Source organism: Physcomitrium patens, chromosome 16, assembly GCF_059467195.1.
Source record: "Physcomitrium patens ecotype Gransden chromosome 16, ASM5946719v1, whole genome shotgun sequence".
NCBI classification, from domain to species: domain Eukaryota; kingdom Viridiplantae; phylum Streptophyta; class Bryopsida; order Funariales; family Funariaceae; genus Physcomitrium; species Physcomitrium patens.
The window spans coordinates 7,833,375-7,971,828 of record NC_143425.1 but is presented as its reverse complement, the minus strand read 5'-3'; the positions used below and the strand labels follow the sequence as shown (position 1 = coordinate 7,971,828).

Below are 138,454 nucleotides of genomic sequence, written 5' to 3'. Positions count from 1 at the left end.
ATACATTACCTTTCCTTGGATCAGCACTAAAAACGCCATCCACATCTGTCCAAATGGTCACCCTTGAAGCTTGAAAGAGTGAACCCATGATCGCTGCTGACAAATCACTGCCATCTCGTTTTAATGTAGTTGGAATGTCGTCCGTGGTACTGGCAATGAACCCAGTCACGATAACAGTGTCAGACGGGTATCGTGAATACCACTTGTCAAGTTTCTCTGCAGAAGCCTCATAAACAGGGTCGACTTGCAACTTTCCAGTAGGCGTGACCACTATCACGTCCCTAGCATCCATCCAAACACATGGCAGGCCTCCCTGCAATCCAGACATAGAAGGTTGAAAATTAATATAACCTACTTCAAAGCGTGAATGCTTTCCAATGATCTCGTGTAAAGATTGTTCTGTAACCTCCACAGCCACCACGACCATCACAGATTCATCTCCTACATTTGCTGGAATACCAGCGAAATTATGGTTTAAACTCTTTGTACCCTATGATAGATGCACACATGTCACCCAACTCAACGTAGAAATAGACGCTCTATCAAGTCTTGCAAAGTTCTTCATACCTTTCGGACAGTGGCAGCAAGCAACTGTGCAGACCACAACTCTCCGTGTCCGACAACCCAATCTTCAAAAGTCTCGGTGGCAAGACCAGCTGCACTCAGAATCGCTTGGTGTCAGGAAGGTGAAACCTAAAAATGGCTTACAGAACCACTTCGAAACCACTCTCAATATGCTTAATTATGTTTATATTGGACAACATGATGCACCACGTGAACAGAATCTTCACAACATTAATCAGCAGGGGAAGAAAGTACATGACAGAAAAAGTGATAGTTGGTTTCAGAAGGCAAACAATCTGTAGAACTTAAGCTGAAAATACGCGGCATGTGACATACCAATATAAATAGCTCGAAGCATTGCTCGAAGGTTGTTAATGTCTGATTCCAAAATACCAAGGAACTTGGTGAGATCATGTCCATCCTCAAGAAGAGCCACGGCAGTTTCCTTGTGCGTCGCATGAACCACATCCAAATCAGAATTGTAAGAATCATCACGCGCCTGAGCTTTACGGATCAGATCATACATCATGTCGGTCACCTTGGACATGGCCGACACGACTGCAACCTTGCGTTCTGAAGGATCGTCAATAATTATTTTTGCCACATTTTGTATGCGCTCAACGTTGCCAACACAAGTCCCACCAAATTTGTGAACAGCCCATGAGGGCCCACGGGGTAAAACCTGTTCCTGTTTTTGACCTACTGTGAGTAAATCAACACCTGGAAACATAGTGCAAGTCAACTTTGTTACAATAGACAAGCATCAGTTTTGCTTATACACAATCTCATCTATCTCAAAATGACACCCTCTTGAGTTCACTTCGCAGCAATCCAATGTAATTTGACACGAGAAAAAAGTAGTCAGGGCAAACCTGCAGCAGCTGCTGCTTGAATCTCCTTGCTTCTTTCCCTGTATGAGCCCTGGCATTGCAATCTGCAGCACAATTAATGACGTTAATCTGCAGCACAAACTTGATTCTCGCAGTGCGAGCCACTAAGTATCCAATACAATCACAGCATTTGCGAAGGACACTAAACATCAAACAATTTCGTAAAATCAAAGCCCTGAAATGCTGTCAGAAGGAATCATTCTGTATCCTTGAAACCGGAGCAAGCTACCTGGAGCCCCACACATGAAATGCCCACGACATTCACACTATCCTTCGACGCAATTGCTACAAGTGTTTATGTTACAATCCTATTTCACAAGCGCGCGCACACACACACACACACAAACACACAGGAACTGCAATCCCATTGCATCCATTGTAAAGAATCCGAATTTCTGAAAACAAGGCAAAACTCATCACCACCCAGTTCATCAACTCACCAACGTTCCCCTCACATCCCCGCATTCCCTCTCCCTCTTCCTTCCCTCACTAACGACAAAGTCCAATTCAGAAACCAAACCTCAACGACTGACTAACGCAGCAACCACCAACGACAGAGAATTCCTGCGAGGATCCTCTTACTTGCAAGGAGAGGCACGGGTCAAGCGCATGAAGGACTCGAAGCTGGAAGCTCCGAAAGATTCAGTCCATCCCTTGAGAGCACCCAGCCGCGGGGACACCAGGCCCAGCGGCGTGGAAGTGGAGGTCGAGGTGGAGAACGGCACCGCCATCGCCATCGCCATCCCTGAACAACAGAGGGAAATGGCACTAATTGTGAACCTCCTCTAATTGAGTAAGCACCAGCCAGCCCCACACACACTCCCACTGGCTCTGCCACTCACTCCCTCGCGATGCCTGGCCTGGCCTGGCTGTGGCAGACCACCACCACCACGACGAAGACGCCAATTGTTTGTTTGATTCCCTCCACTTTCCTTCCTTCGGATAACCGAGACGCGACGTCGCCACAACCACCACCACCACCACCACGCTCGCGCTCTGCCCTGGCGCCGCGATTGGGCTTCCCCGCCTCGTCGCGTCGCGACGCGAGCCTGTTCCCCATTCTTGTTCCCCTGTTCTTATGTTCCCTCCCCCTGTTCTCCATGTTCTCTTCTCTTGATCCCCTGTTCCCTTCTCCAGTAGATACTTCGACTCGTGACCTCGTGGTTGATGAGTAGGATTTTGGCGTTTCGGGGTTGGCCAGTCCTGCGTGCCCACGTCGGATGAGGTCGGCACTTGGCAGTGGCCGACGTGGCATAGAAGGTGGGGGGTGGGGGGGGGGGGGAAAATCTATGAGACACTTTGTGGGGGAGTTCTTTCTTATCCATTTCTTGTTCATTTCGATTGTTTTTTTGTTTTCTTTAATGGGAAAAGTTGAGTAAATGTCTCTCCCCTACAATGGTTTTATTGTTCTCTAGTTTGTTGACTTCGTTTGGCCTATTTGTACAGGAAAGCATTATTGATTGATTGAATATACAATTATTACTTTGTACTGTTTATCATGAGTTTTGCTTGATATTTCATGTATGTATTTTAGAGTTTGGTTCATATTATGTCAGTCGAAAATATATATATATATATATATATATATATAAAGAGAGAGAGAGAGAGAGAGAGAGAGTCACATCTCATTTCAAATTTATACATTTAAGTAAATAAATACATAAATATATATATATATATATATATGAAATAAAGCTAATAAAATATTTATTCTGTTCTAAATATTATTATGACATCTTAACAGAGGTCATCTAAGGTTACAAATATTTATCATCCCCTTAGTCTGGATGTACAGATTGACTGAGGCCTTAGCTTTTGTAGTTAAGGATTTATTCAACATTATTGTATATTAAGGCACATTAATGCATGTCTAATCTCACTTGCTTATTCCAACATAATATCAAAATATATATAGTGTTGAATAGAATGAGTGAGTTGTGAGGCATAATTTCTAATCTGTATGAAACATAGTCCTAGTTATGATAGGAATAGTCTTGTTTATCTATAGTATATCAAAGATGGATTTGGTAGTTAGAGACGTGCTTAGATTAATGAAATTAGAAGGACACTCTAACTACATCATCTAGAGTTATAAGATCAAGATGATCTTGATGCAAGAAGATCTATGGAAGTATGTAGAGGCAGTAGAAGGAGGCCTTCAGCTTAGTGTTATTCAAATGTTAGGATCTATAAGCAAGTATGAAACAAAACTCTATAAAAACCACCACCAACAACACACATTGATTTGTAAATAAGCTAGTTTATTACCAAAATTTGATATTAGATGACCTTTAGCTTAGTACTACTCTATCTCGAAGTTCTATTGTCTAATAATATTATACTCATTTTACTAATTCTTCATTGATTACTATGGTATTTTTCCAATCTTTAAATATTTTGTCTCCCTGGCCCATACTTGAAAGAATTGTAGATATACCCAATACTTCAGGATATTGTAGTATTTTTCCAATCCTTAAATATTTTACCTTTGCATTTTTTGGTAGCATTGTTAGTACTACTTTTATCTTTCTACTTGTTATTTTGACCTTGTATCATTTGATTGCACTAATAAATAATACTTAAGAATGTCTAGAAGTAGAGTTTTTTAAATAGAAAGTAAATCAATAACTGTAGTAGTGGACAAGTATCATCACACCACAAGCTTTATCAATAGTTCTTTCAACCACACAAGCAAAATACGTTAAAGCATGATAAATCATAATGTCTATGGTAAGTAATTCAATTTCTATTAATATTATATACATCACAAAATCTAAATTATTTAATTATTATTATAACAATTATATGATATTAAGAATGATTTTAGATGACTATCTTTAAAAGTTTTTTTTTTTATTATCATTAGCAAAAAGAAAGTTGATTGAGACTTATCTTTAGGAAATCAATAGCTTGCTAAATCAACAAGCATAATTTGCAATAGCTATAATAGACTAAGACTTGGTAGATTTCATCCTATTAAGTCTTTTTAAGTCTTAGTTGATCTTGAAATATATTTAGAAAAGGAGAGAATGTCAATCTACATTCCTTGAACTTGAAGGTTTACTACTACAAGAAAAATCAACAAAGACCATAAGTATATCCTCACCTTTACTAATTATATATCCACGTAGGGCAATAAGTATATCCTCACCTTTACTAATAATTTTATTAGAAAATATTAACTATTTTTGGTTTAATATATTTCAAATTTTTGAGATCTTCAAAAAATTTAGAGCATTGATAGAAAAAAATAGTAAAAAAAATAAAATGCTTGCATACTAATAGAAGTGGGGCTTATACATCAAATGCTTTTATATCTTATTGCAAACTAAAAAGAATTTATGATCAAATGATTGTCAATTATTCACCTCAAAAAAATAAACTTGTAGAGCATAATATTCAAATACTCCTCAAGAGAATCAAGAATATTATAACTAACATTAAAGTTCTTAAATATCTTAGAGAAAAGTTAGCAAAGACTATCAATTTTATTTAGAACCACAATTCAACAAATATGCTATGACTCACTACACTAGAAGATATATATGCAAGTATTAAAATTTAATTCAAATATCTCAAAATATTTAGATGCTTAGCCTATTACCATATAGAAGTTGAAAAATGAAATAAATTATATCTTAAGGCCATAACTATCATTTATGTATCAAGGATATAAATATTAGAGAATTAAAGATTTATACATTTTTTTATTACTCAAAAAGTTTAGAAAATCACTTAAGGATGGTATAATATTAAACTAGAATGACTATTGCTAAAGACAAGAAGACTAAAGAGGCATTGACAAAAGTAAAGAAGGCTTCACTATTGCCTCTATATATGTACTATATAATTAGAAGCTATGTAGTAATATTTTATATAATTTTTAAAACATGTCTAATTTACAAGACACGTGTTCCTACTTCCAATAAAATTACTAAAGATTGAGAGTTTCTCCTAAGATTGTATTATCGAATGCATTATATTTCTCCATCTATTAGAAAAAAAAACAAGTCATTTTTAAAGGACTTCATTTCAATTATCTTATCTTGAAGGTTGTGATAATCACAATATCTCATCTAATAAGTTAACAAACAATGGCCTCCAAGTTGAATTTATTGATTTTTGGTTTTTCATCTCCTTATCACTACAAATATACAAAAAGTCGAATGCAATCTTTCTTAAACTATAGATTTTTTATAAAAAAGATTTGCTATTATTTATCTTGATTTTGATGGATGTTGTTGTTCAAAAGTATCAACTTTTTTTGCTATATTTATAAGATTCTTGATTGGCTCCCATGTATATTCACTAATATCATATCTATATCAATAAATAAGATATTCTAATCTATTTTGTTATTGCTTTAAGTCTAAGACTTTCTCAATCTCAAATTCTTAATTATTATCTATTTCTATATAAAAAAATAACATTTTTTTATCTTTCTAATATATCTATTGTCTTTTATGGCTCAAGTAGAGACTCATAGAATACATGATGGATCTTTATAGGCTTTAGTAAGTACAATCAATAAGCAATTAGATTAATATGCTCACATATAATAAATGGTCTAAATCTATGGTAATCAAACTTGTCACAAAAACAAATAGTCTTAATATTATAATAAAATAATCATACCTTATCACCAACATCAAATTGATTTTATTCCTTATAATAAGCATCGATATTGATCTTTTGTCACTCTTGAGCTTTTTTTAGTTACACCTTTATTATTGCATGTAGCTTTGACAAATAATTTATTCAATCTTCTATCATAACATTATTAACTTTTAAAAAATCAAAAGTATCAAGTCTTAGATAGTAACCATAATTAGCAAAGAAAGACGTTTGTTGGATAGAAGAATGTATCATATTATTATAAGCAAACTCTACCAATAATAAAAAAAATTGTTCAATCAAATTTTTGGCTATTTATGATACACCTTAAATATTGCTTCAACACTTAATTCAGTCGCTTTATTTGGCTATTAATTTGAGGATGAAAAGTCAAAGATATTTTTATATCCATCTTAGTGAATTGATCTATGATTAAAAATATAAAATAAAAAAATCTAAGATAAGAAATTCTATGATAAAGTCCATAGAAACAAAAGACCACAATTGTTTTAGAATTAGTAATGATTGAAGAAGTCCATAAGGTTGATGATGAAGAATTTTTTATCTTAAAAAAATATCTTATGATTATATAAAATCTATAATTATCTTTCCCATTTGAAGCCACAAAAAATCTCTAGACATTAGATCTAAAATTTTATTGTATTCAAAATATCTAGTTGTTAAAAAAACATGACAAGCTTGAAAAACACGTAATTATGCTTTACCTTATGGAATGTATAATCATCTCTCAAAATAAAATAGAATGTTTTTTGAGTTTAAACTTAGAAGTATTTTAAGACTTAAAAAAATTATTCTTAATATTATGAACAAGAAGATTAGAGAACATATTCGATTAAACTTGCTTGAAAAAGATTGAATTAATAATTAATGTTGATTTTATTGCTTGAAGATAGAAATGCTTTGGCTTTAAGAGAATCATTTTTTTTTAATCAAAAGATGTGTCTCTTACTTTTGATACCGAATAAGAGAATTTAAAAAAGGCATCTCACAAATCTTATTATTTTTAGGTCAATAAATAATCTTAAAATTAAATCTTGATAATGACACATTTCAATGAGTTTGGAAACAATTTAAAATACTTGCTCACATAAACAATTTGAGTTTTTTATAATCTATATACATATTGAAGGAATTGAAGCACCTTCTAGATAATAATGCCATTTTTAAAACAAATCCATGATTACAAGAAGCTCTTTGTTATGGATCTTGTAATTAATTATATTTTCTGAAAATAAAATTAGAATATAAGGCTATCAGATAGAGCTTATCATTTTTTCTCATTTTTAATAGCATTGCATCTATAGCAAAGTCTCATATGTCTATTTCCATAAAAAATATCTTAAAAAAGTCAATACAATATAAGATTAGTGCAAAAATAAATATTATCTTTTAAGCTTCAAAAGATGGTTTAACTTCTTTGTTCTACTCAAGCTTGTGTTTATAGGTCAAAAGTATAAGAAGAGCCACAACTTCAAAAAAAAATTGATAAAGATCTAGTAATAATTGACAAATCTCAAAAAATATTGCAGGTCTTTGTTTTTTTTTGAAATCTTCTAATTTATGATAGTCTAGATTTTTTTAGGATCTATTATAAGGCTATTTTTTGAAATAATATATTCTAAAAAGTCAACTTGAGTAGTGTGAAATATACACTTTTCTATTTTGGTGTATAATCCTACATCTCTTAATTTTTGTAACATACAATGAATATGAAGTTTATACTTTTTTATATTTTTAGAATATATTAAAATATCATCTAGATAATAGACAATAAATTCATCAAGAAATTCATAAAAGACCTCATTTATTAGATATTAAAAAGCAGGTAGTGTATTTGTGAATCCAAAAGACATGATATTATATTTTAAATATCCATACTTTATTAAAAATATAATCTTTTATTCATTTTTTTATCCATACCAAATTATATGCTCTTTATAGATCTATTTTTATATAGATTTTTATTTAATTGAATTGATAAAAAAGAACTGAAATCAAAGATAGAAGATACATATTCTTGATGATGATCTTATTAAATCTTTGATAATCCACACTTATTTGCAAAGATCAATCTTTTATCTTCACAAATAAGATGGAAGTTAAAATTAGAGCAATAGAATGGCATATGAAGTTTTTAGCTAAGTTCTTACTAATGTATTCCTTGAATGTAGCCAAATCATTTTGTAATAAACCATAGATTGATAGAAATGGTGGTTGAGCTTCATCATAAAGATCAATTAAATAGTCATAGGAACAATACTCTAGAAGAATATTTCCTTTTTTTTCTTCAAAATGTCTTGATAATCTTGATGTTGGCTTGAAATACTATTTAAAAAAAAAAAAAAATCCATCAAAAATAGATATTATGTATATAGCAAAAGTTGATCTTTCTTTTGTTACATACATAAAAGATTTTCTATCTACCAATAAGGATTTAGTTATATAAGACTTATAAATTTCTATTTGACTTATAGGATCTTGGACTAAACTATGAAAAAAAAATGAAGGTTGCAAGAAGTTTAATTTATTTGAGGATTATACTTCTTTAGCCACAATAATCCTAAAATAATTGAGTTGGATGAAGATCTAATGATATTGAGTATTATTAAGCTATTATGATCTATAATTTCTATATCTAAAAGAATTATTTTGTGAATAATGTCTTTGGATGACAACAAATAAAAATCTATAACTTTTACATGCATAAGGATATTTTTCTTAACTAAAGATGTTTCTTATTTTTTTAATAAAGAAATTCTTTATAAAACAAGCTAATACTCTTGAATCTAAGATTTTTTAATTTTTTAATCTCAAAAAAAATTCTATTATAAAATAAGGTGAGAGATCTAAAGAAAGAATAGGACCTTTACTAGGTATTACATAAGATTCCAAGCATATGGTCCTTATTATAGCTAAAAAATTTAATTTTTGATAAATTATCTTTTTTTGCAATTGTACTTCTCATTTTGTAGTTGTGTTGCTTCTTTGGAAAAAAATTTGAGTAGTTTGCTTAGATTCTCTACAATATAAGCATAAATCTTTTTGATGGTGTCAATTTTTTTCTTACTTAGTAAGAAGCTTAAAACATATCTTATCAATTTATATAGATTTTGAACTTTGTGAATAAGCTTTTGGAAAGTTAGAAGCTATTGCCATGACTTACTTTGTACCTCTCCAAGCAAATATTTTCTCTGATTAACTTTCAAAGAATCAATTAATAGATGCAAAGGCTTAAGCAATAAATTCTTTTTATAAACTTGTTCTTGACATTGTCAATAGTAAATCTTTAATGTTTTCTTTTAATTCATATTAAAACTAATTGATAAGGATTTTATCATTCCAAATTATATTACAATCAAGATTTTAAAGTTAAGTGGTATATATAGTAGCTAAATATCATTCTTATTGTAAAGATATAAGTTTGATGTTTGCTATCTTTATTTGATCACTTTCTTCAAAAATGATCATAAAAACTTTTAAAAATAAATTTATATTATAAATAAGATGTAAATATTTTTTCATCAAAAGTACAAACTAAGAAAAAGTATTCTTAGAAAGAAATGTACCTTTGAATCCAATTTGAATAAATCCATGAGAGTATTGAGAAAGATGCAACCTTATATAAAGCTTTATTTATTGTAGAAATCTAGAAAATTATAATCTTCTTATATTGAACTTCTTGGGCATATTTATTCTTGTCTCTTTTGTACTTGAAGTAATAAGATTTTATGGATTTAGTTAAAAGCTTGATTTACTTGCTTCTCTCAATTGCATAATTTCTTGGAATAGACTTTAAAATTTGTTATTGACTTCTTTGATATTAGAGATACATGAAACTTCTACCTTTAGAGTATTAACAAGCTCGTGAAGATCTACAATAGTTAAAAATCTATTTTTACTTCTTCCAAGAATAGCATCTATAATAATTTTTTTATAGATAATTCAAAAAAATCTAAAATTCAAATTATAGGATGATAATTGACAACCTCTAATATCAAATGAAAATTTCTATAAAAAATAGTAGTTTACTTTCTTTAAAAAAAATAGTATAAAAAAATTAAAAATAGATTTAAAAATAAGTGATTTGTAACTTTCAAAATACCACAATTGAAGTAGAATAATTTACTCACTTTTAATACAAAATAAAGATAAAAAATTAGCATTCTTATCAAATTGTCAAAGACATAAATCTAAGAAAACTAAAAGATCAATACATTCTTGTATTATTTGAAAAGATTCAAGAATCACTCAAAGATAGTATAATATTAAACTAGAATTGCTATTGCCAAAAATAAGAAGACTAGAAAGTCTTGAAATAAGATTAAGAACTAAAAAAGCATTAACAAGAGTGAAGAAGGCTTCACTCTTATTTCTATATATACTATCTAATTAGAAATTATATGGCAATGTTCTATAGGACTTCGAAAACATGTTCAATTTGCAAGACATATTTTTTAACTTGAAAGTCAAGGTTCCTATATATGCACTATATTGTTAGCTTGTACTACAAGCTATCAATATGTGCAATATTTGGCTAACTTATTGGCCAAGTTTCTAAACTATCAATCACCTATATACATGCATAAAGGTAAAATTACATATACAAAGCTTTTAAAAAGTTTTTTTTACAAGATACTATGAAATTAATTTACTTTTATCTATTCATAATATCTAAGTAACTATTAGAATAAATATATATGTCTATGATATTATATTAGTTATAATGAATATAGCTATATTATTTTTGTTATAATTATGTAACCAAGAAAATAATCATCAACCATCATGTTTGCTTTGAAGAATCACTACTTAATCTTAGACTATTTTAATCTACCAAACTTTTAGCAATACCTAATATCTCATTGGTTTTTTAGAGCCTATTGTAACTTCCTCATCTATTCTATCCATACTATTCTTGCTTCAAAGATTAGCACATCTACACAAACCTAGTATCATATTAGATAATTATTATGTTTATATTAACAAAAATAATTTCAATATTTACTTGGTGATCATGGACTCAAAGGACCAAGAAAGAAAATTACTATAGGATTATTTATAAAATAATAAGAATATCATATTTTAATAAATTACGGATAAGCTACCATTGATAAAATACACTTGATTGAGAAAAACAAATTTTGGACTTTTTAGCCTTTATTTCCAAGAAAATGCCCCATTATATCTAAATGGATCTATAAACTTAAACCAAAATTAAACTAATTATTTGATAAAAAAAGACCCGACTAAAGACTCAAGATTTTGAGCAAACAAAAAGATTTGATTTTTCAAAAACCATTATTCTAGTGATTAAAAAGTCAATAATTAAAAGCGCAATGGTTTTAGTTGCAACCTATTAAGGACATAAATCTTGAAGAAAGAAATCCTTAACACACACTTATGTCATTGGAAAAAATTAGAAAGTTACTTCAAGATGATGTAATATTAAACTATTATGGCTATTGCCAAAAATAAAAAGACTAAAAATTCTTGAAACAAGACTAAAGATTAGAAAGACATTCATAAGAGTAAAGAAGGATTCACTCTTGCCTCCATATATACTCTTAACTAGAAGCTACCTGAGAATGTCTTAAAAGACCTCTAAAACATATTGACTTTATAAGACATATATTTTAACTTATAAGGCAAGTTTTTTTATATGTGTAGCATATAGTTAGCTTATTTTGTAAGCTACCAATATGTGATTAACTTGTTGACTAAGTTTCTAACATATTAATCAACTACAAAGACATGTAAAGTTAAAATAATATCTATGAAGTTTCTAGAAAGCTTTTTTAGAAGGAATTATAAAATTAATCTATTTTTATTTATTTTTACTTTCTTCTATCTAATCATATATGTATTTACTAAAGTCCATATACATATTTATGATATTATTTCTTTTTTTAGAGATAAGTTCTATAAGGAATAATTATCATGTGTTAATAAAATTCAAGATGCGACAAATTGTATTTGCTATATATTTTGATCTTTGTTTTCTTTAAAGATGGTTGATAGGTCCTCTCAACTACCAATAGTATTTCATACTAGGGCAAAAAGACCACCCTATTATTTGATCATTTGGAACATTGTAAATAATTGTTCTTATCTCTAATAAAATCACCAAACATTAGAAGTCTATTTTAAGGTCCTAATACCAAATATATTATATTTTGCTATCTATTTGAGGGAAGACATGTTATTTTTGAGGATCTTCATCTCAATTGCATCATTTTGAAGGTTGTGACAATTTTAATATTTTTTTCAATAAGTCAATAAATAAAAGCTCTTGAGTTGAATCTACTAGTAGTTGATTCTCCATTTTTTTAGCATCACAAATACATTGAAGCTACAAAAAATGATAAAAGATAGAATTTTACCTTTCTTGGATGTTGTTTCTTTTATGGCAAATATTTGCTATTCTTTATCTTAATTTTGATAGATGTTAGCAAATGATAAGCTTCAATTTTCTTTGCTGGATTTGCAAGATTATTTGTTGATTCCTATGTACATTCATTAATATCATATTCACACCACTGAACAAGATATTCTAATCTATTTTGATGCCACCTTAAATCTAAGACTTCTTCTACCTTAAACTTTTGATTATTATCCATTTCTATAAGAAGAGGTGGTATTTTTCTTCTTTCCAAGATATTCACTATTTTATATGGCTCAAGAAGAAATACATGAAATATGGAGTACATCTTCATAGATCCCAATAGATATAATCAATAAGCAACAAGATTGACTTGTTCACTAATAGAAAAAGGTCCAAGCTTATAATAGTCTAACTTATCAAAAGAACAAGTAGTCTTATTATTACAACAAAGTAATCATACATTATCATCTATGTTAAATTAAGCTTGTTCGTTGCAATAGACATGTGCATTAATCTTTTATCATTCTTAAGCTTTCTTTAACTACGCCTTTATTATTGCATGTAACTTTGATAAATGATTTGCCAAATCTTTCCCTATAGAATTATCAACTTTTGAAAGTCAAAAGTATCAAGTCATAGACGATAACTATAATTGGCAATAAAAGGTATTTATTAAGTGGAAGAATGTATCAAATTATTGTATATAAACTATTGTATAGAAAACTATCAATGATAAAAGAGTTTTCTAATCATCTTGATAATAGTTGATGATGCACCTCAAGTATTGCTCCAAAACTTGATTCATCCATTTCATTTGTCCATTAGTTTGAGGATGAAAAGCCAAAGAAAGCTTTATATCCACCTTTAAAATCTTGAAAAAGATTCTCTAAAATCTTGATATAAGTTGAATCTCCCTATCTGATATAATATCTTTAGATAATCCATAATAGCAATAGATCTTGTTATTAAAAGCTTGGTCATTTTTTCACCTATGATAAATTTTGTACATAGTAAAAAATATATCATTTTAATAAAAAATCTATTACCACAAATATAAAATCATATAAACTTGAGACTAGAAGATCCATGATAAAATCTATAGAAACAGAAGACCATGGTTGTTTTGGAATAAGTAATGGTTGAAGAAGTCTATGAAGTCAATGGCAAGGAGTTTTGAATCTTCAACAAATATCACATAATTGTACAAAGACTTTGATTTCCTTCCACATTTGAGGCCACCAAAAATCTCTCAATATTAGCTCTAAAGCCTTATTATATCCAAAATATCTGGTTGTTAGAAAGTCATGATGAGTTTGAAGAACACATAATAGTGCTTCACTTTTCAAAATATAAAATTATCTCTTGAAATAAAGTAGGTTGTTTTTGAACTCAAACTTGGAAGTATTATGAGACTCAAATAGATTATTCTTCATATCATGGATAAGAAGATCAAAGGCCATACTTGATTGAATTTGCTTGATAAAGGTTGAATCAACAATCAATGTTTATTTTATTTTTCAAAGGTAAAAATGCTCTAACTTCAAGAAAATTATTCTTTGTTGATCAAAAGATGCATTTCTTTCTTCTGATGCATGATAAGTATGCCTAGAAAAAGTATTTGACAAACCTTATTGTTTTTTAAATCAATAAGTAATATTGAAATCAAATCTTGATAAAAACATGCTCCAATGAATTTTGCAACGATTCAGAACATGTACCAATGTCAACTACTTGAGGTTCTTATGATTTATATATATAATCACTGAACTTAGTGCATATTTTAAATAATGATACTATTTTTAAAATAAATCCATGATTGCAACAAGATTTTTATTGTAAATTTCATAATTAATCTCAGCTGTTGAAAAAAAATTAGAATGAAAAGTTTCTAGATGGAATTTATCATTTGCTTTTGTTTGTGAAAATATTGTGCTTAAGACAAAGTCTAATGCATCTATTTTCATAAAAAATGCCTTGGAAAAGTCAACACAATATAAGATTGGTGCAAAAATAAACTCCTTTTTAAAACATCAAATTATGCTTCAACTTCTTTATTCCATTCAAGTTTGTCTTTACAAGTCAAACATATAAGTATAGCTACAACTTAAGAAAAATTCTTAATAAAGATCCTATAGTAATTAATAAAGTTCAAAAAGTATTGAATATCTTATATCGTTCTTAGAATCTTCCAACTTATGATTTTCTAGACCTTCTTTGGATCCATTATTAGTCCTTCATTGAAAATAATATATCCTAAGAAGTCAACTTGAGTAGTGTTGAATACATACTTTTTTAACTTGACATACAATCTTGCATCTCTAAATTTTTATAACACACAACAAATATGAAGTTCATATTTTTTTATATTCTTAGAATAGATTAAGATATTATCCAAATTAGAGATAAAAAAACCATGAAGAAATTTACAAAAGACATTATTCATTAGATGTTGAAAAGTAATTGGTGCATTTATGAGTTCAAAAGACATGAAAATATATTCAAAATATCCATACATGGTTCAAAATGCATTTTTTTTATTTATCTCCTTCTTAAATATCTATCTAATTATATGCTCCTCATAGATATGTTTTTGTATAGAACTTTGTTGAATTCAATTGATCAAAAAGTCCTAAAATCAAAGGTAGAAGATATCTATTGTTGATGGTGATCTTGTTGAGTCCTCAATAGTCTACAGACATTTGTAGAGATTCAACTTTTTTCTTCACAAATAAGATAGGAGCCTTGACTAGAAATTTAAAATGTTGTATAAAATTTTTAGCCAAGTTTTCACCAATATACTCCTTTAGTACAACCAACTTGTTTTGTGATAGGCTATATATTGGTCCAAATGGTGGTTGAATTCCTTCATAAAGATTAATGGAATAATCATAAGGATAATGTTCTAAAAAAATATTTGTATTCTTTTTTTCAAAAACGTCCAAGAAATCTTGATACATGCTAGGAATGTTATTTGATATCTTTTCACCATTATAAATAAACATGGCATATACAAAAAAAAAATAATCTTTTTTTTTGCAGCATGCATGAAAGTTCTTGCATCTACTAATGAGGATTTGGATGTATTAGACTTATGTACTTCTAATTAACTAATGAGATTTAGGATTGAACTACTAAAAAAAATTAAGATTACAAGAAATCTAATTTATTTGAAGATTACATTATTCTAATTAAGATAATTCTAAAATAATCAAATTAGATAGAGGTCTTATTATATTAAATATTACTATTCTATTATGATCTTAAATTGCTACATCTAAAGAAAAAATCTGATGTATAACATCTCCAAAAGATAACAAACAATCAATTATGAGTTCTATATGTCTAGGTTTAATTTTCTTGATTAACAATATCTCTTTTTTTTTGACAAAATCTTAGTCTATAAAATAGGCTAAGACTCCTCAATTTAATAAATCTAAAACTTTGTGATTTTTTGATTCTAAATAAACTTCTATTATAAAATAAGGTGAAGGGTCAAAAAAGAAAATAAGACCTTTATTAGAAATTATGCAAGATTCTAACTGAATGATTTCTATTTTAGCTAGAGAAACTCGTTTTTCAACATATTTTCTTCTTTGGCAACTATGCTTTTCATATTGTGGTTGCATTGTTTTTTTAGATAATGTTGAATAGTGTATTTAGCTTCTTTAGAATATAAGCATAAGCCTTCTTGATGTTGTCAAATCTTTTCTTACTCCATGAAGAGTTTAAAACATATCGTTGTCATGATGTAAACAGCTAATATGTGAAAGGGTGAAGAAAATATCATATTTTTGAAGATCTTATTTAAAATATATTGTAACAAATTATCTTGGAAAAAAAAATTAATAGTCAAGGGGTAGAAAATTAAAGGTGTTAATATTGCTTTTTTACAAAATAGGCTTCTATTCACTTTGTAAGACAACAAATAGAGCAAAATAAGGTAAATTAGAAAAATAAACAATATAAGCACCTTAAGAAAGAAGTTAAGAATAGTTTTCAGCAAAACTTATCTAGAAAAACTAGATATTGATATCCAAAGAGGGCCAATTATGAACCAGGGTCGAAATCAGATCCTAAGACACAAACTTGAGCTTTGACGACGATTCTAGGATTCTTTGGCAAATCAAAGAGTAATGCTAGAGAGTAGACTTAATAAGGTTTCAATAAGCAATGTTTTGAGGTGATTTAGATTTTTATTGACTTTGTAAGAGCTTTGCCAAATCAGGGTTTGTTTTGGATGACTCTGGATTTATGAAATAAAAGTGGAGATAATTTTTTGAGAATTTCATAAGTTTGGCAATAGATCCATAAGTAAAATTTTAGAAGTTTGTGGATTTATATATGTCCAATATATACTGTAGGTTTGAGCTTGATCAAATGGTTGGATTGAGGGTTATTGAGATTTAAGTTAGTTGAGATCTTGAAAAGTAGAGTTTTAGATCCAAAGAAGATTTCTAAGATTTCTTACAATCTATTAGTTGGATTAGAATAAGAATTATGTATATGGGTAGTAGACTTATTTTCCTACATATTTAAAAAATTTGAGATCAATTGAATTTTTTAATAAGGAGATATTGGCACTAGAAATTTAACATTTAGATTGGAGAAGGAGGCCGGCCAACATCTGAGCAAATATTAGGATTGATCTTCTTTTTGGTTAATTTGATCTTCTTCAAAAAAAGTTATACTTATTATCAATTTAATTGTTAAGAGGTGTGCAAATTTTGAGTTAAAATCGATGGTTCATTCATTAGTTATTGAGGTTTAAATCTACTACATGAATTACTTGGGATTATTTAAGATTTGGTTAGGATTGTTTAGGATTAGGTTAGAGTTCATTTAGGATTTTTTTAGGATTTTTTTAGAGTTTGGTTAGGATTTATTTAGGATTTGGTTAGGATTTGTTTAAGATTTGATTAGGATTTATTTAGGATTTGTTTAAGATTTGATTAGAATTTGGTAAAGGTTTATTTAGGATTTGATTAGAATTTGGTTAAGATTTATTAGAATTTGACTACGTTTTGACTAAAATTTGATTAAGTTTTGACTAGGATTTAATTAAGGTTTCTATTTTAATATATTTTTGAATTTTTATGTTATTTCTTTATGATTTTTTAAAGGATTCTAAGAATATTTTGTGTTTCTTACATAATTTCTTTAAAATTTTGATTGAATTTGATCAATATTTGATTATATTTGCTAATCTTTAATTATAATTTTTTTAAGAATCTATTATAGTTGTTAGGACTTATTATTGCAATTTTCCTTTTATCTTCCATATTCAAGTGTTTAGTGCATTCTTAAGCCAAATGCCATGTAATACAATACTATATCAATTTGCATTGGTTTTGGCCTTAATAAATAAGTTTTTGAAAACTCGAGAGCTATCACCATTATTTGACTTATTCTTCTTCAACTAAATCTTTGTCCTTTGTCTTTAAAATATAAATTTCATAATCTAAATTTTAAACTCTTTTTTTTTTTTTTTCTCTCTCTCTCTCTCAATGAATTCAATACACTCTCATAATCATCCACATACACAACCTAATGCTTTATTATCACAGCTCAACACCTTGAAGTTTCACCTTATTTTTACTTCATCTACAAAATTAGCATCCAACTTAGGTGTTTCCTTACTCATTCTCCCATTTGCTACATGTAATAGCTTGAGTAATAAATTGTTCTAAAAATTCTACTTTTAACATTGTCAATAACAAATCTTTGATATTATCCTTCAATTTATATCAAAATTAATTGATAAGAGTTTTATTATTCCAATCAATATTGTAAGCAAGGTTTTAGAATTTAGTAACATATGTGGAGGTTGACTGTAATCTTTGTCATAAAAATAATAGATTCATCTCTACTATTCTTTTTTTATCACTTTCTTTGAATGTGGCTATAAATACTTCTAGGAATGAATCCAATTCATAAAGGAGTTATGAATCCTTTTCCATCAAAGATACAAACCAAAAGAAAGTACTTCCTAATAAAAGTATGCCTATGAATCCAACTTGAGTAAATCCATTAAGGTATTGGAAGGAATGCAACTTTGGATAGAGCTTGACTTATTGCAAAAATCCTTGAATTTTTAATCTTTTTCCATCAAACTTCTTAGGTATACTAATCCTTGTCATAGTCATACTTATAGAAGAAAAACTCCCTACATTTAATTGTGAGGTTGATCTACTTGTTTCTTTCAATTACACAACTTTTTATTGTAGACTTTGAATTTTTTCCATAGGCATAAGAATAGTACCTCCATAATTTACGTTGAAAATATGCAAGATTTCCACTCTTAGAGTGTTGACAAGCTCATGAATATTTGCAATAGTTGTAAATCTATTCTTATTTTTGCTGAGAGTAGCATCTATAATCTTTCCTTCCATAGACAACTTAAACAAATTCAAAAAGCTAAATTAGAAGAAGATAATTTATAACTTCTAATATCAAATGAAAATTTTTATAAAGAAAGATAATCTACTCTCTTTTAAAAAAGATCATTATTAAAAAAATAAGTTTGTTTATTTAAATGTGGATAGTTCACAACCTTCAAAACACAACAATAGAAGTAAGATAATCTTTCCACTTTTAAAACAAGACAAAAATAATAAATTGGTATTCTTATGAAATTATCAAGGACATGAATCTCAAAAAAAGAATCCTTAATATATTCTTGTATCACTAAAAAGAACTAAAAAGTCACTCTAAGATAATATAATATTGAACTAGAATGGCTATTGCCAAAAACAAGAAGATTAGAAAGTCTTGAAATAAGATTAAAGACTAGAAAGGCATTGACAAGAGTGAAGAAGGCTTCACTCTTGCCTCCATATATACTCTTAATTAAAAACTACATAGCGATGTCCTATAGGACCTCTAAAATATGTTGACTTTGGAAGACACGTATTTTAACTTGCAAAGCAAGTTTTCTATGTGTGCCATATAGTTAGTTTATTTCGCAAGCTACAAACACTTGATTAACTTATTGGCCAAGTTTGTAGCCTACAAATCAATTACAAACACATATAAAGTCAAAGCAATGTCTATAAAGCTTTCAGAGAACTTTTCTAGAATGTATTATGAAATTAATCTATTTTTATCTACTTTTACTTACTTCTACCTAATCATATAAGTATTTATTAGAATCTATATGTATATCCATGATACAATCAATAAATAGAATGTATTTTATATGAATGTATAAATAGTATTTTTAAATAATTATTTTAAAGAAGATATTTATAAATACCAACCTTAAGTTTTTATTTCTCTAAGCAAAGAAAATCTGATTTAAAAACTTAAGAAATCCTTATATGATCTAAAACAGTTGCTTTGGATATATCACAAAAGAACAAATGAGATTTTACAAGACAAGGGAATGAAACAAATTAACTATAATGTTAATATCTAATACATGCATGAAAATGGCAAGGTACTTATCTTGATGTTCTATATAGATGACTTATTTATTACAAACAATAGCAATAAGTTGATTGCTTGGCTCAAATTCTTCCTATGTAGCACCTTCAATATGGTTGACTTTAAAAAAATTAAATAATATCTTGCCATAACCTTCAAATAAATCTTATATAGTATTTTTTTGCTTTAGAAAGCATATACATTTTCTATGCTTGAACAATTTTATATGTCCAGCTGAAAAAAATCCAAAAAAATCTCTACTAAAAGGATTAATACTCATTAATAGTATAAATTCTTTTTATATCAACTTAACCTAATATTTTCAAGTATTATGCAAATTAATCTTTTTTATTATAATCCGCCTAGATATTTCTTATGTTATGAGCTAAGTCAATAGTTTTATGGAAAATTCACATGAATCATATTTAGATGATGTCAAGTACATATTGTATTATATGAAACATACCTTAAATTATAGTATCTTCTACACATTGTAGAAGAACTTTATAGTCAAAGGTTATATCAATATAAATTGAGGAATCTATTCAAAAACAAAATATTCTATTGGAGCCTATGTCTTTCACATAAAAAGCTGGTCTAATTAAATAGTGAAATAAGTGTCGATTAACAATTTCAAGATCTTCAATAGAATTAAAATATTATATTTTTAGTGATAGAACATAGAAAGAGATTTAGATAATATGGATAATAAAAAAAAATAATTAACTATTAATCCAACAATTCCTATTTCTTACAAAAATATTGAAATTCATAAGAACATTTCAACTTCCTTAGTGGTAGAAACTATCTCTATAAAATGTAGTAATCAAGGATTAATAAAATTAGTGTAAAATTTAATTTTTTATGTCATAATCAAACATGTCAAAATATACCATTACTTTATCAAAAAAAAAAAAAAAAAAAAAAAAAGAAGAAGAAGAAGAAAAACTTAACATTTTATCATATTTTTATATACGGCCAATCAGCAAATATATTTACAAAGACATTTAAAAAAAAAATCCAGTTTAAAACCTATAAGCATCCCTTAGACATTTGAAGACTTAGCATTCTATCAAAAGAAAATACAAAACAAAAACTAAGAAAAATCACTCTCAACGATATTAACACCACCATAATATAAGTTGTCTAGAATGTAATAACAACTACAAATTTTTAGTAAAATTCTCTTACAACTATTACATTGGCCCAACCTCGTCTTTTTCTTTTTTATCAAATTCATTATCAACTAATGGAAAAAAATTATTGTTATTAGCAATAAGATCCTACTAATCTTCTAGATCAATCTTTGGTTCAAAACTCCATCTTCAAGATCTTTTATTGTAATTAAATATTTTCTTGGGGCACAAATCTTTATTTTAAAATGCCAAACGACTGCCACTAAGGGGACAAAGGATGGAATGGAAGGCACATGAGATGTAATCTACTGCCAACAACGCTGAGAAGAAACATTTTTTTCTACTTTGATAGGTAACAATATTCTTGTAGCAAAAATCACCATAAGTGTCAACTCCGCAATAACAATTCCATTATCTTTATTAACGTCTTTTATTCAAAATTAAAAGTTAATTCTTAACACATAAGTACATTTTCAAAGAAAAACAACAAAATCACATACAAAGATCATATCTAGGTCCCACCTGACAATGCCTCATAGTGCCCTTTATTTAAATATGCAATCCAACTCATCATCAATAAGATTGAAGACATTGCAAAATAGTTATAAAGCTTATCTAAAAATTGCTAAAGTATACAACAACAAAAAAATAAAAATAAAAATAAAATTGCTTTTTACTACAAACCACATCGAAATTTTTGAGCTTATTCAAAAATTACAAAGACATCAGTACATAAACAAAAAATAAAAACAAACCACACATACTACTGTCATATGCCATATAATCTAAAAACTATTTGGCCTCTCTTGATGCTCTTAGTATTGCCACATATCTACCAGAGAAAAATAATAAATTATGCAACCATGTTTGAAAAGGGAAGTTAACATATGCCATTTAAGGTCACAAGTATTTATCATCTCCTTAGTCTAGATGTATGAATCAGTTAAGGCCTTAACTTTTGTAATTAATAATTTATTTGATATCATTGTATATTAAGGCACATTGCTACATGTCTAATTTCACTTATTTATTGCAACATGAAATATTTAGAATAAATAGAATTTCAAAAAATAGATCTAAATTTACAATGGATTCTTTTATTTGCTAAATTTGATAATATAATATTTTTTGGGAATTGAATTTTAAAATATCTTATTTTTTCTTTTTTGTGTTTATGATTTCAATAACTTCAGGTTGATTTGACTTAACTATTCTTAATGAAATAAAATTTACTACTATTTTATATTAAATAATTTTTTTATTATTACCTAAATATTAAGAGCTATGATTTCAAAAAAATATATTTTAACATATTAAATTCAAAATAAGTATATATATATATATATATATATATGTGTGTGTGTGTGTGTAACATCTTTATTTTTATTTTTATGGTTGAAAAATATAAATTAAATTTTCATATTTTTCAAACCTAATCTTAGATTTATGGTTATAAAATATATATATATATATATATATATATATATACAACCTTATCTTTAAAATCATTAAATATTAGATAAATCAAATTTAATATTTAATTAAAAAATATATATTTTTCAAAAAATTTATTATATGAATAAATATATTTATATTTAAATATATATTAATTCATAATATATATATATATATATTAGAATAATTAATACTATAAATATAGCTATTAAAAATAAATAGTTAAATAAATTAGATGCAATAAGTTGATTATAATTTTTTTAAAATATTACATTGATAAGTTTGTAAAAATAAATGTAGCAAACATATGTATATGTATGTATGTATATATATATATATATATATATATAGCATTGAATATAGAAAAAAAAATTAAAACCATATTTTAGATCTTTACTATGCTTTCATCACTATTATTTTTCTTTGATGAGCTTTCATTTTCTTACTCTTTGATCATCCTATCTACACCTAATTGCAATTAGTATGCACTTATTGTACTCTTAAAGTGGCACATTGAATGGTCGATTTAGGCCTCCATATCCTTTAAATATATAAGCAAGATTGTATAAGTAAAGGAAGTATGCCACAAAAAAGATGCAATTGAAAAATTATAAATTAGATAAAAATTCTAAAATCTTCACAATATAATCTTAGTAATTATTTTTTTATTTACTTAGAATCATATCTTTACAAAAAAAAATCTTTCTTTTAATCGCCTATTTATATTATAGCATCGTCACAATATTTATAACTGAGCATCAATGTTTGAATAATATTAAGCTAATTGATTGCATTGATTTGAACTGTGGATCAAAAGTATTTTTAAGCATTTAAAATAAATCACCTCTACTTCTTTAGTGTTGTGCATGTATTTACATTCAAGGCTCTGCCTATTTGTGCTAACTTCTAACTGTCACTTTTTGAGTCAATTACTGCAACAATAACCATAAAATTAAATTGGTAAAAATATATAGTATAAACTTTATTGATTATTTTTTAGCAGTCTCTCAACTTCACAACTAATCATTATTTTTACATAAAAAATATAAATTTCAAAATAAGATTTAATGCAATTTCAATAAGATTTGTAAAATTGATACATTTTGGAAATTACAAAACAAATAAATCTTTAATTTTTAATTTATTCTTTTAAATTAAATCTATATATAAAATTAAGTTTTCAGTATACTGAGATAAATTAAATGAATTATGCATAAATATAAAAATTTTAGATGGATAATATACTCTTTAAGTAATATAAATTAAGCTTTCTTGACTTAGATAAGATCTATAAATGCTCAAAGATGTGCCATATGGCTATAAATATTTTTTAAAAAATTTAAGTATTGTAAAAAGTCATTATTAAAGAATCTTATACTTTGGATGTTTGGCATAAAAGCTAAGTAGTTTATAAAATACTTTTGAATAGCCCTCTTACTAATTAAAATGTATAGAAACAAAGCTAAGATCATCTTTGGTCTTATAAATATTTTTCTTGTATTTAAATATTAATTTAAGATTTTTTAGATTCTTTATATTTACAAATAATTTTTTTGTTTTCTTCTTGTGTTATAAGATCATAGATAATATAAAAAAATTAATAGATTCATATAATATTGTAAAAAAAATAATAATTTTAAAAATAATTGATGTTTATCACAAATCAACTTTTCCAATCACTTTAACAAATATTAGAAGTAATAAATCAAGAAGATAAAAAGATGATAATAAATTCAGTATTAATTGTGCAACCTCAAATGATTTATAAAAAAATAAATTATATGATCAAAAATTTTTTTTTAAGAAAAATTAATATTATTATATTTGACTTTTAATAATCTATCAAATTAGCATTTTATTTTAAATTTCTACTTCAACCTCAAAGCAATATATTTTATACATTTAAAATAAATTTTAATATAAAATTTTTCAATCAATAAGATTTTTTTAGTTTTTTTATTTTTAAAGATTAAAATTTTAAATTAAAAAATTAAATTTTACACAATTATATATTTCATTAAAAATTGATGTCATCATCAAAAAAGATACTTCTAGTCTAAACATACTTTATATTAGACACATGAATCATAAGAATTATATTATAAAATATATATAACTTGAATTTTTATTAAATTTTACATATAAATTTTAATTTTAATTTAAATTTAATATGATATATTATCTTTAATAAAAATATATATGGTTGAATGCCTAATCTTAATACTATAATTTTGTTCAAAAGAAGGAGATGCAACTTATTGATAAGAAAAAATTCTTTTAAAAAATTAAAATTTTTATTTTATTTTCTATTTTTTATGAATTTCTTTCAATAAAAATTAAATTTTTATTTTTATTTTTGAGGAATAAAAAATATTTTATAATTTAAATAAATTTAAGTTTATAAAACATGTCTTTTTTTTTTAATTTGATAGATGTCTATATGCTCCAAAAGATCAGAAACAATTATAAGTCCTTAAAGTATCATGTAATTTTATATCACCATAACTTTATAAATAACTTTCACCGCTTAGCATAAATAAAGATGTTATTTTAAAATTAAAAAAAAAAGTATTTAAAGAATTTATATAGCCTCGGAATATTTTTTAAAGCAAAAAACTTTACATTATTAATGCATATTGATAATTTTAACTATTAATTTTTTTTGAAAAATATTCCTATCTATTATTTTAAATTCTAATTTAAATCTATTAATCTCAAATTCTTCAAATTATATTTGATAATGGTATATTAATAAAATGAATAGAAGTTTAAAATTTATTGTGTAAAAAATGTTATTCTAAGTGAAAGAATAGCTTAGTTCTCTATTCATAATATATGTAGATGTCATAAACTACTTATTAAAATTATATAAAATTGAAAATAAATTATGCATTAAAATTTTAAAAGATGTTTATTAAAATTTTAAATGAAAAAATTTTAAATTAATCATAAAATAAAAATTAAAATAATATTCAAAACTAAAGAAAAAGAGAAATAATTACATTTTACCTTCAAAAAATATTAAGATAAAATAAATGAATAAATAATTAAATCAGTTTTTACAATATAATTTCCAAAATTTATACTAAATTTTATTTTATTTATTTATTTCTGATTATAGATAAATATAAATATATATTTTTAAATTTCAATAATTCTATAATATAAAATATTATAAATTTACATTATTATAATTAAATTTTATAAGAAATATTTTTTGACTTAAGAATAAAAATGAATGTTATATAATATTATTTAAAATATATTATATTTTATTATTTTTAAATAATATTTTAAAAATATTAAAAATTTGATTTCTATTTTTTATGAATAAAATACTAAAAAAAAATTAAATGAAGTTTGGTAGAAAAGAAATTCATCTATATTTATTTATTATTCTAATAAATATTTAAGTAATTATCCATTTGTGCAATTACTAATAGGTTATACATTCTTATAAATTAAAAATATATTTGATATTTTGGTATGTTGATTGCCTTTAGTTACATATCTTTTTTTTTTTCTTTTTCAAATATCTTACTATCATTTGACATTTTGACCACTTATAATTTTTAAATTAGAGGCATGTTAATCTTTAAATTAAAATAATTTATGCATGTATCTACCAAATGAGGCACAAAAGATAAAACAATGCTACATCAAAAATCATAAATGGTACATGTATTAGTAATTCCTAAATTTCCTATTATTTAATTTTTTTAATAAAATGATTAAATATAAATTTTTATTAGTGCATGTAATAAAACATAGTATAATTAGCTCATAGTATCTAATAAATATTTAGAATTAATTATGAAAATGTTATATTCTTAAATTCCAATCAATATAGATCAATAAAAATAAAAAAATGAAAAAACATAAATAAAGTCATGTTTTCAAATGTTTAAATGCCAAACAAAAAAAGTACTTATTATTACTAAGTTTGTATTAAAAAAAGTTGAATGCTATCAAAAAGTAAAAAAATTATCTATTATAGCTTTTACAATTAAAAATCTAAAAAGTTAAAATAAGATTCAAATAATATATATAAAGTTGTTAAAACCACACCTCCTTTGCTATTTCATGATTGATTCCATCTATCTCCCATCTCCATCCCCTATTCATTGTCTTTGTTCTTTTTTTTTCTTTTTTTTTATTTTTTCCTCCCTTATTCCATGTCTCCATTCTTTTCTCTTATTCCATATTTCCATTCCCCTTCCTTGTTATTTGTGCATGTTTTCTTATCTCATTATTTGTCCATATTTCCTTCCCTCATTTCTTGTCCATATTTCCCTTCTTTGTTCCATGTCTCCATTCTTCTTCATTGTTCCATGTACCTCATCTTTGTACTAGTCCCTCATTCCTTTTTATTCTAAAATTTTAGTGAATTGATACTAATATCACATTTCATGTATATGATGAAGGTGAGGCATGTAAGCACATAGTCAAACCTATGACCAAGGACTTTACAAGAAATCCATGCCCATAGATATACAATACAATCTGATTCAATGTAATATGAAGAACATTCATTCATTCTTATAGCCTATCATTGACAGATCTATTGTGGCATTTAAAAAAAGTTCGACTTACAATTTTTAGGTGAAAAAGCCACCTCAATACAACATCAACTTATAGCATCAAAATTCAAATAGTCAATCAATCCTAATTTTTGGATTTCATTTACTTGCTAATGAAAAAAGGATCTAAGGCACAAAATAAAACCTTCCTTGATTCTAGTTATTTTATGCCACGATCAAGCAGCTTAACAACAATTTTCAACAAGGCTCTTGTAACAAATCTCATTGCAGAATTTGGCACATAATTATTGTCTTAAGTTTTGTATCAATTAGAATAATCATTGTAATAGTATATATTTTAATCTTTTGATGTCCCATGTCACCATAAAAGGAGATCCAAGATAGTCACATATATAGTTGAATGATGCCTATATAGATAATAGCTTGATACTAATAATCTTATAAGAATTGAGGCAATTGAGAGAAATGCTACATTTTTGAGATTAACTTCAAATATAGCATTAAAATATTGTATTGATCCATTATGTTTTAGCACTATTCAATGCGTACTCAACTTCAAGGGGCTTGGTATGAGAAAGTATTCATGTATCTCATTTGCAAACGTCAATATTGGACTCAAAGAAGGCAACAAGCAATCGATATAAAGAATGAAGAACAAGAACATGGACGAGGTGAGTTTGAAACAAGGAACAAGGAAGGAGAATAGGAACTATGAATGGGAGATAAAGACAAAGATGGATGGAATCAATCATGAGATGGCAAGGGAAGTGTGGCTTTAACAACATTGAGGTGTAACTTTAACAACTCCATATATATATATATATATAATCTGATTTTTTATTTATATAGTTTTATATAAATAAAATTTATGCAATTGTAAGTATATAAATAACATTTTATGATACTTTTTTTATTTTTCTTTAGTTACATTATATATATATATATATATATGTGTGTGTGTGTGTGTGTGTGTGTGTGCATTAATTAAGATGATGATGTATAAACAGATTGTGTATTGTGTTATCCAGAGAGTGTTTTCATACAATTAAACATACCAATCTAACAAGACCAGTCCAAACATCTTCAAAGATTTCATTTTCATTAAGACTTAGCCATTTCTTTTTCAACACAGGTTTACTTTTCAGACTTTTCCTTTGAATTTCACAGGTTCATGAATTATTGAGCAATGACAGTCATCCATCACAACAAAAATACAACAACAAAACAACAGAAACAACAGAAACATCTGAGAAACAGAAAGTCATGACATAATAAATAAATAAATAAATAAATAAACAAACCAACACTGCTTTGCATACATGGACATACACCCCCACCCATGATGGTTGTAAATAACAATTGGACCCAAGTTAAGCCCAAGCCTCTCATAGCCTCCCATTATTGGCTTTCTATGCCCCCCTTTGAGAACATACATGCCCGCCTTGATTGACAAGGAAACAAAACCAAAACAATATATATATATATATATATATATAAATAATAGCAAAGCACTGGCTTCTCTCTCTCTCTCTCTCTCTCTCTCTGTCAGGGCAGGGCCTCCCCCACCCAGCCCAACCAGGGAGGCTGGTCACCTAACCCTAATTGGGAAGCTTCTTCAAGGATGCCCTTACATATATGTGTGTTGTTGTTGTTACATTGTGTAGACCCTTTAGGATTGTGTATTATTATTGTGGGTGTCTGTTCATAAGCCATCATATGGGCCAGCACTCCCCTTTGAGAGAGGAAAAGGGGAATGCATGAGGTTGGCCCTCTCTCTCTCTCTCTCTCTCTTTATTTCTTCTTTTTCTTCTTTTTTTATGTTTTTAAGTATTTAAGTATTTTTAGGTTCCCTGGTCATGGTTCTTGGGTGAGAAGTAGGTTGTGGCCTTTGTTGGACCTGGCTCTCTTTCAATAGATCTCAGATTCCATCAACCTCAAAAAGAAAAGAAAAAGAAAACACACAATGGCTTGCATAATGCAACCTTTGTACATCCCATGGCTACCCCACCCAGAATCCAGTGCTTGAGTCAACCGAACACTCTGGAGTCAACACAGCACCTTCACTGTAAACATTGTCTCCGTTTTTGCATCACTTCAATCGAGAACAAAGATTTTTTATTATATAAAAATATAAAATTAAAAAAAATAAAACAATCAAAGGAAGAAATAAAACCAAAAACAATCACATTCTATTTTCATTTCGTAGAGGGTCTATTCATACAAACAACCCACCCTTCGTGATCTTGCAGCAAAATGGACTCACTTATCACTGGAGTGGTTATTTGCAAGGTTACACTGAAAAAAATTCCTCATGTTTTGAGTAAGCGAAAGGGTGTTCGGTGACCAGGGTGGCAACGCATTCAATTGTCAACACTACTTCCACAACGTTGAGAGAAAAGGTGCGAAGCGTGAGCAAAAGAGTGATGGATTATTCGGTAACTGACACACAGTCGGAGCACACGTTGTTCACGATAAAGTCACGGTAATTGCAGAAATCGTCATTCATACTCCATAGTTGGAGAGAGAGAGAGAGAGAGAGAATCTGAGCATGGTCCATGGCATCGTCGTAATATGTGGCTACAATCACTTTAAAGAACGATGTGATGGTTTTCCAGGGGTCACAAACACACTGTGCATCCCAACTATGGAGAACAAAAAACACACATATTGGTTACGTTTCCAAAAGTGGGCTTGAAGCTGGGCTCGATGAAGAGGATTTCACACCACGCTTGTGTCAAGCATTGAGATAAGTTTTGTAAGATCTTTCTAGCTTGGTAGCTACAATGAAGAGTGGCCATACATGTGGACCTGATCTCTGTTCAAAATGAAAGTGAATATAAATAACACTAGGGCAATGTGCCGGGTTGGGTTTACACAAGAGAAGGATCTGACTGAACGCTATTACGCAATTTAGATATGAAGCAAGCACTCTCACTTTGGTTTGTGCTGCTAGTGGACTATCAGATAATCACTACACGGATTGAACAATCAGGTCACGAGTTAGAGTAAATTATTTTTTTCTGCAGTAGATTTGTCCCCATCAAGCATCTGAGCCTTCACCGCAGGCTCTGGATGGAAGGAGGGCCTAATTTTATGCGAAGCATGTGTCGATTCCAGAGCTGGAGCTGGAGTTGGTATCGTCCTTATTGCAAATTGTGGGTAGATCGTGATTCGAAGAGCAAGTGACTCAATCCCCGGAGACCGATTAGGTGATTTTGGTTGCTTCTCCAGCTTGATTTAATCTTCCTGGTGTGCTGCAGGCGCTGCACATGGCTGGGCACGTTGCTTGGTTTTGACAAGTTGTACTTCGAATGTAGAAGGTATTCAAACGGTGCATAAGAACATGCTTCTCCCCCGGAGAAAATTTCTGGAGGATATTCTGCGAATCTCACAATTTACCGCAAAGATCACTGTCAGATCGGTGGACTCGGTCGAAACCGTAAAATCCACCATAACAAACCACAATAGGACTTATATACAGAACTTGGTGGTGGGAGGAAGAACACCGGGAGTGATGAACATGGCACCAATGTATTCGTAATTAGATTTCCTAACTAAGGTGTACAGCTACAACCTGCAACTGTACATCCAATTAGGTCGTGCTACAACAAACAAAAAAAAACCTTATTCCAGGTTTTCAACAATTGCCAACAGCATTTGGATCTGCCAAGCATAACTTATGATGTACCCAAACTCAAGACCATCTTACGATGAGTCAAAGTTCGACAGATTAGGGAACACGGCTTTCAGAGGCCATCCCTTATTTTAGCATCACTATATTTCCAAGGACTCATGCCAAGGTTGGACTAGTGAGAGAAAATTTGTACAATGCCAAGTTCCAAAAATTGTGGTGCAGTTTCACATGGTTTTGATGAAAGTTGAATAAAAAAGAAGAACTGACCTAAATAGACGCCGTTGCGCTGCAGTCACAACGGCGCAGGATTGTGCCCTCCTTCAGGGAGGCGGAGTGAGCACCCTATTAATTCCCTGGATCGAAATGTGACCGTCGACGTAGATGTCGTGATCGAAGATGTGCGCCGCGTCGTCCCCGTCTCCGAACTTCACCGTCCCGTCCGACTCCGATGCCACCACCTTGTGGGGGTGTCGAAGGGTGCTGTAGGATTGCTTGCCCAAGCGCTTCACTGCATTGTACATACTTTCCTCAGTTTGATACTCCGAAAGAAAGTGGTAGTACAGCAACGGCTCCATTGCTTGATTCAGCTGCTCAGTTGTCAGAAGCTGCATCGCCTGGTCGTTGGGAGCGAGGATGGTGAGCTTGTAGCCCATTCGCGCCAGCTTCCCTAGCTCCACTCCCAGGGTTGTGGCGTTCACTAGAAGCTCTGCCATGTCGTTGTACCCACCGTAGTTCGAGAGCGCAGTAACGAACTGCAGCATCTCGTCCTCGTCGTCCCAGTTGAACATCGCCGTGCCGGGACCGGGAGCCGGTGCTATAGATGGGCCTAGGGATGGACCCAAGGATGGGGCCGTAGCTGGCGGCGCTGGGGCTGTTACAGCGTGAATCAGTGCCGCTGGCACTGCTGGTGCAGATCGCTCCAACATGTAGCGAGCCTTGGGAGCGCTCTTGGCGCCAGCGCTGGATTTCCTGGAGCGCTTCAGCGTAACAGGGGAACCGTGGGGGTTGACGCCCGATTTCCCATTCCGCTTCCATTCCTCGAACGCTGATGCGACCTTGGGCGGGACCATGAGCCCATCCACTCCGTGCACAATGCCATCTTTCCGCACAATGGAGTTGGGTGAGAACACACGCAAAAGTCCAACGTACCGCTTAAGGCCATAAGTCCTCAACCCTACGACATCCCCTTTCGACAATGTCTCCACCGTCCTGTTCTGGAAATCCGCACCCTCAACCCGCCCTGGAATCACATGGTACCTCAAAACCGTCCGTAGATACTCCTCATGCCCAGGCCGCATCAAAAACCTCCCCAAATCTGCATCCAGCTGCTCCAAGTGACTGTTTTTCGGCGCGAAAAGCGTGATCGCTTTCTGGCGCAGCACCTCCCGCTCCAGCTCCTCCAACATATCCGCCTTGTCTAAGTACAGCACCATCTCCGAGTACTGCGAATCCAGTAACGCCTGGAGGACGGAGCCCGTCCCCAATCGCACCTCGCGCAATCCTATCACTTTATTACTCCCCACGCCAGCATCGAACCCCTCCACTCCCCCACACCACACCAGCATCAGCATCGACAACACTCCTATCTTCCGCCACCGCCAGTCCATGGCTGCTGCTGCTATTCCCCCTCCTCCCTCACCTAGATATCCTACAGCAGCCATTCCCCTTGAGCCCATCTCCTGCACCACGAGAGGCACACCCAGGTCACAACCCAGCTCTGCATCTGCTGTAGAGATGCTGCCTGGTCCGAGAAACTACAGCGAGAGCAGCAACATACAGCAACAGCAGCAGCAGCGTTGAAGAAGCAAAGCTGTCAGAGACAGGGAAGGAGGAGGAGGAGCCAGTGCGGCTGGCTGATTGATTGTTGAGGGCTCCAATGGAAGCCTTGTGATGGATGACTGTGGGGTCTTCCAATCATTCACCTACCCCTTTTTCCCTCGCACCTCCTCGAGCTAAAAAGGGTATAGTTCTTCCGCTCCTCGCTTGCCGTCTGGCCTGGGGGCCTTTGTAGGACCCCACGGCGAGTGTTGAGTAGAGGAAGAGAGCAAGTTGAGTGACATCACTCCATAAATTTAATCCCCCCAATCCAATAACTTCCGAGTTGAAACTCATTAACACACGGTCTGAAACCAGCTAGTAAAAATATGTGCAGTAAAACGTTGTTTTTGCGGCCCTTCATTTGTATGTGATAACTAGATGTGCACATTTGGTTCATTTTCTGAACCTCCATATTGCTGAACATTAATTTTCTACGCTATTTTGACTTTGTGTAGAAGAACTATCCACGTAAATGGATGTAAAGAAGCACCATCTAACATGGTAGATGTACAGGTCACCATTCTGCAGTCTTGTCTCTTGAACATCACCTGTGGTGAAATTGTCATTCTTCCAGACAGGATCAACTAATTCTCTGACCATACCCTGGAAATCTCGGCAATGCTAATCGCTGTAGGTTAGTTGAGATGTTCCACGGGAGTTACAGTTCAAATCCCGGATTGTTTAAGAGTTTGAAGTTGAATTTGATAACGTCTAGGTGCAGCCTGGATCTCATCACGCCTCGTAGCATTGAACGAAATGTTACGTTAGCATCATTCACCTAGGATCGTGCTTCACAGTGATTTTGCAAAGTCCCAATCGAGGACGTTATTTATTTGGTGCCAACTCGATGCTGAATCCGATTGTTATCGTTTTCCCTTTACTTTGGTGATCGATCGAGATTGTAGTGTTTCTCACTCGACCAAGCAACAGTCTGCCTTCTTTTTATCAAGCGAAGGGAATCTCATGTAGGTGTAATTTAGAGAAGAATGCGTGATTTGATTGTTTGGGTGATTCTCGCTTATAGATTACTAAGTGACGAATTTGGCTTGGATTAGAATCATATGTTTATTTTCCATAATTTGCTCTCTCCGATGAGCGAGAGGGTTCATTCATCGGTGCATTCTGCAGAGGGTTCCTGGAATAATGTGGTAAAGTGCTCGCTGGCGAAAGTTGTGGCGTACTCGCACTGATGGCCGCCGGTGACGGAGTGTAGGGTATCCTCATGGCGGGGCTTCGCAAGGTGATTATTTCGAATATTCTTCTCAGTACTGAAAGGTAAATATGAAACTTGAGTTATACATCGCTCTAAGTCAATAGTTGCTGGAGACGTTGAATCTGTTGCTAATGGCGTTGTATACATCACTGCACTGCCTAATTCGGACCCAATGCAGTAATGCGTTCTTTTCAAACTCGTCTCAAGAACGTCGGCAAACTTGGCATCCTACTGAGTTTGCGAAATACCGATGTGAGGCTTGTGTCGTTAACTGGATTCTTGAACTAATCTTGAACCATTATTTGATTGCATGTTTTTAGGGTAACTTTATCAGTTGGACTTATTGGTCCTGGTCTGATTGGGGAAAATTTTCGAGACTAATTTCATTGACCAGGTATTTCTACTACTTCAAGCAGTCTCACATTTGTTGTTGTTGTCGACAGCATTGAAAATGTAACCCCCCAGTTGGTTTATTGTGAGTGATCCAGCCCATTTGCTGTTTCTAGATTCATGTTCGAAAAAGAATTCGAATTCGACTTGTGTGTTATACATGTTTGTTTGTTGCAGTATAAACAAATAAAAGAGCTTCAACGGAAGTCACACATACGTTATTTCTACGAAGGCACTGTTGGGGCTGGGCTGCCCATAATCAGCACATCTCAGTCTTGTTGAAACTGTTGACAAGATTGTGAAAGTGGGAGATGATATCAGGTTAGAATCAGGGGTGCATTTCTCAATCATGCTTTCAAATTAAAATGAATTCATTACAACTTTTAAAGTGTAATTTAAGTGAGGATGCTGAGGGTGTAAACTAAACGCTAAGGAAGTTCAGATGTCTTTTTATTTGTTCTCGACATGTTGTTTTAGGAAACTAGGGGTCTGATTGCGGATCCTGTTGATGCTGGGGCACACTCAGTCACATCAACAGTTTCAACAAAGCTTTGACAAAGCTTTTGGCTAGATTGTGGGTAAGGTTAAGAAGCTGGAAACACTGAGATTGACCCTACAGATGACCTTTCTGGAATGGAAGTTGCGCGAAAGGTCTGCTTTTCTTTCGTTAGCACTAGTGTATTAACGTTGCAGATTTTGCATTCAAGATGCCCACATTAGTGCATCACTGGGAAAGGCATACAGTAAATTTTTTTGGAAAGGCTGGATAATTTGCTATTGATGTTAATTCTTCTCCTACAGAATCCTTTTACGTTAAGCTTGCACTTGATCATGCTCAGGTGACTATATAACAATATAACAATATATATATATATATATATATATATATATATGTTGGTTTCAGGTATTGAGCTCCCCTGATATTTCTAGCTCCAGTAAGATAGTTCTAGTGTATACATCAGCACGAGATGACACAACGAAGTATGTGTATGTGTATCTTGTTTGTTTAAACAAATATATTTTTAAACACGCTTTTTGTTTTAATACCTCTTGGTAATATGCAAGTAGACTTTTGTCTTTTCCTTTAAGCAGAGTTCATTCTTTAAGTACATATATATTGTCAAGTGATTCAAATCTTGTTGCAATTAAGTATCATTGTTTGTTTCATTTTTACTTGATCTATTTTGTTTTCATATAACTCAATCTACTTATTTAATTTATTTCCAAACTTTGATTTTGTAAAATATGATTCTTTTGAATAAATTATAATATTTTATTCCTTTAAAACGACAAGCACATTGTAATGAATTTGTTTCTTCAATTCCATTCAATTTATAAATATTTGTTTTAAAATACTTAAAATGATTAATTCAAAAACTACAATCTATAAGTTCAATATTCACAATATTAAATAAAAGTGTTGTTAACTTGTACATCCAAGTAGGTTGACGGAGTTTTAACCACATAAAACAATTGATAAGATTTCACTCTAATAAAATCATAAATTTTCTAAAATTCATCAATTTTTTGTGACAACTTTGCTTACATGTAATTCTTAAACTTTGTAGGGATATATTTTATTGTGTAAGTTATATAAGATAAAAAAAAAAACCATTTGATTAGTTTTTTAACAATACTAATTTGGTATTTTTTTAAATAACGATAAATTCATATCTAAAATCTAAAATTTTACAAATTTCTAAACCATTTTCAAAGATATAAATTATATATTTGATGAACAATTATTACATTCCCATTTCATTTATTTAATCTCAAGTTTTGTGAAATATATATATTTTTCTTTGGCACAATAGAAAAATAAATTCTATATTAAAATTTTAAAACTTTGGCTTTTTTTTAAATGTATTAAAAAAAACAAAAAATCTAGAAGATTGAATTTAATATTAATGAGTGATTATTAAATTTACTTAAGTTTAATTATGTTAAAAAAATAAAATTTATTATATTAATAATAATATTATTATTATTAATGGAGATTCTACAATGCATTAAAGCTTGTAAATAATTCATTTCCAATTTATTAATCTATTTTTATTCCTTCACTTTTGAATCCATCCTAAACATTACACTAAATGTCTTATTATTCTTATTTTTACATTTAAATTCTATAATAAGAAATAATGAAGAAAAAAGATTAAAAGAATACCGAAGAGGTGGAAATGAGATGCAATAGAAAGCCAATAAAGAAAATGATTCATATTCCACTTAAAATTATATTCACATTCTATTCATACAAAAATGATTTATTTGCTTGTGCTTGCACCTCCTTACAACCACATGCATAACATTCTTTCCTTTATGGCCTCCAAAGCCCAATGACACTACAAAAATAAAAAAATAAATTTCAAAGTCTTCAAAGCGGTTTGAAGACTCATTCTGTTGCATCATGGAGAACGCTCGGTCATAAGGAAGTGGGTTAATAACCGTGTGCTTAAAAGGCACAGTAAGACCGTGTAAATCTCTGTTCATCGATGCGCCGTAATCATCCAACACCACGACATTTCATTCATTCGCTCGACCAAGACGAAGCGGTTCTTCTGTTTTCAGAAGCGAGAGACTTAGGAATTTGGGTTTCGGGAAGGTTTTCGGAGGGTTTAGACAAGTGGTCATTGTTGTTGTAGAGGGTGTGTGTGTTGTTTTTGTTTGCATGTTAGGGTTCGGATCATCGCCATAGCCGTCGCCGTCGCCATTGCTATTGCTGCTGATAAGGTAGTAAGTAACCCGGTCCGGCTCCATGCCGGCCTCGGGGGGAGGCAGCACCGAGGTGCTGGAGGCTGTGGAGCCCCAGTCCCTGAAGAAGCTCTCCCTCAAGTCCTTGAAGCGCGCCTTGGATATCTTCGCGCCTACTCATGGCGATCGCAACGGCGCGATGCCTGAGAGGTTCGTTTCTGCGTTCTCATGACTCGGCGCTTAACCAATGTGAAATTGTTTTATCAAGGAATTTGGTAGCACAAATTTTGGTTTCTGCGTTTTGTTTTGTTTTGTTTTTTTTTTTGTTTATCTTTTTCGATAGGTGTATTAGAGGATTAACAATTATTGGACAGGAAATTAGAGAATTAAGCGGAAACTTACATTACCTGCTCTCACTTATGCCGTGCCATTTTCGTTGTGTTCTGTGATTTTTGCCCTGCTACAGTTGCAAAATTCGTATCAGTTGCAAGGTATGTGCTGTCTTATTACTCTTACGCTACAGTGTTTGAGTCAGTATTGTAACATTACTGTGTGAGAATTCGTGGAAGCCTCTGACAAAAACACTTGATATCGTCTTAATTAGTAGCTCTGTTTGGTAGTATGAGATTTGATCTTAGTTTCGATGTCACCATGGATTAGGGTGCGGTGTCCTGATGACAATCTGTAACACTTTTCGAGTGAAATTGTATCCCAGAATGGTTGGTTCTCATCTTTCTGGTTTGAGATCTTCAAACATTTCCTGCCCTAAGCTGGGCTTGTGGTTCTTGTAATTGTGTGTTGATGCTTGAGGAACTAACCATGCAGGTGAATGATGAGTATGCTGCTGTCAAGGACATGCCGGCTGCAAGCACTAGGGAGAATGTTGGTGCAAAACCAGGAGATAATGGACTCCAAAGCTTGCGAGTCCCTGGCTCAGAGCAGCCTACTACAAATGCAGGTATAATTGATACTTTAAGTTTTAATCACTTTCTATCGAGTTATTTTTTTATAGTGTTTAGTGTTTGTGATTACGTTAAATTTGTGTATCTTTACGGCTTCTTAATGAGATAAGATGAATTTGAGTTGTGGGAATTGCACTTGTTATTTGGTTGAATTATTCGTGATTTTGTTTGTCGTATTTCGTAGAGTGTAAATATTGATACGAACAACCACTTGTAGATGTTGCTTTCACAGCAGTATTATGAAAAATCGATCACAACATTTCGACCATGAAAATCATGCCGCCTGTGTTTTCAGGACCAGCATCTGGAAAAGGAGGAGGCAAGCAACTTGCATTGGTGCCTGCTCGGGCTCAACCTCCAGTTCCAGCACCGGTTGTTGGTGCTGCTCCTGCAGCTCCTGCTGTGGATCGTACTTCTACAGCTATTGCATCGACTGACCGGTACACATGTTTCACAAAATCTGTTGTTCTAAGATTGTTTATGTTTGCATTGTTGATGGGAATATGAAATTAGGGTACATGTGCGCATTATTGCCTAGTTAGACGCTTTTGATTGGAGTGGTAAAAGGAACAAGTTAACAACTTCCAGATGTGGTGTATTAACCTTGCAGACATCAACCAAGCGCTGCGGTTATGAAGAGGCTTCCTAGTAAATGGCCAAAGCCTGTCTGGCATCCACCTTGGGTGAACTATAGGGTAAGCGTTATAATTCTGTTTTTTTATTTTGTGAATGGTCTACCTTACGATCTAGGTGGAAGAGTATGTTATTGTTTGTTTTAAGACAACAAAGAACGTTTTCCTTATAATTGTAGAGTATGGACGAGTCTGGATGTTGTGCCGAATAATGAATGAGCTCTTGCTGAATGTTTTTGTGACTTAATCGCTTTGTGGATATTGCAGGTTATTAGTGGGCACTTAGGGTGGGTGCGGTCGATAGCATTTGATCCTGGAAATGAATGGTTTTGTACAGGCTCAGCTGATAGGACCATCAAGGTGACTGCCAGCATAGCTCACCAATTTTACCACATTTCACCATTTGTTTTCTTGCCGTTTTATCTGAACCCTATTATTTAGGTGTACCAAACTGTAACCTCCCTATTTTTTCACTTCATCTGCAGTACTTTAGCAAGATGGATACCGTTTCTTGTATTCGCAGTAGTTCACTTCGCCTTTGTCTGCAGTCAACGGTCCCAAACCTGCTGATTGGTTCATTACCGAGTTTCAAATACATGCGGGAATCAATCTTGCTCATTTGTTTGTTATGATGATTCTAATCTCTGATTGACACCGATGTGGCACAGATTTGGGATAGTGGAACTGGACAGCTGAAACTTACTTTAACTGGCCATATCGAGCAAGTTCGAGGTTTGTTACTGAGTTTGGCCAAATCCCATTTTTACACTTAGTTTCTATTGATGTGGCACATGTTGACAGCAAATGAATGGATGTGATCGGCAGGCCTTGCAGTGAGCGCCCGGCATCCTTATTTATTCTCAGCTGGTGATGACAAACAGGTCAAATGTTGGGATCTTGAATACAATAAGGTGTGTCCAGGCTTTTACGACGCTTGTTGGTTGTAGCATCCGTAATTAGTTCATGAATGTGTCTATGAATCCATGTACTATATGTATTTATCGCTGAGGATCTTTGCTCTGGTGTATTGGTTTGTGCAGGTTATTCGGTCATATCATGGTCATTTGAGTGGAGTTTATTGCTTAGCTCTTCATCCTACACTTGATATTCTCATGACTGGGGGTCGAGATTCAGTGTGCCGAGTAAGACATTCGGTTCTTCTTTCTTCACTTCAGATGGTTCATTTTCAATTGATCAAACTATTTGTTTTTTTCGCGTTACAATCAGACGTTTTTAGCACCTAACGCTCTTCTCTGCAGGTATGGGACATTAGAACCAAGGCCCAGGTGTTTGCATTATCAGGACATGAGAACACGGTCTGCTCTGTGATTACGCAGGCAACTGTAAGGCTTAATTACGACCTTTCTTGTTTTGCATGGACGAATCCTAGGCCGTTTCTCTCTGTCTCTATTGTTATCAGAGTTAGCAGTTCTTCGGTCCAGGTTCAACCTTGGAACTGGTTTGCGGCTCTGTTTCGCGGTTCATGGACGTGATTTTTTTTTCAAGCCCATCTTTGAATGGTCAAAGTACTCATTGCAAAGTGAAGATAACTTTGCAGAGAATAAACATTAACCATCGTTACTAGGTTATTGACTTTTTTGCACCCATTACATTCCAGGATCCACAAGTTGTAACAGGATCACACGACACAACTATTAAACTTTGGGATCTTGCTGCAGGTTTGTAGTCTTTTCCTGATGTAGTTTTCCTGTTTTTTCAACATCCAGTTTTGTGCAGCTGTTTTAGTTTTCTTCAGCCTGCTTCTTTTTTTTCTTTTTCTTTTTTGTTTTTCCTGTCTTGTAGAGGTTAGAGCGTTGTACTTTTTCCTTATCTTCCATCGTACTTGTGCAATTTGAGCAGGAAAAACTATGTCGACGCTGACATTTCACAAAAAGTCAGTCAGAGCATTAGCGATGCATCCTTTTGAGTAAGTTACATCTCTCCTACCATGATGAAAAATCCTAAAACAATAAATCAACTTTTTTTTCTTGCTGTGTTTCTTTCCTTGATTTTCTCTCAGCCGGACGATGTGATGTTTTGTGTGACAGACATACTTTTACTTCAGCGTCAGCGGACAACATTAAGAAGTTCCGGCTACCAAAGGGAGACTTTTTGCATAACATGCTGTAAGTGTCCATTCCGAAACTCATTGAGGTGTAGTCTCGCTGTTGTCTCTGTCGTCTTTCATTCTTACGTAAGACTAACCTCAAGCTCTGCTTAACTTTGTTCATGCCTGACGTGGTGATGTGGATGGCGGATTTTGCAGTTCTCAGCAGCGGACAATTGTTAACTGCATGTCTATCAACGAAGATAATGTAATGGTATCAGCAGGTTTGTATTTCAGGGCCCTCGTTGGAGCGGTTTTCTGTTCCATTCAAAATGTTAGCATTCTTACAACAGTTTGGACATTGATTCATTTTGACCTTCGGCTGTTGTGTGTTTCCAAAATTACCTTTCCTCATTCCTGTACTCGTGAATGCTGCCCAGGTGATAATGGAAGTTTGTGGTTTTGGGATTACAAAAGTGGGCATAACTTCCAGCAAGCGCAGACAATCGTGCAGCCTGGTATCCTACCACCATCACCTACTTGCACGATTTCTTTTAAGCTAAACTTGCATGTCACAGTTTGGTGGGCTTATATTAGGGGATACTATTTATATGGTGGTAATCATGACTAACTCAGCTGTCTTTACTTTTCTTGTTCGAGTAAGGAATGGCCCCTGATGTATCATTTTATTTTTATTTTTATTTTTTGTATGTAACCTTGGTCCGTTATCTGCTGTGTCATCTATGCTCTGCTTACTTTCTGGATGGTTTTCAACATAATCGTCTTTATTTTATTTGGAGAGTATATGTACTTAGGAACTGTGCTCTACTTGGGTGTGCAGGTTCTCTGGATAGTGAGGCCGGAATTTATGCTCTTTCGTATGATCAGACAGGGTCTCGGTTGATTACGTGTGAAGCAGACAAGACTATTAAATTTTGGAAGGAAGACGAAACAGCTACACCAGAATCACATCCTGTACACTTTAGGCCGCCGAAGGACATGCGCCGGTTCTAATATTGCGCTCAACATTGGAAATGCAGGCTATAACGATGTAAGGCGAGGATGGCATGTCTTTGTATTGAGGATTCGGAGGTTGTCATCTGTTCACTTTTTCTTCTTAAAGGATCAGTAATCTTTCTTGCCCCTTATTTTACTCAAATGCATGTGGCATCTCTTGTACATTATGAACATCTTCAATATAGAATCTGCGTTGAGTGAAGTTGTGGAAACAGAAAGAAGTTTCAATTGCAATTTTTACTTCCTTTCCCAGATCCACTAAGAACATCTTGTGGGCCTTCTGTCTGGCCTTATTTTCTGAATCACGTTGCAGGTGATATTAGATTGTAGTTTGGATTTAAACACAGCAATCTATTTTAGAACAGGTTCTGCTACGTGATACTTGTTGACATATGAGTACTAAATTATATTGTTTAAACAAGTTTTTTACTGCTAGAGTTTTTATTTTCGAAACGCATCCCTCAATTTTTGCGGGATGTATGTACATGGGAACTGCCGTATTTGATCTGAATATTTTTTCGACAAACTAAGCAAACTAGTACTGACGGCAATCCATTATTGGATTTTGTTGTGGATTACGGTTCTAATGTATTGGTTACATATCCCTACTGATTATGCGATGGTTAATCATGTGATTACGCAAAATGTTGAAAATAATTTGTTTTATTAATATTTATTGAAAAATTATTGACAAATATTCACTAAAAATACGTTACATATTGAAACAAACAATAGCTCAAAAACATAATTATAAATTTGTTGGGAGAATATGTGTAAATACAAGCACTCACTAAATTTATTATTCTGAAACATTTTTCTTCATTTGCCATTGTCATTTCAATATGTTCAAATTAAAGTGAGTATTTAAATTTTAATTCGATCTCTATGAACAGTTGGGGATATAATTTGGTAAATTACAACAGAAATATTTGTAAACTGCTTTTCATATGGTTTGTGTTTGTATCTTTTTTTTTTTTTTTTTTTTTTTTTTTTTTTCTTTCTTTAAGTTAGATATGAGCTAAATATATTCGAATTTTAGGATTTACGGATTCAGCTTTAGAGCTTGAAAATACGTGTTATTAGTTTCATATAGATATAAATATACATATATGTATATATATATATAATGTTATGAAAAACATTTGGATTTGTATACAAAAAAGTAATACGTTGAAAAGCTTTGCAAGATACCAAAAGAACACGCAGAATTCGAATAAGAATTTTGTACAGTTACCTCTACTCATTTACAGGAAATCGTGTAACGAACATTGGCCATACTAAGGGAAGAATTTCGAGCTACGTTATTCCTCTTCTTTGTACATACCAAGCAGTAGCTTGCAAATAAGCATCAGTATCTATCATGAGAGCTGATGCTTTCTGCAGAAGCCCAGTGCAAAGAATTTGCAGATCCCCATCAACCTGTAAAATGCCAAGTACGTAGTTAATAGAAGCAAGAACAACCATGATGTTTTGCAATGCACTTCAATCATTTGTTTTAATCGGTTATTTTAAATGACTATATCAAAAGTAAATGAATTCCAATTCATACCCTGAAAGCTGTAACCAGTGCATTACAAGCATCAAGATACTGATATCCAGTTTGTGCCTGCACAAATAAAAACAGACATGATTCATGTTGGAGCCAAGTATACTGACAGGGTTATGCATCGATTGACAACCACAAACCCCCACACCAAACAAAAAAACAGGGGAGAGAGTGATCTAATCCAAATATTATCACCTTATCGTAGTCTTGATCAAGACAGGTAACCAACATATCCACTACAATGGCAGTAATCTCTGCCAATTCCTCTTCATATGAAGAATCTTCAAAGTACAGTACATCGTTGTTATCCACCTGTAAAGAAAAACAACCGAGCTAAAAACATCAAAGTTGAAACGGTTTGCTAGGTTGCATTGCATCACCACCACAATTGACTCTGTAACACCCAACACACATTTTCGAGTCTCCTGTACAACTGTGATCAAGGAAGATCATTGGAAGAAATTATGATAAGGTATTTGGAGAATGTGAACCTGCTCATTAAGAGTGATGTGAAAACTCTTCCCTTCACGAACTGCTGCAAGCATGCATACAACTCCACACAGGACCCGCAACCTTCCTCGCCCAGTAACCAATCTAGAGGCCATATTGCCAATCAGCATGTGTTTTTACTTATCCTAATCAACCACGATTAAAGATGAGAAGGTATTTAACAATAGATTTCAGGTCGAAAACGTTTAGACTAGCACCATACCTGGTCCTTGTGTCAAGCAGCGTCAGAATCCCCCTGAGAATATAAAATGGGCCAAGCTCTCCGTGTCCTGCATAAATAATCAATCTCTATTACACATGCTTGGAAATTTGACCACCATCAAACTGAAAAACCATGATAAAAGAACGTGGCTCATATTGAACACAATGTCAACAAGAAGTGAACTTACGAGAACCAAAACTTTGATAATGCAGTTAGACAACAAGTCATTATAGTGAAAAGAACAATTTAGCTACGCCCCAAAAAGCTTGAATATACCAACTCACCTGGAACCAGAGTTAGAAAAGATATCAACTTCAGTAAGAAGCTACAAACGGACTCCTCAAACTCCTTTGGCTTCAAACCTAAAGGTCATCCGAAAAATTAAAAAAACAAATAAAGGAATTAAAAAAAAGTGAAAATGTATACGTGTGTATTAATGGCACGGGGTTCAAACCCACTGTTTCATCATACGTCTACAATCTGAAAGACAGGCCAATCCCAAGTCATAAGCAGAATTACCATCACCAACAGATGCATCTTGTAAGCATTTAAGAGCAGTCTTGATGAGATCTTCGGTGTGAGACAGCAACCCATTCATAAAAGCCGACTGCAGTACAATGTCACATCGCCCTCAATATTAATTATTGTAACTGAACTCCCTCACGTACAATCTTCAAATTTTGATTTTAGAACACATTCTACTTCCACACAGAATGAACTTCATCTACATGTAACCCTCAGTGTCCCACCTCTGCAGTCTCAAGAAAAAGATGTATGCGGGGTATAATGCTTGTAATGGATGGGATTGTAATCCCATTGAAGGTTACACAGGCCTTCACGAATTCAACCGTTTCTTTATCAGTCGATCCTCCAGCCATTTGTAGAGCAGAAATAGACAAGCGATTACTCACATGCACCACGGTTTCCTGAAAAGTTATTCAGGTTAGAATTGCTCTTCGAAGACTGGACTAAGACTCGACACAGATTCGACCAATAACCGCTACAAATCATCATTTTTCTTATTAGCATGTGTAACCTCCTAAGACACTTCTTATGAATTGCGATGGTGTCCCTCTTAAAAATCTGAGCAGGAATTGACGTTTATATACTTGAGTGCGCGACTAAAGATAAGAGCCTTACACGGAGAAGATCCATATTTCCAAAAGCTGCCCGACAGTCGACAAGAAAAGCAAGATGCTGCTCCAGGTCAGATCCGAGATCTACCTGCAAGTTGAAAAATCCACCAGTAAATACCAGGAATTATTCACAAGTGCCTTTTTGAAACTCTTCATGAATAGAGAGAAATCCCCCAAGCAGAAAAGAATATTACGAACTTTCTACATCACCCACATATTTGTTGATGTCCTATCACAGATTAAGAGAGCACCACATTTAGACACGCATGACGCAAAATGCTGGACTTACTAACAAAAGACACACTTACCAGCTGCACGAAGCGAGCAACGAGTCTAGTAATTTGGCGGCGGTCATCTTCACTGCTCAAGCTGTCAAGTGAATCATGCAAAACACGACCCTGCTCGAAAATAATGTGTCGTGTGACGGGGTCACTAATTTTCTGGTTGCCCCTGTGAAATTTGAGCACAATCAAATCACGAAGTACATGCACATCGAAGTGACTACGAAACAGGATACATTGTGTAGGCATGGTCCTGTGGTCTAGAAGAACATAGGAGCATATCCTCTTAAGCAAAATGCATGTGAACTAAAACAGATGCAAAAAGTTGAAGATGAAGATGAAGAAGAATAAAAAAGAACATCTCAACAACATCGAGTAAAATTTGCCCTGCTCCTCTACTTTCTTTCGATCCGTTCTGAAAATTACCTGGTAACAGAAGCTAATATCCTTTTGAAAACCGAAAGACGAACTTCGCCGTAGAAAACATCCAGAACGTCCACAACATGCACCTGTGTCCACGACATTGCTCGATCAAAAACATTCTTGCTACTTAGCGCCTCAGGTAACAAATTACCGCAATGTGGATCTTCAATGCAAGGAACTCTGGAATCTTAGAAGTTAGACGCCACACCACTAGAAGGTGTGCTACAGATAGATGCGAGACACGTTCTTAGATTACACCACAGATTGCAGAGATATACCAGATTCAACACTTTGGTAATATCCGTATAGTGTGTGACCAGCTTGAAGATGATTGATTCTAATGACATCAGGACCACATCTGATGCATCACTCTTGCGTAGATGTTTCAAAATATCCTTCAATAGTACAGCCAACTCCACTTCCTGCACAACAAATAGGATAATACACGATTAATTCATCCACATCAATTTCATGCTGGGACATTCACATACTGAGTACGTTGTGACATGCAAGGATCTTGAACTTTTTACTCCCGAATACTTAGTCTCTCTAGGGATACACAAAGCCCAGTCCGAAAACTCACCGTGCAATACTGAAGTATATAGTCCACAAAAACATCAGCTACTGTAATATACTCAGGTAAAGATGCATACGTCATCACGACCTGCAGGACATTCAAATTATTAAATGATACGATAGACGCAAACATGCAGCTTTCCAAACTTCGTCCCTAAATGCAAGAACTAGGTAAAAAAGAACCAAACTCAATTATCATAGATTAGTCTAAAGGAGTTAAAGACAATGAGTCAACAGAGACGGTGCAGCTCGATTCTCCACATAAAAAAACAGCCAGAGTTTATTTATTAATTAAATATAAGTACAGCAATTAGGATCATTTGGCACCAAATCAATAGTCTAAGATACAGTTCTCACTCAATGAAGTCTTGATAGCTAATATAAGGAGATCATTGACGAAGGTGACAGGCTACTGGAAAGACCAGAAATTTTAATAAAAAGGGTGGCAAGATACTAAACACATGTACTTACTTTCCATACTTCATTAAGGATGGTGAGTTGATTCTCACGTGGAGGGCTGCATTCGCAGAGCTTTTCTCCAAGCAATTTGTAATTAAGATGCTGACACAACACACATTATCAATATTTGCAACTCTTATAAATAGTCCTTGTCGTGTCCAGCAGAAGGTCCAATAACATCTTCAGAATTTCAAGCTACCTCTCCTACGAGCATAAATACGATAGAAAAATGATAATAATTTACTTCCGACCTAAAGAGAATATTACTATCTTCCAGCATTCCAAGTCTACACAAACAATGTTACCATTCTTTATTACTAGACTAATACGACACCATAACTTACCTGCGACAGTGAAATATCCTTTGAAGATTTGACCAACTTTAAGATATTTAAAGCTTCACTTGCAATGTAAGCTGAGGGTAACTGCTTCAGCATGTAATGCACAAGCACAGAGACTGGCTCTTGATTATCTTGGCCACCATTACCACTTCTACGTCTAGGAGTCAACGGCTCAGGTTCTCCAAATGCATGAACAATAAATGCCATCTCCTCCTGCACATAAAGTACCAATGCACATGAAATTCAATCAGATGTTAAAACACAGTACCCCAGTACTAATAAAACACGACACATCTAGAGTCGGCTACATCGATAGAATAAAAATATGGATGGTCCTATAAAAAATGATCGTTAGAAAATGAGTTGATAAAAGGCATGCACGACAAGGGGTGAAGATAGAAACCTGATTTGCTCCTTTTAAAATACATTTCATGATCCACTCAAATACAGGCTCCACCAATGTTACATACAAACGACGATCGATGCCAGATGCACTAATTTTTTTGTCAAACTCTCCTTGAAGCACCCGTCGAAATAGAAACAGGTAATCATTCAGTCCGTTGATTAGATAATCTGAGTACAAGAGATTGACAATGTTAGTGAAGGAGTGGAAATGTTGAAATAGTATTGTGTATGTATACGCTTAGTAGCTTCAACAACGCAAGGGTTCTCTCGCATGAAAAAACATGTTACATCACAAGAAAGTGATTTGATCAGCAAAACAAAGTTCACTCTGGAGAATTGAAAAGTGGATATCTGAACAAAAATAACCTCGATTTTGAGAGATCGCTGATGGTACAGGCATTTGCGAGAAGCCTGCAAAAGTACCGTAACTATTCGGGGCATCAGAATCACCTAAACAATCAACACTTTGAGACCATGTTCAAGGTAACTAAAATTGACATACTAAAGCAGTAAATTTTTTCAAAAACTGAAATAGAACCAAACCATATTGGGCTTTCCGGAAAGAAAGAGGCAGAAAGAAGAGCAGCACCATTTTGTTCAAAGTTTCTTACATAGCGAAAGTGTCAAGTAGTAACTCCTGGAAAATCAAATACTTGGTGTTCAGACAAAAGAACCTGAATCTGATGGAAAAAGAACTTGACCCCGTCGAGCCAGATAAAGATGAGCGTAAGCGGAAGCTAAAGGATCAGCTATCCCCCTCAGCATAAGGTTTAACCGCCGAATGCTTGCAACAGGTGGATCCTTTTCCAAAAAGTATATGCATCGCAATATCGCAATCTCTAAGTAGCTGCAAGAAGACCATGACCATATATGAAGGAAGTACTTACAACAATACTGCACTACTCTAAGTAAGTATGTCACAAAATGTTTATGAAGAATAGTTTCATGATGTACAAAGAAGTAGTGAGAAAGAATTATCACCCACTCAGCAGTAGGCAACAAAGCCAGAAGACTCACATTCGCGGAAGCAACTCACGAATACAACCGATTTTGTAGAACCAATTGCTGCACGTTTCTTTTGCCTCAGGCCGGACATCGTCAGCCGTAAATTCAGCTGGAAAATGTAACGACTAAAGTGTGAAAATTGTGGCCTGAACTAGCATTTTAACCCCAAACAACCATTTAAGTAAACTAGAATATTCAAGTGTGAAACCCCTATTCTGAGCAAACTCAGGCTACAAAAAGACCCTATAATATTTTTTTTAAACTTAAATTTCAAAACGCATGGTTTTAGCCGTGAAATATCTCTGTTAATTTCTTTTGGGAATGCAAGAATTCGCAGAAAACTTGCAATTAGATTGACGAAAGAATGCTTTAGGGTTATTGACCTGGAAGCAAGGCCACTAGGTTGTCGCAGTCATCAACCTCCGACTTCCTCTTGATTCGATCCCATACTAAATTGCCGACGGTGTCCATCACATCAGTTACTAGGACAAAAAGTGTTGGGTAGAACTGTGGAACTGAAGTGTCCATCAATAGCTTGGCAACCTAAACATCTCTCAATTAGGGCAGAGCCATCGTCAGTAAGGGGAACTTCATTTCATGTTCCAAATGAATAATAAGATCATCATATCACTCGTGCATGACACTAAATTATATTTAGACACATCTCATTATCAATAAATGATCACATTGTTAGCAATAACATCAAAGATTCACCTTGATCGTTAGTCTGAGAGCTGAAACTCGCTCATTGTTCAACCAAGCATGGGCAATCTCGTCGTTGAGTTCTCGCAGTCGAGTGATGTACTCCTGCTGTGAGATTATTTTGCTTCCTTCACGAGCTTCCTTTTCTGTATCCTCCAACTGCTCCAAGTGAACCGCTGTCACAGACTTTTTATGCCCTTCGAACAAAATGACATCAATTCTAAGTAAATAGATGCATAACCTAAAAACCACCCGTGACCTCAAAACAAATAAATCAAGCGAATGCAAAGATACAGAAGATCCAGTGAGAAGATATTTGCGGCAATCGGCTGCAACTTGCATCTACCGGGTCCAGATGACTCAAATTTCTTATTCAAGTGATTACAAATATGATGAAGATCAACCATGACGCTCTAGATGAAGAAGAAACTCAGTCTGGGAAGAACAATACCTCTAGGTTCCTTCGATAGAATATCAAGTCCCTGGAATATGACCACTACACGAGTAAATTGGGCGGAACAACATATTCGAGTCTGAAGTAATCGTTCGCATTGCAATCAAAATAAAATGTGATCACCAAGCATGTCCAGCTGCCGAAAGAGCAGACATTCATCGGAAACACAATACAAGCTAGAATTCATTGAATTTATTCTCTTCTTGTTTCTTTCTTTCTTTCTTTCACTCTTTTTAAATTTCAACAAGGACCATTATCAATCGAGGGAATTGGTGCAGATTACCGTCGTGACAGTGATAGTTCCTGTGGACGCAAACCTCTGCATCACCGACGATTTGTAAGAATCCCACTCGGCAGCTACAGCTTGCGCATAACTATCCGATGCAAGCCCTTTCCGCAGACGCTGCACAGTGCGTGAGGGACCTAGATTTGAAATCAAACCCCCTCCTCCTCCTCCTCCTCCTCTTCCTCCTAACACTCCCGCGGAATTGGCTCCCAATGGATCGACAAACCCTGTCTCTGGAACCTCGTTAGGCACCTCCATCGGCAGCTTCTCGTACTCCATAGCTCCTACTCCACGCACTCCGAAGCCTCAATTTCTACGAAATCCTACTGCTCAAGCAAATGCTATTGTATCATCATGGTCGCGCTCCGTCCCGATCCCTGACAACTAGTTTATCCCGCAGCGCTACCACGGTAGTTTTTAGTGATGCCTGCCTGCCTTCGAACGCTGGCTGGCAAAGAGGGCGGGTGCAATTTGACCTGCCATCACAGATCCTCCACCCTTATGAGAAAAATCCTTTTACCCTAATAAACCCCGAACAGTCCTTCGGAGAATCACCTTTGAACTTTACGTTATGAAATTGTGAGTCAATTGAGAGCTCATTCGGTTAATTTCTAGGAGTTTATTGTTGCTTATCCTGAAAAAGTTTCTTAATTGCACATGAAAATACAGTGTCTTTTTTACTGGAGTAATTGTGTTTCGGTGTGATAGGTTAGACTAATTATATATCTCTTGACATATGAGTAAATATGGTGGTCCGGTGGAGTGGCCTTGTGCCAGCGTGGGCATTCTTTAAACAGGATTTCTTATGTACTGTTTAGTACATGAAAAATTTCTCCACAATACCATTACATTGAATTGGTCAATAGAAATGATGTTACACGGTAGAAATGTAAAAACGCATTTAGACAGAAGGTCTTCACTTGGATGTTCATGCGGACTCGACCTTCATGAATACATCAACTACAATATGTTTTTTAAAATATTCAATGTCAGACTGAACATCCCTCACACCACATCCACCAACAACATGATTGATTTCTGTACAGTGTTGCACAGTAGTAATATGACATTCAGCATCTTCCTTCTGATATTTCTCACGAGCACATGCAAAGAACAATTCAGTAGGAAAGGGGAAACCGATTCAAGGTCAGTGTTGGCACTAAAAACATTAATTGAATTAATGTTTTGCTTCCCACAAAGACAGACCAGCTAATCAAATAACTAAATTATAACTAAACCATTCTGGGAAGTGAACTATGGATATGAATTTGCTACGGCTCCCTCAAAGTCTCAACGGCAAACTGTTTCCAGTTGATCTACAGTTCCTTCTACACATTGCAGGGACAAGAGATATTTGTCCTGTGTACAGAATGCAGATTACAATATGGTCGACCTCCACAACAATTAACTATTCAACGTGCTTGTGGGCAAAAAGGAGGCATATAGACTTCGAAACTCTCTCCCGGCATACAACCAAAACTGATGTCCGCAAGATATCTTCGTGATTTCTTGACAAAACTCGGACAAAATTCAAGCCAAATCTAAACTGTTCCTTCGATCTCTTGTCCGCTTTAAAGAGGGGGTCTCCTCAGACTCTTCATCACTGTCACCTTCACTATCGTATGCCAAGCCCAGAAGACCACCCTGAGACTTTGTAGTATCTGCGTTGAGGGTTTCTCGAGGAGGCGTATTGGTATTTGCCGTGCTCTGTGCATTAGAGTCTTGAGGACTGGTGCTAGACTTTCCCGAATCCACGGTGAAGGAAAGCTCGCTGGAACGAGGTCGGTCAGACTTCACTTTTACTATGCTCTTTACTAAAACCTGTTGCCTATAAGTAATCAATCCAGCACCACACAAGCTTTGTAAGATTAGTGTAACTGATGAACCAAAGAGTTCAGGCTACCTACGGCCTTCTCTGCACTAAAAATTCCAAATCAACTTCCGTAAGTCCTCAGGACATCATATCAACTAACAGATATCAGAAGAGCTGAGCAGACCACATAAACATTCACGTAGGACTACACGACAAAGTAACCAGTCCCCGAAGATAATTACCGAATACCACTCCGAGGTTTAGGCTCGACTCGTATAGCAGGAAGTGTTGGCACAGCAGCATTGTCCACCAAGCTTGCTGCTTTGTGCTATATTGTCAAGGACAACTCTTATATCAAGTACAAAAGTCACCATCGAACCTAAATTACAAACTGTCAGCCAGATGTTGTGCAAAGCAAGTGACAGATCACTCATTTATTGACGACAAACGAATACAGCTGGTATAGAGCAGAACACAATTGAACGATCTTAAACACCACGCGTACAGCAATTAGACATAACTGCATCACGATAAAGACCAGAGTAAAGAAAGACACTGACAAAAGTAACAAATATTTTTATACCTTCACTACTTCATTAGAGAGCTCAATGTATTCAAGGGCAACAATCTCGACCTACCCATTAACTTAGCTTAAAACCTGTTCTCACGTCAAACCATTCAGTCAGCTCTTACGCACCCAATCCCTCTATAGTTTATAGCTACCACCTCTACCATCACTTCTGACATTTTTAGATAATCCAATTTTGATATTGTAGCACTGATAGAAAAATATAATAAATAAATGTCATAAGGATATTTTAAAAGCTGCGAACGCCCGTTTCTCAGTTCGTCGCCGCAACCGCTCCGCATCCTCCTCAGCTTCCATTTGCTCTTTTAAGTAAAGCAAATCATCACTATCCAATGCTGTGCATTTCATGAATTGCATTAAGAGGTCAGCAATGATAATTAACACACTCCGCCATCACAATGGAGTCTTCACTGCATGCATCAAACATCAGCATGCAGTACATAGGATATCAATGTGCTAAAAATAGCGTTTTGAGCTGTACCTCCTCGACCATGCAGATATCCACCACGTTCACCAGCTACCTCCTGCATCTGCTTGATAACAACGTTTTAATAAACAAGGGCCGTCATTCAACAAGGAAATCAACGCTTTTGTTCTCCTCAGCAAACGTGAATCTCAATATTCTAAACAGACGTCCATTCTATTAACGTGGTTACCAAAGCTTTCAGGAAATTAAAAACCTCCTCTAATACAAATCCACCGAGGTCGCTATATTAATGACCTTCACTAACCAGGCATACAGCACTTTAGAACACAAACAAAAGCTCAGATTCTCAAAGAAGTACCAAAGTTATAAGGTCTATACTACGCTCATATCCAGTCTCATTTAAGACAGCATGATAAGTCCTTTCGATAACCTCCACTCTACCCTTCCTGACACATACATTTGACTCGCAAATCCTCAAATATGAAGGCGGCCAGAAGGCACTCCATATACCCATTCTATATGTGTGCGTGTGTGTGTGGATTACGCTAATACATAGTGTTCTAACCTTGGCCACCATTCGTTTAAATGCTAAATCCTCGTCATCCGCCTTGTCTTTGCCTCCTTTGCCCCATTTCTTGTCTGCATTGTGTAATCAAATTAAATAGTGCAAGAACGTAGAATTTTAAACATGACGCTTAACATATCAGTCGACAGAATTCGTCACTGAAATGCTCCGAAACTAATTCGCTTGCAAAGACCACTAGGTCATGAAGCTCCGTTACAATTCATAATATAATACACAAGTGCCACTAAATCCTTCTACTTGAAGAAAATCGCAAGCACCAGAAGCTAATAAAGATTTAAAAGTACTATGCTGTTCTTATGCTACACTCCGAACTGAGCACCTCTCAAAGCTACATGTACGATAATAAATAGGCAATAAATAATAAATTAAGTGTCGCACCTTTAGGATCACTTAAATTCGTAAAATCTTTCACTTCTCTGCCTGCCATCTTGTAGCGTTACTCCAGTCAACCCGCGAGACTGGAAAACCAGCACTTGCTTCAAGTTTACAACAACCATGACACTCCAAGATGATCAATGTTTCATACGCGAATATCTCCAGTCAATCACCCCAAATCCTTGCCCTGTTCCCATGTTAAACCCTAATCCAGTGTAACGAGCTAAGTAAATTCCGATTTCAATTTCTCTCCCAAGAACCCTCACTGCTGCTCAAACAACTCTTTTAAAATCCTGTCCCAGATTCAATTCACACAATTACTCTTCGCCTGACTTGCTCATTAGACTAAGAACCTTTTAAATTATGATACGAATCACTCCGCATAAACAGAGGCATAAACCTGCTCCAACTCTAACCTGCCCAATGCTTCAAAAAAATAAACAGAACAAGTCTAAAAATAATAAAAAAAAAAAATCCGCTCGGAGAAACCCCCGCTGATTACAGAACGTCCACCACAAGCCAAGCTACGGAATGCGACGAATCCTGAACCAATCCACTTATCGAACAAATAATACAACCAGAAATTCGAGAAGCCCCTACATCATGCTCATATACTGCTCCCCTACGTCACCACTCCCGGACCCCAATATCCTCTGTAGTCAATAGTATCCCAAGCGCCAAACGTCGAAGAGACCTAAATCACCAGTCGCGAATTTAACACCCAGGCCTGCGCTATACAACGACTTTCACTAACCAACAAAACAAACAAATAAAACATGCAGTGAAATCAAACAGTCGCTTCCCTCCTGCATTCGTTTCAACATGAGGGAGCGCAATGGATGAAGCTCGATGAAGCAGCAACAGCAGCACGAAGTGACTTCGGAAAGCAAGCGTTCCTTGCTCTCATGCGTTCCCATTCGTTCCCGTGTTCTATTGCCGAAGTCGAAACTTGGAGAGATCCGAGCTTGTAATGGCGGAAGGCTAGAAATGCTCGGGTCCCGTGAGGTCTTGAGTTTGTGGTCCTGGTCACATGGGAGCTCCTCCTACAACCGACCCTTCCTTCGCGATAGGTCCTGTGACCGACCCCTCAAGGGCGCTCCTATGACCGAGCCTTGTGGGTTTTTATTGAAACTGATACTTGTTTTGTTCAGCAGGACTAAATTTTTTGAAGCATTTTCAAGTCACAGATTTGGACGCGTGATCATCTAATTTTTAAATAGTAATACATTTACCATTCATCCTTTTTTAAATCTTTTGCTTTGAGAAGGATGTAATTTGCAATCAAATTTTACAACATTGGAAGAAGTTTGAATTTTGTGAATGTTTTTGCTTTGAACACCAAACACCATTACATGTATTATAAGAAAAATGTAAGCACAAATAAATTTAATACATAAATAAATACTTTGATAATTGCACAATTCTTTCTCCTTTTAGAGGAATAAAAATTTGAGTAATGATTTTTTTAAAAATTGAAATAAGAAATAAAATATAGAATATCAATAATTTATTTTTTAGAGTTGAGGATTGAAACTCAACTCTAAAAAATTCATTAGTATAAAAGATTAAAAAATACCTTTATAATACAAGAAAAAGTGCAATCTTTAATAGAATTTTAAAATTAATACTTAAAATTTATAGAAACTCTTTTTGAAATAATGATGATTTTTAAAAATCTCCTTGCAATAAGAAATAAAAAATTTAAGCAGGAAAAATCTTTTGAAACAACTTTTTATGATTTGAAGAATATTTTAATGCCATTGAGAGTACTATAGTACCTAAAATTTACCAATGTTCTAAAGTGCATAAAAATGTTAGTAATTTAGTAATATACATAATTCTCATGCAAAACAAAAAATTAATAGCATTTAGAAGTAAGAAGCTAAGTAGGAGCCAATTGAGGTATCTAATTTCTAAAAAATAATTTTATGCAATAATCTATTGGTTTTGCAAATACCTCAAATCTGAATACTTAATATGAGAAGTTGGGTGGCAGCACAACTATCCAACTATCCCAAGACAGAGCTAGAGACAGAGAGAGAGCAAGAGGGAGAGATTGACAGATTGAGTGCGTCGCCGTATAGCACGCACACACACACACACACCGCCAACTTTGAGCCCCCCTCTCTCTCTCTCTCTCTCTCTCTCTCTCACTCTCTCTCTGTCCTGGCTAGTAGCATTAGTAGCAGTGAGTAGCAGTAAGTAGCACTCATATATCCCATCATCCAGAGCCTCTACAACCTCACCCCTTTCATACGATTACCCCCACCCCACCCCACACTGACACTTTCTAGCAAGCAAGCAAATGCATGAACGCATGCATTCGATGGCACTGGCAAGGAATGAATGAAGAGGGCTATTCATTCCTCTTTGACGCCCATTGCATTGCTCTTGAGGAAGGAAGGAAGAAACTGTTGTTGTTGTAGTTTATCGAATGCTGCCTGCCTGCCTGCTTTTGAGGAGTGTTTTGTAGAGTTTCACTTGTAGTTGCTGCGGGAGTGTGGCCAGGGCGTTTTACACGCCCTTGGCCACGACATTAGATCGTTACCAGTTTCTTCTCGGAGTTGGGTTTACTGTTTTTATTTATTTATTTATACGTTTATTTATTCTCTTGGAGGCGAGGTTGGTTTCTTCTGGAAATGTTATTATTATCATTGTTGTTGTTTTATGCGACAGTTTTGAGGTGTTTCGTTCAGTGAAGCTTTATTGGGTTGGCAGGGGATTCGATGGGTAGGATTCATGGAGGAGCGGTTGTGCTTGTCTGTTTGGGGTGCATTTAGAGGTGGGACATGTGAATCGTGGGATTTCGGAGTTTTATCGAGGGTGGTTTTAGTGATCGAGGTTTTAAGATTCAGAACCCAGAAGTTGGGGCTGTAGAGTTTGCGGACAGATCTCGCAGAGTTATGTCTCTGGATCGTTTGGGGTAGTGTCCGTTAAATAGGTAGAATTGTTCGAACGATTTCCTTTTCAGCGTCGTTTATTGTCGAGCGAAGTAATATTGCGATATCCACGAGGTGCGGATTGTTTGTCGCTAAATCATGGGTGTTAATTTTGAATGGAATCTACTGGTTAGGCTTATTCGAAGCATGAGGCAATGCCGATTAGGAAAATGTGTTTTATCTGGGCATAATGGAAGTTTAAATTATGAGTTCACCTAGTAGCGTACACACGAATTTTTAAGTAGGCGATTTGAAATGACATTTCTTAGTTTTGGGACTAGTCGCTCCAGCACACAGACGCACATGGTTTTTGCGAGGCGAAGCTTTCTAGTGTCCCCCAAAAGATCTGATAGACAACCATTGTTACATTGCTTTGTTCAGGCTCGTACCCGAGCTGCAGATTGACGTGTGACCACGTGTTAGAGACTAGTTTTGTCTACTTTCCAGGCTGTTTTTAACTGTTGACTTGCGTGCACTCTCATTTGTGAACGGAACTCTATATCTTTCGTGGCCTATCAGGAGCTTTTCTTTGGTCCGTGCTACAATGACGTATCAGTTTTCTGACATTCATTAGGATCAATCGAATGGGACTCTCTCAGTTCTTTGTTAGTTGTCGATTCTGGTGGGTTATCGTAGCTTTAGCGTAAGTCTTCGAGCTACAGCACAGTTGACTGTAATTCCCGGTATAGGTTTTCGTCAGTCGCTTGTGGCATTATCCTCTCTATTTCTCGAGGTCAATTTTCTAATTCAGCTAGTTACGAGCTTTGAAATGGAACTCTACTTCGTTGTGTAGATCTATACTCTAATTTTTCTATACCCTATATGTCTACGTTGAATTTTGGTTAACAAGCACTTTGTTACTGTCGTCTTACCAAGCTCCCAACATTCTTCTTGTGGTTTGCGGTTGGTTCTCCAGAAATTATCGCTCAAGCTGAATGAATTCATTTCGTTACCTGCAGGTTGAACAAAGACGGGTAGTCATGGCAGAGCCTAAAGTAGAGGTAGATCAGTCGGCTCCATTCTCACCCGTTGAAGCGGCAGACAGCATGGTTGTTGAAAAAATTCCAGAAAAGACCCAACCCCTGTCCCTTTCTCATAGTGCGGATTCATCAAGTCTACAATATGCCGGCACGTATCATGCCACCAACCCCCAAGTAGAGGTAAAGCGGACTTAGATGATGAGATGGGTATAATTAGGCTACACGTCTGCTTGATCTTATATTTGTTTATTTATTTGTTTGTTTTTCATTCAGCTTACACCATGTCCTGTTCTGGTTGCAGAAACCCTACGCCCTTGAAAATGAATTTAGTCGTGCTCACGCTGAGATTAACAACAAGCAACAGCTACCCGCCTCTGAAGCTGCCAAAACCGAGGGTATGAAACAGTCCACATCACTACCCATCTTGGCCGGATTGGATTGGCAACATCACCTTGATGCAGTCTTAGGCCCACAACGGACTGCTCTTGTGCCAAGCACTGAATCTTCTGAAGCAAACACAAATCACGGCATGGAAATCGACAGGTTACAGAAGGAGCTTGAGAATGCCAATAGCCAGTATCTCGAATTGTCCGCAGGTAGTGACGACTTCCACTTTTTGAGTTTTCTAGTTTCCTTCCGAAGCTGTTCTTTGTCAGGGTCAAAATGTGATGAATTCTCTTTTCATCGCTACATGCAGATTCGGGTTGGCGGCTACTTCGCGCACCTTGTGAAGATAACCTTAAGGACTAACCTCATGTGCAGTTATTTATTGTATTATTTGTTTTGTTACCTTGGTGAACTCGTATTCATGTAGTCTACACACCGTGCAGTTTCGTAATGTATGTATACATTCTTATATCTCGGGCACATTTCTCATTCTGGCACTCCTGAACTTGCCTATGTTCCCATTTTGCAGAGCTGGAGAGTGCGAGGGCAGAGATGAACAGGCTACGACAGGGTGGAACTGCAGCCAACATGCATGGTACAGAGCTTGAAATTGCGAAGCAAGAGATCATCCGATTGCAGGCTGCATCGTGGAGTCAGCATGGAGCCTACAGCACAGAGCTTGCAAGGGCTAAGGATGAGATTGTTAGACTTCAATCCGAGTTAAGGGGTGTTAAGATTTCAAGTACGGACCTTTCACATGCGAAGGAATTGAACAGTTTACTGCTCGCAGATATTGAGGCCTCTGCAATAGACCTTACTAAAACAAATGAAGAACTACGCAACTTACGAGGACAGTATGAACATTCTATGTCAGAGATTAATCGACTGCAGGCTCAGCAAAGAAGCGCCGTTGCCGAGCTGAATGGCGCGAAAGATGAGATCAATAAGTTGCAAACGGATTTGACATCGGCCCGCAGTAATTCTGCTGGAGAATTGTTGGCCGCTAGAGAACAGATTGAGAAGTTACGTGCTGAGTTGGATTCTGTGCAGGGGCAGAGTGGAAGTTCCTCAACTGAGCTTATAAACGCAAAACAGAAAATCTTGAATCTCGAGGGACAGTTACAGATCTCGTCAACTCATCTCGGAGGTTACGCCTCTCAGCTCACAATTGCAAAGGAAGAAATAAATAGGCTGCAAAATGAATTATCGTCCCTTCATCAGCTGCACGGGAAATCGAGCTCAGAGCTTACTGTGGCAAGAGAGCAACTCGGCACACTGCAACTGTCCCAGGAGTCTCGAGACATCTCTAGCGTAAGACTCTCAAATGTTGGAAATGAGTCGACAGGAACCAGTCAACAGATTGAAAACCCTCACTCCGAGAATGGTATTGCACCGATAGATCTTTCAAAAGAAAGAGAAGAGAATAGCAGACTGCGAGATGAATTGAGTGCTGCGTCTAAGCAGATCCAGGAACTTAAGGATGAGGTTGGAAGGTTACAGGCTGATTTGATGGTCTTTCAATTTGAAAGTCCTGAGCTTTTGAAATCAAGAGAGGAGATTGAAAGGCTCAGGGTGCAGATCCAACAATTATCTGATTCACATCCAACATTTTCATCAAGAGAGGTAGGTTACACTTGTGATTATGAACATCTACTCAGTGCTGATCGATTCCTTGACTTTCGCATATTTACGAAGTTTAAAATGACATCTTATTTGCGGATAGTCACTATGGGGGTTGAGATTTACGAATTGGTTTATGCAGGTAGACAACGGGGATCTTGTTTCTGCAACATTATTGGATGAGCTGACTATGGAGCTGATGACGACAAACGAACACCTAGAGAAAGCTACCCAAGCTCGGATGAATGTTGAGAGGGAACTGGCAGCTGCTAGAGTAGAGGCTGAAGAGGCTGGTGGCTTGAGAGTAAGTTTGGAGAGTCTGCAGGCCGAGTTCAAAGTAGCAAAGGAAGCGGAAAGAAAATTAGCCGATGTAATGACAAAGATAGAGGGGCTGAAATCACAGTTAGCTGTGACGAGCGAGAATGAGGAGAGGACTTCAAAGATTGCTGCCGACGCCAATGAGGAGTTGCTCTCTCTGAATACTGCTCTTGGATTGGTCAGAGAATCTGAACAGGAATTGAGCAAGCTTGTTGATGCTCTGCGTTTAGAAGTGAAGTCTCTTAAAGCAGAGATGGTAGTTCTGAAAGAGTCGGAGGGGAAAATGAGAGAGTCGTATGTTGCAACCAAAGCTGAGCTCGAGAAAGTGGCCGCAGAGTTGGAGAAAGTGAAAGAAGCTGAAGAGAGAGCGACTGGAGTGGCAGCTTCAACAGGTGATGAGTTGGATGCTCTGACAGAAGAGTTACGCATTACCAAAGAAGGCGAAGCACGAGCTAAAGCTGCATTTACAGATTATAGTCTGAAACTGCAACGAATGAGGATAGAACTCGAAGATGCAACAAAGCTCGCTGAAAAGGTTTTGTTATTGCAGTCTTTTCATGATTCGTCATCTTGACATTAACCTGTGCGCTGCTTGGAATTTTAGATTGGAGACAATGTATGAATTTGATTAGATATTGACGGTTTTTCTTATTGTTTTAAAAAAAAACTTGTCCTTATTTGCTGCTTGTTTATTCTATGGCAGGCAAGAGCTTTCAAGTTTGACCTCGATGAAGCCAATATAAAGTTGAAAAAATTGATGGAGTCAGAGCGATCTATGTCAGCTACAATGGCATCTTTACGAGCAGAAGTGGGAAACGCAAATGCAGAGATAGCACGTGCTAGAGAAGAGGGAGAAGCTGCACTGGCTGAGAAAGAGTCAGATATCGAAATGGAAATGAGTCGGATGAAAACTGAATGGGGAGCTGCTGTAGCAGAAGAGAAACGACTGAAGGAAGAAAGTTCCGCATTAAGCAAAGCTTTGACGAAGGTTTGTTAAATTGTGTGCGAGTATTATCATGGAACCATCTCTAGTTTTCGGATGAAGTTTTCTTTCAATTTCAAAAGTCGCAATGAACGCGTGTTCGCTCCGTTCTAAGCGAGTATTAACAATGTGCAAGGTTGTAACACTTTACAATTAGAATATGTTACTGTCGAACTTCGTTTTTTGTGAAATTAGCAGTTTTTTTGTGTTTAATATTACATGTTAAGTGATATATATATATGTATTTGGTTGTTTTACTATTAACTAGGTGACAGACGAAAAAGACGAACTGAAGTCTACTTCTGCCTCATTGATAGAGGAATTAACGAAAGCGAAACAGGATTTGAAGCAAGTAAGTGCTAAAATTGAGACCCTAGAAACCAAACTGCAGGCAGCTCTTCTGGAAGTTGAGGCCGTCAAAGCAAGCGAAGAGAGAGCTCTTTCTCAGGTCAGCCGCGTGCCTCTATTCTGCTGGTTGCTGACATCCTCTGCAGTTGTCCATGGCATATGTACATGGAGGTCGAGAGTCCGCTGTGGAACATTTGAATATTTCCCAGACCTTCTTGATAAATTTTCGAGACCCTCTATGGATCAGACATTGTGCTGAGATGTCACTAGTATCAACAATGTTTATGTGGTACCCTTCCATAAACCACTACTTTTTTCTTTCTTTTTTGGTTTTTTTGTAACCAAGTTAAGATTGGATTCTGAATTGATACTTTTTTGACGTTTTCCAGGTGAAGGTTAACTCGTACAATCCGGATGTGGAGGTCAAGGAGTCCGAGTCTGGAGCTGAGGTCACAATACCTTCCGAGGAATACCAGGCTTTGAAAACTTCCGCAAAGGAGGTTGAAGAGTTGGCCAATAAGCGGGTTGCCTTGTCGATGGCACAGGTACTAATCACTTGCATGGGTTCGTCGAATTCGAGTGCATTTACAAGTTGCTGCCTTTTCACTTTTAACGATTTCAAGCATTGTGGAGTGCATGCGTCTGGTCAATCAAATTTATTATGCTTCATTATCATTGCGAGTCACAAGATTTAAATTCGGGTTGTACAAGGTCGAATGCATCATTCTTGGTGTGTGAAATACATGTACTGTCAAACCTTAATACCAATTTGAGAGTTTACAAGGTACTATTCTCGAATACGTGGTGCTAATGCATGGATCCTAATAAGATGACAGTTGAGTAGAATGGTGAAGGCTTGTTCACATTTGGTTTTAGGTCCATTCGCTTTTAACTCAATTCCACGTAGCACCTTTGTGAGACTCAGAATATCTGGCCCATGACGTGAATCTGTGAACGTGCTGTGGGAAGGTCGAGGCAGCCAAAGCAAGTGAGAAAGAGATGCAGAGCAAGTTAGAGATGGCGAAGAAAGATATCGAAGCTAGTCGTGCCGAGTTAATAGAAGCAATGAAGAAACGTGATGAAGCTGAAGCAGCGAAGTTTGCCGTGGAAGGGATGCTTCGCACCCAAAGAGGACAGGGCAGATATCAAGCTTTCAACGGCGGTCCTCCAATGGGAAGTCCCAGCAATGGAATGGATCGGCAGGGCTATATGCTTAGCCCAGCATCTGGAAATTCACAGAACAGCAGCCCGTTACACCCCACCGTCCCATTCTCGTTTCCTACTCCACCACGCCTCAACCTTCAAGAGAAGATCCCCTCCGAATCGCTTGCCAACGTTCTCGCAACACAATTGCCATTGGAGGAGAAAAAGAGCAGGCCCAGATTCTCATCGAAGATTGGCTCATACTTCGGCAAGAAGAAAGACTCGGGGTCCAAGAAGAGTCAGGCTGTTTAAAGTGGCGTTCCGTTCGATGTGATTTTGAGATATTTCCTGCCCAAATTTGCAGCGTGCTTCATCAACAACGTTCCAAGCAGCCATCCCACTGATGGGCACCTCAAGAGATGACACGAGATAGAAACCAACCGTATTGACGGGGAGCTTGTGGAGTATGCGCCGAACCTGTTATTACGAAGCTTGGGTTTCTTTCAAGCTTTTTAGGTGTTGACATCTGAAGCAAATACCTGTAAAACTTTTGGCGATGCCTCAAGGGTTAGGAAGGTCCGCGGTGTTGTGAAATGTTGATATTAGATTTAATCTGAGTATCTTCTTTTAGTGGAGCTCATTTATGCAGATGCAAGGCTCCGGTTCAAGAGTTAAATGCTGAGAGGTCTCCAGCAAAGAGACCAGTATTACATGAAATGTCCGACTTACAAAGATCTTACAGATATGGCTACCTCTGTGTATTACATCTGTAATGTTGGTTTTTTTGATATCCCACTCGCTCAAGATGATATTTTTGTCTTCTTAGCGTTTGGTTCAGATACTTATGTGTTTTCTGCCTGAGAAACTCTGCCTGCCCTGAAACTCTGAAACTTTGAAACACTGCGTGCCTGAGAAACTCTGCGTGCTCTGAGTGGGTTTCCTTGCTCATTGTCTCTTCCTACTGGTTTGACTGACCATTGTTCTCTGCCTGAGAAACTCTGCGTGCCCTGAAAGGGCCTCTGTCACAGTGTAAAATGTTTTGTAACGAATGCTGCCGGCGATAAGGACGAATCTTTCTTTTGCCAGTGTTAAATGTTTGACAGATTTCGCGATTCACGATTAGCGTGTTGAGTGCTCGATGACAGTAAATCGTAAACTCAAAGCGTAGTAAGAATGAACTGTCTTTCATGAAGGGCTTGGCAGGGACTATAACATCGAAGGGTGTAAGTTTACATGGCCCGCCCCACAGCTCATCTAACGCCAAAGTCTGAAACAGTCTAAACACTATTTGAATGCTAGAAGATCTAGGCTGCAGGGTTCGAAAAGCGCATGCCATGATTTTGAGGAATTCGAGGACCGAGTTAGGGTTAGGAAAGGGGTTGAGCAACTGTCCCATCCCAGTGAATACACTACCTCTCGGTGAATTGCTGTGTGCACTCTAGATCAGCGGCTGACTTTTTCTTCGGGATGGTGGTGGAAAGCGGCGAGGTGGGGGGTGTGTGCGACAGAAACGCTTTCATCGTCATCAATTCCATCGCTGCAGTTCTATCGCCCGTTGTCAAATTGTGGAGATATTCGGGGGAAATCTCATGCAGCGTCCTGGAGTGAATGCAGTTGCAGCAATCGAGAATCTCAAGGAATGCCGTCCCTGATACTGCGATCCGTGCGATGGCAGATATCCAATGAGACCGCGCAAGGGGACAAGAATCGCAAGCACCCAAAAGGGCATCAAATGCTGTTTGGCTGCATCCTCCTCATGATGGCAACCATGCACGATGCCCCTAATTCCTCCTCCTTCCTCCTGCGCATCGGTCCAAATGGAATCTCCCTTCCCCCCCCAGCTTCCTTTTATTCACACTTTGTAGTGTCGCACACGACGGTGGTCAAATCGTGCGGGACAATGCCTCCACTGAGCGGAGCCGAGCCGGACTGCGTCGCGGCCTTGCTCTCGACGCCTTTGCCGCCACGCCGTGCCGTGACGCAACGTGAGCTTCTTCTCAGACTCGCGGCTGCGTCACGCACGGCGATGAAGGACTCCTTAAAAATAAAAGTAAAAGTGAAGATGAGCAAAGTGATTTTTGTTCATTTTCGTTGATTGAGAAGTTGGGGTTGACGCGAATGTCTTTGTAATTACAACCAAGAGGGACTATTATGTGTCTGTCTTTTGTAGTTTTTTTTTTTTTTTTTTTTTTTTTTTTTAAAACAAAATTGAGTTTGAAGGGTATGTCTTCTAATGACTTTGAAGTTGAAAAGTGTACCATTAGGTTTAGGTCACTTTAGGGATTGGGGGTTTTGGGGTGACCTTTTAAGTTGTGTTGAGTACAATTCCTTTTATTAGAATAGTGCCCAAATTGTAAAAACATTACATGTTGTGTTCAAACAATTGGAAATGTTTACAAGTGACCCATTTTTTTTCTTTTTTTGATACTTGGATAAAAAATTAACTAATTTTTATATAGTAAAATAATAACTTGTTTAAGATTCTCTTATGTATTGAATGAATCATACTTAAAAATTTGTCAACTTTATAACATTATTTGGGATTAAAATTTTACTTTGTATGAAATTCGAATTAATTCTTTCAATCAATGTTTAGTATTTTTGATACAGATGTAATATATTATACCATTCACTCGTTAACAACATTTGTTTTTAATATGTTAGAAACAATTGAAATATTATACCATTCACTTGTTTTCAAAACTTCCAAAAAAAAAAGAGGATCAAACTTTTTGTAAGTTTTGTAAGTTACTGTGTGAAAACCTTGTGAAAAAAAAGTCACTCAACTTATGAATAATAGATTATAAAAATAAAAAAATAAAAAAAATAAAACCACTGCAACTTCACAATTTTGTATTTGTATACACTTTTTATATGCAACTTAATTATGATAATAAATTTTAATAAACAACTCAATCAACACAAATAAAATCAAGTGTTAATAATTTAACAATTTATTCTCTTAGTTCTAAAATAATATTAAAAAAAACTTCATAATAATATTATATATAAATATAAATATAAATATATATATATTCTACTTGCAATGGATTGATAATTGTAAACCAGCACGTGTATGTTAATAGTGGAATATGATTTATTAATGTGTCATTTTAGATATCATAAAAAATCAAATTTCAATGTTAGATCTAAAATCAAGTTATTTGTTACTGATTAGTTATACATTTAAACATGGTTTTTTATATTAAAATTTTAGTGGATGGCTGATCTGTGATATACTTTAAATGGTAATATATATTTATATTAAATTTAGTGTGTTACACATGTATGAACAATATTTCAAAAGCACACATGTGATCTTCAGTGGTTGTAAGTGAATAAGTTTTTTTCATATTAGGAATATATATATATATATATATATATATATATTTGTGTGTGTGTGTGTACAAAATAATCAGTGGGAATAAGTGGTGTTTTGATGACATTTTGTATTTTTTTTTATAAAACTAATGTTTTGAAACTACAATAATTGTAAATAAGAGAGAACTGAATCAAAATTGAACATAGATTTACTTTGAAATAAAAGTGCTGTACATTCCAATTTTGATAAAACCATGCAATAGAATACATTGCAGAATTGAATTCAATATATTATGTGCACTAAACTGATTCTCAACAAAACATAAAATTCACACTCCCATCTTGAATAAAGATAATTGTTTTACTCATAAACAGGTGTGCAATGTTGTGGATTTTTAAAGAAATTTAAAAACAACACTAAAGAACATATAAATTTCTGAAAAAAACCAGATTCATTTCATTCTATAACATAAAATAGCTCAGTTCATTCAACCAAGGTGTCATTTACTTGGCACATCAAACAATATCAGATGGTACTAAAATCCAGGACTTTATCAAAATGACAACAATACCTGTCTTCAAAAACAATAAAATTGTTACAATTGAAGAATTGTTATCCTCGGAGCACAAATGGACACAATGTTGCACGCATGTCAACAAACGGCTTTACTCTTTTTTTTTTCCCGAGTCAATCATCATTGATCCATTTGGGACGACACATTGCCACAAGCCGAAGCAAAAAAAAAAAATAAAATAAAAAATACAAACATCCCGCCCCTATCACAGGTCAAGAAAACAGTGTATTTAAGGGTTCTCTAATTTAGCCTGAGACGGCATTTCAAAGCCTCCGACGAAATAAATATACCTTTCCACATGGGATAAAGGGATCATCCGCTCTATAAGAGAAAAGTTTACGTAAAAAGAGTGCTGGTAACTTCTACTTTCATTATATGTAATGGAACTTTGATCATTTGTCTTTGTTTCTTTCTTTTCTTGTTGTTTGGTTTCTGAATTTTGATGTTCTGGATTATGCCCCACCGCAGGGGCTGTGTGAAAATGAGCCGAGTGGGATGGAGAAAGAAGTGGCGGATGTATCTCACCCATTTAGGGTTCATCGCCCCTTAAAAATATCTCACACACTGCTATTTATAGGTCTAATCTTGTCAAGATTCCCTTTCAACTCTCGTTATAACAGGAGATAAGTGAAGCTTCTTTATGGATCATCATCACCATCGTCGTCGTCGTAGTAGTCTAATCTCTTCCATCACATTTGTCTACGTAGCCCCTGTGTCTCTTTTTCTCTGTGTGTGTGCATGTGACACTGTGTGGATGAGTGTGAGCGAGTGAGTGCATGTTCCTTTGCAGGGGGGTGGAGTTATAACGCCACTTCGCCAATTGGGTGTGGGATTTATCTAGACTGTGTGGAGAGTCTAGTCGGAGGTTGTGGGTGAGTTCAGAATCGACATGCAGTTCCGCATGGGAATGTGGATTGTGTGTTGTGTTGGATTATGGCAGTGCATGTGTTTGCTGATCATGTGACGTTGAGGTCTGTTTCTGTGTGTGATTGTGCGTGTCTAGCATTGGCAGAGCTTTGGTGTGTGTGTGTGTGTGTGTGAGTGTGTGTTTTTTTTGGTACCCGGTACCAAGTGGCAGGTAGGTTACTGATTGTGGTGCTTTTGTTGCTAGATTGCGAGAAAGAACCATGGCGTCGGTCATGATGAGCGCTGCGAAAGCCACCTTCGTAACCCACGGCACTGCGGCGGTGGAGGTGACTCGATCGCCTGGCGCCTTGCAGGTGCTGGCATCCGGGGAATCGAGCTTCCGGAAGGGTACAAGTGCTGTTTTGCACCAAGATCTCAGCGCAGAGACTCGTCTCAGAAATGGTTCGATGCAGGTGGTAATGACGGCCACCGCGCCACGGCCTTCGTCTTCTTCTGTGCATTCTGCTGGACGCACCCGTCCCACAAAGGACCCAGCCGCTCCAGATTTCAAGCCCATACCTAGTTTCGAAGAGTGCTTCCCTAGCAGCACCAAGGAGATCAAGTATGTCCCCTTGATCTCCTCAATGCCACTGAATTTTCTTAGTGAGTTGGTGTAGACACGAAGGTCTGCATCGAATACAACGCGGTAATTCAATCTGTAATTGCGTGCGATAGTTCTTTTCTCTGCCATGGTGCCTGATCGAGTGTCTCACATGGCTGCAGGGAAGTGGTGCATGAGCCCACAGGGTCTGTGCTCCAGGTGCCATTCCGGAGAATCCACTTGTCTGGAGATGACCCGCATTTCGACACTTACGACACGAGTGGACCGCAGAAAGTGAATCCTCGCTACGGTTAGTACTTCACACTCTTGTGCCGTGCTTCTAGAAGAATTTTCTGTCGACGGTTTGGCACTCGTTCAAGGTTTAGTCTAAATCAGTTTTTCTTTTTTTTTTTTTTTTTTTTTTGTTTTTGTTTTTGTTTTTTTGTCCTTCATGTTTCGTAATTCGTGGAAATGGCTGTGAAAGTCGTGATGTCTGACATCGTGCACACCCATGTAGGACTTCCCAAGCTTCGAAAGGAGTGGATCGATAGGAGGGAGGCGCTCAAAGATGAGAGATTCACTCAAATGTACTACGCCAAGAAGGGTATTATCACTGAGGAGATGGCCTACTGCGCGGCGCGTGAGAAAATGGACCCCGAATTTGTGAGGTCAGAAGTAGCTCGCGGGCGCGCCATCATTCCTTCCAACAAGAAGCATCTCGAACTCGAGCCGATGATAGTCGGGCGCAAGTTTCTCGTGAAGGTGAACGCCAACATCGGCAATTCCGCGGTGACTAGCTCAATCGAGGAGGAGGTGCAGAAGCTCCAATGGGCCACAATGTGGGGTGCTGACACCATCATGGATCTCTCCACCGGTCTCCACATCCACGAAACTCGGGAGTGGATCATGCGAAACTCGTCGGTGCCTGTGGGAACTGTCCCCATCTACCAAGCGCTCGAGAAAGTCGATGGAATTGCAGAGAATCTGACGTGGGAGGTATTCAGGGAGACGCTCATCGAGCAGGCCGAGCAAGGAGTGGATTACTTCACCATTCACGCTGGTGTGTTGTTGAGGTTCATTCCCATGACAGCTCGCCGCATGACGGGCATAGTCTCCAGGGGTGGTTCCATCCACGCCAAGTGGTGTCTCGCACACCACAAGGAAAATTTTGCATACACGCATTGGGACGATATCTTGGACATTTGCAACCAATACGACATCGCGCTCTCCATCGGAGACGGCCTCCGGCCTGGATCTATCTATGATGCAAACGACATGGCGCAGTTCTCTGAGCTCGCTACGCAAGGTACCGTTTCAAATCTCTCCTCACAAAGCAGACATGATTGAAAGCTGATGATATTCATGTCCAAGACTCTGATACTTGGGTGTTGTGATTCTGAAGGTGAGCTCACTCGTCGAGCCTGGGAGAAGGACGTCCAGGTGATGAATGAAGGACCTGGTCACATTCCTCTTCACAAGATACCAGAGAACATGGAGAAGCAGCTGGATTGGTGCAGTGAAGCTCCCTTCTACACTCTGGGTCCTCTCACAACAGATATCGCTCCTGGCTACGACCACATCACATCCGCCATCGGAGCGGCGAACATTGGAGCTCTGGGAACTGCTTTGCTCTGCTACGTGACTCCGAAGGAGCATCTCGGTCTTCCTAACCGGGATGATGTTAAAGCTGGTGTGATTGCGTACAAAATTGCCGCTCACGCCGCAGATCTTGCCAAACAACACCCTCTTGCACAGGTTAGTCAAATTGATCTTCATCCCTGATACACAACTTTGTGAGTCTTAGTGATTTTGTCACCAAGCTGAGATTTAGAATAGAAGGAAAGTGAATATAGATACAGTGATTGGGCTTAAAAACTAACTGGTCTGTCGTGCAGAGTTGGGACGATGCACTCAGCAAGGCTAGATTCGAGTTCCGCTGGAGGGATCAGTTTGCACTATCGCTGGACCCTGTGACTGCACTCTCATTCCACGACGAGACTCTGCCAGCCGAGGGTGCGAAAGTGGCACATTTCTGCTCCATGTGCGGTCCCAAGTTCTGTTCCATGAGTATCACTGAGGATGTGCGCAGATATGCCGAGGAGCATGGATACGGTGACGAGGCAGAAGCTGCGATCAAGGATGGCATGGATAAAATGAGCCGAGAGTTCTTAGCCGCGAAGAAGACCATCAGTGGTGAACAGTGGGGCGAAAGCGGTGGCGAGATCTACTTGCCTGAGAGCTACGTTGCCTCAAAACTCCCAACCACTCCATCGTCTTAAATGACGCATCATGCACCATTCTGAAGGTACCGTTCCGCATTATCGAAGTTTTACTCCTAATCTAAGTGCAGAGTTCATATTACAGCATGCGGACCAAACCATGTTTTATTTGCACTTAAAGTTGGCGTGATGGTCTGCAGGTGGGCAGTCGCTAGAAATGGAGGAGAGACACGCCGAGAGGACTTGTGTGTCCCTTACAACAGGGGTTGTGCTACGGCTGCTCTGGCTTGTGGACTGAACCAACCCACAATTAGACAAATTGTGAATATTTTGTGGCACTTTTAGCTAGATCTGTCTTGTTGTTGTGTGGTCTTCTGAAGAAGGGAAAACTTTTTTCTTGTGATTCGAACTGATCAATTCTGGCACCAGGGGTGCTTGCATGATTAAGAAGCGCAATCCTGATGCGTTGATTAACTATGCAGGCTGAGAGAGTCCCTTCGCACCTGAACAGGTTAATACCTGCGTAGGGAGCGTGCCATTGTCTTTTCGTTGTGTTGTCTGCTGCACAGGCCAGAGGCTCTGAATCAATCGCCTGCTTTGGGTGCTTTCAACATTGTGTTTATGACAAAGTCCTTTTGCAAGCTCTTCGCCCATTGCTTTTACAAAAGCCTTTGACCATGACATACTTATCATCAAGATAGACCCTCCTTCGTCTTCGTCTTCGATCGGCAAATTATGAGTGTTCGCTTGTAGCTCAAACGAGTGCTTCTCCCTTTGTGATCATGCTTCTTAGAAACAGTGTGTGCGGTGTAGGTCTCTCATCCGAATCTTGCAGTCATCAGTGTACATTGATTATGAATCCGTGATTTTGAATCAAAGAAAAACGGCCACAGAATGATGAGCGGGATATAGTTTCCAGGCCATTTTGTAATAGGTTTCTAAATCACTGTAAACAAGCTTTCACTTCGTTTCCTATTGCACTTGCCGGACAGACTGTGATTGCCTGTAGTTTTGCATGTGTTGAAGGGTAGCTGAACTGTACTACGATAAAAAATGTATCCAAGTGAAGATTGAACTTTCTTCCTGATAATACAGTGTCAATCACAAATAAAAATTATAACAAAATTAGTAGAAAGTAATCCCGCTGAAACTTACACACTATTATGCACAATACCGACTGTTCATAACTTGTCGACAATAAAAGTGAACTATTTCTATGTTCACTCTTATATCTGTGTATATGTTATCAAATTGAATGTATCTCAGCGCTGTTAATTCTGTCTTCACACAATCTTCCACAAGCAGCTTCAGATTACGTAGAGAACATATCATCTGTAATGAAACTTCTAAGACAAGTTTTACATCACTTAATCAAATAAGTGTTGCATCCCCCACGTATACTTCTTTCACTCAGTCCCTATAACTCCATGAATAACAAGTTTATAATCATTGTGCATGCACCAAAAATCTCTACTGTTTACTAACAATTGCAGAGCAGAATTTCAACACAAAATTTGTTATTATTTGTAACCATCGACATTTTTCATGTAAAGAATTGTCATCATCTACACACATCGTCTCAGAATGCTGCTATTTGTCAAAGTATCTTTAGAAAGTTAATTTTGGATTGCTAAAAAGTAAGTAACGTATGATTTTGAAGCAAAATTTGTACATTCAACGCTATTTAATATAGAAAAATATTATTTTATATTCTGTACTAAGAGATGTTTTTTATTTCTATAAATATAACTTTTCGAATATACAATTTTGTGTGCTAATTAATTGTGTTACTGGTGTTTCATAAGTAGTAAATTAAAGCACTGGTTTTATGAGTTGTTATACATTATTAGTAATTTTTAAAAAAACATCATGATTATTATTCAATTTTTAGGTATTTATTAACATTCAATATTAAATAGAGATCTTATATTCTACTTTATAGATGATACAATGTAAGAATATAATTTTATAAGAAAAAATCCTATAAATTTTTTTATAGATTATAATGAAATGCTTCATGGTTAATGATAATTATTGGTCTTTGTATGTACAAATATATTCTATGTATTTATATACATGCTTTTTTAACCAGTTATAAAGAAAAAAGCAAGCTCCCATGTCCTACAAAACAAAAGTAGTTAAAACAATGTATTTAGATGTATATTTAGCCAAACATCCTAAATAGTATAAATTTATAGGAATGTCTGGTTTCTTCTTAAATATCATATATAAAAAAGACAAAAAATAATAGTATTATATATATATAGTTAAAATCTTCTTAGTTATTGAAAAGAATTATAGCTAAGTGTTAATAGTTATTACACTATATTAACATGATATTCTAGATGTCTTCTTTGATTATGTTCATTTCTATAATTTTGATACAATTTTTTAAATATTTGTAATGCTTGTGCATATAAATTAAGCAATTTTTCTTATTTAATAATGTTACTTGCAAATGTGCTAATTATAATTGATTAAGAAGATCACCTCTAGTGGCACTTTTATTAACTTTAAGTGTTTTGAAATACCTTTGTTTATACAATGTATTAAATTTATTCAACTAAATTACATAATAAATCATATACTAGTGTATTATAATTTTTAGTTATTAAAATAATATGAAGTTTGGCTTTTAATTATATTAAACACCAAATAGAAAAAAATGATGAAGTATATTAAAATTTTAATCAATGAAATGCTTTTATGTCATGTAAGTCAATAAAACTAAATTGAAACTATTATAGACATATAAGGTATAAGAAGCAAATAATTATCTAAATATTTTTAAGCCACAATGGTAATCTAAAAATTGCTACTAGTATTTTGTAAAAAAAACCATTTATTTCTAATTCTTTTATTTTAAATTTTAATTTTAAAAGAAAAAAAGGATTTTTTAAAATATAAGTTATATTATATTTTATTATGTAATCTACAAATCAATTAATATGTAAGTATATCAAAATTATACTTGATTGTAATCAATTAATATGTAAGAATATCAAAATTATACTTTTATTTCAATATTTTATATTTTAGTTTAAATATTTTGATTATATAGGTGCTTCACTATTTAAAAAATTTGGATAGGCAGTAAATCATGCACAAATCTCTTTTAAAGTACATTTAGACATTATGAGACATTACATCTTTTTATGTGGGTGGTTGAATTATTGGCATGGTTTTAGAAAAATTTGATGAGATGGATTAAAATTGTATAGGATTCATGTCTTTTTTGTAGTTTTCATAAGCAACATGCATGTAAAATTAATATTATAGGATTGATTACCAATCTAACATGAGATGATAAAGAAACAATATATGATTTATCTACTAATGTTGATTGTATGGAAGAGGAGTATTGCACTATGTAGTAAAAGTTAGATTTATTGTAATAAGACTTAAATTTATGTTATATTTCAATAGATGGTGAATATGCTTTAAAAATAATTATACTTTTATATATCCTTTAGAAAAAAAAAAGTAAATAGAAAGAGATTTTGTTTGCCAAAATCAAATTTTTATATTATTTATAGAAATCACAATAAATGAATTCTAATAATAAAACATATTGTACAACCAAAGTACTTATGTTTTACTATTGTACCCACATTTTAGTATTTTTTTTTTTTTACAAAAGAAGTTCAACTATATTAAATAAGAGCATAGAAAATATAGCAGTTTATTTTTTGAATTATGCACATTGTCTTTATAAATCCTATAAACTTAATTTTGACTTAATTCTAGATTATTAAATATACAATATCAAACTTACAATCTAAACTTGTAATCTAGTTGTTTGGATTGTTTTAGTATATTTTATTGATATAAATAATAAAAAAAAGTTATAAAAAGAACTACCAAAATAAATGTAACAATGAGGTCATTGGTAATGTTCCATTGCATTCTTGTTAATTCAAGTAAATTTATTTAAAACTTGATAATCTAATTTTTTTAATCTACAAATTTTTTAAAAGCTAGATTTATTTTTCTATTATTAGACGATATAAATATTCTCACTATAGACTTTAGTGAATAGTTCTCAAAAAAATGTTGATTACAAAAATAAGATAGCAAAAGAAAGAAATGATTTTGCATAATTCTAAAAATGTGTATTTTAAACAATTTAGAGCATGTATTAAATTTTTTGGTTATGATTATAAATACTTTTAATTTTATAAGCTGTCTTAAATAAATATTTAATTACTATTAAAAAAAACATCTAATTAATTGTTTTTTATTTTTGGAAAATAATTCATACATTTTGATATACACACTAATCAACTTTTGCAACTTCTATGTCAAATTTCACATATTATTCATTTCTTAGTAGTTATGTATAGTAAAATCAAAATAACATGTTTTTATACTTTTGTGGGTAAGCACAAGAAGTATTTGTATATAGACCTTCTTATGCATATCTTTGCTATTGTTTTACTACAACGTTACTAAATATGATCAGATAATATTTCATAACATCAATGTGCATTACAAGACATAAGAAGCATGTGTTCAAATAGTATGGTCTTCTTTGCAACAACGAGTAGTGCTGCAATTTCAAAAGCCTTAATCTCTCTACTCTATTGATTTTCTGTCCCTTTATCATCAAAATCTAATCTTGCTCAAGTTCCACTTAAATAATTACGTTTTTTTTTAAAATGTTTGCTGAAAATACTTTATCTCATTAGATATTTGACACATAGATTTAAGTATGTTTTAAGCAAACATAAATTCAAAAACACTTTCAAACACCTACAAGAACAAGAAAGTAATTTTTAAATACATGAGAAATTTCACTAAAGAATTTTAATCTACAAAATTGTTTATGAATACATATATTGTAAAGATATAAGATAGTATATTTTTTTATTCAAAGGAGATGTGTCTTAGCATTTCATTTGTTGTTCTAAAACTTGCAATTTAGAAAGTGCATCTATTGGTGTTGGAGCACATTTAGTAAAAATAAAAGTTGCATAGCTATTGCATGGTTAAAAAACTAAACCAAGTAGTTTTTATGTAGATAGTAATATATATATTAGAACTTTATTATAAGTAGGTGCTCTTGGAATTGATGGTGAAACTAATCCAAGCATATTTTGTACAAGTTTATTTATACTTAACAATAAAAAACCAAGATATGTTCAATTACAATATATGTTTAGTCAAGTAAAAAGAATAGTGTTACTTCAAAGCATGCAATAAATTTCTCTAATAGTATTTGTTCATTTTTATATAAAATTTGAAGAAAGCATTACAAAAGTAGATTATAGTGAAATAAAATCTCCAAATGTTTCAAGACTAATAATACCTAGTTACAATCCAATCCACTATAAGATGCAATATCTTGTTTGTTGAGGTTAATAATAATTTTGTAGTAGTTTTTTTGTTCTAACAAATATACTACAAATCACATGCCATATCACACTCAATCCAAATAAATTCAACTTTTACTCTTATTAATTCAAGATCTCCTTCCAAAATAGCATTATAAAATCATGCAAAACTTCTCAACATACAAGCAATTTCTTCACATTGGTTTGGAAACCAATCGTCTTTTGTCATTGACATAGAACCCATTTTTACACCAAAACCAACAACCATCTCTATTATGTTTTCAAACCTATATTCCAAAAAGAATCAGCCTTTATTAACAGTAAAAATAGAATATGTCCTTTGCACACTCCACATCACCAAGAAATATCTCTATCGAAGGAAACTGATCACATCCTTCGAGGGGCATCAATCTGAAAATAATTCATTGCACTCTTATTTACTAATTTGGACTTATGAAGTTATTCCACCACTGTTTTCCCTCACTTTGACAAACCCAATTGGTCTTCGATATGAATCTTGTCCGACTTATCCATTCGTGCATATTGCATTCCAGAATCTTACATTACGTTAACACCCTACCTCGATGAGTACTATATCCTACTTAGACACGGTTAATATAATTGTATTAAAGCTGGGGAAGTACATAAGAAAATTTATGAAGGGGATTCAAATACAAGCACAGAATATTAAAAACTTTCCAACAAGACACGCAAAAAGGGAGTGTACGGATGCCTCAAAACATACAGGTTGAGAAACTTACATCATCAGAAGACCATGACGGAGGTGCACAACATAGGTACACAGAGACCTACTTCAAAAATGACCCAACCTAAAATAAAAAAATTCAATATTCAATATCCTGGAAATAGTTCAACAAATGGATTGTGACATCCACATTCATTGTAAGTCCGCTTGACAAGTTCGAATGCTCTACATCCTGTCCCTCACTTCTTGATTACACATTCTGTCCCTTAGATCATATAGGATCCCAATCCACAAATTGCCAGAGCAAGCCTGATGATGAAGACAGGACTTGAAGCGCACAAACTCTTAGAAGAACCAGAATATGAACAGTAACCGTTGTCACCAGATTGGCAGGGTAAGACTTCTACTTTCAAATGCGCCACCAGGCACTTTACTTTGCTATGACATCCAAAATCATATGATGTTCAAGGGCATGTTGATCGCTTGTTGCAAATAAGTCTCAATAACGAGCATATCGGTCATGTCGCCTGCAAGTCATTATTAAGAAATTTAAGATTGAACTTTGAAAAATGGGATTACCAACATCCTCGGAATCAAAACCTCAATTCATGTAACTACAGCATGAAATTATGGGAACTCTTACATGCGTTGACAAATCATGGAAGAAATATGTGTCAAGAATTCAACCGAGGTACAAGTGGAATAGAACCGTAACCTACCTGTACCGATCACTCCTGTCTCTATCTCTGGAACGTTCTCTTGAGCGCGATCGTGATCTGCATTTAAGATCACAGGTACTGTTTTAAGCACACGATGAACCAGAGAAAACCAACTCACAAGCTTGACCAAACAAACCTGCATCATATGAACTGCTTAACTGCAGTGACCAATGTTCTATGAGCTATTCCTTGTCCTAGGTAAGGAAAAGACTGACCTACGGCTACGACTATTGTAGTCACGGTCTGATCTTCCACGATCGCGCTCGCCGTCTCTGTCTCTATCTCTTCCCCTTCCACTTCCACTGCGGTGGTCACGACCTCGGTCCCTATCACGACCTCGAGTACGTTCCCTATCGCGATCGCGTTCACGCTCTCTTTCAGCTTCCTTCACTTTTTCTCGATCCGCTCGTTCACGATCGACGTCTCTCTCCTTCTCCCTGTCTCTACTCATAGACCGAGCTTTACTGGGCTCTCGAGACCTGGTCTAACAAAAATGTTAGTTTCAAAATTTGTCAAATAAAGGCGTTGCATCTTTGAGCAAAAGCTTGCGCATAGAATGGCAGAATTGAATCAGGCTTCTATTGTTCTAAGATGAGAAACTAAGCGGGAAGAAATAAGACTTACTTTTCATCGTCTAATGGCCCCGCATTCCTGGCGGCTCGCTCAGCCTGGTGAAACCCACAAACATTCTCAGCCATGAAATGCGAAGTATTTTCGTAAATCCTAAGCCAAATTCGACAAAAAAAAAACACCCACAGAATCGAATAGACCTTGAATCATATTATATGTATCGTAGGAAACAGTATCAAGGTGCAATCTTTACTACAGAATATCTTTCTGCCGTCATGCTGAAATTTACATCAGACAATGTCTGGTAAAACGATCTTACAAAAAAGGTACCATTGCCCACCGAAGGTGTTGATTGGTGGGAAATGATAACTGCATACAAGATGACCAACCGAAGTTGTCTACTAAACAAGCAGATGCCGAGCGGTGCAACGTAGGTTCGTTCTTGAGTCTGCAGGTTCAAAACTCATCCTAAGAACTTCACAGTTACTGCATTCTCTGTTCTTATAGCATATCCATTCTGCCGGGTCCATAGTAAAACAGTAGGTAATAACTCAGGAATTTAGAAAATTTTACGTAATTCAATTTCAATGAAGTTCAATATCAATTGCGTTACTTGAAGCTTCGAGTCATTTATCGTATATATTCAATGTTACCCCCCGCCCCACGCGACATGACTTTCATGATACCAAAAATAAAAACTAACAGTTCAATCAAGAACAAACTCAATCTATATTGTTATTACAAGTACGTCAAGACAATTTGAAACCACCTGAGCTTGATACCAACTACTTTCAGGCTTAGTTTAATTTATAATCAGCACATACACCACCCATTACATTACTGGTTACGTAAACAAACGGACTCAGCTAGAACTATAAATTCCAGCTTTCACATTTTCTTACCATCACTAAACTCTTGAATATAAGCAAAAGCCACAGAAACCTCCCACACCAAGAACTTCGACTTTCAAATTTCGAGAATAAATTATTAATTTGAAATACCTAACGAAGTAGACGGGAGTAAACACGATCATCAATTTGTCGATCCTCAGCGTACAGTCCACCACTTAGATATTCCTATTTGTGGCACTACCAGGCAATACACGCGCTTTACCATGCTTTTGAAAACAAAATCTTGGAAAGTAGAAATAAGCGCGTACCCGCAAGTCAACGAGCTTCTCACGAATCTGCATATAACCCAAATGCAGCTTCCCTCCAAAATGGTCCGCCAAGCGACGGTCACTGAAAGTATTAAGCAGCAAGGCACTAATCATGAAACCCACCACTTGGCAGCATTAAGTGCAGCATCTAAAAGATAAGTCCTTCTGAACCCATTAGAAGAGTCAACATTCCAACAAAAGAAGAAGAGAAAAGGAAAAAGGAAGGAAGATATTAAAATATAAACACACCACGACTGCAAGTAGATAAAGAAGGGAATACACCAAGAACAAAACTAGGTTTAGCAACCGCAAATTCAGCCAACGCCTACAGGTAGAGAAACAAACTTGAAAAATAAATGAAATGCATAATACATACAGTCAACACGGTGGAATGTCATCATCATCTTCATAAACCCAAGACAAGTTCACTGCCAAACGCCAACATGGGTGATCAACTTAGGAAAGCGTTTAGCTGGAGGCGCCGAGACAAACTTGTATCATACGTGAGCGAGTGAATGGTTTCCCTGATGCTCAGTTTTTCGATGAAGGACAAGCAACGTGGACTAATTCAAAATTTATGGATGCTCAACGGCAAACTAAAATCAACTGTTTTGGTACAGTGCAAACCTGTCATATATGCTCAAAAATGCTCCGCAAATATCACACACTCTTAACTTCTGATCAGCCTGTGACAAAATATAGGTAGTAGTTAGCAGGCAGATGATCAACCATACGATACACCAAGAGCAAAAACAATCACAGGACTCAAAAACATAGAAGATCAAGAAGAGCGTCACGTATATAATACGTCCTTGAAAAAGAGACACCTACAATGCGAACTTCAGGAGCTAGTAGCTTAGCAGGGTCCGTCACTGTCTCTTGTCTTGCTCCCAGCTGCCAAATCATTGATAATTACCATTCCAACATCAAACATCCTGTAAGAAATTTAGGAAATATTGCTATACACCACCAAGCCAATAGAGCCAATAAGTATGAACTTAAAATATAGCTCTGCAGAAATGCCTCAACTCATTTTGGAAAAAGAAATACGGGCCATATGCATTCATGTATCTAGTTTAGATTCTTTTCAACGATATCAAAGACATTAATTTGTACCTTTTTTAGGGCTTCAGCTTCCTCCATTGCTTTCTGTGCCTCATCTACCATACCTAACTCCCCTGTTTAGAACAAAATACAAGCATGTCAGGGCCTCTGCAAACCATGGAAGCTATAAAATCAGGAGTATGAAACAAAGGCATTAGTCCACGCAAGTCAATAGGTAAGTGCTCGAAAATAGCAATGATGGATATACTATGCAATCACTAACCCAATTCCTCAGCTTTCTTCAGTTTCTCCTTAATCATTTCCTGTGTTCGAGCATCCGGTGGCAAGGTCACAAGCGTGGGTAGGGGGGCAAGAGGAGGTGGATTAGCAAGCGGCTGTGGCATCAACGCCCTGTCTTTGTTGAAAGCTTCCAGTAGAGACATTGCCTGAAACCAAGTACGCCGATCAATATAAACCAATATACACACGCCGTTTACCTTATGCCTACAATGCTGCCACATAATGAAGGTTTCGATCCTGATACATGTTTGAGGTCATCAATCCATCAAACTCTCATTATTTTGACAACAAGAAGTTTAAGATTTCTGGTCCAAAGGTTTGGAGTATGCTGACAACAACAATTAAGTCCACAACTTACGAAGTCCCACTTGGCCTGATGCTAAATTGCGTTTGCAAATTTACTTCAGAGAGAAATAATTACAATTAGTACTAATCATAGCTAAATCAATGCAATTCCACCACTAACAAAACCTCTTCAAACACCATAAAAGAGAACTGGTCAACAAAAATTAAGGAAGAAAAATGACCTGTTTATCTGCACGCTTAGTCTGGAGTTCTTGAACAACTTCCATGATTCTAATTTTGTCGTCACCTCGCCCCTCCAGATCTACAAAGAAAAAGAAATCTATAGATCACGGATGCACTAAATATACCTTGTGAGAGTGCTTAGTCACGTACTGACCTTGACATAGACTTTACACAATCTTGCACACTGTAAACTTAACTTACCCAAATACTCTGCCGCTTTCAACTTCTCTTTGATTTGTCTAGTATACTCCAATGCCTCTGGAGACTGCGTAAACAGGATGAAAAATCAGAACACAGTGAAACAACGTGCACAAATAGTGCCAGGACACACACGATAACTAACTCTTCAGACCCTGATATAGGCCTCCAAGCAATAAGATTATGTCTGCGCCCCTGGATAGTATATCATTCAAGTTCTTTCTCAATTCTGCATCCAGTCTCTGTCCCAGGAAAAAGACTACTAATAGAAACGAGTGACAAACCTGTGTCACCTCCGAAACAGCGATTGCAGTAGCCGCACCTGCGTCATCATCCTCTAAACGTTTTAAGGCGCGTTGAATCTTGCGATCACACTCAACGATGTGTTTTTCTAAACAATCCTCCAGGTCTCTGTCATAATTGTCCTTTCCATTTGCCTTTGCTTCCTCGTACCTAAATGTAGTCAAGGCCTTGCAAGCATGAATTGATGAAAGACTGACAATGCTAAACATGATATCAAAGAAACTCATTAAATGACAAGGAAAAGGAACGAAAAAAGAGGGAAAAACGAATATAAGGATACTCCTTCCGCAGTTGCAAAGAGTGTACTTTTGAGCAAGGGCCTAGGTCCATTTTCTGCAGAATGGTGACAGCAGTGTTAAAGAAATTTTTCGACTTCGATGCACAATTTCAATCCATCATCCCGTCCTAAAATGCAAATGCCCGACATAAAACTCTGAACGATTCAAAATTCACAAACCGTAAGCCATCATAGTTGTTTACTTCAAAGGTGCAGAAGTTCAGAAGCCACAACAGCAAGACGGCATGATCAAGAAAGAACCTTCAAAAATATATATATATATATATATGCTTCGATAAAGATGAGTATTTTCAGCATTTGACACATTCAATAACTACACCTACGTCTGCCTTGAGCCAAACTATTCAAGAAAATGATAATTGACACCAAAAAGAAATTTCTAACCCTCTAAAGCCAAAATCATAAAATCTTAAGCGTTTCTGTGCCTGCAGGTTTGCGGATGCTGCCAATGTATCGAATCGTGAAATTTCAGCCCTCTACACACAGAGACCTAAAAACCTGCCGACAAACCGACGAGGTTTCTCCCTCAAAAACGCATGTCATCTAGCTAAGTTTATTCCAGAGTCATGGTGCCAACTACTTCCACCACGGAGCCTCAACACACATTATGAGACAACCAACACGATCATGATTAGGGTACTCTTAATACATTCTCGGAGAGTTCGAGTTAGACAAAAACTTTCAAACCCACCGTAAGCTGGAAGAGGTCGTGAGGACAAAGCCCAGTGAGATACAACCGACACACATCACGGTCCCAGTAATTCCGCTTCACTTCCAACACGTCTCCGTTACGATTCGCCCCCATCAGGGCATCCAACTGCTTCCGAAACGCATCCATGGTGTCCCACTCAAGAACAATATAATTCAAAAAAAAAAAAAAAACAACAACAACAACAACGTCGTATCCCTAAAAACTACACCCAAGGTGTTCTTCCCCCACGCCCTTCCACTACCCCTCTGCTCCTCAACATCCCATTCTCCCTAACTAACTCCTCTCCCAAACACTATACACCGTAATCACAAACCCTAACCAATCTCCCTCCATTAAAGTTCATCAGCCCTTCCCCCTCCCCCTCAATCAATAGGTAAAAAGAAAGAGTGAGTGTGTGTGTGCCGAAGACAATTGACAAGGGCCGGGATGGCGATGGACGCAGGGAAATAGAGAATTGACAGGCAGAGCAGTGTGATCAGGAATGCAGATTGCGCATCCTCCACCTCCTCGCTTCGCACTTCTTCTTCTTCGTCGTCGCTTTTGCTTGCCGTTCTGTCACCGCACCCTCCCTCCCTCCTCCTCATTCAAGCGCGCTCACCGAAGGACGGGGGGCTGCCCCGCGGTCGCAGGTATCGGACCTATTACCACAGCTTGCTGCTATTCCTGGTTTCGTGCGTTTCGAGGGGTAGTTGTGCCGTGTGAAAGCGGACAGAGGTAATCGTCTTCGTTTAGCGCCTCTTGTGTGAAAAGGGGTTTGAGTGATGAGTCCACTAGTCCAGTCCGACTTCGAGATTGAATGCTTCTTCTTTTTCATCTTCTTTTCTTTTTCTTCTTTCTTTTATTTTCATTTATGTGTTGTACCTTCCTAACATGTTCTTTCCTTTATGTTTTGATTCCGAATTGGTTGTAAATTTAACCATGCTTTGTTGAATTTTTTATCTTTTTGTTCAAAATATCAATAACAAGGTATGGTAAATGAAAAAATAAGTAAATATTACATCTTAAAATTATAATATTTAAATCTTATAAAATAATGTATTTGGAACATTCACCAATACATTAATAGTAAATGGTTTTACATAATGTTCTAAACTAGTGATTCACTTCATGAGAATAAAGATATAAAATGTGTATAAAAAGAAACACATTCTAAATATTTATACACATGTTAACATATTAAAAATTAAAGTAGATAATTATTAATGCTACATTCCTAATTGATATTGATATACCCCTTGTGACCTCCACACAGCTTAAATTTCCTAAAAAAAAGCACGCTTTTATACTTAGAGTGTATTTGATAGCCCAATATTTAATCCCAATATTGACCCAAATTTTAGGGAAAATAAATAAATAAATAAAAATAGTGTTTTTGGCAACCCAAAATAAATAAAGTAAATAAATAATAAAAAATCTAAATCAAACAGTTTTGGGTAAAACTGTTTGATTTATATATTTGAAATCTATTTTTTCATAAAATGTTCACTATTTCCCTTTCAACCACCATTCTTTCTTAATGCTAAGAAAGGAAAAGAATGTGCAAAAGAAAGAGGCATGTTATTAGCTAGTTGTCTATGAGGAGATTACATGGAGTGTAACAATGTCAATTGGGGATGTTGCATTAACAAATCTCTAAAAATAACATAAAATATGTGAAAATAAAGTATTAGTATTTGTAAATGTTTATATTAGTAAATCAATATTATTGGGTGAAAAATTACATATCCAAATTTATCACATCTCTTTTTATCAAACATTTCTTTACTTGGCCACCTTCAGGGCTGGGATTGCAACTATGCCTTCTGGAGCTGTTTTGGTGGGGATTACAACCAGGGCTTTGACTCTTTATTGTCACTTCTGCCAAACAAAGAATTAAATAAATAAATAAATAAGCAAGCAAACATGAGAAACCTCCTACAACTGTGTCACAACCCAAACCTTTCATCATGTATGCATACTACACTCAAATCTCTTCTGTAGCGGAATGGCTAATCACTCATAATCAGCTTCAAATAGTACAACTCTTCTCCAACATGTGTAGAAAAGCAACAAGTAGATAACTTACCATCTTAAAACCCTAAAAAAAGAAACTTCTTCTTCTTCAGGTGCTAGGCAAAACCCATGATACAAAACCTCTCTTTTCCATGGAAATTTTACACAATGAGAACATATGGACATGATGGAAACCTGATAGCAAAGAACCTGAAATTGGTGCTTGATCATCAATGGCTCATTGCAACTCACCAATATCCATCCTCCCTCATTCCTATGTTCCCTCGTTTCCATGTTTGGCCGATTAGAAACCCTCTTTGTCTCTTTGTATTAAACCCATGTTGTTTTGTATAATAGATATGTACACCTAGTATGAATTATAAAACTTTGTTTTGGCTTTGTGAGCCCAAGCTCCCAATGTGAACGCTCTAGGGCAAAATTTGTTGAGTTATACATTCATAGTTGTATATTTCAGGATTCTTCCAAGGGAAAAGTTCTAGCAGTCAAGAGTGTCATGCTTTTTCTATACGTCGCATTACAAAGTGTGCTTATATTTATTCAGACGACATTATTCAGACGTTGAAGACCAACTACAATGTCTCCCTGAAGCTTTCGGGAATGAGAGTTTCTGCCTCAAGGGCATATTATCACCTCATAATGTGATAATTTGCAGATGAATCTTTAACAGCTTTGTAAGGATTAGACCATGTGGGATCTTACACCATTTCAAGAAAGTGAGCATCTCTACTCCAGATCGAGTTTTAGTATTAACGAAGCAGGATCTGTAGTATAGCACGGCATGCGAAATTGGTAGTAAACCATGTGCTGGGAGCAGATCCAAACGAAGTATAACAACAGCAAACCTCTCCAACCGAGGTGCTATATCCGACGTCCGGCAGCAACATCCATGCCTTCACCGCTCCCACGCCATGCGCTGTGCTGGATGTGTTGGCTCTGTCATATTCATTAGCAACTGGCCAACATTGCACGTACTACCGCACCACTTCAACCGGCAGTGAGAATTGTGTTCCCATTACTCACACATTTGATCAGATATTTGGTTCAGATTTAGGATTAGGTTTATTTTGAGCTTGGCGGTTGATGATGATAAGCAACTTACGAATAGAAAATTCAGGTTCACAATATATAGCTCAACTAAACAGATTTTTTATTCGTCACATAGAAATTGGTCACAGTATGTGAAAATGGACAAATAATAGGCATATGAGTGAGGTGGAGCACTCACTTCTCGACGTAGAGAATGCAGTTTCTCGACGCCCGTCTCTTGGCTCTCTCTGTCAAGTGTCAGACATTAAGTGCCATGACGTTGTCGAAAACCCAACGACCTTGTGAGACATCACAACCTGCCAACTACACTGCTTCTTGCTGCCTTTCCTTCACATTGAGCTTGGACTTTGTGTCTAGGTCCTTGTCATCTTTAGACGTGGAGGTGTCCTGGGTGGTGGAGATAGTGAAATTCTTCACACCAAATTCATCTCCATCGATCTCTGGAACGACAGTAATCGCTTCTGTAGCTTCTACCTCTACATAGTTGGATCCACCATCTTCTGAATCTGAGGATGGTTCAATTATTATTCCAAATTGTTTCGACGGAGGCATAATGTTTGTATTCACGATGTTCCTCATGCATGTTATTCACGATATTCAAATGCAATTTGCATAATGTCTCGTTAACAATTTCAAGCTGCTCTTCTGTAATTCTGGTCTGTCTACAATCAATGAGATAGCTAATTTTGCTTTCGCATACATGACACGTGTTTCAGTCGAAGCTTCTTCTGACCCCATGAACAGCCCTAAGCAATAAGCACATCGGGATTCAATTCTAGTGCCAGAACTCACATCTTGTCCTAATGAATGCTCCTGCACACTTCAGAAGCCCAGGAGCAAGAGGACTCTGAAAGTATTTTACAGTATATTTAAATGTACAAATCGAAAGGGGGTTATAGCAGGTGAATGAATACCGATGGAGTACATGGTCAGCCCCAGTGTAATCCTGCCCATAATATCAAGCGAATTTCTCAAAATTCGAGGAGGATCGAAACCCCACCTGCACTCATCTCATGCAATGGTTGCACGGTTGCAGCTCACTGCGAACTAATTCAAGATACTTTTTGTCTCCAAAGAGAAGCTAATTTCTTAATTGAGAGAGAGCCATGCGAGTACATGACAGTGTGGAGGTTCACTGCATGAGGTAGAAGCAAGACTTGGGAATTGAATACCTGCCAGCAATGAGCGAGTAGACAATTCCCATAACGGTGGCGTAAGTAAGCGGTAGCCGCAGCATTTTCTTCGCAACCTTAATTGCGATCTCCTTCATGTTCATCTGGGAGGGTGCGATCTCGTGACCATGTTCTGTTCCATTTTCTCTAGTAATGCGCTCCCCATTCGCAACAGAAAATGAGTTTCGCTGCCGACTTCCATTCTTGACATGCTCTTCATCTTTATGGGACACTGCGGTTGCTGCATGGCTAGGTTCGTCCCCAATTCCAATGTGAAATTTGTCATGCTCACCTTGCGTCATCAAAGCTGTTGATTGCATACACACAGACGCCCTCAAGTTGAATTTCGAGTGTGGTGTAGTTAATAACTAAAGTAAAGCATTCACGCAGGCCCAAAAGTTCCTAGAGAAGCCAAATGAGAAAGTGTTCAAGGACTTGGAATCTGGAGGAAGGAGAGAAGGTTCTGTAACGAACCAGGAATACAACTTTCATGACCTTCGAATCCATGCTCTGCTGCTGATTCCGTTGTTTCACCAGAATGAAGGCTCCGAGGCCCATCATCCTGAACTTGTGCGAAAGAGATTCCACCATTTTACAAAACGCTCCGATAACCCTTGGGACCACAGCTCGGATTGGATAGCCATGGTCCCGACTGAGCACCTGCAAGCATGCAACTACACACCATGAGGAAAATTCTTCGCGATGCTCAGAGAAGAGGCTTTTGAAAGAATTCAAGTGTCTACTCCTAGTTCTATGTCTGCATACAACGATGTGCTTCTTGCCCCAAGCTTGAAATCCGGCAAGGAGTGGACCGAATCAAACGTTAGTCATTGGTATTAGTGAGATCTCAATGCAGCAACCAACGTGCCGTCCAATGTCAAGTTGCATATCGTCTTCTTCTCCGCGGGTGATGCATCGCAAAACTCACATCAATCATTGAGTGACATCACTGCAGCACTAATTACCTCCGCCCATTACTGATTTTGGCACCCCTAACCAAAAACTCTGCCGGACTATGCACTAAATTTCAAACTTCATCGTCCAGTCAAACAGGTGCACAGTGACATAATGATTTAACATTTGCCAATTTGATTTCTTTTTATTTTATATATCAGATGGAATATCTTTACGAATTATTATTATCATTACTTTAAAATCTGGTTGTTTAATAGCATCTTCTGAAGCCGTTGTGTAAAAATCCTTTTTTTTTTTTTTTTTTTTTTTTTCCTGCTTCACAATGCATTATTTTTAGCCCCATTTGTTGAAAATAATTACTTGACTTCCGTTTGGATTCAACAGGCTATTTATATTTATTTATTTATTTTTCGCGATTATGATGAGCGGTGCCAACCGTACATGGATATATATACTCACACAAATACACCTATTAGCTCACTTTAATTTTAAAACAACATTTTAACCAACTCATGCAATATAGATGTGACAGTCATTTGGATGGTGGATTTTTTAACTTAAAAAACAAAATCTAAGTTTAAATATTTACTGAACTGATTTGACATCTTACATCAAAACATACAATGCATAAGATAAAAACAATTCAAAGAGAATTAGGAATTTTCAGTGTTTAATAATAAATAATAAATTTATACATGATTAAAATGTAGAGAAAGAAAGAGAAGATAAAGTATATTTTTTCAATAATAATTGTTTTGCAAATCAAAAGTTTCAATGTACATGAAGAAGATTCACCTATATTTTAGTTGTATTTATGCTATTTTGAATTCCTTCAAAGCACTTGGTTTGAGTTGAACAAATTTAAAAGAAAAATTGTGAAAAATATTTTTTTACCAAAATATATAAAGAAAATATTTAATATATATATATATATATAATAAAACCTAAATTGAGGATGAGATTCTCTGATTTGAAACGCACAAACAAGAAATGACACATTATAGGGGATGAAAAACGGACGATGAAGAACGGATGAACATTCATTACGGAAACCAACTCTGCAGCGCCGTCGAGCGGGGCTGGAATGGGCGGGGCACTCACTGATAACGCCCAGGCTTAGGTCGAATTCGAAGCTGGGGAACATGCTGACTCTGACAGATCCCTCTGTATTTTAAAATAACAATAGATATGGATATGTGTTCATTCAGATTTTTGCAGCGGAATTCGACGCTTCGGCGAGCCTTCTAAGGTGTCGTCTGCTAAAGCCACTCAGGAATGTGTCTCGCCAGTGTGTGTCTTGCAACTTGGCCTTCGAAGGCGATGGTTGTTTCGAGTTGTTTAGGGGGGATGTATTACGGGGCAATGGTTGGCGACTCGGTGGGGGTGTGATCGTGTGTCTTCACTCCTGTGTCTCCACGATCTTTCTCATTTGGTCGCTTCCGAGTTTCGCATTTCGTCGTACTTTGTACTTGAAAAGAGATTCATCGTTTCACGTCCACACACTATGAATCTCTATCAAGTACAAAGGGCTGAATTGTAGTCAGAACGCGTGCTCGGTGGGCTGGACGGAGCTCGGGAGTTCTTTGCACCTGAGGTGTTGGTTGTAGTGGACAGAGTAAAGAAATTCCAGGACTGATTGTGAGGTTTAAAGCGATGGAGGAGGAGGGATTGAGCATTGACCTGGTCACGAAACAGCATCTTCTGAAGGCCGGGCTTTCTCCTCCAGAGGCTGACGTCTTTTTCGATCAGCTGCGAGTAATCCTGTTCGAAACGCTCCAGTCGAAGCCGAGGACATGGCAACGTATTTCACAGGAGCTTCTGCAACCAGAGCAGCCTTTTCCTCTGCATCAGCTGATGTACTATTCTACTTATCGAGATTGGGACACCACCACGCTCGGCCCACCGCTGGGTTGGATTCCGACACCGTAAGCTCATTTTGTTCCATAATCTCTGTTAATTTTCATTCTCCCTTTTTGTCTCTCCGTTTAATTTTCGAGACAAATCCTGCTCGACGCTGCATCCCGACATTAAGTTTCTTGTAGATGCAATGCAAATGAACAATAATCCTTCTCATGCACGTGCTTCATCTGTTATTTCGTACCTTGATTCAGAGAAATTGCACGGCAGTCAAATCTGGGGCGCCTCCTAGAACGCAAAGGCCAAGACATACTGGGGGAGAAGTATCGGAGTCCAACAGAAAGCCTACCAGAGCTCCAGCGCTGGTCCGCTGAATACCCCGAGGTATGTTCTCGGTGCGAAAGTAAAGATACGGTCCGGCATCGGTTACCACGATATATGCTTACAAGTGTCCTGGCAGAGTCCCTCTACTTGCCAGCGTATAATTGCGGGAGGTGCTCTGATAAAGCTAGCTGAGGAAAGTCAGTCTCAGATTCGGCGCAGCATTTCATCAATTCTCGTGTAGGTAGGTTTTGCTGAAATTCCAAAGTAAGGTCTCAGTCCACGAGAGTGAGAAACCATCGTATTGAAATTGGATTTTCTGTTTTTTCAGAAGTATTTTCCTCTTGTCTGGAACACTCAAAGTCTAGTGTTTCACCAACAGCCACGATGTTTTTTAGACACGAGCAACGAGGCTGATCCAGGAGGAGTCTGGGTTCCTGGAGCTTCTTTGAACGTAGCCGAGAGTTGTTTGACAACTAAAGGCTCCAAAAACGACTCGAGCATAGCTATATTGTATCGTAATGAGGGTGAAGACGGCTCACCCGTGAGCAAAGTGACACTATCGCAATTGAGAGCCAATGCTAGGTACTCTAGAACGAGATTCCCCCTTCCCACTTTTCAATTGTCACGCATCTGAATTCAATGCCGAACGGTTATTTTCCTCTTGCAATGTAAATTGTGCTGAGACTAACGCGAACCATGTTTATACGTTGGGTTGAACAGCCGTGTAGCGAACGCCCTTGACGCGCTCGGATTTAAACGAGGTGATGCGATTGCCATTGATATGCCCATGAACGTGCATGCAGTCACCGTATACCTGGGCATTATTCTTGCAGGGTGTATTGCTGCTTGTATTCCTGATAGCTTTGTTGCTAATGAGATCGCAGTCCGTATTCGAATCTCCAAATCCAAGGCTATTTTCACACAGGTTCGTACTTCTGTGCAAGGGTTTTATAATTCAACAGCAGCAGAGGCTTTCTCGATCACCCTGCATCTAGACTTATGTGTGTGTTATGTCCTGTGAGTATTTACATGTAGCATTTAAATTGACACTGTTACAGGACATAATTCGACGAGGAGGGAAGGAGCTTCCACTCTATAGGTTTGGGCTCCTACCCTCCGGAAAATTTCAATTGGATGTTAACCGATATGCACCTTAGATGCAAGATTGTTGAGATTTGACAATGAATTATATATCTATTGTTCATGCAATTGATGTTTAGCATACAACTATATGGCAGTCGTGTGGTCGAGGCCCGAGCTCCACTTGTAATCGTCATTCCTTCCGATGGTAAATCATCTTGCCTAAGGCTCAGGGGCGGAGATATGGTATGGAGAGAATTCGTGACGCGAGCAGAGCATGTAAGCAGGTGAGGTTTTTTGAAAAATGAACATAGGATACTTGCCACTGTGTTGTACTTTACTGAGTTTGAATCAGCTTGAGGAAAAAGCTACTTCACGAATTATGAAATTGGAAAATGAGAGATCAACTTCTAAGTTGCTCAATTTGGAGTGCCAGTTTCACTAACATCTAGTGGCCTTGTTTGTTCAGGCCAGATGAATACAAAGCTGTTGTGCAATCTATAGATTCGCACACCAACATACTGTTCTCGTCTGGCACTACAGGTTGGAACAACCCGGACTTTGGGTTATGTTTGAGAACTCGGCGTCTGATGCCCTTTTGATGTCATGAAAGGCTATCTTAGCTCTTGGTCCATTTTGTTCTCCCTGACTACCGACTGCGTTTTGTTTGTTTGTTCTGTCTCTTTCTTCTTCTTTTTTCTTTCTTGTAATTTCTTTTATTTTGTTTTCTTCATTTTCCTTTTTATTTTTTCTCTTTCCTTGCGTTATCTCTTCCTTTCTTTATCCTTTATTTATTTCTTATTTCGTTCTTCTTCTTCACTGGTGAAGCTTTAAACCAGTAATTGCATTTGTATATTTTTGATCTGTTGATCACTTCCTTTCATCACTGGAACACGAGTACATGTAATGAATCTGATGGCTTGTTGCAGGAGAACCAAAAGCCATACCATGGACTCAACATGCCCCTCTCCGATGCGCAGCAGATGCTTGGGCACACCTCGATGCAAGGGAAGGAGATATAATCTGTTGGCCGACTAACTTGGGCTGGGTAGTCGGACACTTGGTATTATATGCTGCCTTTTTGAATGGTGCAACCTTAGCACTCTTTAACGGTTCCCCACTGGATCAAGAATTTGGAAAGTTTGTGCAGGTAATCATCCAGTTCACTTAAACATTGTCATGACAACTTTCAAATTGATCGCAAAACATTTTCCCATCTTTGTTTTACAGTCTTACTAGTGAAGACATTCACAGAACTCTTTGAAACCAGTGATGTGATTGCAGGATGCCAACATCTCTATTTTAGGAACCGTTCCTAGCTTGGTGAAGACATGGAAAACTAGCGGGTGCATGGCCAATCTTGACTGGTCTCGCATCCGGTTGGTGCTTCGATCTCTGGTCACTTTTTTCTCTTGGCACGGACTGAATGTTTTGAATCATTTACTCTGGTTGACACGCACGCTGATTTCCTTGAATCTTATGACGTTGTCTTCCCTTTCATCATCACAAACGGCAAGTTTTTCCAACATTTACAGGATAGTCAAGATCACTCAGCGACCACCCTATCAGCAAAACCTGTGAATTGACAATCGTTTTCGTTAGCATAGAATCTATAAGTGATTATAAGCGACTAAGATCCTTTTTCATCTTGTGGCTGGTGACCCCTCAGGATTTTTAGCTCGACTGGAGAATCATCATCTGTCGATGATGATCTCTGGTTAAGCGCAAGGGGTGGATACAAGCCCGTTCTAGAATGTTGCGGAGGCACGGAGTTGGGATCAATGTACCTTGCTGGAAGTCTGGTGCAACCCCAGGCCTTTGCTACTTTCAGTACCCTCGGAATGACCATTAAGGCTTTCATCCTCGACTACTCTAGCAATTCATATGTGAGTATTCACAACCTGGGAAATGAAGTTTCGACTAGTATTGGTTATAACATATTATTTTGCAAGATTGCTACATTATTGAAAACCACTATTATTTTCGTTTTCACGTGGACCGTAGCGGCCAGATGAGGCAGCATGCACAGGCGAAGTAGCCCTCCATCCGCATATATTTGGAGCATCAAGCACTCTTCTCAATGCTGATCACTACGAAGTATACTTCCAAGGGATGCCTTTTTTCAATGGAAAAGTAATTTTCCTGCCCCCAACGGAGTAAAAATCGTAATCAATTTCCTTCTCTTGCTAGCGAAATGGTTGATCTGAAATTGAATGCTGGTTCTCTTTAGCATGAATTGTACGCTTTGAATTCCTGTTGTGCAGCCATTGAGACGACATGGAGATATTTTTCAAAGATTTCATGGAGCTTTTTATAAAGCTTATGGGCGAAGTGACGACACTATGAATTTGGGTGGCATTAAGGTGAGTTCTGTTCGATTCCCGGACTCGATACTCTTTTAACTACACACTAAAATGCGGGGCTGTATGCACTAGGACAACGTACGCTGGGGAAAATCTTTAGCTACTAATCAAAACGCATATCTGTTCTTTGACCTGCATGCGTGCAGAGTGTTGCATAATTCTACAATAAACTGCATATTTGACAAAAAGATCATGAAATTGAAGTTATTATCACCCTAACTTTGTGAACTCTCTGCTCTTTCCAGGCGAGTGCTGTTGAAATTGAACAGATTTGCAACAAAGCTCACGACTCTGTTCAGGAAACCGCAGCCGTCGCGGTGCAACCGCCTGGAGGCGGCCCAGATGAGCTTTTGATTGCGGCAGTTCTGAAACCAGGTTTCAACCTAAGCACCAAGGAGCTCCAGAAATTTTTTCACTCCTCTGTTGTGTCCAATTTGAACCCTTTGTTCAAGGTACGCACCTACTGATGTTTTACGTTCCTATGGGCAGTGCATTATGTTTTCCTTTAATGGCGAATTCATCACAGAAACACATAGCTCTCTGAGAACCTGATAATGCCTTCGCAACGCTGCCAATGGTGCTGTGAATGTTGCTAATGTTTGCTTTCATTTTTCACTATCACCCAGGTGAAAGCAGTTGTTGTTTTCCCAGAATTCCCACGAACACCATCTAACAAGTTGCTGAGACGAGTACTGCGGGTTGAATGTGCGAAGATTGTGAACTCCAAACAGCGTTCTCGATTGTAGAAGATTGCGGCCAAGTCTTAGTTCAACTCACTCTTCGGATTTCCTTCTGCTCCGGGATTTTTTTTGCGGAGTAAAAGTGGTGGCAAAAAATCAAGTCCTAGTTGGACTTGGTGTGATTACAAATTGGTGGTTCAATTGTAATTCAAGGACCCAATTCTTCTGATATTTTTTCAGGTCAACGTTAGAACCACATTTCAATGAATGTTGCAAGTTTATGCAGGATTTCAGATTAACCTTGATGTGAAAATGAAGTGCTTTGGAAGACTTTCATGACTTTTCTTGCAAAACTAGATACAAAATTGAAGGTTGCATGTTACAAAAACATATTATATAAAAAATAGCTGATAAAAAATCATCAATTATAACTTATATGATTGGTAATGATGAAACCGTGTGTAATGCCTTGTGGAATACAAAGATGAACAGATTTTTACTGATATTTTGTAATGTCATATATATATATATATATATATATATATTCCTTTATTTATTGATTTATTTATTTGTTTATTTTTTTAGATGATGGATTATACCCATATATATGTTTATGAGAACATGCATGCAATATTTGGTCTTACATGCAAGTTCCATTTTTGTGACAAATCTTTCACTGATTATTCTTTGCTGCACTTTCTTTGTGAGTGTCATTGTGATAATGTTTTACCCAATCCAAACAGTAACTTTTGTGTATATATATATATATATATATATACATAAAATAAACTTGAGTACAAGTATCATTAATAAATATAAGTGCAATATTCCACACTAAACCATATGCCTTTGAAACTCAAAATTTTATGTGTTTTTAATAATAAATTTACAAATTGAGAATAATACAAATTATGTTAACATTTGATGTCTTTACCTTGCACAAACCCACATGAAAATAATTTGATTTGGAATCATTAGAAATTTCATTTTTTTGTCTAAGATCTGTTTTTATAAGCTTTTGATATTCTTTGTATTTGTAGAGAAATAGTGAAGAATTGTCTAATGTATAATGAAGAATTTTCTATTATATATATATATATATATATATATGTATTTATTCTATTGATGTTTTACAAAATTTATAATTTCCTGTGTCAAAAGTATTCCTTATCCTCAGACCCTTGCTCATCACTTCGCAATTAGTTCAAAATTCCAAACTAGAATTTTATTTTCTTTGGATGATGCTGTCAAAATTTAAGTTTTTTAGTTTTCTGGTTTTCAAATTTTGATTTTTATACTACAATAGCTTAGATTTCTTATAGATAAAATGGTCTTTCATTCAATGTTTATCAAACCTTGCGCATTGTTATTGGCCCACCTATACGTCAAGATAAAGCATAATAAACATATTGATTTGCTACAGATTTTTATTTGAACTACATTCTTGTGACTAGCATTCACTTTGACAAGTTATGTGTGTGACATGACATAAATTCAATTAAGTCAATTTCAAGTACTATGTGTCCTCAATTTTTTTTTTATTTGTCACAAATTTATTCACTGACATATTTATATATTTTATGACACAAACACATCCTTAAAAGTCTATTTTTCTATTCATATCTTAAACAAATAAAATATTTTATTTTGAAGATAACAAAATTCTTTAAGAATTGTTTGTATTGATGCTCTTGTAATTAGTACAAAATTCAAAACAATGAATGTGTATCTACATATTTATATATATGATATGATGTTTCCTATTAATTATTATAATTTTTTTAATAAATAAAGTGATGTATTTTCCATTAAGAGCATGGAATGCTCAAAGTGCAATTTGACATCTTCCCTGTGTATTTTGCACCATGCATCTATTTGTTTGGTTATTCCGATGCAAGCAATTGCATGTTTGAGGTTGTGGAGAGCATGGGATATCCTATTTTACAACTCATCCAACACCACATTTTCTTTCACTACTCAATAAATCATGTTTGGATTCAAGGGGAGTAAGAACAACGAGAAGAGAAGTAAAGAAAAAATTTCACATAAGAACAGTAAGAGAAGATATCAAGGACTATGAAAAGAAAAGAAAAGAAAAGAAAAGGAAAGGAAAACACAACACAACACAACACAACACAACAACCACACAACATTTATATATATTCTCTTTTAAAAAATTGTGTAGCAATTTTAGAATATCAAAAGTAAGAAAAACCCCACAAATGTAGTATTTAATATTAATATTACATTCTACTTTGGAAGAAGAAAAGTGAACATGGTCATGTCTAGAAATGTGACAGATCTACAAAGTTGCTTCACAACAGTGTGAGAGGTGACGTGGATGGCAACTAAAAGCCACCTAAAAAGACCTCCAAAAAGTCCATCAAAGTGGCGACAGAAACACGCATCCACACAATAAAATTATGATACCTTCCCAATTCAATACCAACACAAAGACAAACTATACCCCCCCCCAATTCACACCAGCCACTCTTCATTCATCCAATATGACCCATAACATTTCATCCATAAATTACCATTCATCCGCGGCTGCCCTTGTGGGCCATGCATTTGCAGGTACCATGCCGCCGACCCCGACTCCCCTGTACCCGTGCCCCCCGCGGGGAAAGGGGGTGGGGGGGGGTTTAAGGTGGCGTGCCTGTGCTCATGGTGCCAAAGGGCCCTTCCCCGTCATGCCATGTCATCACTGTTACAGCGACATTTGCCGAACCTGGAACCATGCCAATGCCTGGTCCTTTCCTCATACAGCCCTCGGCCCCCACCCACGCCACTCGTCGGCCCCCTTCTTCGTGCTCGCCCTGCTGCCCCGCCCCGACCTCGCCATGGCTTTGAGTTGTAGGCTTTGGAGGCGCGTTGCGAGATTGCAACTGTTTGTCATGACCGGTGAAGAGCTTTGTTTGTTGCACTAGTTAGTACGCAGTGGCTGCTCTCTTTCGTACATGTCGCGACCAGCTGCTGCTGCGTGAGGGGTGGGCGTGGAGCTGGAGTGAGGGGGAGACTAGGAGGAGGTGAGTTTGTCTTGGGATTTGAGCTTGAATTCTGAAGTTGTTGATTGTTTTGGAGTTGGAAATGGTTGGATGATTGCGGAGGCTGAAGTGAGTGGTTCTTTGCAGCGGGGAGTGAATGAGAGACTGAGTGAGTGAGTGGTTTATGAGGTGTATGTGAGGTTGTTTTGTTGCGAATTTTTTGTGAGGCTGTTAGTTGATGGATAGTTTGGTTGGTGGATTTTTTGCGGGAGGGGAGTGGTGGAGCGTGATTGGATTTGGAGAATTTGGTGGAGTGGTGTAGTGATAGGATCTGGAAGACTTGTCGTGGTCGATTTAGAATCTAGGAATCATGGATTCGAGCGTCCTTGTATTACAGTTGTGTTGATTGATAAGTGGACGGAGTTTGCTTGCTTGAGCTGGAGTATTGCATGAGGGAGTTGGAGGTGGTGAGTGTTATTTTTCGACGCTGGAGAGGGAGGCTTTTGGAGATCCTCGAAGGATTTTGTGAAGTTTTTAGTTGAAAAAGAGGTTTCGTTAACGGGAGTAGGGGAGTTTGTCCGCAGAGGATGATCTCGCGGCAAATAGAAGGAGAGAAGTTCCGCGGATTTTGTTGTCGTCAGCGCCATCTATTGAAGAGACTGACTTGAATGCAATCCTCTACAGAGAGTAGCAGCCATTTTACATGCTACAGGAGGATCTGCCGGCATACACTACCCCTAGTGCGGATCAGAATGGAAGCATTCGGGATGATTATACCTCTCAAGATGCGTTAGCGGTATGTTTCGGGTAGAGTAGGGGCACTATCTAGAAGGCGAAGCAAGATGGGAGCGACGGTGAGGGAATTGGGTGGAAGTGATGGATGACTGCTCCTTTGTAACTTAGAAGAGAAAATGGAAGAGAGCCCAACAGATTGAGGAAAGAAGGGCCTGGAATTGGAGGACAAGTGGATCCCGTGGGGAAGGAATCTTCGGGTGAAAGCTTTGCCGAATGTAATAAAGGCTTACCTCAGCAAGAAGATGCTACGTCTTTTCCTGTTTTAGGGGCGAAGGAGGATTAGGCATTTCTACCACCGAGTGGCCGGTTGGGAACTAACAAGAGTAGAAGCATGCAGAAAACGTCGATCACTCATATGAAGCTCGACGGCTTGTCTGGGATTGAGGGAAGTGATTTGAGAGATGAATCTGTTGCATCAACCCCTAGAAGTGGAGACGAACATGAGAAATCTGTTGCTAGCCGTGACACCCTGCAGTCTCCGGATGGTTCTGTGCGGTTGGTGCGATCTTCTTCTGGAGCTGGTAATAGATGGCGACGCCTTCGTCACTCAGTGCAATTTGCTGCTTACATGACTCAATTGAGGTATTGTGATATTTTGGTATTTCGTTGTCGAGCTTTGACGTGCGTATCTTAAATCAGGAGTCTTAAATGGCCTGTGTCAGGAGCCACTTAAAGCTCCCGCAGCTGGAATTCCGTTAGACTCTTTTTACTAAACCTTTATAAATTTGTTAACGTAGACCTCTTAATTACTGCATAACGACTGGTCCTCTCCATCTTATCCAGGTGGACAGGTACTCTATTTGCTGGTTTGTGCACTGCTAGTTTAGAATTTGCTTTGGTGGGAATTGATTTCTGCTCGTGCACATTACGTTATCAGGATTTTCACCACTAGTAACGAAGGCGACGGTGCCAAGTAGACCGTTTGATAGCAGTGGGATTTGTGCAGGCATGGAGAAGCTGATCTTATAGAAGAGAATGCAAATGAGGTTTTGCACAGACAAAATAGCATGAAAGATGGTTCCGGATTCTCAGGAGGTGTGGCATTTGATGGAGCGAAGACAGCTGCTACTTCTTCCCCCAAAGGAAGGAAAGGTATGGAAGGCATGCTGGTGCGGCATGATAGAAGCTTTCTCACCATATTGCAAGACTTCTACGTGGCTTGTTTGAAGGTGAGTCGGTTTATGTTTTTGGCTTCTGATTAGTTCTGTGGCATTCCTTATTATGACGTTTAGGAGTATGATGTATGGAATACCGACCAATACTGAAGCGTCCGTTGTTGTTTTTATGGACCTGCTAAAGTGGGCGTTTTTCTACATACAGAGGGTCTGAATGGTTAATGTCTTTGTATAGAAACCGACCTCTCCGTCTACAAGTTGTGCAGATGCCTATGGGACAGTTTACTGTTGGTGTATTCCTAGCGCCATTAGTACTTGGATTGCTGTTTACTCCTCTGTTCTTGTTGGACAAGGGGGGGCTCTCATTTGATGGAACCAGAGAGGCTGAGGCTGCCCCTGGAGAAGGTTCAGTTGTAGCAGCTACGCGGGGGTTCTCTGCACTTCTCAATGTCTACCTCTATGCGTATGCACTCGATCGTATCAACTCATTTATTGAACTCTAGGTATTTCCGTATAATATGAAGTGGTTCAGAGTATTTGGCTTGTTTGTGCTCTGCCTCAATCTATATGTTCGCTTGGTTGCAAAGAGCTCTTGGTAAGTATTTTGCTGGTTATGATGTTAAGCTTACCACCTTTTATTAGGATGTTCCAAAAATGAGATATTTGATATGAGTTATGTGTTCAGATTGTCGTTGTCAACAACGTTTGGAGGGTCACCGGTGGTTGCACATTCGCCATTTTGTTTGCTGGTGGCAAATGTGAACACTCTTGTGGCCCAATTTCTTTTTGTCTTTCTTAGTGGAGGAGGTAAGCAGTTCACATTACATTCACAGCTTGGATATGTCCGAGAAGGTTTATGCTCCGATCTTTTTAGCTTGGTAATGTATCCTTGTGTGAACTGATGTTGTCTCGTCTGTTGTGGCAGTGTTTGCAAGGATGTCACAACCTTCATCTCCCGTACGATGCTCTAAGAAGGCGGTTATTCGTTGCGAAGACTATGTATCAACATCTGAAATAGAGAAATATAGGTGAGATTGTAGTCCTCATGGTTTCACACTGCAAACATTTTTTCACTTGTATGTCCAAGCTCTTCAATGTAAGAATTGACGGACAATTTTACTACGCTGCGGACATTGTGCTGTTCCTACATTGTATGGTCTGATTTGTGTTTAAGAGAAATGTTTTTTTCAAATCTTTTTCATCACACAGGTCTCCCATGTCTTTACTGATGTCTGATCTTGTCCAACTTTTCGTCAGGGTTTTTGCTGTACGGCTGGTGTTGACAGGCCCTGCTCCATGCGAATTGGTAGATGCTAAAATCTGTTTGACTTTCCGGATATTTGTGAAACTACCTTCGGGCTCCATGTTTTGTTCTTCCCAGGATCTTCAGCTCGTTCGACCTGAGGTACTCATCACTGGGTAGAAACTTAGTAACAAGATTGTGATTGAGCTAGCTTCGTCGATAAGTTCATTGCAACTTTTTAATGAGAAGGTGTATCTGATGTTAGAACACATGTATTTGCTTCGGCTTTTATATCTGCCCATTTGTTACGTAGGTCTCATACCTGCAATATGGACTAATGGTTCGACACATAATCGATAAAAAAAGCCCTATGTTTGGGCATACAATGAAGACTTTGAAAGATGGAGATGCTTCTTTCTCACTTACCATCATGAGTCTGGAACGTACGTCTATGCAACCAATTTTTCATTTGCAGGTTAGTCATTTAACTTTTTCTTTTGCAGTGATAATTTCTATGGCCATTGATACTCCAAGCTCACGGGGTTCTTCTGCGCTGTTTGATTACTCCCGTGTAGGTTCACTAAAACATTTCTGTGTTTATTCGTAAGAACAGTTTTCTATGCTAAGCTATGTACTCATATATTTTGAAGTGTGTAGGATTATTTCGTATGTGATGGAGACCTTGTGTGGGATGGAGACTTCGAGGACTTTATTCACATTAATGAGGATGGACAACGTATTCTGGATCACTCAAAGATAGATTTGCTGAAAACGTTCAAGGTTGGTTTGACGCTTTATCTTTGATTCGTTTTTGGTTTGTACGCTGTAGGCGTTCGTTTGTATTCGCGAGGTGGTACTATGTTTTCTCATCTAATTTCTGACGTATCCATATATGCTGGAGCGTCTACTAGGGATTTTAAGAGATTAGATGCTGTTTTTCTCGCGGTGTTTTTCCAATTGAGACGTTCAAGTACCACTTTAAAACACATCAACATTAGCTTCTTCTGCGTCATTTTGGCTTGTGGAGATGTACAGGTTGGAGGAATTGTAGCTCAGGCTATTTCAAGGATGGGATCGGGTGTTGCTACACGGAAGGAACAGGAAGCGTTACGGAAACTGGAGGTTGAAGCGAAGTTAGCCGAAGGTGTTGCGTCAGCTTTTCAGTCACCGAAGGCGTTGTTGGAAGGGTTGCGCTCACGGAAATGATGGAAGTCGAAATCAACCTCTTTCACACGAGATCCAGGCTGGTGATCGTGGTAATGCAGGTTTATGTTATGCGTTAGAATGACAAGAATAGTCTGGATATTTAATATAGCCTGGTACTTTCACTAGTCTGTTAGATTGGAGGAATTAAGACACCCATGTTGAGCATTGTGTTCAGAGTAGGTCTCCTCAGTTGCAACTGCCGATGTATTCAAGGACCTACACTGGTGGCGCCACACCACACAAGGATAACTGTAAATGACGAGATTTTTGTTCAATGTCTTAAATTGTTCATATACCTCAACGAGTTTTCGACAATTAAAATGCTGGATATGCTGCATCATTGCCGCTCGATGTGAACAGCCTTTTTCTTATCATGTCTCAATCACAATGCTTGTATTTGAGCAGGCAGACACAATAAGCTTTGTGCGGCAATGGATCATTTCTTTGTACGAGAGGAGTTTTATCAAGGTAGGTTATCTTCTTCACATTACTAGATTATCTGAAAAGACTCAATTTTAAATTTTAAATCATATCAATATTATACTAAATCACAATATTTCAGTGCCCTTTTCTCAACCACAAAATAGCCAAACCAAATTAATTTAAAATATAAAATGCTTGTAAAAACAATGCTTGTAAAAACATTTCAAAAGTGAATCTCTGCTTAATAATTGAATTAAAATTAATATCTTTCATTCATTATATAATTTACAATATAATCATCAATATCTCTTATATAAAACAGCTCAGGGGAACAAATTAATTGTATAAACAAGAGGAGACAAAAACTCTCTATTGCTACCTGTCTCATTGTTTTCTCAAAAGTTTTCATCAAAAGTGAACCAAAAGTTTTCATAGGGCCTCAACAAAAATAGGTTAACGTTCATTGTATCAAAAGATTACATTGCAATGCATGATATCAAGAACAATGCAAGCTCAAAGCACAATCCTGCGTAGCAAGTACCCGTGTGCGCCTCTTTTCTTCTATTTGGTTTTTTTTGGTTGTAGTATGCATAAATATAATTCTACCATTGACCTTTCTTTACTGTATAATAGGCGTGTTGAAAGCTTTAGGGTTGTATTTGCTGCAGTAGCATGGCAAATTTGAAGCTTGACCAGCGGGCTGGGTGAGTCGTGTTCTTTCTTAATAATGGTAGCATCCACATTTTAAGGTTGTTTTGTTTGATACAGGCTGGTGTAGAGCAAGTTGTGTTGTGTTTGCACATCATCCGAGAAGGTATGTAAGTGCCTTTTGTTGACCCCTTTTATTGTTTGATGGTTTGTGTTATGCTCATCGTCAACAGTGCATGTTTTGAAAAGACTCAATGTTCTTATCCAATGGGTGAATTATCGTTTAGCCCTCATCAGTTATGGTTAGGAATGGGTTGGTTGTTACAAAGGAGTGGTTGGCAAATTGGATCAAGAGCAACAGGAATCAAAATGAGTTCATCTCTGTACACGTTGTGCATGTAATTTCTACTTTTCTCCCATAAATTTCTTCACATCTCAGTAAGTGCTTTCTGATAAAGTTCAGTATTTAGTATGTAGTGTTTTTTTTACTATTTTTTTTTTCTTTGTTACAGCTAATCAAGAGATAAGTCATGTGGAACAGCTTAAGATGAAGCTCTTCAAGGGTTTTACAGGTAATGTCATGAGAGTGCCAAAGAGGATGAGAATAGACTTGGAGTACAATAACATAATTTGTAACTGATGTCAAGGTATTTATAGAAGAATGTAAACGCGGATAAATTCTGCTGGACAATAAGTACAAAATTCAGTTAGATTATAAGTTGTAATTTGTAAAAAATTAAAATTATTCACAGGAGCAAAATTTTCTATTGATGAGGGATGCTACGAACATGGTGATCCTTTGTGAATGGCTATCCTCAATGGCTTTTGTCTTCTTTTTGTTTGTCTTTTTTGTCCCTTTTTTTTTTTTTTTTTTTTTTTTTTTTTGTTTTTTGGGATGTACTTTTTTGATTAAAATAATAAATTTGATAAACATAAAATTAATTAATTTTCTAATATTTTACCCTTGACATATCTTAAATCAAGTAAAGATAAATGCAAGGAAGCTAAAGCCATGCAATATACTGACATAATATACTCATGCTTATACTCATGATTATAAGTACAAAATCAAAAGATATAAAATTCAAATTCAAAGAAGTTTAAAATGAAATGAATTGGAAAAACACATTAAACTTTTTAAATATAATGTTTAAGTTACAAATTTAAGTTCTAATACGAATAGAATTTAGAAAGAAGTTACTGAGTTGAAGGAAATGAGCTGAAGTAAACTTTGACTCGAAGCTGTTTAATACTCCCCAAAACCAGGTTGTAGGATTGGATACCTGGGTTTGTTTACCAACATGGTTTCAGGCAGAAATGTCTAGTGGATGAAATTATATTGAATACACAATGCCTACACAACTCCCCCATCAAAAACCGAGGTCCCCACATTCAATTTTAAGGGATTGGAAAGGTTTGAGGTAGAGCAAATGGAGCTCACGAAGCCTGCCTTACTCTCCGTGTCACATCAACAAAAAGATGATTGAATATCATTTAAGTATTGTATCTAATACCAAGTTTTCATATTAGTGTTGAATTGTAAATGTATTGATATTCAGATGTTTTTAGCATTCAATGCGATTAGACTAAGCCCAGCACCAATTACCAGTCATGAGTGCAAACGCAAGGCATTAAGTGTAAGTTGCAACAAATTACTGGCTCTGAGCTTCTTAACATTTGATTAGGCAAAGCGTCCCTGAGCTTCTACCAGACGAGAGTGAATAAGAAAATTTGCCCCGTGTATTCATTTGGAGGTATCCAAGGACAAAGTTCGGGTTCAGGGAGAAACACCTTGTAACTGAAGCCCTTCTGAATGACCTCATGCACCAGGGAAATAAAGAATAACTTAACGCTGTAATCTGCTAATTTTAGATTCAGGTACTTTTTTTGAATCAAGATTCATCAAAGGTCACCAGCCTCAATCCTATCTACCAAATCAACCCTAGTTTTTCTCTTCCAGTTATTAGCAGCTCCCACAAGGTTGATTAGCCCAATAGCTTGCGACTTCGTGTACTCCTGCAACATATTCCAGTAATCCATGCATTAACACTACTTATCCTGTCAATATATATATACATATATATATATATGTTGCACCGTAACGACCACTTAAGCAAGTCAATAGTACAGGAAGCGCTTCATAACAAATGTTTTGTTAGTCAAGAAGAACGGTCTAGGAGCTTCAAATACAAAGAGCGGAGAACAAAACCCGAATACTCACAGGATGTGTTTTGACCCAGTGCAAGTACTCAGTCTCAGGTAAATAGAATGCCTGAAACGTAAACAACATTCACTTGTCAATAGCTGTTCACCTCAGAAGTTGATTGCAAACGATATTGAGTAGTTGTAGAAAGGTCTTTTACCTTAATGTAAGTTTCTACAATTTGCAAGTTGGACCTCAGCCTTGGGGGCGCTAAATGCTGCAAGCCATTTATGAGCACCTGCAGTTGTAACAAACTACTTAGAAAAGGCTCAAACGTCTTCATACTTGACTGCAGCAATGCAGCTCAAGCATAGAAAAATCCGCATAAATCAATCACAGCCCTTGTTAGCGTACCTGGAGATCAAGGGACATCAAAGCACGACCCTCATTATTGCACCTTCGTACACGTGAAAATCCTTCCACGATAGTTTCAGCGAGCGTGTCCACTCCATACTCTAACAAAAGCTCGTGCATCTGCAACTCCGTAACGAGATCATTAAATTCAAATCGACATCATTCAATGATACAGTAAACCTGAAAACAGCTGGATAATTAATCCTTCCCATTATTGTTGCAGTAAAATATCTGCTCATATCAATGCGAGCTACAGTGCAAACACTCCTTGCAGAAAAATCCCAAGGACGATCAAAACAAGAAAAAATTCTGTGATACTCCCCTGATGTCATACCTCTTCTTCGACACCACCGTAACCCAACTTCGTCGAGTACTGCTTGTACGCACCCAGTAGACAATCTACGTATCTGCAATGATAGAGCCACAATCTTGATTACAATCGTGGGTCTCAATGTCAGTGTTCGGGTACTTTTGATCAGATCCCAGCTGACATTGAAGATGACATGGACTATCTCTTCTTAGAAAACTTTTCAAGAATATCAGAGTACAAAAGGGTTTACAAAGAAGAGACATGGTCTATATACCCATTGTGTTCCATTCCCAAGTCTTTGAGCTCCCATTTCACATTTGCTATGCGCTCAATATAACTGCAAGAGAATGAAGAGACAATTAAGGTTAACATAAAACCCATCAACAATGTCTACAGTCTTCAGACCGTGTAGACAGTACGTAAAGAGTACGCAGCAAGTACCAACAGCAATATTTGGATGCGTTGTCATAGCAGAAGCCAAGTGACACATGTAAAGTGACCAGAATAGAAATAAAAAAATAATGAATTCCGCAATTCCATACTAGTTTGATTTTGCAAATCTATCCAACATCTTATGATGGGGGAAAGAAAAGAATTACGAGATTTGTTGGATTCAAAAACTTGCCCGCTTATGTTGAGGAGCATCCGTGCAACAGCCTTGAACACATGGTCTCTCAAATCCGGCACTGCATCTATCTACATATGCACCAGTACACGAACTTCAGCGCCAATCCTAATATAAATCTAATAATAGAAAAATCCGTGGAATCAAAGAGCAACAAAATATATACCTACCGTTCGAGTATAAAAGAATTCAACAGAAGCTGACGAATCTTGAGCTAGCATAGCCTGCAACAATGGCCGTGACTTCTTCAACATTTGCGAAAGACTGATCAGTGACTCCGTTGCTACTATGCGTTCCTGCAAAACATGAAAATTTGGGATCCATGACTGGCTGCTTTGTTGACTCAAGGCCTTAAACCGAACATCACAGTACAGGGAAAGGTATGAAATGTACTAGATGGCTGTCAGGACAAGTCGCAATTACGCGAACTCCTCTGATGTACACAACACTCGATCTAAACATTAATGAGATTCCTTTAACTCCGAAATCTCACATTTTTTCGACAACTGAAACTGTACAAGTTTGGACGAACCATCTACAGTGCACCACATAAACTTTCAACCCTAGTGACGCTAATGAGCAAACAATCTCAGGCGATAATGAGCAGTCAAAAGAGAATAGGTGCATATCATCGAAATAAATTGCCCCTTCATTGCAAGACAAAACCAGCAAAGAAAGAGGTGCTATGTGTTCAAACAATCCACCTCAAGCATCTTCCACGCAAGGTGGATAAGAAGCTATGATTAGGTTATGCACTCCAACATAAGTAGAATCACGATATCATGAGTATAAGACCAGTAAGAATAGTAGAAATGAGATGAAAAGAATAAGAATCTTAGATAGCAGTGGCATCAAATTGAACTTAAATCTTACCTTTATAGCATATAAGTTGGTAGGGACCATCATAATTTCAGCGGCTCCAAACACATGATTTGGTGACGCATCTGATTCTATGCCAGCTGCATTGGTTAGTGCGGGTACAGCACTAGTATGTGGTGTTTGAGACTGGCTACCCGCGCTTGTGGATCGTTTCAAACGCTGCTCCTCTAATCCTTGTGATATCCTTAACAGAGTGGCTCGCAGTCGAGGAGTCAGTACTGCGAGATCCACCAAAACAATGTATTTAGTCAAATGCTACCAAAAACTGAATTGCAATCAAATAGAGCTTGCAACATAGCAAGAGAAAATTTTCACTAGCATAACCATGGACTATTTTTAAATTTACTTACAGTATGATTCTTGACCTCGACTACCTCCAAACGCTTCTCGCTGTCCAAAGGTCTTAAAAATAGAAAAAAAATACAATTCGAACAATTGACCCAGACCCTGTGTCAAACAACAATAGTGTCAAATCATAAGAGATAAAATTAGAAACAGCCAGATATTACTCGACAATCTATCGTAGATGTTAAGAAATTTCATCTAGGATACAGAAAACAAGTCAAAAGTGAAACACTACAAGCTAAAACACAAGGTTCACGAGAACAACACAGCAAACCTTGAACACATCTGCAGCAATTGGCTGCATAATCTGCATCAATCTTGCATACTTGTCCATGTACCTGAAAAAGGAACACTCAAAAGCTATATTGTTCCCACCGTAATAATAATCAGAAGAAAAGCTAACTGCTTCATAAACTACGCATGGTTCACTACAAGAAGGCACAAAACTCTCCTGTTTGCGGCAAATCGAATGACGAAAGAAAACGTACTGGTATATTAAGATGAAAATACGAATCATATGAGGCATAAGAGTCTCACCTAAGGATATTCACTGAAGAATTGGTAAGTATCAGACTTTTGTCAGCATTAGAACTTTGGTCCCTCTTTGAATGAACCGCAGTTATATTTTTTCGAAAATTATTGTACAAGCAACCTGGCAGCTGGCTATCCTCATCTATAAAATCCGCTAGCAGATCCTTATTTTCCTCATCTTCATCATCTTCAACTGTCACGGAACCATTCGCCACAAGACCTACTTTGCCATTACCATTGACCTTCACAGCATCTCCGTCCACTACCTTCGTGATAGCAGAATCATGCAATGCTTTTTCGGCAAATGGATTTCCCTTTTGAAGCCAGACTGCAAAGCCGATCTTTTCGATACCAGAGTTAAGACTGTTGGATCCTTGATGAGCTCCAGGACTTTCACCTGACACAGATGCGCGAACTAAGGATGCACCATAGCCTGTAAGACCTGCTAGATTCACTGTCTTCAGCGCCAATGATGAGAGGGGTTGCCACAACTCCTTTTCAACAATCATTCGCAAAATCTGTAATAAAACATGATATTAGATCCTGGGACAAACACGGACAAGCACAATAAGCATGGCTTACAAGAGGCCCTAATACACTTACTTCAAGATTTTGACAGTGGTACGCTCCAAAATACTGTTCGCTCTGCTTAGTAAGCTTAGTTCTCAAAGATACAGCTTCAGCGCCACAAAACGCCTCCCCAGCAAGAATGAACTTGTTCACCCAGTCCAGGCTTTGCAAAAACTGATGCGGACTTGTTCGACATACTGCATCGTTTGAAAGCAACGCTGCCACACGACGAGCCGCCAGTTCCCAGACTGTCTTTCGTCCACGTTCTAAAGCCCTTGCAACGGTCACTATTACCAATTCCTCTCGCTTGGCAAGATCGTCACTGGTTCCATTTTCTTCTAGAATTTGCGAGTCTAAATCCGCACTTGCAGTAGTGTTATTTTCATATGCTTCTGCGTGGTCAGGAATAAATCTCCTTCTAGATCCACTTCGAGACAACAGCCTGCTTGCATGCACAGATGTTGGGGACATGGGTATAGCAAAAAGCTCCCCGGAGTGCGATCCTGTGCGGACGTGTCTGCTCTCTCGGATAATATGGTTCAAATCCCCATGACTACCAGAACGACGGTGGAGGTCGTTTCCGTTTGAGCGAATTGCTAATCTAAGATCTTCTTTAGGATCTTTAATCTCAGCTGACTGGACAAACAATAAAACGGCTCAAAGCCGGAATGCATGTTTAAATAGTCAGAAAAGGGCAACTAATACACAAACCTATAAATGTCATGATTTCTTTAGTACTACAACAAAATCACTCCTTTACCTTAATCCCATTTCAAATCCATGCAGCACGTGACACATCTTATAGCCCCTAGTTTAGTGTAATATGATCCAGACATAGTAAAAGGAATTACCTCTGGTTTTTGATGCCATGTCATCATTGTGTGATAAGAACACATGAGGTCAAATAGAACTTCAAGGGTCTTGCACAAAAAAATTCTGAATTTTGCCTCGGGGAGTCGCATGCACAAGTCTCGATAAGGAAGTCTGCAACAACAATCATATGCAAAATCACCAAATAAGCTGATGTGCAGTGAAAACTCTGAGACATGCAACATCAACCCAAAGACTAGCGGATTCAGCGATCATCAGCCTACAATACGACAGCAGCACTAACAAAGCAGCATAGAGACAAATTAGACTGGGAAAGACATATTTCATCTCAGGTTACAGCATTTTATGTAAGAAGCCTCAGAGAAGACCGATACCTGTTTTTAATAGATGCAGCTTCTCCATCTTCTCCCTGCATCCAACGGTTCATAAGTTTCATTTACTTCATCAGCATTATAGATATACATTTCATTTATTGCGTTGATCAGGAACTCACATTATTCAATATACAGTATCAATGAACATGCTTAAATGATTAAATAGCCCAGCCAATTTTTGTGGCAAATTGTTCCAGCCTGACGGCGACAAAACTGCGATTAAAAAAAGATTACATACCTCAAATAGCAGGTTCTTGAGCACATCATACGTTTCTGTGACAACATTTTGCGCGAAGAAGCTTTGTACCTTGTCAGCAAGACTAGTGACATCGTCCAGTAAAGTATAAGCATTAATAACCTGACATGATCCCAGTGTCGAACCACTTTGTAAGTTAGACCACTCAGAGAAAAAAAATAAATAAAACAATTAATGTCTTGCTGTCATGCCTTACTGGTTTTATATTGAACCTGAATACATAAAAAGAAGTTAAAAACATGTCAATCAAAAATACAACTTACAACTTTATACTTCTCAGCCTGAAACGTTCGACAAACTTCCATAAGCAACGCATCTACTTTAGTAATGGTCCTCTGCAACCATTCCTGTACATAGTCAACGAGCGTCAATCGACTTCACCACACAAATAGAATTATATTACCAAGACCTTCCAGAAGTACCGCATTCATCAGCATGACTTTATACAAATCCAAAATTGGTAGCACATGCGTACAACTCACTGCATACAGAGTTTACATAGACTTCATGATCAAAAGCAAGGCAACCGCGTGTAAAGCATTGAGAAACACAAATCTGCATACCAAATATGAAGTAACAGTGACAAGGATAGCCAAGTTACAGGGATAACATGAAAGGAAAAGTTAACCGACAGAACGAGAACAGTAATAAGATTAATCGCACCTCAATACTTTGATTCATTTCTTGAACAGCTGCCAGCTCTGGACATTCCTCCAGCAGCAATAGGCACTCTGAACACATATGCAGAGCCTGTACATTCAGAGTGAGCACAAACCCCCCAAATGTTAAAATAATCTTGAAAAATACAAGTAAAATCAATGGTTCCTTGTAACAACAGACTACAGTTCCTCAAATGCTCAATTGTTTAGATTTCAAAAAGAAACAAAGCATAACATGTTAACACTAATGACGTTGGCAATGTGAATTCAGGTATTAGCAATTGCCAATCTTAGGTTCATCACAAATATTAGAAATTTCTAATAGATATGTTTAAGGATTTGTCTGGAACCATACTTTAGAAAAGTCTCCTTCATCCACCACACTATCAAGGCATGATTTAATATTCAAAGCATGATGCACACGTTCCAAAATTGGAACAATATCCTGCATAATGGAAATTTCACATCTATCAATGCCACTGTCAAACCACTATAAACGTTTCAACTTCCAAAAGAAATGAAAAGGTATGCACAACAAAATACAAAACTGCAAACCCAAGAAATATTACAGCCAAAAATGGTTACAGCTACTTAAATGCAGGCAAATCAGTATATAACAAACACACTAAAATACAATTTTACCAATAAAGTCTGCTTTTTATTAACATTCGCAGCCACTACAAGGTCCTTAGAAACCTCAGCCATAGCCTTCGATAGATGTCGCCTCCCATTCTGTCGGCACGGAACAAGTGAATGAGCTACAACATGAGCTCAGCATGGCAGTGAATATCTTACAAAATTATCAAATGTAGCAATGCATGCTTAGTAGGAAACATGGAAGAACCTGCATTTCACAGCTCCAAACAACACAATTTGAGAACTTCAAAAAAAAATAAAAAATAAAAACAAAGAACAGGTATTATCTGAACAATAGTTCTTTGACCATAAGCAAGAACAGAAAATATTACTCAAAGAGTCAACAGTTCAGGGACTCTATTAACCTTGACAATGATGGCCGCTATCTGCAAATCTCTTTCCAGCTCCATAACAAGCTTCATGCCTTTCACTGTAGATCAACAAGGAAAATATAGTTCATGACTTCACTCAGGATATCCAGGAGTGTCAACACTTCAACATAAGAGATTCGTTTTCCAACTTGCAGTTTGCAATTATGATGAATCGCCACACAACCCAAGTGCTTACATATAGTTTCGCAATTTCCTCTGAATAGCCTTACACAGCGAATACATTCTGCGAGAAAACCTGCCTACTTATAATTGCTAGCTACAACGCATGAACCAAGTTGCCCAAAGACTATCGCTGGCTAGCCTTACAGTGGAGTAAGTGCAACGATCGCCTACATGTGCTAATTCATAAAATGTCATGCGAGTAACGAAGTTACGAGAATGCAAGACTAGGTTAGGATAACCATGTTGGTATTGGAGAGCAAGCGGACTGCATGAGAAAGTTCATCAATTTGATAATCTTATTTACTAAATCTATCCACAACTGCCAACAGTAAGCTTATACCAAGCTTAGTTTAAATAGACACGACCCGAAAATTGACCCCCTTAAATACATGCCAAGAAAATTGCCATACACGATGATGACAGTTTGAACTTAAAAAGGAAAAGACGGATGTATACGACGTACCCATCTCTTCATGGTGCTCGATTACTTGTTTAGACAAGCTTTCTGTGATAACATCAAGCTGCAGCAATCTCTGCCCAACCTGGAGCATTACAAGATAACCATAAATGTACTCATCAGAGATAAGAACATGCCAACGTTCTTTCTTTGAAAACGTCGACGCTCTTTACGACAATTCAAGTCAGATAAAACAAAAATAAATAAATTACGGTAAACGGTGATCCAGATAGTGGTGTTTCATAGTTAAGTGCGGTACTATCCTTAGAATACACATTAATAAGACAACGCTGAACACAAAACCATAGTAACCGTAAATCTCATTTCATATCCACATCCCCATCCCCAGAAAGAAATTACAGACACTGCTAGATATGCGCTATGATATGCAGCCAACTGAACATACGCACGGATTCAGAGCACCTCACGGCGTAAATGCATTCTACCACCCTGCTTTCTAAGAAAAAATATCCTTTGTTGGAGAAGAAAATCCAATCAGAGTACGAAAATTCCTCTTCACAAATACTACCAAAAACACGAGAATGAATCTGTACAGTGAACTTGTACCGACGCACAGAAACCAAACAGCGGAAAAGTCTGCATCATCACGTACCTGGGTATCAAAATAACTTTGATTGACATTTTCAGCCGGTATCTGCTCCAGTAAATGACGTACAGGATCAAATTTCTGCACATAACCAACTTGGGTTAACATTTTCTTGTGGTTGGCATTTGCTTGTAAACTGAGATTGAAATCTTCAGTGGGAGGTTATATGACTAATGATGTTTGAAAAACAACACAACCACTAAGAAGAAGACATAATTTAGTTCTAAAAAGAACGACCCAGGTGGCTTGGATAGCCTTAATTATTACAGTTAAAAATTGGCGCAAGAAAATTTTATTAACAGAGGCAGCACCACATTAAAAATGGAATGCCACATTGATATGCAGAGTCTGACTACCAAAAAAATTAGATTAAACTAAATTTTAAAAAATAAAAGTAAAAATAAAACCAGCATCTCACTGCCCACAATAAGTTACTAAGGAATACTACAAAATATTTGTTTAAGATGATCAGCACTAAATTGCCAAAGACGCCGAATACTTGGCTCTAAATGCATCAACCCGACAAAACTGAACATCAAGAAACATGTGAACTTGTGTACACGCAAAGTTAAAAGATGCCATACATTCTCATAGAAAACTTCTTCAAGCTCCTGAACTGTCTCTGCACGAGGTCGAGCTGTAGAAATAGAATCTGGAACCCCAGATAGCAGCACACGTTCATGAGGAGGAAGAGTGGCAATTTTTCTAGCTACCACGGCAGCAGCCGCAGCCCGAGCTGGCACCTGAAACAATATAGAGATAAATAAGGAATTTGAAGTCGGACATAGGAGACCACTTCATAGAAGAATGAAACAGTACGTAATATGGGTTCAGCCGACTCGCAGTCCCAACATGTCATAAAACCTGATCATTAACTGTGGAATTTCTTAATGCCAGCCTCCACTATTGGACAAGCATAAAACAGTACGTTGAATTAAAACATAAGCAGCCTCGTGATCGACGGCAGTCCCATGCTGTTGATTCAGATAATTGTTGCTGCTGCTAAGTGTTAAACGATTTTAAATTCTGCTATAATTATTTCATCTGCCTGAACAATTTTTTACAAATCAACAGTTGCAAGATTTTACAAGCAAGCATTAAGCGCATTCAGCAGTCAGGATAAAGTTAAGAATGAACGAGACCTACGAAATCACTGCGTAATCAATAGAACTCAACACTCCGAATCGGTAATCAGCTCTAGAAAGCCACAAGTCAATGAAAATCCATTTGATCGAGATTACTACAAGCCTAGACATGAAAAATGTTGGCAAGATGGTATCCATGGAAATCTTTTCTCTTGGAGAACAAAGCTCCTAGAATGATACTATCGAACGTTATGCGCAAGCCGAAGTTGGAACATTAAGCACATTCAGCAGTCAATCTGCTGGCTGTCGAATAGTCGAGTTTATCGCCATTCACCAAAACCTAATCACACCCAGCAGGGCCTCCCAGGTCTGAGCAGATTTCCACTAAATCGCCTCATATTGTGACATTTACCATAGTAACTGAAGGTGTAGTTAGAAAATGATACCTCGGGACGCCCAGATGCTGACCATGTTAGAACTCTCGGGAATGCCACTGTTTTTATCCACTTATCGCTTAAGCTAAACAAATCCTCCATTTTTTTTTTTACTTTAAGTCTCCGCAAAGATCCTTCTAGAATAGCACAAAATTCTTAAAACCGAGATCAAATTGTGACATTGACTACCCTGTCCTTTCAAACTTGCCAATAAGCCCTTCCTGCGCCCCTTCATTCCGTTATCATGTCATGTCTTTAACTGGAAACCTCTGTAGACACCACATTCCTGTTTGCACGTAAAGCCTAAGGGCCTGGAGTTTCGCCGCGTGCTCCAAATCAAGTCCTGCAAACTGGGGAAACGTAAGCATCCATTGCCGACTAAGGTAGGCCTCAACAGAAGGCAATGGCAACGAGACTACGGCGTCGGCCCGTGCTGACGCTCATCATCAGCTGCAAAATTCTTCTCCCTCCGCTAGATCACCCAGCTGAATGCCATTGCTGATCACTCCAGATCACCACAATTTCCATCCAACCAAAATCGAGCTGTCATGCACCTTCCCTCATCCGATCCACTTTGTCCAGGCACTTGCCAAATACCAACTCCACTCAAACACCCTGATTATTCACCCAAAAACTATTCCAAAGCTCTTCCTCTTCACAAATCCGTCCATGCCACTCCTCGTACCCCTCGCGCTTACAATTCCACATTCACACCCCTCCGATCACAGCAGCCACCTGTGTGTTCGCGTCAACCCGATCTGACAACAAACGAAAAACCAAAGCGCGCCAATGTCCGCCCGACAGTCGCAGCCTACCCGAACAAAGTCCTCACGAAACAAGTATTGGCAAATACATCAAACTTCAGCATGTAAAGAACAGCGACTACCTCCTGGCCAGCAGCGTAGACATGAAGGAAGACTTTCGATCACATTCTTCGAGACGCAGCGAAGGAGAGAGAGAGAGAGAGAGAGAGAGAGCTTCAAGACTGGTCGCTTCCTTGGAGGACCGCCATGGCCATGCTTGACACGAAGCTTAGGTCTATCTCTCTCTCTGCAAATAAGTGTGAGGGGGACGAGGAAGTATAACGCTAGGCGACCAACGGCACTTCTTCATCCGCTTCGTCTACTTCGTCTTCTTCGTCTTCTTCGTTCGAATTCGACCAAAACCCTTCCCCACATCTTCGTTCTGTCTCCTCCACGACAGCTCTGACTTTGCAACTGTCTTCCTCCAGTGCTTCCATTATTCCTCTTCTCTGGAATTGTCGCTTCCGTAGCTATGTCATGTGGGTTCTTGCAGGGCATCCTTAGCCTCATTAATAGACGAAGTGAATACTCAAATTTTATCTTTTTTCTGTTCGGGCGGTGCCCATCTTATTGCCCGTGGTTCAAGACGTAGTCATTTGTCAATTTTTTGTTACAGGAAATTTCCCGTATGGGTAGATTTTGGTGTTGGCAGATCAAACCCCCTGGACAGTGTCACTGTAGACGACGGATCAGGGACAAGTTTTTGGTGGTTTGAATGTTTAAAGTTGCAAGTAATCCTACATTTGTTGGCTAAAATCTAATGGCTTACGCGTACCGTTCTGGATTGCACCTGGGTGTGTATTTTTGGCTGTTGCCCCATTGATGAGCGTGAGCCGTACAAATAGTTTTTCATTGTATCCTACTTTGAACCCCGGGGATTGTTTTTGACGAACGTAAAATTGACTAGTTGAATGCTGCCTTATCTATAATATATAGTAGATTTATAGTATGTTTATATATGTATATATATATATATATATATATATATATTTTTTTATACGTGTGTGTGTGTGTGTGTGTGTGTTTTAGCATAGTTCAAGGGTAACAATCTTTCTTAGACAGAATTTGTTTTATTTCGGCTCAGGTTGTCAATGAATGGTTGGAAGTAATGGTAGATGAATGGGGACTGCCAGCCCAGTCAGGATGATGGGTGCACGGAAATGGTGGACAGAATCTCAATACCTAAAGAGATGCTTAATTCCATGCTGAAACTGCACACACTGTCTCCCTCCATCTCCCTCTCCCTTTCTCTCTCTCTCTCTTTCTCCCTCACTCACTCCTCGTTTCCCCACAGACCATCATCTACACCACGGAGTGCAAAGAGTGTGGGTGAAACAAGCAAGCACTGCACTGTAGTAAGTATCTGCTAGTGACATTTGCGGACCACCAACCTCCGGTACAGAATCCCCGATCCTCAACAACAACAACAACTCTCCACGGGAGCGCACTTTCTCAAACCACCACGAACCACTCACTGAAACACTGCCTCTAGAACCAGAAATCCATCAATTAAAAGCTCCAATATCAGCACCCTTAAGAGATAGGATTAAACGTACACTTTTGGACCACAAGTTGGTATCGATTTTGATAGGTGCGATCGAATTATTCTACACCGCTGGGGTGCGATCCCCTATGTCCATCATCTAAATAATTGTAACAAGGTTAGACATAATCTAAATCACACTCAGAGACAAATCAGCAGCTTGTGCGGCCTGGTTTCTCAGTATCATCCCATAGACTATGTGATATCGGATGAGGAGGCTGAAGATTCACAGATCTTACCAAACTTGATGATGTTTTAGGATTTAAAATTAAGCATGCAAAATAATTAGGTGCTCATCATTCAACCACCACTTGTTCAAGACCATAATCACTTGAAATGAGAACCAATGAAAATAAAATGAAAATAAAATAAAGAATCCTCCATGTCAGATTCATATAGAGATATCTTATACTACCAAAGCACTAAAATTACTTTCCATACATCATTAAAAGGTAATTTGTGATGAAGAATAATATTATGTTTACAATTGCAATAATGGTTATAGGAATCAACTATAATAAAATAACCCATTTGTACCTACAACTTGAAAGCATGGCTGCAACCCTAAACTTCTCTTTTTCTAAGACTTTGCATTTCATTCATAATTTGTTAGTGAGTTTTCACATTCATCCTCTACTGTATGTCAATTCATATATTAAATCAAATATAAAACGATTTACAAAGTTTTAAGTATGTAGTAAAAAATATATGATAACATATATTTATATTTATAGTATATATGCAATCTTCAAAGTTATGTTGCTTTTAAATAACAAAAATAATTAAATTAAATTAATGTATGTGTATATGTGTATACATAAAAATACCTCTTTATGAATAACATGTATTGTAAGAAAAATTTAAATCAATTGATTAACTATATATTTGAGATTAAATTCTGTGATGAAATATTTTTCATCACAGAAATATCTCATTTAATTCATTTATACCAATAAAAGTTGGTTACCATTGTTACTGTAAAACAATGCATATCAGAAATATACTAAATTTATTTACTTAAGGTAAAGTTTGATACTATATTTGCAATCAAGTTGTGCTAATATCATACTAAAAATTAATTCCAAAGTGAATATGAAAAGCTCTATCTTCTACTTTTAATGTAATTAAATAAAAAATATTACTTATATATATATATATATATATTTCTTTATTGAATCATATTTAATTCATGCACGAGATGAAATCTTATTGTATGTTTTATAACATAATACTAATAATTGTCTTGCTCACATAAAATATTAATGTAAAATGTTCGTTTTATAACTAAAATCTAGCCATTATTCACATATGTGTGTGTATATATATATATATATATATATATATATCTATGAACAGAAAAATTAATTTATATCATTACCCAATATGATGCACATGTTTGTATGGGCGTGTTAGCATTGGGAGAATGCTATTCACCTTCCAAAACTCATATTGCTCAAGTGGGATTAATTTGAACGCACACTGCCGAGCCTCCTCCGCCAGCAACGACGACACAACTCCACGTTCGTTCGTTCGTTCGTCGCGGACTCATCACCTTTCGTCCGTCGGTAACGAGCTTCATTCCCTCCGTCCTCGACATTTGGCGCTGTCCTGTCCTTCCTCGGAACTCGTCAGATGGATCGACGATCCGTCGATGTCCGTCGGGAATGGAGGGAGGGAGGAAGTAGGGGTATTGCCACAACGACGAAGAAGGGCCGACTTTTTCTCTGTTACAGCCTCGTCGTCGTCTGTGCGTTGAGGAAGGAAGAAAGGAAGCACATTCACAACCTCGCCGGAAGCAAGGAACTCATTATTATATTACCCCTGGATTGATGGATTGATTGATTGAATGATTCGATGATGCACTTACTCGGATCGAGGCAATTCGATCAGACGACGTTGCAGATGTGGAACGTTGTTGCATAATCGTGTTTGGAGATGCTGGATTACGATGCGGATGCAGCAAGGTGTTTGCGAAAGATGGAGCGGAGGGATCACGACGGTGCTGGAACAATTGGAGAGTAGGAATTTGGAAAGATGGAGGGAAGGCATGCAGGGCAGGTGGAAGGCTTAGCAGGTGGAGGTAAACGTAGTTGTTATGGTTGTGGTGGAGGATTCGGACAGGATGCGGAGCTTGTGATTAGGTGCGGGGAGCCACGATTGAATTGTACGAGGAAACAGGAGCAGGAGCAGGAGCAGAAGAAGGATCACCCTATTTTCCATTCTTGTGACATCGTTGAGAAACGGCATCATGTGGTTCTGGCGCCCTCGAGAGCGCTTTTCAATGTCGGAGCTTACGTGAGTTGGAGAGATTGAGTGAGGATTGGTGAGGATTAGCGAGGACTGCGGATGTCATTGATGTTGCGTAGGTTGGAGTTGAGCGGGGGTTTATCTGTGATCGCTGCGTTGAGGGGTTTTGAATCTGGATGAATTTCTCGTGACATGATTTTCTGCGGGTGGTGATCGTAGTTCGAAGGAGTGTGTTGAGGCGTGGAGGCAATATTACATTGGAAATCGTGCATTCAGTGCTAGTAGAGGATTGCATTTCATTCATCGCTGCATTAATGTTGGTTCTCGTAAACTTAGTAAATGTTGCGAAAGCGATTTTGCGGGATTGACGAGGATATCCAGCCTTTGGTTCATATCTCTGGCTTACTTTTGAATCAATCGGCGTGTGTGTATATATATACACACACACACACACACGTATGCGCGTGGGTGTGTGAGTGGAGGTATTAGTTTAATTAGTGTAAATGAATTGGAGCGTCCAAAGCTTTTTGCTTTAAGTACGGGGTTTTAAAGCTTTGCTGCTACATGTTCTGGTGCAGATATCTCAACGAGCAACTTCAAAATACAACTTTGATCACAGAATCTAGTAAGGTGGGAGCGAAGAATTTTGAGTACGTCAGTAGTAGGGTCTGGTCAATGTTATTGCATGTTTGTTCATAGAAGTCTTTACTAAAGAATGTTTGGCAAGTGCGATCAGAGAAGCACTTTGCTTTGTTTCAAAGAAATTTCTGCAATTTGTTAGGCTTGCCGTGATGGTATATATTCCAAAAGAACATAGCATTTTTCTGCTATTACGGCAGTGTTCATCTGTAACGGGTGATTTTATGTAAGTCAGCAGGTCTAAATTGTCCCTCGTGTACTTTCAGAACTACCTCGTTGAGACGATCAGATCGATGGCCGAACTTTTAATCTGGGGAGATCAGCACGATCCTGCGTTCTTTGAGTAAGATTTGGCTATTCAATTCGGGAATATCTGTAGCACTTTCATATGTTTATGCCATGAACCACCAGCTCAAGCCTCTAGCTTTGTTGTAATAACTGTTTCAGTATATTGGCCACATGAGGATTTACACTAGACATATTCCCGTATCTTTAATTCACCATCTTATGATAAAGGTTCTGGCTGTTGAGGTTTCAGTATCACATGTTCTTAGTATTTAATGCGAGTCTTTAGTAAGAACTGGTCGGTGCTGGGTGGAGGGTGTAGTTTTTTTATGGAGAAGCAGGTAATGGCCACTTTTGTTCGCATCCTGAAGAGCAGTAGCAAGACAACCACCGTTGCCGTGCAACTATTACAAACGCTGAGCATCATGATTCAGAACATACGAAGTGAACATGCCATTTGTAAGTGCCAGTTGTGAGTTGTAACTATACAGCGGAAAGGTTAACCTGGGCTCTCTCAACCATGAAGTGTCGTTCTTTTCGTACGTTGAATATATTTGGCGCTCTTTATCCTATCCAAAAGAGCTAAGCTCGCATTTTATTTATTTATTTATTTATTTTTCTTCTTGAAGCGTAGCATACGCATCCTGGGCATACGTATCCCGAAAATGGTCAGGCTGTCGACTTAGCAACATTTGGATCGAGTCTATATTGACTTGTTTCTTCAGTTGCCAATCACTCTTGTATTAGTCTGTGACTCAGAACGTCCTCTGAATGACTTTCGCAGATTATCTATTCAGCAATGAATACATCAATTACCTTATTACGTTCCCTTTTAATTTCCAAAACGAAGAGCTTCTGGCTTATTATATCATCTTTTTGAGGTAACATAACCTATAATCGAGCCTCCTGTCGTCATTCATCCGGCTAAGCAGAGCTATTCATCCTCGTGGGAAATGTTTCGTTATTTCTAGCTGTTTGTAAGTAGAATATATATTTTTCTTTCATTTGATATTTGCCAGCATATTCATGGAGTGGTAGATGCTACTTGGATAGATCGATGCTTCATATGTGATTGTAGATAAGCTTCTTGTATCTTTGACTCAGGACTATCAGCATGAAATTGGACCGCAACACAGTTTCATTCTTTATCAAGACAAACAATGTATGAGGAGTGTCTCTTTGCCCTCTTTTACACTCCCTGGATGTCTGTGTTTATATCAATTGACTTCAATTCTTAATTCTTTTGCGTGATTTTGAATAATTACAGTATTCTCTGGTTGTGTTCCTTTAAGTTGCATCAGCCAGTGCAAGAAGTAAACTACATGGTACTTGTGTTTTCGAAAGAGTCATTTTATTGGAATAGATCTAAGAAGTTTTTTCTTTAGATAGGAATGTGTTAAGTTTTTTTTAGATGGAAATGCGACAGACATGTTTATATATGGTGATTTGATTTACATCATTGCTGCTAAGCAGGAAGAAGTGGTCTCCTTTCCCTTGTACACCGAAGCCATTAAGTTCTTTCACCATGAGGAGGGTATGGTTCGCATTGCTGTTCGAACTATTACTCTAAGTGTATATCGTGGTGAGTTGAGAAACACTCCTCAATTTCCAAGAACTTGATGCGTTTGCGAACATGCTGGAAGTTTTGTTGCTTTGGACCAAACATTTGTATTCTCCTAGTTTCGGCTGTTGCAAGTGTTGACATGTGTTCTGCTTATTTCATTCATGGTGATGTATGGACAGTGGACGATGAAAGCATCCGAACGTTCGTGACAAACCCGCCAATTGTGGACTATTTCAGTGACCTTATTGTTTTCCTAAGGAAGCAATCACATGCCCTGGATGGCCTGGTTACTGAGGTTTCGAAGTGAGTTACCTATTTTCTTTTCCAAAAGTATAACATTAAATAATCCTTTTTTTCATCTGAGAGGTGTTTATTGAGGTGGCTCTAAAATTTATAACGAGACACATGGAGTGTGAAATCAATATTTGTAGCAGTTTTCAGTACTCCTTTCCTGTCCAATCTGGGTGCAGAGGTAGAAGTTTTGTAGAGTCTACATGACTGATGAGCAAGTTGAATCTCTCTGTGCGTGTTGTGTCAAAGTCTCTATGCTGCTGTTACATCGACACTTTTTTGGTTAGCGTCAAACATTTATAATTTTGCTACATGATCAGATATCCAGACTCTGGACAATTGCGTGGAAGATTAGAAGGAGCTATAGCTGAAATTGGCGATCTCCTTTATTATTGCAATGACATCATAAATTCTAATGTACCCGCTTTAAAGTCAATCATGACAAAGAACATCATGAACAGCTTGGTTTTGCCTTTGTTGCTGCCTTCTTTACGTCCGGTCGATGAATGTGCCACCACACCATCGGTAAGATTCTGAGTGTTCTTCCGTACAGCTACTATCTGTGTTATACTCAATGATCGTGGAGGGTTTTGTGAATGTCTACATTTCATCTTTATATGAATTCGCTTATTGATCAGAATCGGCACGTTGTTGAGTAGGAATTACCTTTTCAAGGTTTCATTTTCATCGTTCAGGTTTTCAGTATCTCCCTATACAAGACGAACTTGATTGGATCACGAATAGCCGGACACTTTCGTTCTGTATCAGTCTCTGGTGGCACATAGAAAACTAATACGAGGGCGTCATTGCAGGACGAACGTGTCAGCACTTTGACATCGCTTTATTTTCTGTTGCGACTGTTACATATTGTGCACCACAAAGCTTTAGTCAACAGCATTGGGGCGTCACTATTGAGGACGGACCAAGCAGTCGCTCTTGATCACGAGCAGCTTCAAAATTCTGAATGCTTTCCGCATCAGCTCAGTGAAGCTGAAACTTTAGGTGATGAAGCAAGTGAATCAGGAGCAGGGACTGCTAATTCTTTTGAAGTGTCAAGTTCTTCACGAGCATTAGATGGCCGGTTAGTCCTGTATTTTGGTAAATTGGGGTGTTAATGATGGTTTTACTTGTTGGACACAACAGTCATTTTTGTTTTGCCCTCTTTTGTAATAATGTAAATCTGGAAGTCTTATTTTGTGTTTTATCTTGTTAGAATCTCCTATCTCGTCAAGCTCAGATGGGTTATTGGTATTCGAATTGCTGCATTGAATATATGTTTCTGACCGAAGGCGACCATTTATGACTTCTTTATTAATCATACCTTTTCCATGGTGCGCAGGACCATGTTGCTATCATATCTCCTCAGCAATGACGATAAATTGGTGATGGCTTCTTTGTGCTTATCGGTGTCTTTTCTGCACAACGAAGGTAAATCCGACTCTCTTACCATGTTGGAGCTGAAGTAGCTCAAAACTAAAGATTTGTGATTGATGACAATTTTGAGTGTTTGTTGGTGGCAGCTTTGGATGAATCACTGCTAGACGCACTTGGGATTCTTCCTCGTCGAAAACGTCACAAAAAGCTTCTTTTGGTAAGTCGTTACTTTGATTTATCTTTTTTTACGTCGTCGGAATATCGGATTTCTGATTTTATTTTGTGGATTTCGACAATTGTATTATTGAAAACCTTGGTCTTGTTCGTGAGATTTTACCATCTCCATAGTTGAATTTCACACACTGTCAGTTCCGTAAGTTTGAGGTCTTGAATTTCAGCAACAATTGATTGGCGGCAAATCCGACAAGGAAGTGGACCGACTCTTCTCACCATCATTGGATCGGCCTCGTGATGACTTTATGGTACAATCTTATCTTCCAAAAAAATTCACGTCTTTTCTGCTGTAGTTTTAGTTACCTTGTTTTTGAAGTAAATTTAAATTTAGCAGCTCATCTAAGGTTTTGTTGATCAGGCACAAGGGCTCTATAGAAGAGGCTAATACGGTGATTTGTTTGCAGAGTGATAACTGGGAAAACCATCTCGGGGACGATTTGCTGTCGGGGTCCACCACACTGAAACATCGTAGTCAGGTACTGCTGTCGACAATGGACTTTGCGCAAAAGGTGACTATATCGACATATTTTTGTATGTGAATTAGTACAGGCAAGGAACGATTAGTCGACGTATTACCCCACTCATTTACACATTCTCACACTATTCTTTCTTGTGTTTTGGTGACTACAGATGCTTGAAGCATTGTTAAAATTGATGTGTCGGAGACCTCCCCCCTATTCAGAGGTGCTATGGCAAGCAGGGTGGCTGCTGCGCCAGCTTTTGCCATATCATGAGCACAAAATCAGTGATACTCACATGTCGCTGCTTAATGTACGTCACCAATATTGATACGAAAATTTTCGTTGAGTATCTGACTTTGATGTTCTTGGATGTTTTTTAAAATCATTAGCTCAGTTTGTAATGGTTTATACTTGTTTCTGAATCACCTTCTAATGGTCTGTTGGGAAGCATTGGATTATCACGAAATAAGAAATGCTGCGGTCTTTAACTTGTCTGGACACCATGTAGCTGAACAGTGCTTTGATAATGCACACCATTTTATACTACACGCCTTTTAGTAGATTTGTAACTGGTTGAAGTCTCGACATTGCACCGCGTGAAGTTTCTCGTGAATGACAATCGTCTTATCTTATCAGGACGTATATACAGCTGCTCAGCAAGAGCTCTCTGTTGAATTGACTGATTGCTGGGCAGATATCATCCCAGCAGTGATTGCAGAAGAGTGGAAATTCTGCCGTAAAGGTGACCCAGCTTTGTCTTAGCACATTTGATTATGTTGGACTGCAGTCTTTATTTTCTGGAACTCCCAGAAGAGGATGTTTAGTTCATTTCTGCTTTTCAAATATACTACGTGCTTAATATGCCTTGTAAGAGATTTGTTACGTTTGATGGTTCTGTTAAAAGTTAGATCATAAGATACTGTTTGCAGTCGATATTTACTCTTGCTTTCTGTTTACAGCACTGGACACACCTTTTCTCCAGAAGGACGCTTCTTTTGTGTTGATGCCAAGCACTCAAATTAACACTGAGGGTAATCTCAACACTTCTTAAGAAGCAGCATAAGTCCAAGAATTGGTTCGGTGCATTCTTTTTGGTTACTTTCTTTGACTTGCAAGTTACGATTCTGTTTAAGGACTTTTCTCACACTTGGGATTCTCCTGGCAGAAAATCTACCAGTGACTTCCTCGATTCTTGTTGGGGAAAGAATGCTGGCATCTGTCAAGGTAGTTTTGGTCTCCTATAAGATTCACAGCCAATCTTTCTACTCTTAACATTTTGTTTTAGATAAGCTGTTTATTTTTTTCTTTTGCCTTTATTTTATTTTGATATACATTATCCTATTTTATTTAATTTTTTTGATTTTTTGTGTGAAGAAGCTGCCCTTGTTCTGGTATTTGAAGTTAGTAGCAGAGGTTGAGGATAAGCACATGTTTTACCTGATTCCTGTTTTATGTTTCGATTTTTCTATCTTTTGCTTCTATTTTGAAGTGGCCTGTAGACCTTTCAACTGTTGTAACATGGTATTTTGTTGACTTTTAGTGCCTTCAACATCCGTAGGTTAGTGGCAACTTTATCGTTCATGGATTGCACCTACTGTTATTGAATACTCTATCTGTAATTTATCTCAGTACCATTAATCTGTATATATTGGCTGAGAGTGAATACGGAGTTTAAGAAATTCTTAACATTGGATTAGAGATCAACTGCCTTAAGACAATGACTAATGCGAGCTTGTGAATGATTTCAGACTTTGATGGTTCTTTATCAAATTCGCATCCTTCTTGTGGGGAGCACCTTGACAGAGACGCCTCCTCTAGTTGAGTTGCCTGAAGACATGAGGGGTCAACATCCAATTCCATCAACAAAAATCGGCACAGAATTGGACATTTGTAAGTTGTAGTGGGAATTCTCATAACCCTGAATATTGTAGTGTTATTCATAATGAATCTCAATAAATAAGCTTTTCATTTTCTTGAATGTAGCTTCATTAGAATCTGGTTTCGGAAATATTGGTTTATCAACTCAGGGTCGTTACCAAAAATCGTACTTCGTTTTAGGGACACATCCTACTGTTTGAGTTCTTAACTTGTTGAATCTACTTTCTGTTTCTATTTATTATTTATTATTTCTATATATTCTAAACTTGCAAGATTCTGCCTGATGTCAATTTGTGATTTGGTTTGGTCTTTGTTGCAGCGGATGATGCTATGCTATGTAGGGTCTCATTTGAAAGAGGGAAAGAGCGGTGTGTTCATCTCGTGGTGGTGTTGAGAGGAACAACAGGATCGTTATTGTTAATTGAGGACAATTCCAGCGATCAGCGCCGTGGACTGATTCGTGGCACTGCACCTTTAGCTGGATCAGATGTATGTGGCCGGACTTTCATCTCTTGGTCCTTCGGGAGTCCCTGTGATGTACTTTGCGCAAATTGTGTTGGTTTGGCTTTGTTAATTGAATTCTTGTTCATGTGATTTTTGCTATTTTCTCAAGCATACTTGCTAGCTTGTGGTAGAAATTGTTGAAGTTACTCTTTCCTTGAAATACTTATTTTAAATATTTGAAGTAGTACATGACATGATATTGCGGATGGTTGGAATTTTACAGCCTAGAATCGATGAGAAGCATGCAACTTGGCTACATTTACGGATACGATCGCCTCACCAGCCTCTGGCAGATGTCGGGAAACGAGGTCTTCCCAAAACAAGTCCAAGGAATAAAAATCTTGTGGATGGGCGATGGGTTCTTGCTTTTGAAGATGCAGAAGCGTGCAAACATGCCTGTCTCTTCATCCAGAACAAGCTGGCTAATTTGCGGGATGCTGTTAGTCTTATTGTATCAGCTTTTTTAACCAAGGATTCTCTGCAGCAGTAGTGATGGAACCTTTTATGACAAAGTACCCAGGCACCAAAATGGTAGTAGATACACTTTTAGGCGCTACTCTTCCATCATTTTGTTTTTTTTTGTTTTTTTGTTTGTTTTGTTTTGTTTTGTTTTTTTTCGTCTTGCAGCTTAATGGTTTTCGCCTGGTAGGTGTTCATGCTTACCATTGTGATGGTAGTGTAAATGGCTAGTCTTCCAGTAAGTATATCTTGCTTGTGTAATCTTCGCCATGTTAATAACCGTAGGTGTGGGACAATTTTAAAGTAATTTATGATCCACGAATTCTCTCTTTCGTACTTTTATCACTCAGTTCCTCGGAGGGACTGGTTAGAAATACTGACTCAAATAGCAGCATATACATTCGTTTTGCTACATTTAGGATGAACGCAGTTCTCTTCAATGTACAATATTACCACTTAAGACTCAGGAATTCTGATCCCCGTCTTTGCTGCGCTCTGTATCCAAACTTCCGCACAGCAACGATTGAATATGATTCGTGTTTCCCATAGTCAGTCCCGCAGCACTCAACCATTGGCATAGTTTTTGCACACATAGTCGTCTTTATCTTTTCAAAACATGTGCTCTTAGAGATTGAAAAGATTGTCGCAATTTTTTGCTACGGCCTTGAACATGATGCTATTGTGCTCAATAAACCCTGAATCCGATTTCGGCAAATACCAACACGCACAAGGTTGTGGCAGTTCATAAGAGTAGCCGCGGACTATTAACAACACCCTGCGGAAGCACCTAATTCTGTCGCGCATCTGAATATTCCCACAACAAAGTGAATAAGAGAGGCGGAGTTAGAGAGATAGATTGCGAGTTACCGAAGATTTTGGCATGAACAAGCTACAGCACTTTTTGGCGACTCCTTAAGAGTTTGACTCTGAATTTTATGTGTTGGCCTCTTGATCAGGCGAATTAAGGCGTGGCACACAAATGAGCCGTTCTGGATGAGGGTGGTGGAGGTGGAGCTGCTATGGCTGCAATCCGAGTGTTGCGATGGTCGCGGCGGGGAGCATGGATGCCTCGCTCTGCCAAGCCGTGCAGAAGTATGTGTGAGTTTGGCGAGGCATCGCAACAGATGCAGCGGTATAATCTGGAGAGATTGTACCTCTCAAGGTTTGATTTTCCAAGAGCTTTCCTAAACCGTACTCGTTGATAGAACTTTTATTATGCTTCGTTCCTGCATCTTATTAATAATAGCATTACTCTGCGTACGGCCTTGCGCTCGCGGTTTCCCGAATTACAGGATATTGAGTAGAAATATGTCTCGGTCTCTTTCGGTCTTTCGGTGATTCTGCGTTAGGTTATGATGCGGAGGATTATTCGAAGAGCAGTGCAGACTTCGAAGTGTCTTCAGTGATCCGCGATTTTGTCAAAAAATATTTTGTTTTATTGAACAGAAACCCGTTGTATGCTGTCCAAAGAGTGATTCGCTCATCTGCAAGGTTAAACCAAAGACATAAACAAAAGTAGAGATAAATCGGAGGGTTTATGTGGTATAGTGTGGAATGATCTTGCGACTGATTGCTCTGACATGACTCAGCTGTGGAATGTACACCTGTAGGAATGCATTCGGCATAGCATTTGACATAGACGGCGTTCTCATACAAGGCAGTGAAACCATAGAGAGAGCCCCTGAAGCTCTGCGACGCCTTTATAAAGACGTAGATACAGGTAATGATGATCATCTTTAAACCTAAAGCATCCTTTATCTCTTTGTGCGCAATGTATCGAGATCGCAGTCATGAAGTAATGGTTCGGAGTGCAATTGTGCAGGGAAACTTCAGGTGCCATACGTATTTCTCACGAATGGTATGCTTCTCACTTTGTATTGCACAGACAGAATTAGCCCAATGCTCACTGTGTGCCCTTGACTTTTTGTTTTAAATAGATTAGAAAGTGTTTTAAATTGGTGTAGAGGTCTGATCCATTTCTTTGAAAAAAAATATGATCAATAGATAACTGGGAAAGTCTTATTTATTCCAGGTGGGGGAATGACTGAAGCAGCCAGAGCGAAAGAGCTAACTCGCCAGCTTTCAGTCCCTGTGAACCCCATTCAGGTGTTTTCCCTTAACCTCTGGTTGCTCTCCACTGAAGCAATTATGATCAATATGTGAGATGAATTGTGCGTGGCGATTAGTGAAGAAATCGATTTCAAAAAATCTCGTTGAGCCCTTCTCAACGGCAAGGGCTTTGGAATTTGATTGGTAGTTATGTGGAGTTTCGCAGGTTCATTTAGGTCACACTCCATTCAAGACCCTTGCACAGCGGTTTGTTCCCGACTTGGCTTCCATGTCATAGTTTAGAAATTACAGCGCATTACTGATATTCGAGCAATAGTTTATTCGTGGTAGTTGTTTTCATTCAATCTGGGTCAACGTAACCCACTCTGCAGAAGCAGTTTTAGTTCTACTTTACATTTTTACACACTTGGATAATGTTTATGGAAGCAGATACAGAGGAAAGAAGGTATTGTCTCTTGGCAAAGGAGAACCCGAGACGGCTTTGACCAGCTATGGATTCTCGTAAGTTGATTTTATTTTGCTTTTTCAGTGACAGGCTAAGGGCTTGCAATATTTGTATCCCAGTGGTATTGTAACTGTGCACTTGGTTAGATGTTTCGTTTCTACAAAATTGTAGTGCGATTTCTTAGAATCATCTACATTCTTATCTCATTTGGCCCTGATTTGTTACTTATTTTTTAAAATTTATCGGCTGCTATGTGGTGCTTCTCACGTAGTTGTGTGAACTCCAGAACAAAAAGTGTACGTATCGTATATCACATTTTGAGACTTTCTTCTTGTGTTGGCGTTCTGTAAGTCTAGACAGAAACGTCATTCTGATATGACTAATGTTGATATTTCAGAACGGTTGTAAAGATGGACAATTATTTCAGGGAATTCCCGCACATCGATCCCTTACTGTCTTACAAGCCTTGGGCAAAGTATGAGAGTAATGCCAACGGCATGCTCATGCCTGAAATTGAGAGGCAGATTGCAGCTGTGTTCGTGTGCAGTGATCCAGTTGATTGGAGTCGAGATATTCAGGTCAGTGAACCTTTCCAAGTTTTGTCCAGGCTGCATCTTGAAATCAAATGATCACCTTGAAATGCAATCCAGTGAACATTTCGATGCAGTGAAATGTTGCTTCTAATAGAACAGTTTTGTATCGACTTCATGGAGTCCTGATTATGTGATCACGCACGTTAATTACTTGGAATTGGTTTAAAGGTGAAAAGATAGCGGTATTTACAACTGACGCCTTTTAGATTTCACTCTGCTGTTAACCATGTACGTGCTGTTGTAGCAGGTATTATGCGATGTGCTCCGAGCTGGTGGATATCCAGGAAAACTTGATTCCCAACTTCCTCAACCATCATTATATTTTGCAGCAGATGACTTCGAGTATTCGACCAAATTTCCAGTTCCTAGGTTTGGCATGGGCGCCTTTCGAATAGCTCTCGAGAGCCTTTACGTGAAACTCATAAAACGTCCACTTCTATATACTTCATATGGGAAGCCGAAACCTATTGTGTACCATCTGGCTGCCAAATCACTTCACAGAATCGCGGGGATGATGTATTCTAAACCAGGAATGAATTCTCATTCAGAAGAGGATCCAAACGTGGGTCCCTTGGAGTTGCCTCTACCTGTAGATCGTGCAAGGCAAGAGGGTGCTCTGAAGACCTTGTACATGATAGGCGATAATCCTGAGACTGACATAGCAGGAGCAATTGGTGCGGGACGGCCATGGTACTCCATCCTTGTGCGGAGTGGCAACTTTCGAGGAGGTGGGAACCACGACAAGTATCCTGCTGACAAAGTGGTTGATAATGTGTATGAAGCTGTAGATTTCGTTCTCAAGAAAGAGGGGATCTGGACTAAGTAGCTCTGCACCCACATCATTTATAAATGATAATCTAATTCTTTAAACCTGTGTTTCATTAGTAATGGAATTCAATCAAATGGTGCTTGTAACACGCTGCGCCACTGTCATTACATGGTCAGGATGCAGGTTGCAGCCTGACATGGAGAATTTTAGTAAAGTCAGCATTTGCTCAATCATTCCTCATTTATTTTCGTGCAGATCAAACTCACTGTTCTCTGTTAAGGCAACTAATTTTTCTTGAAAATTATTTAAAATAATTAGTATAGCTGCTAATTGCTTTTTCGAACGTCACATACATTTAGTAAGAGGAACTCCACTTAGCTGCTCTAATCCTTGTGAACCAAGACTTGAAGTTGTTGGATGAGAGTTTATTGTGTGTAAAGGACTTGCAAACAACAAAGGTATGTCAATTTGTGTTTTGGTTACATCAAACTTAATAGGTTTGATAAGACATGTCAACCATTAAGAATTATATTTACTTAAGAGTGTATTATTTAAAACACATGATTATTTATGGATAAAAGATTTTGTAATGTGGTTCTAAATTTTAGACTACTGGATATTGGATTGCAAATATTGAATTCAAAAATTTGGTTCAATTTTCAATTGTATCAACTAAACCAAATTAGATAAGCTATTTTAGAATTGATTGAAGCTATTTTAGATGAATATTCTCTAATTATTAGATAAGCTCTAATTACAACTCCTAAATTATTTCTATTTATAATTATTTATAAGAAAAGTACATTAATCTTAATACAAGATGGGAGCAACTTCATTATTTATATTAAAAATACTATATACATTTCTAAAACTTTGTTACAATTTTTTTTATGGTTTTATTATTAGTCTTTATTTTATTTATTTTATTTTTATTCTTAAAATAAAGATGATATTTTGCAAAGATATATAAAAAATTGCTTTATTCTTCTTATTTTGTAAAAATTTCCAAATTATGAATGCTATTATTATATCAAGTCATAATTATTAAGTAGGTTAAAATGATACAAAAATAAGAAAAAAAATACATTTTATTTTGATAGAAGATGGAATAAAAAGTATAATAAGACTAATTTATGTAGATTATTTTTATTGTTTTAAGAATCTAAAAAGCTATTTTATTTAGAATATATATTAGAATTAAAAATGATATTGATAGATTTATTTATTTTTTGTAATGAGATATGGATAAGATATTTGTATTATTGATGCATAGAGATAGGTAGTTGGAGCCATATTGGAGAAGTTTCTAGAATTGGAGCTAAGTTGGTGGTTTATGTAGGATCCACCATGGAACATTCTAGAAAGGATTTACGGCACTTATTTAGGTGGAGTCCACCATTAAGAATATTTTAGAAAGTTTTAGGATGGTAGGACAAAGTATAAATAGTACTATTAGGGTCATTTGGATGCTTGGTCAAATATAGCTTTGATTTCTTTTTCTTAGTAAAGTTTGGTTTTGCACTTTTTTGTTCAATTTTGTTCAATTATCTTTTGCTTTATTTTACCTTTCATGTTTAATTTTGTTCAAATTTCTATTTAATTTTCTATTTAATTTTATTCAATTTTGTTCTAGTCTATGTTGTTCTATATTGTGACAAGATTTATATTGCTATGGATTGGAAGGACTTTAGATCTTAGAGATAATCCAATTGTGTTTCATTGATATTAGAGCCAATGTTAGTCTATTCTTTGGTAGTGTATTGATAACCACTGTCTGGTTGGAGATTAGTTGTTGTCGTTATATCATGTACTATTTTGAAGCTACTATAAGCTACTTTTAAAAAGTCATTTGGAAAAGGAGAAGACTTTATAGTAATAGAATTCAATAAGGAAATTGCAGCATGGAAGATATGGCAAAGCAATCCCAAATGGAGACTTGGATAGAACACTTTCTAAGCTAAGTAGCTACTCTGCAATAACAAATGGAAGCTTTTAGGATAAGAGAATTGATATTTATTAAGTTGAAATTAAGTAAGTCCAATAAATAGTCTGAGACTTCAAAGCAAGAAGATATATGCTAATGATTCTTCAACATGTGACAATACCTCCAATTATTTGAGGCAAACACCACCGAAGGAATTATGTATGATGCTAGCTATTTGATAGATGTGGCAATCATTTGGTGGCAATATCAAGCTCAAAGATATGGAGCTCAAGGTCGATTTTGTGACTAAGAGGAATTTGAGACCAAATTTAGGAATCAATTTTGGTCCATCAATGCAGAAAAGATAGCATGTGATCAGTTGGTTAACCTTATACGAAGCTAGTCAGTATAAGATTATGTCTTTGGATTCAAGTTCATATGTCTTGAAATTGACAATGTTTCAAAAGCAAAGATGATAGATCAATTTGTATGATAGTTGAAACCTATGGTCCAACAAAAGATGGAATTAAGGGATCTACAAACATTTGAGGAGGCAATTAGGATTCGAGAGAAGATTAATAGTATAGATTTCAAAAACCATGGAGTACAACTTATAGCGCAAAGTCCTATGCCACTATCTAATATTATAGCACAACAATCAATACTAATGGAGACTGATTCCTTATAAGGATCAGTGACACAATATAGACGACAAATATTGACACAAAAGACATTATATTTTTAATCTTGGGAGCTAGGCCATCAAATTAGAAGTTGTCCAAAACATCAAAATTCAGACACCAATAAATTAAAGCAGATTTGTAATCTTGAGACTCACCTAGTCAATAACAAAATGTCACGGACATAATCATGTAAGCTAGTAATTATATATACAATTAGATAGAAGTAAATAAAAGTAGGTAAAAGTAAGTTAATTCTATAGTATTTAATATGGAAGCTTCGTAGAAGCTTTATAGACGTTGCTTTGACTTCATAAGTATCTTTAATTGACTTTTTGGATTAAAAACGTGGTCAACAAGTTGGCTATGTGCCACACATGTTGTTAACTTGAAGATCAAGCTAACTATGTGGCCCACACGTAGAAAAACTTGCCTTGTAAGTCAAGGCATGTGTCCTACAAAGTCAACACATATTGGAGGTCCTATAGAATGTCGCCATGTAGCCCCTAGTTAGATAGTATATATAGAGACAAGAGTGAAGGCTTCTTCACTCTTGTCAAGTCCTTTCTTGCTTCTAGTCTAGTTTCAAGAGTCTCTAGTTTTCTTGTCTTTTGGCAATAGCCATTCCAGTTTCTCTTTCAATATATATCCCTGTTTATATATATTTTGTTACCTCTCTTTGAGTGAAGGCTCACTTGTCTGAATTATTTTTTCATCGAGTTCTTGTCCTTGACAGATTGACAAGAATACACCTACAATATCAGAGCTTTGTCTAATCTTGATTAAGAGTGGATTATCCCTTTCTCTTGATAAGATATAAGCATATTAGAAGTTGCGGATTACCCTCTTCTAAACTGATATTGTCCTTAGTATTTTCTTTGTTCTCAAGTCCTCTCTTCTATTTGTCTTGAGTGATATTAGACATCTTCTCTCTTCTAAGTATTATCATGGCAGAACTTATTGAAATGAAGAGTGCAATGGCACAAATGCAAGAGCAATTGAGGGAGTTAATGCTTGCGATGCATCAACTCAATTTACCACCACAAGGAGCAACAAGATTGACAGGAAGTGAAGATGTAGAAATGGTTGGAGTTGCTTCAACATCTGCACCAAACCATGTCCTTTCTCCTATGGTGGAATGCCCTTCAAATATTAGAGAACCAAGAATTTCCCTATCTGAGAAGTTTGATGGCATCAGATCCAAGTTTTGAGGATTTATCAATCAAGTGCAACTTGTGATTGAACTTCAATCCCAAAGCTATCCAACTCTATGATCGCAAGTTAGATTTATTAGTACGCTTCTGTCAAGCTCAGCACTATCGTGGTTTTCATCTTTTCTTGAACGATGAGATCCAATATTGGATAATCTAGAGGCTTTTTTGGCGGAGTTTCGATCCATGTATGGAGAACATGATGCAATTCGTGTTGCAACCAATAAGATCCATATTTTATGACAAGGCAATCGATCAGTAACGTTATATGCTTCACAATTTCGACAACTTGCAACTGATATCAAGTGGGATGATGCTGCACTTATTAGCGAATTTCTCTACAGATTACAATATGAGGTAAAAAAATTAATGCTCAACTTACCTGATCCTCAAACATTGAGTCAAGCAATTGACTTTGCTGTGAAGTGCGACAATCACTTTTTTGAATTCCGATCTGAGAACCATACAAGTGGACCTCAACGTTACTATAATTCAATGGCAACACGAACAACTCTTCAACACATACATTCGGAAGTAGAGGATATGCAAATTGATGCAGTACATTTCAAACTTCTTACTAAGCAAGAAAAGATTTGTCGTCGTCAAGAAGGATTATGTTTATATTGTGGAGAATCAAAGCACACTGCTCAACATTGTCCAAAGAAATGACGCAATCACAAAATGAGGAGTATGGCTGTGAAAGAAGATAATATGTCAGAAAACGAGTTTGTCCAGCTACAATAGGGACCGTGCGGCTGAAACCTTGCACAACATCTAGTAAAGGTCTTATTCTCTCCTTAGAGCCCTTTCCTTGTTTTACATTAAATATTATTTTAGGACCTAAATATTACAAAGTCTCTGCCTTGTTAGATTCAGGAGCCTCAGCGTGTTTTTTAGATGAAGGATTTACTAAACGACATAACATATCTTTAGTAAAGAAAACTAAACTTGTTCATGTAGAAGTCATAGATGGTCGTCCATTGTCTTCTGGAGATATTATTCACGAAACCCTTCCTATAGAAGTAATAATCAATGGTCATAATAGTTTTGTAGTATTTAATATCATTAGATCTCCCTCTAATCCAGTCATTTTAGATTTATTGTGGTTAAAAAAATTCAACCCTCAAATAGATTGGATTTTCCAAATTCTTACTTTCTCTACAAGTATAACTAATAGTGTAATTAATCAAGTAGAGAGTCATAAGTCCAGTTCAATTAAATCCGTATTTATAGGTGTAAAAGTTTTCTTGCATGCTGCTATGAAAGAATCACCATATATTATTTATGCCACACCCGTTTCTATTGGTAAAAAGACTTCAAGTTGCATTCCAAGCCAATATCAAGAATTTCAAGATGTATTTGAAAAAAAGAATGCCGATACACTCCTGGAACATCGTCCCTATGATTGCTCAATTGACCTTCAAGAAGAAGTACAACTGCCATTTGGACCAATCTATAGTTTATCACAAAATGAGTTGGCTGAACTCAAGGAATATATTGAAGAAAATCTAGCCAAGAATTTCATACACCATTCTAAATCTCCAGCAGGAGCTCCAATTCTATTTGTGAAGAAAAAAGATGGATCATTGCGAATGTGTGTTGATTATCGAGGACTCAACAAGATTACCATCAAGAACACGTATCCACTACCTTTAATATCTGGACTTCTTGATCAGCTGAATCAAGCTAAGATCTATATAAAAATAGATCTTCGGGGAGCATACAATCTAGTACACATCAAAGAAAGAGATTAATGAAAGACTGTGTTTTGAACTAGGTATGGACATTTTGAATACAACGTCATGCCTTTTGGACTTACAAATGCACTAGCAGCTTTTCAACATCTAATAAATGATGTTTTTTTAGAGTTTTTGGACGATTTTGTGGTTTGTTATCTAGATGATATCTTGATCTATTCTAAAAATCCAGAAGAACATGAACTTCATGTTCGTCGTGTGTTACAAAAATTAAGAGATGCAAGACTCTATGCCAAGATAGAAAAGTATGTATTGCACACTATTCAAGTCGATTTTTTAGGTTATATCATTTCAAATGATGGACTTATGATGGATCCTAAAAAAGTTCAAACTATTATAGACTGGAAGATCCCAAAAACAGTAAGAAATGTCTAATGTTTTTTGGGATTTGCCAACTACTATCGGATCTTCATCAAAGACTTCTCTCCAGTTGCAGCTCCACTTACACGTTTGACTTGTAAAGACAAACTCCAATGGAATCAAAAAGCGGAAGTTGCTTTTGAATCTTTGAAGACAGCGTTTGTTTCTGCACCAATCTTGTATCGTGTTGATTTTTCCAAAGCATTCTTTATGAAAACAGATGCATCGGACTTTGCTCTAGTTACGGTTTTATCACAAATGGGAACAGATGACAAACTTCATCCAATAGCCTTTCATTCAAAAAATTCTCAGTAGCAGAAATCAATTATGAGATCCACAACAAAGAACTTCTTGCAATTGTGGATTCTTTTTAAGAATGGTGTCATTATCTAGAAGGCGCTTCTAGTCCAGGAACCGTATATACGGATCACAAGAACCTTGAATATTTTATGTCAGCATGCGTATTAAATCGTCGCCAAGCTCGTTGGAGCATGTTTTTATCAAGATTTGAGTTCATCATTACTTATCGGCCAGGAAAACAACAAGGTTTGTCCGATGCCTTGTCTAGACGTTCTTATCTTGCACCAAAAGATGGAGATGCAGCTTTTGAGCAACAAAGAATGGTTCTCTTGAAGCCATAGCAATTTCATCTTCAAGTAATAAAATCAACATTGACTGTTGATTTAACTTTTCTTAAGCAAGTCCAGTTAAGTATGTCTTTAGACTCTATTGTTCATGATATCAAAAATAATTCTTCTAAATCTCATGATCCCTCTAAATTTGAATTCAAAAATAACCTACTCTATTTCGAAGGATGCCTATATGTTCCAGAAAGAGAAGCACGTTTACGTTTTCTTCAAGCTCGTGTCACGGACATAGAATACAAACTTGATATATACCAAGAAGTTCAAGAAGAACTGGCAAGAACTAGATTAATCAGATGAATACAAGAACAACACCAGAGAGGTGAGTTAGAGCTCCAAGAGATGTGTTGTCGAGACTAAAGAACTCTTCAGCCTCGATCCCAATATATACTCCTATTTAGGAAGCTTCTCAAGCATCTTCTACCAACTAAGAAGCTTCTAGAAGGTTCCAGAGACTTGCTTCTAGAAGGTTCTAGAAGCTTGTCTCTAAAAGGTTCTAGAAACTTGCCTCTAGAAGGTTCTAAGGACTATGTCACTAACATCACCCCCTCCTTTAGCTTCGAGGTCTCTGAGAAGCAATGTTGTTGTCAATCAGTATCAATGCAAGAAAATGAAGATCTGTCGCATAACGTCTGCTATGAACTCCAACTATTGTTCACGAGGTAAGTGGTTCATCAGCCCTTGAAGCCAACGGTAGTAGCCCATTTCTTCAACTTTTGACCAAGCATGAACTTCCGTGTCTTCATTGTGAAATTGTCTTACAAATATGTCTTCTGGTTGACCATCGTAAGCAGGCTCGGACTCAAATACAATCACCAGTGATCGGTTACTTGGTATCCTCCGTCGTCGTCGTGGTGCAGGTGGTTCTTCATCTCGGGGTCGCCTTCGTGAACTAGTTGGTTGAGATAATCTAAGTGGCATAGTATCTATCTCTTGGCTATCCATATCAGAAGACCAAACTATGGCTACTGAAAAAAATTTATTTTATCTTGGAGAAAATAACTACATCAACTACGAATTTTGGTGGTGCTCTCTCCCTTTCTTATATTCTTGGGTGAGCAAGCTTCAGAAAGAAGCTATTGTCGAATCGACTTAGGTTTATGAGGATGTTGTTGATGAAACTCTTGTACCTTTTGCAGCGCATTGGTGAGATTTTTAGCTGGCTCCCACGTTCGCTCATTAATGTCGTAGCCGCACCAATGAACAAGATACTCCAACTTTTCCCACCTTCGCCGTGAATCCAGCACCTTTTCAACCTCGTATTCCTCGTGGTTCTCGATCTCAATAGTAGGTGGCGGACATTGCACTCTTTCAGGAAAAGATGACTCTCGATAAGGCTCTAACAAAGAAACATGAAAGACTGGATGTACCTTCATAGAAGCCGGTAATTCCAGACGGTACGCCACTGGATTGATTTGCTTTTGGATGATAAATGGTCCCAATCTTCGATAGTCCAACTTATCACATGGTCGCTTGGTCTTGATATTCCATCGAAGAAGCCATGCTTTATTTCCAATTTTGAAAGTAGGTGCTTGATTCGGAAATCTATCTGCAAACGCCTTGTAGGATTCTTGAGCGGATTGTAATTGAAGCTTCAACGTATTTTGAAGCTCTGATAGTTGTTTCGCAAATCCTTCAGCTGCTGGATTGTTATTTGTTGATGGACTCAATAAATCAAACTTTGGATGATACCCATAATTGGAAAAGAATGGTGTGTATTGAGTCGACGCATGGAGGGTGTTGTTATATGCAAACTCGGCTAGCGGCAGATATGTGGTCCAATCGTCTTGCTGATAGTTGATGCTGCATCGTAAGTATTGTTCCAAGACTTGGTTCACTCGTTCCGTTTGACTGTCAGTTTGAGGATGAAAAGCCGAAGAAAGCTTGATATCCACCTTCAAGATCTCAAAGAGAGATCTCCAAAACTTTGATACGAACTAGGTTCCTCGATCTGATACGATATCATCTGGTAGTCCATGATATCGATACACATTATCGAGAAAGAGCCTTGCTGTGACTTCACTACACGATGTCTTCTTGCAAGGGACAAAGTGTGCCATTTTTGTAAGCCGATCTACCACGACAAAGATGCTGTCAAATGAGTTCGATGATGGCAGGTCCGTGATGAAGTCCATGGAAATTGAAGACCATGGTCGACGTGGAATCGGCAATGGCTGTAGGAGTCCATAAGGGCGATGTCGAGGATTCTTGGAACTTGAACAGATGTCACAGGAGAGGACAAAATCTTTCACATCCTTCCACATTTGGGGCCACCAAAAATCTCGAGAAATAAGCTCCAAGGTCTTGTTGAATCCAAAATGTCCCGCAGTTGGAAAATCGTGGCGAGATTGAAGAACTCGGAGTCGTGCTGGTCCTTTTGGGATATATAACCGCTCTTCAAAGTATAAAAGATCTCCCTCTACCTTGAACTTGTCGTCATTGGCATA

The 138,454-nt window shown here is 36.8% G+C and overlaps 15 protein-coding genes and 2 long non-coding RNA genes across 44 annotated transcripts in view; 10 read left to right on the top strand and 7 right to left on the bottom strand.

Annotated features, from left to right (window-relative positions):
* Positions 1-2,206, bottom strand: part of LOC112293631 (bifunctional aspartokinase/homoserine dehydrogenase 1, chloroplastic) — a 6,871-nt gene extending 4,665 nt beyond the window's left edge. The window contains exons 1-5 of the mRNA XM_024543283.3: positions 2,037-2,206; positions 1,437-1,498; positions 901-1,284; positions 568-656; positions 10-313 (exon numbers count right to left, since the gene is read on the bottom strand). Coding sequence (XP_024399051.1) covers positions 10-313; positions 568-656; positions 901-1,284; positions 1,437-1,498; positions 2,037-2,197 — 1,000 coding nt within the window. The 5' untranslated portion in view covers positions 2,198-2,206. The remainder of the gene's footprint in view (positions 1-9; positions 314-567; positions 657-900; positions 1,285-1,436; positions 1,499-2,036) is intronic.
* A 26,327-nt stretch (positions 2,207-28,533) lies between these two features.
* LOC149987627 (uncharacterized) lies at positions 28,534-32,145 on the top strand. Of its 7 annotated transcripts, none has more exons than XR_016507032.1 (3): positions 28,534-28,787; positions 29,373-29,424; positions 29,641-32,145. It is a non-coding gene; the product is annotated as an uncharacterized LOC149987627 (long non-coding RNA). The 7 variants fall into 7 exon arrangements; XR_016507031.1 differs by having other exon boundaries at positions 29,373-29,507; XR_016507036.1 differs by having other exon boundaries at positions 29,315-29,507.
* LOC112293068 (fasciclin-like arabinogalactan protein 17) lies at positions 29,840-32,335 on the bottom strand. Its single transcript, XM_024542126.2, has 2 exons — positions 30,927-32,335; positions 29,840-30,404 (listed from the first exon to the last, which is right to left on the bottom strand). Exon 1 carries the CDS (start codon positions 32,333-32,335, stop codon positions 30,980-30,982), a length of 1,356 nt encoding a protein of 451 aa, XP_024397894.1. The 3' UTR covers positions 29,840-30,404; positions 30,927-30,979.
* Positions 32,336-32,821: 486 nt separating this feature from the next.
* On the top strand, positions 32,822-35,126 carry LOC112293372 (uncharacterized). Its single transcript, XR_002973011.3, has 4 exons — positions 32,822-33,442; positions 33,606-33,752; positions 34,011-34,084; positions 34,258-35,126. It is a non-coding gene; the product is annotated as an uncharacterized LOC112293372 (long non-coding RNA).
* Positions 35,127-36,684: 1,558 nt separating this feature from the next.
* Positions 36,685-41,964, top strand: LOC112293499 (protein pleiotropic regulatory locus 1). Its single transcript, XM_024542981.3, has 16 exons — positions 36,685-36,981; positions 37,238-37,262; positions 37,597-37,729; positions 38,029-38,173; positions 38,344-38,428; positions 38,633-38,725; positions 39,034-39,097; positions 39,191-39,276; positions 39,406-39,507; positions 39,625-39,708; positions 39,984-40,044; positions 40,226-40,292; positions 40,414-40,491; positions 40,632-40,696; positions 40,853-40,930; positions 41,254-41,964. Exons 1-16 carry the CDS (start codon positions 36,836-36,838, stop codon positions 41,424-41,426), a joined length of 1,485 nt encoding a protein of 494 aa, XP_024398749.1. The 5' UTR covers positions 36,685-36,835; the 3' UTR covers positions 41,427-41,964.
* Positions 41,965-42,637: 673 nt separating this feature from the next.
* LOC112293498 (uncharacterized) lies at positions 42,638-50,324 on the bottom strand. 3 transcript variants are annotated; one of them, XM_090256878.1, is made up of 23 exons: positions 49,753-50,324; positions 49,467-49,497; positions 49,028-49,174; positions 48,697-48,856; positions 48,326-48,422; positions 47,983-48,155; positions 47,675-47,758; positions 47,307-47,476; positions 46,907-47,116; positions 46,575-46,664; positions 46,111-46,191; positions 45,806-45,949; positions 45,531-45,613; positions 45,132-45,273; positions 44,828-44,911; positions 44,437-44,613; positions 44,207-44,294; positions 43,972-44,049; positions 43,688-43,754; positions 43,467-43,569; positions 43,171-43,287; positions 42,979-43,035; positions 42,638-42,848 (listed from the first exon to the last, which is right to left on the bottom strand). In XM_090256878.1, the coding sequence occupies exons 4-23, from the start codon at positions 48,839-48,841 to the stop codon at positions 42,726-42,728; spliced, it is 2,313 nt and encodes a 770-aa protein (XP_090113004.1). In that variant the 5' UTR covers positions 48,842-48,856; positions 49,028-49,174; positions 49,467-49,497; positions 49,753-50,324; the 3' UTR covers positions 42,638-42,725. The 3 variants fall into 3 exon arrangements, with proteins under 3 accessions (XP_090113004.1, XP_024398743.1, XP_024398744.1); XM_024542975.3 differs by having other exon boundaries at positions 49,028-49,212; positions 49,753-50,216; XM_024542976.3 differs by having other exon boundaries at positions 47,675-47,719; positions 49,028-49,212; positions 49,753-50,214.
* A 584-nt stretch (positions 50,325-50,908) lies between these two features.
* Positions 50,909-54,483, bottom strand: LOC112292994 (uncharacterized). Its single transcript, XM_090256879.1, has 6 exons — positions 53,549-54,483; positions 53,150-53,223; positions 52,639-52,687; positions 52,385-52,492; positions 51,811-51,893; positions 50,909-51,583 (listed from the first exon to the last, which is right to left on the bottom strand). Exons 1-5 carry the CDS (start codon positions 53,595-53,597, stop codon positions 51,829-51,831), a joined length of 345 nt encoding a protein of 114 aa, XP_090113005.1. The 5' UTR covers positions 53,598-54,483; the 3' UTR covers positions 50,909-51,583; positions 51,811-51,828.
* A 1,270-nt stretch (positions 54,484-55,753) lies between these two features.
* On the top strand, positions 55,754-63,005 carry LOC112293420 (uncharacterized). Of its 8 annotated transcripts, none has more exons than XM_090256877.1 (9): positions 55,754-56,559; positions 57,444-57,644; positions 57,766-58,060; positions 58,381-59,478; positions 59,618-60,324; positions 60,493-60,777; positions 61,040-61,219; positions 61,509-61,664; positions 62,089-63,005. In XM_090256877.1, exons 2-9 carry the CDS (start codon positions 57,465-57,467, stop codon positions 62,572-62,574), a joined length of 3,387 nt encoding a protein of 1,128 aa, XP_090113003.1. In that variant the 5' UTR covers positions 55,754-56,559; positions 57,444-57,464; the 3' UTR covers positions 62,575-63,005. The 8 variants fall into 8 exon arrangements, 7 of the variants coding, with proteins under 7 accessions (XP_090113003.1, XP_090112998.1, XP_090113002.1 ...); XM_090256872.1 differs by having other exon boundaries at positions 55,755-56,167; XM_090256876.1 differs by having other exon boundaries at positions 56,181-56,327.
* A 3,804-nt stretch (positions 63,006-66,809) lies between these two features.
* On the top strand, positions 66,810-70,797 carry LOC112293430 (phosphomethylpyrimidine synthase, chloroplastic). 2 transcript variants are annotated; one of them, XM_024542809.3, is made up of 7 exons: positions 66,810-67,030; positions 67,270-67,626; positions 67,788-67,915; positions 68,123-68,911; positions 69,008-69,360; positions 69,501-69,910; positions 70,025-70,797. In XM_024542809.3, exons 2-6 carry the CDS (start codon positions 67,286-67,288, stop codon positions 69,882-69,884), a joined length of 1,995 nt encoding a protein of 664 aa, XP_024398577.1. In that variant the 5' UTR covers positions 66,810-67,030; positions 67,270-67,285; the 3' UTR covers positions 69,885-69,910; positions 70,025-70,797. The 2 variants fall into 2 exon arrangements, with proteins under 2 accessions (XP_024398577.1, XP_090112996.1); XM_090256870.1 differs by lacking the exon at positions 66,810-67,030 and adding an exon at positions 67,040-67,129.
* A 5,181-nt stretch (positions 70,798-75,978) lies between these two features.
* On the bottom strand, positions 75,979-82,237 carry LOC112293755 (U1 snRNP-associated protein usp106). Of its 2 annotated transcripts, XM_024543560.3 has the most exons (15): positions 81,674-82,237; positions 80,965-81,017; positions 80,666-80,834; positions 80,385-80,448; positions 80,183-80,262; positions 79,639-79,801; positions 79,428-79,489; positions 79,143-79,205; positions 78,939-78,997; positions 78,312-78,393; positions 77,472-77,600; positions 77,207-77,250; positions 76,798-77,061; positions 76,583-76,639; positions 75,979-76,390 (listed from the first exon to the last, which is right to left on the bottom strand). In XM_024543560.3, the coding sequence occupies exons 1-15, from the start codon at positions 81,818-81,820 to the stop codon at positions 76,363-76,365; spliced, it is 1,464 nt and encodes a 487-aa protein (XP_024399328.1). In that variant the 5' UTR covers positions 81,821-82,237; the 3' UTR covers positions 75,979-76,362. The 2 variants fall into 2 exon arrangements, with proteins under 2 accessions (XP_024399328.1, XP_024399329.1); XM_024543561.3 differs by lacking the exon at positions 77,472-77,600.
* Positions 82,238-84,225: 1,988 nt separating this feature from the next.
* LOC112293345 (auxin efflux carrier component 4-like) lies at positions 84,226-86,950 on the bottom strand. The gene is made up of 5 exons (XM_090256869.1): positions 86,401-86,950; positions 85,927-86,233; positions 85,669-85,754; positions 84,933-85,260; positions 84,226-84,625 (listed from the first exon to the last, which is right to left on the bottom strand). Exons 2-4 carry the CDS (start codon positions 86,226-86,228, stop codon positions 85,058-85,060), a joined length of 591 nt encoding a protein of 196 aa, XP_090112995.1. The 5' UTR covers positions 86,229-86,233; positions 86,401-86,950; the 3' UTR covers positions 84,226-84,625; positions 84,933-85,057.
* A 1,080-nt stretch (positions 86,951-88,030) lies between these two features.
* Positions 88,031-93,648, top strand: LOC112293652 (putative CoA ligase CCL12). Of its 2 annotated transcripts, XM_024543332.3 has the most exons (14): positions 88,031-88,766; positions 88,953-89,082; positions 89,351-89,604; positions 89,743-89,947; positions 90,081-90,121; positions 90,261-90,389; positions 90,572-90,645; positions 91,032-91,252; positions 91,387-91,481; positions 91,772-91,988; positions 92,107-92,235; positions 92,367-92,465; positions 92,711-92,917; positions 93,092-93,648. In XM_024543332.3, the coding sequence occupies exons 1-14, from the start codon at positions 88,495-88,497 to the stop codon at positions 93,209-93,211; spliced, it is 2,193 nt and encodes a 730-aa protein (XP_024399100.1). In that variant the 5' UTR covers positions 88,031-88,494; the 3' UTR covers positions 93,212-93,648. The 2 variants fall into 2 exon arrangements, with proteins under 2 accessions (XP_024399100.1, XP_024399101.1); XM_024543333.3 differs by lacking the exon at positions 92,107-92,235.
* Positions 93,649-95,900: 2,252 nt separating this feature from the next.
* LOC112293539 (uncharacterized) lies at positions 95,901-100,786 on the top strand. Its single transcript, XM_024543080.3, is given in 11 exon segments — positions 95,901-96,174; positions 96,817-97,413; positions 97,416-97,509; positions 97,874-98,096; positions 98,309-98,505; positions 98,728-98,849; positions 98,968-99,070; positions 99,300-99,447; positions 99,599-99,760; positions 99,943-100,065; positions 100,321-100,786. Coding segments are annotated over 10 exon segments (1,428 nt in total). The 5' UTR covers positions 95,901-96,174; positions 96,817-97,328; the 3' UTR covers positions 100,492-100,786.
* On the top strand, positions 100,609-102,333 carry LOC112293540 (uncharacterized). Of its 5 annotated transcripts, none has more exons than XM_073539797.2 (5): positions 100,609-100,742; positions 100,897-100,959; positions 101,683-101,728; positions 101,892-101,960; positions 102,075-102,333. In XM_073539797.2, exons 1-4 carry the CDS (start codon positions 100,647-100,649, stop codon positions 101,933-101,935), a joined length of 249 nt encoding a protein of 82 aa, XP_073395898.2. In that variant the 5' UTR covers positions 100,609-100,646; the 3' UTR covers positions 101,936-101,960; positions 102,075-102,333. The 5 variants fall into 5 exon arrangements, 4 of the variants coding, with proteins under 4 accessions (XP_073395898.2, XP_073395897.2, XP_024398852.2 ...); XM_073539796.2 differs by having other exon boundaries at positions 101,870-101,960; XM_024543084.3 differs by lacking the exon at positions 101,892-101,960.
* Positions 102,334-103,280: 947 nt separating this feature from the next.
* On the bottom strand, positions 103,281-114,447 carry LOC112293648 (uncharacterized). Of its 3 annotated transcripts, none has more exons than XM_090256866.1 (26): positions 113,285-114,434; positions 112,896-113,178; positions 112,338-112,496; positions 111,760-111,834; positions 111,153-111,231; positions 110,501-110,565; positions 110,142-110,231; positions 109,855-109,944; positions 109,504-109,590; positions 109,104-109,187; positions 108,823-108,942; positions 108,585-108,619; positions 108,231-108,363; positions 107,413-108,015; positions 106,816-107,327; positions 106,553-106,616; positions 106,284-106,380; positions 105,928-106,151; positions 105,225-105,350; positions 105,055-105,125; positions 104,704-104,766; positions 104,454-104,526; positions 104,120-104,239; positions 103,926-104,003; positions 103,784-103,834; positions 103,281-103,578 (listed from the first exon to the last, which is right to left on the bottom strand). In XM_090256866.1, the coding sequence occupies exons 5-26, from the start codon at positions 111,154-111,156 to the stop codon at positions 103,465-103,467; spliced, it is 2,904 nt and encodes a 967-aa protein (XP_090112992.1). In that variant the 5' UTR covers positions 111,157-111,231; positions 111,760-111,834; positions 112,338-112,496; positions 112,896-113,178; positions 113,285-114,434; the 3' UTR covers positions 103,281-103,464. The 3 variants fall into 3 exon arrangements, with proteins under 3 accessions (XP_090112992.1, XP_090112993.1, XP_024399092.1); XM_090256867.1 differs by having other exon boundaries at positions 112,900-113,178; XM_024543324.3 differs by lacking the exon at positions 112,896-113,178 and having other exon boundaries at positions 113,285-114,447.
* A 2,994-nt stretch (positions 114,448-117,441) lies between these two features.
* On the top strand, positions 117,442-125,886 carry LOC112293669 (protein TRANSPARENT TESTA 9). Of its 3 annotated transcripts, none has more exons than XM_024543362.3 (21): positions 117,442-117,941; positions 118,444-118,495; positions 118,771-118,847; positions 119,112-119,248; positions 119,574-119,670; positions 119,894-119,951; positions 120,263-120,371; positions 120,533-120,656; positions 120,965-121,169; positions 121,457-121,725; positions 121,984-122,072; positions 122,165-122,235; positions 122,417-122,500; positions 122,657-122,728; positions 122,883-123,023; positions 123,350-123,455; positions 123,673-123,744; positions 123,879-123,937; positions 124,462-124,603; positions 124,911-125,080; positions 125,319-125,886. In XM_024543362.3, the coding sequence occupies exons 3-21, from the start codon at positions 118,798-118,800 to the stop codon at positions 125,583-125,585; spliced, it is 2,322 nt and encodes a 773-aa protein (XP_024399130.1). In that variant the 5' UTR covers positions 117,442-117,941; positions 118,444-118,495; positions 118,771-118,797; the 3' UTR covers positions 125,586-125,886. The 3 variants fall into 3 exon arrangements, with proteins under 3 accessions (XP_024399130.1, XP_024399128.1, XP_024399131.1); XM_024543360.3 differs by having other exon boundaries at positions 117,443-117,913; XM_024543363.3 differs by having other exon boundaries at positions 117,498-117,913; positions 118,444-118,515.
* An 89-nt stretch (positions 125,887-125,975) lies between these two features.
* LOC112293671 (mitochondrial hydrolase YKR070W) lies at positions 125,976-129,661 on the top strand. Of its 2 annotated transcripts, none has more exons than XM_024543367.3 (9): positions 125,976-126,102; positions 126,511-126,716; positions 127,165-127,274; positions 127,377-127,412; positions 127,587-127,660; positions 127,830-127,870; positions 128,054-128,125; positions 128,467-128,647; positions 128,910-129,661. In XM_024543367.3, exons 2-9 carry the CDS (start codon positions 126,574-126,576, stop codon positions 129,486-129,488), a joined length of 1,236 nt encoding a protein of 411 aa, XP_024399135.1. In that variant the 5' UTR covers positions 125,976-126,102; positions 126,511-126,573; the 3' UTR covers positions 129,489-129,661. The 2 variants fall into 2 exon arrangements, with proteins under 2 accessions (XP_024399135.1, XP_024399137.1); XM_024543369.3 differs by lacking the exon at positions 125,976-126,102 and adding an exon at positions 126,153-126,285.
* Positions 129,662-138,454: the final 8,793 nt, after the last annotated feature.

Coding starts and splice junctions, on each gene's coding strand:
- LOC112293068 (XM_024542126.2), bottom strand. CDS start 32,335: ATGGGCTCAAGGGGAATGGCTGCTGTAGGATATCTAGGTGAGGGAGGA.
- LOC112293499 (XM_024542981.3), top strand. CDS start 36,836: ATGCCGGCCTCGGGGGGAGGCAGCACCGAGGTGCTGGAGGCTGTGGAG. Junction 39,277..39,405: donor GGGATCTTGAATACAATAAG/GTGTGTCCAGGC, acceptor TGGTTTGTGCAG/GTTATTCGGTCATATCATGG. Junction 40,697..40,852: donor TAATGTAATGGTATCAGCAG/GTTTGTATTTCA, acceptor AATGCTGCCCAG/GTGATAATGGAAGTTTGTGG.
- LOC112293498 (XM_024542975.3), bottom strand. CDS start 50,034: ATGGAGTACGAGAAGCTGCCGATGGAGGTGCCTAACGAGGTTCCAGAG. Junction 47,117..47,306: donor TTTTAAAAGGAGCAAATCAG/GTTTCTATCTTC, acceptor CTTTATGTGCAG/GAGGAGATGGCATTTATTGT. Junction 45,614..45,805: donor TTACCAAAGTGTTGAATCTG/GTATATCTCTGC, acceptor TCGTGGACACAG/GTGCATGTTGTGGACGTTCT.
- LOC112292994 (XM_090256879.1), bottom strand. CDS start 53,597: ATGGCAGGCAGAGAAGTGAAAGATTTTACGAATTTAAGTGATCCTAAA. Junction 52,688..53,149: donor TTAAACGAATGGTGGCCAAG/GTTAGAACACTA, acceptor GTTATCAAGCAG/ATGCAGGAGGTAGCTGGTGA. Junction 52,493..52,638: donor ATATCTGCATGGTCGAGGAG/GTACAGCTCAAA, acceptor TGAAATGCACAG/CATTGGATAGTGATGATTTG.
- LOC112293420 (XM_090256871.1), top strand. CDS start 57,420: ATGAATTCATTTCGTTACCTGCAGGTTGAACAAAGACGGGTAGTCATG. Junction 57,645..57,765: donor CCACCAACCCCCAAGTAGAG/GTAAAGCGGACT, acceptor TTCTGGTTGCAG/AAACCCTACGCCCTTGAAAA. Junction 61,665..62,088: donor TTGCCTTGTCGATGGCACAG/GTACTAATCACT, acceptor TGCTGTGGGAAG/GTCGAGGCAGCCAAAGCAAG.
- LOC112293430 (XM_090256870.1), top strand. CDS start 67,092: ATGGCAGTGCATGTGTTTGCTGATCATGTGACGTTGAG. Junction 67,130..67,269: donor GCTGATCATGTGACGTTGAG/GTCTGTTTCTGT, acceptor TTTTGTTGCTAG/ATTGCGAGAAAGAACCATGG. Junction 68,912..69,007: donor CTCTGAGCTCGCTACGCAAG/GTACCGTTTCAA, acceptor GTGATTCTGAAG/GTGAGCTCACTCGTCGAGCC.
- LOC112293755 (XM_024543560.3), bottom strand. CDS start 81,820: ATGGATGCGTTTCGGAAGCAGTTGGATGCCCTGATGGGGGCGAATCGT. Junction 80,835..80,964: donor TCTTTGCAACTGCGGAAGGA/GTATCCTTATAT, acceptor GACTACATTTAG/GTACGAGGAAGCAAAGGCAA. Junction 77,062..77,206: donor GGGCCATTAGACGATGAAAA/GTAAGTCTTATT, acceptor TTGTTAGACCAG/GTCTCGAGAGCCCAGTAAAG.
- LOC112293345 (XM_090256869.1), bottom strand. CDS start 86,228: ATGACGCAAGGTGAGCATGACAAATTTCACATTGGAATTGGGGACGAA. Junction 85,755..85,926: donor TACTCGCTCATTGCTGGCAG/GTATTCAATTCC, acceptor AGATGAGTGCAG/GTGGGGTTTCGATCCTCCTC. Junction 85,261..85,668: donor GCTGACCATGTACTCCATCG/GTATTCATTCAC, acceptor AACCATCCTCAG/ATTCAGAAGATGGTGGATCC.
- LOC112293652 (XM_024543332.3), top strand. CDS start 88,495: ATGGAGGAGGAGGGATTGAGCATTGACCTGGTCACGAAACAGCATCTT. Junction 89,605..89,742: donor CAATTGAGAGCCAATGCTAG/GTACTCTAGAAC, acceptor TGGGTTGAACAG/CCGTGTAGCGAACGCCCTTG. Junction 91,253..91,386: donor AATTTGGAAAGTTTGTGCAG/GTAATCATCCAG, acceptor ATGTGATTGCAG/GATGCCAACATCTCTATTTT.
- LOC112293540 (XM_024543084.3), top strand. CDS start 100,647: ATGTTGAGCATTGTGTTCAGAGTAGGTCTCCTCAGTTGCAACTGCCGA. Junction 100,743..100,896: donor CACACCACACAAGGATAACT/GTAAATGACGAG, acceptor GTATTTGAGCAG/GCAGACACAATAAGCTTTGT. Junction 100,960..101,682: donor ACGAGAGGAGTTTTATCAAG/GTAGGTTATCTT, acceptor TGTTTGATACAG/GCTGGTGTAGAGCAAGTTGT.
- LOC112293648 (XM_024543324.3), bottom strand. CDS start 113,374: ATGGAGGATTTGTTTAGCTTAAGCGATAAGTGGATAAAAACAGTGGCA. Junction 109,591..109,854: donor ATGAAGGAGACTTTTCTAAA/GTATGGTTCCAG, acceptor CTGAATGTACAG/GCTCTGCATATGTGTTCAGA. Junction 103,835..103,925: donor TTGTAGAAACTTACATTAAG/GTAAAAGACCTT, acceptor TTTACGTTTCAG/GCATTCTATTTACCTGAGAC.
- LOC112293669 (XM_024543360.3), top strand. CDS start 117,867: ATGTGGTTCTGGCGCCCTCGAGAGCGCTTTTCAATGTCGGAGCTTAC. Junction 121,170..121,456: donor AATGTGCCACCACACCATCG/GTAAGATTCTGA, acceptor GCGTCATTGCAG/GACGAACGTGTCAGCACTTT. Junction 122,501..122,656: donor GGCCTCGTGATGACTTTATG/GTACAATCTTAT, acceptor ATTTGTTTGCAG/AGTGATAACTGGGAAAACCA.
- LOC112293671 (XM_024543367.3), top strand. CDS start 126,574: ATGGCTGCAATCCGAGTGTTGCGATGGTCGCGGCGGGGAGCATGGATG. Junction 127,871..128,053: donor TTCAAGACCCTTGCACAGCG/GTTTGTTCCCGA, acceptor TTATGGAAGCAG/ATACAGAGGAAAGAAGGTAT. Junction 128,648..128,909: donor ATTGGAGTCGAGATATTCAG/GTCAGTGAACCT, acceptor CTGTTGTAGCAG/GTATTATGCGATGTGCTCCG.